This window comes from Phoxinus phoxinus (genome assembly GCF_949152265.1).
Source record: "Phoxinus phoxinus genome assembly, chromosome: 12".
NCBI classification, from domain to species: Eukaryota; Metazoa; Chordata; class Actinopteri; order Cypriniformes; family Leuciscidae; genus Phoxinus; species Phoxinus phoxinus.
This window is the reverse complement of record NC_136887.1, coordinates 13,515,163-13,626,381: the sequence shown is the minus strand read 5'-3', so window position 1 is coordinate 13,626,381 and position 111,219 is coordinate 13,515,163. Positions and strand designations below refer to the sequence as shown.

General features: G+C 38.0%; 7 protein-coding genes across 11 annotated transcripts in view; 1 reads left to right on the top strand and 6 right to left on the bottom strand.

Moving 5' to 3' along the window:
* Window positions 1–23,446: 23,446 nt before the first annotated feature.
* On the bottom strand, window positions 23,447–37,450 carry smyd5 (SMYD family member 5). Of its 3 annotated transcripts, XR_013799787.1 has the most exons (14): window positions 37,152–37,374; window positions 36,744–36,852; window positions 35,918–36,057; window positions 32,450–32,571; window positions 32,010–32,079; window positions 31,784–31,888; window positions 31,380–31,442; window positions 30,056–30,126; window positions 29,850–29,956; window positions 29,549–29,605; window positions 29,276–29,370; window positions 29,061–29,183; window positions 28,069–28,139; window positions 25,636–26,317 (listed from the first exon to the last, which is right to left on the bottom strand). XR_013799787.1 is itself a non-coding variant. In XM_079630986.1 (13 exons), the coding sequence occupies exons 1-13, from the start codon at window positions 37,242–37,244 to the stop codon at window positions 26,173–26,175; spliced, it is 1,248 nt and encodes a 415-aa protein (XP_079487112.1). In that variant the 5' UTR covers window positions 37,245–37,450; the 3' UTR covers window positions 23,447–26,172. The 3 variants fall into 3 exon arrangements, 1 of the variants encoding a protein (XP_079487112.1); XM_079630986.1 differs by lacking the exon at window positions 29,061–29,183 and having other exon boundaries at window positions 23,447–26,317; window positions 37,152–37,450; XR_013799786.1 differs by lacking the exon at window positions 29,061–29,183 and having other exon boundaries at window positions 25,612–26,317; window positions 29,188–29,370; window positions 37,152–37,375.
* Window positions 37,451–38,781: 1,331 nt separating this feature from the next.
* On the top strand, window positions 38,782–50,336 carry LOC307007706 (heterogeneous nuclear ribonucleoprotein U-like protein 1). Its single transcript, XM_079629977.1, has 14 exons — window positions 38,782–39,552; window positions 39,634–39,730; window positions 40,985–41,061; window positions 41,153–41,292; window positions 41,406–41,508; window positions 41,699–41,811; window positions 42,726–42,989; window positions 43,111–43,233; window positions 44,848–44,958; window positions 45,055–45,223; window positions 45,337–45,519; window positions 48,763–48,827; window positions 48,923–49,000; window positions 49,092–50,336. The coding sequence occupies exons 1-14, from the start codon at window positions 39,003–39,005 to the stop codon at window positions 49,152–49,154; spliced, it is 2,136 nt and encodes a 711-aa protein (XP_079486103.1). The 5' UTR covers window positions 38,782–39,002; the 3' UTR covers window positions 49,155–50,336.
* On the bottom strand, window positions 50,245–54,074 carry nudt22 (nudix (nucleoside diphosphate linked moiety X)-type motif 22). 3 transcript variants are annotated; one of them, XM_079629979.1, is made up of 7 exons: window positions 54,007–54,074; window positions 53,612–53,896; window positions 52,846–53,329; window positions 51,595–51,708; window positions 51,379–51,476; window positions 51,201–51,294; window positions 50,245–50,382 (listed from the first exon to the last, which is right to left on the bottom strand). In XM_079629979.1, the coding sequence occupies exons 2-7, from the start codon at window positions 53,695–53,697 to the stop codon at window positions 50,284–50,286; spliced, it is 975 nt and encodes a 324-aa protein (XP_079486105.1). In that variant the 5' UTR covers window positions 53,698–53,896; window positions 54,007–54,074; the 3' UTR covers window positions 50,245–50,283. The 3 variants fall into 3 exon arrangements, 2 of the variants coding, with proteins under 2 accessions (XP_079486105.1, XP_079486104.1); XM_079629978.1 differs by having other exon boundaries at window positions 53,612–54,059; XR_013799656.1 differs by having other exon boundaries at window positions 51,201–51,476; window positions 51,657–51,708; window positions 53,612–54,056.
* A 245-nt stretch (window positions 54,075–54,319) lies between these two features.
* On the bottom strand, window positions 54,320–59,278 carry gdf9 (growth differentiation factor 9). Its single transcript, XM_079631867.1, has 2 exons — window positions 58,418–59,278; window positions 54,320–56,177 (listed from the first exon to the last, which is right to left on the bottom strand). Exons 1-2 carry the CDS (start codon window positions 58,767–58,769, stop codon window positions 55,252–55,254), a joined length of 1,278 nt encoding a protein of 425 aa, XP_079487993.1. The 5' UTR covers window positions 58,770–59,278; the 3' UTR covers window positions 54,320–55,251.
* A 1,336-nt stretch (window positions 59,279–60,614) lies between these two features.
* On the bottom strand, window positions 60,615–64,111 carry sowahab (sosondowah ankyrin repeat domain family member Ab). The gene has a single exon (XM_079631236.1). The coding sequence runs from the start codon at window positions 63,946–63,948 to the stop codon at window positions 62,578–62,580; it is 1,371 nt and encodes a 456-aa protein (XP_079487362.1). The 5' UTR covers window positions 63,949–64,111; the 3' UTR covers window positions 60,615–62,577.
* Window positions 64,112–65,476: 1,365 nt separating this feature from the next.
* atp7a (ATPase copper transporting alpha) lies at window positions 65,477–92,351 on the bottom strand. The gene is made up of 23 exons (XM_079630825.1): window positions 91,738–92,351; window positions 90,287–90,413; window positions 87,548–88,037; window positions 85,719–86,402; window positions 82,373–82,597; window positions 81,993–82,156; window positions 81,748–81,909; window positions 81,346–81,422; window positions 79,963–80,188; window positions 79,594–79,827; window positions 78,845–78,936; window positions 78,560–78,687; window positions 77,197–77,351; window positions 75,567–75,701; window positions 75,188–75,382; window positions 74,907–75,089; window positions 73,695–73,905; window positions 72,010–72,156; window positions 71,599–71,741; window positions 71,319–71,522; window positions 70,720–70,837; window positions 68,383–68,485; window positions 65,477–66,981 (listed from the first exon to the last, which is right to left on the bottom strand). The coding sequence occupies exons 2-23, from the start codon at window positions 90,404–90,406 to the stop codon at window positions 66,708–66,710; spliced, it is 4,470 nt and encodes a 1,489-aa protein (XP_079486951.1). The 5' UTR covers window positions 90,407–90,413; window positions 91,738–92,351; the 3' UTR covers window positions 65,477–66,707.
* Window positions 92,352–101,128: 8,777 nt separating this feature from the next.
* The window catches only part of LOC307008304 (phospholipid-transporting ATPase VD-like), a gene marked incomplete at its 5' end in the record, with an annotated part of 17,011 nt that continues 6,920 nt past the window's right edge, over window positions 101,129–111,219 (bottom strand). The window contains 6 exons of the mRNA XM_079631045.1: window positions 101,129–102,874; window positions 107,049–107,236; window positions 108,580–108,684; window positions 108,776–108,856; window positions 109,360–109,560; window positions 110,269–110,394. Coding sequence (XP_079487171.1) covers window positions 102,688–102,874; window positions 107,049–107,236; window positions 108,580–108,684; window positions 108,776–108,856; window positions 109,360–109,560; window positions 110,269–110,394 — 888 coding nt within the window. The 3' untranslated portion in view covers window positions 101,129–102,687. The remainder of the gene's footprint in view (window positions 102,875–107,048; window positions 107,237–108,579; window positions 108,685–108,775; window positions 108,857–109,359; window positions 109,561–110,268; window positions 110,395–111,219) is intronic.

The following is a 111,219-nucleotide window of genomic DNA, read 5'->3' as shown; positions in this document are numbered from 1 at the left end:
TGAATGCATACTAGTGCAAGAGTAAGCACTGTAGAGCTCATTAAAATTGGGCATTATGACTCATAATCACAATCATGTATTGCATTTTTGCCAGGCATGTCATTATGAAATGCTATTGTTACAGTTTTTACACAAACAAACAAACATAGACAGAATAATATGCTTGTTAGGGCAGGGGGGACCATGATATAAGGTGAAGAAAGACATGACTGAGCACTGGTCAGAAGGGGGTCGCATAATCAATCCATCTCATTCATTGCAGTCCGTTGGTTCACACGCGCTGATGACAGGACTGACTGCAGCTGTGAGCTCTCTGGAATGAGAGTGTGCTCTATATTGTTTCAATTGAAGCTCTTTCAGGATCGGACTGGATGTGTGTGTCTGTCTTGACATGTGTGAGGGTAAACTTTTTTTTAAATGAGGGAGAGAGATGTAGTAAGAAAGCACAGTTTGAATCAATTATAAGAAGATTTCAAGGTAATAAACATAGAAAAAGCAAAACTGCCTGTGTGTTTCTGCCGGAGGGAAGAAAAGCAATAAAATCTGTAGAAAAATGTTTTAATATAGACCGCAGTGCATAAGCATTGTTGGACTGAAAACCCGACTTGACAAGTTGGCAGTTTCTACATTTTTATACTGTGTGTGTGATAGAAAAGCAGGTTATATAGACCACTGGGCTGCAACTGCAAAATAAATGCATAACATTTTAATATATTCAAAGCAAACAGGGCAGGGTAAACATGCAAACCCACATAAATCAAACATAAAACATTGTTTTTTTAGATATACCAACTTTTTAAGTTCTGTTGCTTTAAAAGCAAATCCTAATTTAAAAATGCACACAAAAAAGAGAGTATATGTGTATGCATTTTACAAGCTGAGTCGCAAACTGCAGACCACCTTTGTCATGTGACCAATTCAAAAGCCTTTACTTCATGGCTGCATCCAAAATCGCATATTTCCCTATAGAAACGAAAAACAGTATGTGACAAAAGAAGTATGTCCGAATTCACAGTACTCATAAAAGAGTATACAAAAAGTATCCGGATGACCTACTTCAGGCAAGACTCTGAAGTGTGCATATGATGGACCCATGTGTGTCCATGAAGGGTTTGTGAATGCCAGTGAAGCGAAGCAATTGACGCTGGTAAGTCACATGACAATGAAGACTACATGGTAAATGTCCTGATTACATTCAAACTTCACACATTCACACTATATAGAACATACTTTTTTAGTGGCTGTGAAGTAATACCTTTCAAAATAAGCTCCTACTCAAGAGAGTATGTGATTTCGGACGCAGCCCATCACTCAAAAAAACTTACACTTTGAATCCCATTTTAAAAGTTTGTGTATTCAGGCCCCCCAAAACGCTGCCGTCGTGTGAATGAACGGCCAAAACGCATACGTTTTTCAATCAAGGATTTTTTCCATCAAGAGTTTAAAAATGAAATAGAAAATCTTTTTAAAAAAAATGTTGTACAACCTTAAAATAACGTGCAGCAAAACTTTGAAATGGGATGGTAAATAATTAAATATTTTTGTATAAAAAGCGACACAGCTTACCTCACTCTTCTCTGATAGGTTTAAATGCTCTGAAAGCACAAATCTGCGAGTAAAGCAGACGGCTCTTTTGGTGGCTCTGTTGTTTTTTTGTGTGCAGTCAGGATCATGTACCTCTGTGTGGTCTGTCTCTTTCTTCCCTGAGCTCTGACTTCCCTGACCCGTGCCACGGCCACATAGGGTGCCGCGAAAGAAAGAATAAACAGATGAGCATCACACGGCCTGATAAGAGACACTCCGTCTGCTCAGAGCTTTCTGCTTTGTGATAGATAATAAATCCTCTACATCTCTGTGATGATGCAGGCGCACACCTCCTGTTCTACATAGGCAGGTGTGAAAGAAGACTAATGTGAGAATTACATAATGCCAACTACTCTCATTCTGTCTACTCTGCTTTACAGTACAAGGTGCCAGCTGGTGTAATACAATGTGTTATACCAGAACTGGCAATGGCACTGGAGTCAATGCCAAATGTAATATTTGTCTGTGCTGTGTCTATTTAAGCTTATTAGAGTATCACGATGTTAGCTTAGCAACATGCTAACTTAAAGAAGGGCAGTTGTTGCCTAATGGTTAGAGAGTCAGACTTGTAACCCGAAGGTCGCAGGTTCGAGTTTCAGTATCAGGAAATGTAGGTATGTACACACTGTTCTGATGACGCAAGAGTTGCAACTATGGCAGCTGAGAAGGCCATTCTTTGTGTTATTTTTTACTAATTTTCCGAGCCTGATGAAATCGGTATAAATACGTGTTTACAGTCAGATTTTACAGTCACTGCCCTTGTCGTCCCCAAAAAAAGAGAACATCCCAATCGAGTGAAGGGATTTGTGGAAACTGTGGTTCCTAATTATTGTTATCCAACATTTGCCTCGCATTTCAGGATGAAAAGACAAACATGTCTTCCAATATCTTCAACTGTTGCGTATATCGCTGCAGCCGACACATTTGTTAACGACTTTACTTGGACCCATTGTGTCTCTTTAATACCGCATGGTTTATATACATGTTGCTGCAGATTGGGATGACATTTTTGACACACCCACCAAACAAGAGAAAACATATATCAAACCCCGTTGCACACCGTTTCCAGGAAACATATGTCGTTCAACCCGGAAACCGTAGCAAAACGCTGTGCACCAGTTTGAGTTTTGTCATGAAACATGAATGTGATAATATAACCCAAAACCAACCGTGACAATATCTGAATTCGAAATGGTGAAAATAATAATTTCTATCACATATTTATGGTATCACAACTGTTTTTTTTTAACATAAAGCAAACCGTGAAAGTTGAGTGATTAGCTTTTACACCATTAACTGATCTCTCAATATGCAGATATATTACATGTATATTATATTATCTTAGCTGTTCTAAAATCACTGTAAACCATGGCAATACGGGGTTATTGCTTTCATAAAACAGTTATTTAACAAGTACACTACATGGTAGGGTCCCATAAAAAATTATGATGTTTAGCAGAATGGTTGCCAATTAAAACTGATGTAGTGAGGTCACAAGTGTGTGTTTATACAGTATTTTACAACGGCTTTGAACGCAGCTCAGCTAATCAAAATCAAGGAGCGGATCTATCGGTTTCATAATATATTATATTAAAGATTAGTGTTTTCCCCACTTTTCAAATCGACTTATGTATCATCTAAGCCTCCTACTTGTAAATACAACTTTGTTCCGTCATTCATGTGCTCAGAACTTGTAATTACGATATTTCCGACGACTCCACTTGAAGGGCACGTAGGCTATTCTTCCTGTCCCCAGACAGTGATGTCATTACACTGGATCATTTACAGGCACACTGGGGCTGCTCCCTCACAGTCTGAGGAAATATAAAGCACATTTCGGTCAAAACTCAATGGAGCCACTGATTGTTTGAGACGTATATTGAGCATAATCTGTATGCACTTCTTGAATCCTTTGCTGTATATTTTATTATTTTTCAAACAAATGTTTTCACCCTCATTTATTTGCTATTCTTATCACGTGGCAAACATGAATTTCATTTATTTTTAACGCGTAGCATGCAGCACCATCACCGAGCTTGTTAAAGTGCCTTTAAGGTAAAAAATGGAACAATTGTTTCCCTTCAGCCTCTACTTTAGCTATAAAGCCATGAGATTTATTTCTGAATTTTAACAGTGTAAAGGTGGCTGAGATGTGCTAGAAGGAGGGCATTAAACACCTGCCACAAGCAAGGATTGTTTCAATTCCAAGAGATTCCAAGCTGGGATTGCCGTATACGTAATCGACCTCTCACTTCCCACCACAACAGATGGCCCAAGTCATACCCACAGTGTGGGCAGAATAGGTTATTATACATTGGTCCTGTGTGTCCTTATATATAGTCTCACTTTCAAACCCACATACTCACAAACATGCTTTCACAAACAAACACACAGATCATACTACTTACTGTGCTGCACATTTTCACATGACATATCATATCATGTATTAGTTTTAATATACTGGATATAATATTAAACTCAAATTTTATATATTTTTTAAATTTATTCAGCGACCATATAGGTGTTTTTTTTATTATTATATAGTTTTCACCACTTTGGTTTGTGATATTTGACATGTGTCCGGATGCACTAACAACTAGCATTAAAAATGGCAATTTACGAAAAAAGTTTCATCCATTTCCCCCCTTCTAGCAAAACATGTTTGATTTAGGAACATTATTTTAATTGGTAATAAGTTTATCGTGTTTTTATGTCCTTAACATCCACATCATGTTAGTCTGTACATTTCCTTTAACCAACAAAAGCCAAATATTAAATTACATCATACTACAGGAAGTGACATCATTTTGGTGGAGTGCAAAAACAACAGTAAGCAATGAATTTTTATGTTTTTTAGTTTTAGTTTTAGTTTGATCATCTCACTCCAAAACATACCATCCTGAGAAATACTTTTTCAAAGTAAATAAAACATCAATTACATCGTTTCAAAGTAGATCCTACACCATTGTTTCAGTGTAATTCATTAATTACAACGTTTGATGTGTTACTTTTTAGAATTTCGCTTTTTTTTGTTCAATTGGTTACTGTTTACAATTAGCTGGCAATCCTATAATAGACGGCAACCAACCTCATGTGACAATATGCCCCATTCAAAATGTGCTCAACAAACTGCATCTATTTTCCCAGTGCTGTAACAGTGAAAATGTTCAAAGCTTTTTCATAGCCAAGACTTCAAGGCATGTGTGTATAAAGAAAGTGAGTGACTATATAAAAATAAGCCTACCCTGAGAAATATTTCACTGGAGTAAAAAAGTGTGACAATTAGCCCCGGTGTCTCCTATCTATAGAAGCCTCAAGGAGCCTCGCATGTTGTTCCTCTAAAGCTGCCCTCTTTCCTCTGATGGCTGCTAAAGTTTCACCCATTATCACCCCTTTAATGAAAGATTAGTCACGTCCCAGTGAAATACCAGATGGATCGGATTCCCCTCCCTGTGTCGGGTGTTAGATTCATAAAATAGTCTGGTTTTATAGCAGGGCCCTCACTGTCTCTTTGGCTCTTTACAGGGGGTGAAAAGGTTGCTTTCTAACATTTATCACTGATCTCACCAACACCCCTGGTGGCCAAAAATAATCAGATGGCACCTGAGTCAACAGCCAAGGATTTTAAAGTCCATAAGTTATCAGATGTGTTTCAGCAGCGTGTGGGAAACCAGCTAGAGCCGGTCTCATGAGGCGCTGTTTCCTGAAACAGGACTGACCGCAGGACATCTCCTTGGGTCCTGTGGCGGTCACTGTGGAACGACCGACCTGACCTGACATGGTTCACAGCTGTGACGGCTAGTTGCAGGGTTTCTAGTGCACTTAATTACACAAATTAGGGGAAACCAGTTTGCAGGGCAAAAGGTCCGGGAGGTTGGGAAAGGAGGGGTTGAGAATAAACCCTGGAACAATAATACAGAAACAGTCTGTTTTCTTTGCGAGTTAATTGAAATAGCAAAATCCGCTAGTATTCAAATCGCAACAAATATTGGCATGACCACTGTGTGCTCAGTTGGGCTTTGTAGTCTAATTCTAATGCTTGAAGACATTTCCGAGTGATTTTATTTTTTACGTTTCCGCTCACCATTTTTTAATAGACTTGATAACTGACCAAATACTTTCCACTGATGTTGGTTTAAGAAAGATAACATTTGCATTTTATAATGAGTCTGCCATCCTGGAGTGTGAGCAAACGGTCATTTTGTCAGCTCCTCAAACCCTCTGTGTGCAAAACATTCACTACATGAGAGGTTGACTACTTGCTTTTTTTGGCAGTGTATCATCAAAAATTCAGCAAAACTTGCATGGACATCTTCATGGATACACACCACAGGGGTTTTACTTTACCTTGAAGCCAGTGAGGGCATCATGGCTGAATAATGCATTATTCTCAACATTTTACATGCTGCTTTTACACTCCAATATGTGTTTTATCATTCCAAATGCGTATATTTAGTCTTCCGTGACCGGACCCATTAAATATCAAGGCAGCCATTAAAATGTCTGTGTGTCTACGGAGATAGATGGGCAGCCATGAACGGATGTGAGTTTAAGTAAAACCTCTTAAGCACAGGAGGAATAAGCACTGTCCACAAAATTTGTTAATGGTGTTTTGGTTTGCAAGAGCAAGTAGAAGAAAAAAAACAAAACAAGAACGGCAGTGTGTGCAGGTGAGTCAATATCTAAAAAGACAGAGGCCGGACGGCAGCTGGATGGAGGGTGTTGGTGTGTGTGCGTGTTGAGTTTGTACCGCCGTGCCCTGCAGAAACCTCATTGTTAAACTATTCACACTGTTGGCCATGAGACATTATAAATAATGAGGAGTATTTGCTTGTGGTGTCTGTCCTGCACCTCATCAATAAGTAGCCTAAGTGTTAAAAGTATCCGTAGAACTGCACCACTTTTTTGGGATTGACAACTGTGACTCTCGTATTGTCCCGAGCAGCTTGGATACTGTCTTGAAACCCTTTTCCAGTCTCCCGTTAGCCCTGAATTCCAGCGACAGTGACTAAAATAAATATGAAGGATGATGAAAGTGAAATGAAATGTGAGTCCATCCATCAAAACTTAATTAACCAACACCGGCTTCAAATGCTTGTTTTTTTTTGTTGTTTTTTTGTAAATTGAGTGTAAAGCATGGCTTTGGGTCACTGCCAGATCGCAAAACTAGTGGAAGAAAATGGATCCGATGACACAGTTCTCCGAGTTACCAGAAACCTTTCACCTTTAATATCTTTCATAATCTAATTATTTCCTCTCAATGGAATAATGAAAGTGAATTATCTTGAAAAGGAAGCATAATGGACAGGATAATGTCCAGTTCTTACCTATAGACTAATAAAATAATCCAAATATAAAAAAGTCCTCAAGCCATTCAGTTTGTGAATGCTTAAATTGCCATTTCTGAGGTGCAATTACTTTAACTGTTAAAAGCTAAATTAACTACAATTCAACTAAAACGTCATATCATGAATTATATTATAAATTATGCATTAGTTTAGAATTACATGCGTCATGCAATTTATGATTATACACTACAGTTCAAAAGTTTGGGGTTGATAAGATTTTTTTTTATGTTTTTGAAAGAAGTTTCTTATGCTCACCAATGCAATAAAAAATATTATTATTGTAACATGGAGTCCGCTGGAGGCAAGTTGCAGAACCCAAGTGCAATTTATTTATCCAATTTATTGTTTTATCCAAAAACGGCACGGGTGCACGGGCAAACATGAGGGCTTAAATATATAAGGACTAATGACAAGACAAGGGACACCTGTGCACAATGATACAATGAACCAATAAGTCACATAAGACAAGGGAACACATGGCAGGATCACATGACTAACATGGGGATCACATGACAGACATGAAGCAAGAACATGAAACAAAACCAAAACAAGACGTGACAATTATGTTGTTTTCTATTTTAAAGCTGCAGTCCGTCGTTTTTCCTCTTTGTCGCCATCTCTGTTAGAAATCTGCAATTGCAGTTATTCGCGGAATTATTAACTGTGCGTGGGTAGTAAATCGGCATGAAACAGCGCGGATGAACACAATGTATTGAGGCTGCCGCGTCGCTGTGGATACTGTAGCCTACTGTCATCAGCAATCTCAGAGTATACTTTTTGAAAGTGTCAACATTAGAATTTTCATCGGAAAATGTCATCTGAACAAGTAAGTAACATTCACTTTTGTTCTGACCAAATTCGGGGGGTGGGGGGAAGCATTGCAGTAAGCTATATCATGCTGATTAAATCTAACGATTGCTTATATCACGTCAAAACGTGAAAAATATATTTTTTTCTGTAGCCACTCTGAAGTCCGAAGTCTTTGTGTTTTACAACTGGTGAATCTCCAGTTGTCACTGGTGATTGTCGCTTTAAACTTTCGGGATCCGCCATACAAAGTGCTAAGCTAAATCTCCACCATCATCCACACACGCTAGCCGGGGACTCCTTCTCTATGTGTACAGAAGTGACGTAATGACGCAAAGACATGCTCGAAATTCCCGCGGAAATCCACCAGTACCACTGGAATTAAAATCATTATTACAAGCTTACCGTTTTGAATCGAGGTAAGGCAAGCAGATCGTTTTGAACACTGGCTGGTTACGTTTTTTTTCAAAAATGTCTTTTTATATATTTTTAAACCCAAAAAAGTGCCGGACTGCAGCTTTAATGTATTCTATTTTAAAATGTGATTTATTCCTGTGATGCAAAGCTGAATTTTCATCATCATTACTCCAGTCTTCAGTGTCACATGATCCTTCAGAAATCATTTTAATATGATGATTTGCTGCATTGCGATTTAATCCATCTTTGATGTAAACCAGTATTCATTTCTTTACACTTACAAAATTACTTGAAGTCTGTTTTGTTTTATCGGCTCATATTTCATAAATAAAATATATTTTTGTTTAAATCTGAAACATAATTATTTCACGCCACCCCACATGCCATATCTTATTCTCTTTTCATGAGATCAACTTCTATGTGTCAATGACATGTGGTCAAGTGTCTGATGTAGTTGCTTTGATCTATTATGCCAAGTATAAGATAATGGACTCAGACTCAGAAACCTTCCAAAAGAAGGAAAACCAGTTCCTCCATTCTGTTAAACATTTCAGGGGTGGATTCCTTTAAACCACAGAGGGCCATTTGATTCAGTTGAGTCATTTGAGAACTGTTTGTCCAGCTTTTCAAAGCAGCATAGCAGTACGAGGCTTACAAAATCGTATTATTTCCCTGTAAAACATGACCGCCAGAACTCCCGCAGATGGGAATGGATTGGAGAGATTCACATCTGGTCCCTGAATCCGGCAGGTTTTGACCCCATCTAGCCATCCATATAGAGATAGAGAAAATGTTACATTGAAGGACTGATTCTTTATGTAAGGGATAGTTTTCCCAGTGACCATCTTTTATTCACCCTCATGTTGTTCTAAACCTTTATTTCTTTTCAAGCTTCTAAAATGATTCACTCTTTTGGGATCTTTTCAATATACCTGTTGATCCAGATCACAAAAATCTGATTCACTGATAAATTGGACTAACCGTCGTCATCAAGTTAAATTCACTGCAGGGAAATATTTTTAAGGGAATAATGAAACTGTACACTGTAAAAAATAAAATAAAAAGTACTTTTTACAGAAAAATGCTGTACAAATGAAACAGTTAATTGGCTAACTGTAAGTTACCTTACCATATATACTTACTGTAAAATTGTAACTGTAAAATATGTAATTTACTGTAAAACAGTAAAATGTCAGGTTTTTGCAAGTAAAAACTATGAATTACCATATAATTTACAGTAAAAGGACATAACCAGAAGTCTCTGCGTTACACATCACATTGTAAGATTATTTTTGTATTAATTATTTTGTTTCTTCTTAGTTTTGTTATCAGTAATGTACATTAGTGTGTTTTGTGTTGCCTTTTAGTTGATGTTTATTGCATTACTTTAGTCATGTTGTAGTAGACAGTGCTTATATATATATAGTATTATTGACCATGTTTTATGAAAATAGTCAAGTATGTAGCATGAATGAACTCTGATTCAACATGAGGCTTTCTATTGTGCCACCTGTATAATTGTGGTGGTTATTGGTACATTTTAAGATAAAAAAAAATAAGATTTTGGTATAGCCTAGTTAAAGTAAGTACACTAAAAAAAAATGCTGGGTTGTTTTATCCCAATTTTGGGTCAAATATGGAAAAAACCCGGCCATTGGGTTTAATTTTTCAAATTGCATTTTTGATCCAACGTTTCGGTTTGTTCATATTTGACCCAAAATTTGGTTAAAACAACCCAGCATTTTTTACAGTGTATATTAACATTTTATCACTTTATGAAACTTCAAACATTGTTACTGTATTTTTTATATCAGCTGCCAGTTTTTTACCATAAATTTAACAGGATATTTATCAGTATGACTTCATTAAGACTTGTGAATATAGTGCACAAGTTGTGTGGACTAGGTTTATGATACTTGTATGGTGTTTTGCATCCCTTTTAAGCTTGAAAGCTCCAATCATTGTAATTGCATGGAAAACCGCAAGCAGAACAATTCTTAAAAATGTCCCATTTTGTGTTTCACAGAAGGCAAAGTCATTCCGGGTTTGGAACAACATAAGTAAACTGATGACAGAATTTAAATTAGCTGGACTGTAGAACGACAGGCTTCTCTTTTTAGTGGCACAAAAACAAATCAGATAGAACATTCAGAGCTTATTGATTCTTCCAGCCTTCCTATTAAATGCCTTTTAAAGAAAAGTTGTGCATCTACATTTGTAAATGCACTCTGTAGATCTCAGGGAATTACACTAATCGTTAATTTATTAATACAGCTCTGCTCGTGAAATGCTCAATTAAAAATGCAAGCATGCAATGTTCAACATCTACGTTGAAGAAATTACAGCGATTCAGACCTAACCCATCCATTTGGGGTTCAAGCTATTTAAATTAGCTGGTAGCCTATTTTGTTTTTCACTTTACTAGATGTGACCAGTTTCTCCAAAATGATGTTTGTGCTGCAGAGGAACCCTGCCTTTAGCCCGGCTAATTGATTAGGTCAAAGGTCTGAGTGACAGTGGTTTGGGAGGAATGAATTTCCTGTTTCCGCATCTATAATTCAGTGGTTTCCTGAGTGTGTGCATTGCAGTGAGCTTGAGAAGGGGTACAAGCTGTGCAAAACACAACTCTGCCAACACTTACCACAGAGCCGTGGCTTTGAAGGCCTGCTGGATCAAGCATGCAGCTCGCAAAAACCCAGAGACCCAGACGTTCAAACAGACAGTTCATGTTGATGCTTTGTGTGTTTGCTCTGGGATGGTCTAGTGGTCAGGTTGAAAGAAAAACAAAAACTTAAATAACATTTTCTTAGACTCCCCTAAACAGTTCCCCTAAACTATGAACAGTTCCCCTAAAATGAAAACCCTCAGTCATCATTTACTCCCCTTCAGGTTGTTGAAACACATATTTTGTTGAATGCTTGTGCCGCATTTTTCTGTTTGGTGGAAGTAAATTTGGACTGGTACTGTCCAACGCTATATCACGACCAATTCATACGAATTTGTGTACGAGTGATTAAAAGGTGGCTAATTCGTACGAATGTGTACGATTTGTCTAAACCCACGTGATGGGTAGGTTTAGGGGCGGGGTCAGGGGTAGGTCATTCGTATGAATTTATACGATTTTGGCAACTCGTAAAATATGTACGATTTTGGCAACTCGTAAAATATGTACGATTTAGCAAAAAACTTACAAATTCGTACGAGTGAGCTCGTATGAATTGGTACGAATTAGCCACCTCGTAAAATTCGTACGAATTGCCGTGATATCGGGTTGGACTGTCAAGCTCCAAAAATGGCAAAAACTATATACTTCAAGTATCCTGAAGCCATATAGCATTGTGTGAGAAACCACAACTTTTATAATGCAAAAAGTCTTTATTGACGTGACCCTAAGCCTACTGTATTATATTAATACTAAAAATTTCTAAACTTTGCTGAAAGGCTATTGTACACAATTTTCTACATGCATTTGTTTTGTTTGACAAGCCTCAGTCTCACCTTTAATTGTAAAAGAGCAGCATGAACATTTGGACAAACATCTCCTTTTGAGTTCCACAGCAAAAAAAAAAAAGTAATGAAACAACATGAGGGTGTAATAACAATCACAAGTGACAGGAGTACCTGCAGCAGTGTTGACCCCCAATGTCAGCACTACATGAAGTCCACACATGGGCAATTTAAGGTTCTCAATCTAAAACGTCCATATGGCCCACAAGTTGAACAGTTGGTTGGGGAAAAGTGACCTGCACAAGACCCATTTGTCCCTGAGGGGTTGTTCAACCAGCAGAAAGCAACCAGTCACTATTGCCTCAGTCTATAGAGCATGCAGCTGCTTATGAACCACAGCCTGCTAAGTAAGGGGGTTTATTTTATAGCTTCTCTCTGGGGAGAGAAGAAACCTTTCACAAATTGAAGGAAATGTCAGTGTCATTGGGGTCGCAGATAAAAAAAACAGCATTTCCAACAGCCCTGACCAACAAAACCCACAAAAGTGTCTGCCGAATTAAACAGAATCATCTGTCACATTATCCAGTGTCACACTAAACGGGTTTATGTGAAATAAACGCTCGATGTTTCCTGAGGTATTTGCCTGTTCAGTCTGTGTGGCTCTCTGAGTGTGACCACAGACATCAGCTTTGATCATGTCTCCAGCTCATGTCCCTGCCAACTTCCTGTGAGATCTGAGAATCCCTATAGATTGTGCAGTTGATTTTCTGAGATGTTTTGAATGAGCGTGCGGGGAGAAAAGTGTACATATAAACTAAATCTAAAATGTGAGGTCTGAACACAGACGCCCTGCTGTGCCAGACGGAGTCAGAGTTGGCAGGTTTATAGTGTCTAGGAACTCATCAAAGAAGATATTTTGTTTTAGGATGCGAATCAAAGGGTTATGGCCCTTAAATGTTTAGGATTTCACTTATTTTCAGCTTATTTGAGCTTTTCACTGTCCTTATGTCTTACTGTAGGTCCCACTTTTTATTAGGCGTCTTATTACTCTTTACTCATGTATTTGTTCTCCTGTAATTGTTACATTAACATAACATTTGGCCTAAATTGAGCAGCCCTAGTTCCTGTTGAGGTTGGGATACAGTTATTTTGCCCTAAGGCTTGAGGGCCAATAGCAGACATCCCACCTCTCAGACTCCCGCATATTGATGCCTCACATTATAGAAGATATCCTGGAAATGAACTACTTGCACAATTACTCTCCTTATTACTTGTTCTACTTATTACAACTCAGGAGTTTGCGGTAACAGCGTTCAGCGCACCTACATGAGAACGCAGATTATTACTATGTTTTATGGCTATCAATTGATTAAAACAATGAATCATGTTCTCTGCATTAACTTGAATTATCTTGAACCTGCTGAGATGTTCCTATAAATATATTTCCTTTACAACTGTACATTCTGAATAATAAATATACTTTCCTACTAACCTGCAGCAGTCCAGTGTTCGTCTTCTCTTTAACAGTGTTTTTCTCTTACTGTTCATATTTCATACCTGTTGAGTTAACATTTTTAAATGAATTTGACTGGTAAAAAGGATTGCTTGTGTGCACTGGTGCTCTTATTCCAGTCTTTTAAAATGTTTGAATCAATTAATGCACGGTAGGCTACGGGCCTTAAATGAATTTAACCATGTATATTTCATTAATCTTAAACACTAACGCACACACTACGTGATTAGATATTTAGCATATAAATAAAGGTTTGTAATTCATTAGGTCTCACACTCAGCACTAGTTTAGATGTTTAACAACCGCTGCTTTCTCATATCGGCTTGGGTTGGATTAAAACTTCATGTTCGGTTGAGTTTGGAAACATCTTTACACAGTAATCATCAGGACATCTCTTTTCCTGTCTCTGAAAATGTCCAGAATTTAAAATTTACTTGTGGACACTCATTTTAAGTGGCGTTTAGTCAACTAGGTGTCTACAGCACATTGAAAATAAAGCTCAGTGCATTTTCGGTAATCCGATCACAAGTGGTCAGCCAAGACACATTACTGTTTACAGCTGGTCTTATCATGCGTTTCAAATGCATCTCCAGTGATCCTTTGCATTCGGATTTCGTCGAGACCCTTCCACTCAAACTCTACATATAACTTTCGGCACACAAGTGAACAAACCCGTGTTGCTGCTCATGGGAATTAATATAATATAGCATAGTATAGTATATTATTATTTTGTAATGCAATGTCTTCATGCTACCTCCCTGAAATTAGTTTTTGAATGGTGGATTGTCTGTAACGGTACAATTATATATATGTATAATTAATTACATGCAGATACTTTAAATTTAAGTATAACGAATGTGCCTACATGTAGACAGAAATATGATTTTATCAAATTGCCTTTTTTTTTATATTTTATACTTTTGGGTCCAATGTGAATATAAACAGTGGAGTTCAAAAGTCTGCGACTCAAAAGGAGTCAAAATCTATTTTGAACTTCAAAGTAAACAAAGTTTGACTTTTTTGGGGGGGAAATAAACTATAAAATAAACCACAAATAATGTAGTTAGTGTAACGGGTAGTTGAAACTTTGATGCTGTTTGGGATAAAAATAATATTTTGAACAATTAAACAAAATAACGCATGTACAATCCTTAAACTATTACAACACACCTGCCTACTGTATTGTACTGTACTGTAGTGTTATAAGTTGCATCAACAGCAGTCTTTGTACTTATACACTGCAATTTATAGCAGACTAAGTGGGAAAATTATGTCAAATAATGTAGAAACTACAGTTAATGTAAAACGCTACAACCATCCCCATTCTCCTTTTCTATTAATCATGCAAAGGAAATTTAATTTGAACATCCATCTTGCTCATACTGATCAAATTTTTATGAATGTGAACGCAAACCAATGTTGGTTTATTTTAATTGTAGAATTGATAGACTCGATGTACAATGTAAACACTGGACATCTTTTAGCAATCTTCTATAATCTAGAGTATGTTAGCAGGCATTAGATGCACGTAATTTTCCATAAAATAAACCTTATTTACGTCCCATTTAATTCAATCAACATGGCCCATTGGGATGTGATCTTGATTATTAAAACATGAATATATGAATTTCAATATCAAACTGTCATTCCACTTTCCCAAAGGTCACTCTGCATAATTGTCGGTTTGATTGCATGTGATTGTTTTTAAGTAAAGAAAAGAAGACAATAGAAATGTCACTCACCACATGTGTATATAAGAATGAAAGGGTTTTGACAAGCGACCTGACAACTCTCTCATGTGTGTGTTTAATACAGAAAGCCTGTGTGACAGGCCTTTATTGGAGTCCAAATCGGAGCCTCAAGTGAGTAGGTAATTGAGTGAATACACATCTATAAGTTTGTGGCGTGTGCTGTACTGTTAGGAATGGAAAGACGCTGCAGCAACACACTGCAAATATCAATCATCTCATTTGTTCAGCAATCCTGAAGGAATCACTGCTCAAACTGTAGAAAGAGAAAACTTCCTTGCAGATTTTTCTGCAAATATTTCAGCAGAACAGACGGCGTGTGAAAGCTGATCTGCTGTGTGGCGTTTTGATGTGTAATCTATTGAAATTGAAGGGGAAGAGCGGTTCAAAGTGGAAAATGTAATGATGTGGTGAGTTTCACTGCAGGGCAGAGCCAATCTGTAGCAGAAACACACCAGCCTCTTCTGAAAACATGCTAATGAGATATCTGTTTCTTCTCTTAATACATACAAGTGGAGTCTCACTGATCTTAAGAACGCCTCAAGGGGATCTAAGGTCTCCCCAAGGTATGTCCTAGTGAGACAGGAAAGAGAAACTCCCATAAGGATGACAAAACGGTTGTTCTAGCGGAGTTGGGACAAGAGAAGTCGTGTGGGTCATTCTCTGAATGCAAAGCAGAATAATCTTCAGTGAAATCAAACAGTGAAATCTGACTGATTCCAATAGGATTTTATTCAGTAATGAAGGAAGAATGCCTTTTAAATTCCACTTAAATTCCTGAATTAGCAGAAAGGATGTAGATTTGTCTTTCAAATTGAATATCAGGAATTAAAAATATATATAATATCGGTGTAATTTGTAAGTGCTACACTGTGAAAACAAATTTAAGTACAATCAACTTTGCTATTTAAGTTTTTTCAACTTAAATTACGTTGACTTGACAAAAATGAGTTGAATCTTGTATAACTTACAAAAAAAGTTGAAAATTGAAACTTATTGGTCATATTTTTTTTTTACAGTGTACTTTTTCATAATATTTTACATGTCACTACAATTTCATATCATTATTGAACATCCGGGCAAACTTTATGATCAATTTATGCCTAAATCCACAGTAAATTAATAACACTTTACAATAAGGTTGATAGACCACATTAATTCACAATGAATAATGCTTTTTTTTAACATTTATTAATTTGGGTTAATGTTCATTTCTACATTTAATAATAATCATTTTTAACACTTCAAGTTATAGGAATTAACATTAATGTATAACATGGATTCGTAAACAATACATGTTTGTTGATTATAATGTATTACTATACTGATATTATAATGATACTAATGCATAATGTTAACAACATATTATTAATTGCAAACCAAGAGATCACATACTTTTTTTGTATTACATCTAACAAATTAACTTTCAATTCATGGGCCAGGGTGAAAGACACTTAATTTCCCAGAATGCACTACCTGTGTTGAATTTCTTTGAAAAGCAATTCAGTAAATTTCCATTCAAACTACAGTTCAACACTCTGTTGACTATATTCAATTCAAATTTACACTCATGAATTGAAAAGAATTTCTTATTTACTGAATTTTGCTTGACCCAAAGTCGACATGGTCGACAAATCACACACGAGTCCTTAACTTAACCCTGTAATCAGTATCAGGTCCAAACGGTATTCACATTATTGACTGCAGCAATTCTTAAGAACACAGGAACGGCTTTGACCATAAATGGCTCCGACATCAATCAATACCCAACATTAACCAGAGCAACACATGTTTTACAGAGGAAGGCAGCTAATGAATGTGCCTTTAGGTTGATGAATAATAAAACCCCAAAGCTTCTAAAAATATCTAAAACCTTTTAAGTCATTTTTTTTTTATGTATAGTCCTTTATCGGGTGCGCTCTGTGGTTAGCAGGACATCACTGAGCACAAAGCATCCTTAATTAAGGTGACTTTATATAGGAAAGTGTCAGCGCGCTTCGTTGAAGTGAGCTCACATTGGATAATAGTAATTAATTAGTGGAAACTAAGCACGGCATACAAAGATATCCATTTGAAAGAAAAACGGCTGCTTTTGTGGCATTATCAGGCTGGGCTTTAATCGCTTGCCTTTTTTCAAAGAGACAATTTCCCTTAATGAGACCAAACAGGTTCAGATGTACATTCTATACCCATAGTGAGCTAAAAAAAAACATGACTCTGTATTTTCCAGATCAACAAAGTCAAGTAATATTAATGATGGTGAACAACTGCAGACTTGCAGTAAAGAACCATCTAGCAACAACATACTGCTAATGCTATACATTCAAAACACCTTAGCATCGTGATTGTGAGTTTTGCATGGGGAAAAACCACAAATTTTCTTCAGAAAATGTAAAAATCTATATTATATTTCAGCATCAGAGGTCTCAGATGAAGGGAGTATTAAGTTGCTAACATCAGCTTATTGTTCGTCAGTCAAGAGTGACATCTACTGAACTGGTCGTGCCATTTCCATTGGTTCATTCATGTCCTCTGAACAGGAAGTCAAAAACGTAGAATCAAAGGATTGTCGCTTTGGAGCTCCATGTTAATTTTGCGGTGGGCCAAACATTTCTGAAATGATTGCTTCATGAATGACCTTTTGTGCAACATAAAACCCAGTAAAAGGATTGCCCGAGGACAAGAAGGGAGTTATATCTTATCTTTGTGGAATATCTTGCCGACCTACTAAATAGACTCCCAGAATCAGTTAAACGTAATTGTTCAGTGTTCCTCCTTTTACATCGCCCCAACTTCAAAATGCCAAGCAGGGAAAAAAGATTAGCTTCATTTAACAAGGAACCTGTTGTAATGAATTAGAAAGCCAGATAAGTTCACTGAATGACCAGCCGCCTTTTCACACTTCATGAGTCTCATTGGGACACAGCTATGGCCCGGCCCGTGCGGATGAAATCATCTGTGTGGGCACACTTCAGTTCTTTCGAGAAAAACACAGCTTTATTTTGATTGTCTGGGATTCAAAATTGGATAGGGTTGGACAACTTCCGCAAATGTCAACATATTCCAAAGGTCTCCAGCCACTGTTGAGAGAACAGAATAATGAATGAGAGGGAGGCCAGCAATCCATTTACTGTGCTAAAAAAAAAAAAAAAAACCCTTGCTGTGTCCCAAAATACTGCAAATGGAATACAATCGCCTCCTAACCTCCATGGGTCTCTATTCAAACGCAAAGAGGAAAACAGAACAGTGTGATGCCTATATCCATTAGTTAGAGTCTGAATTGGCTTGAATTAATAAAACATTTCGCACTAAAATAAGCTGTGTACCTTCTGTGAACCGTGAAAAAGCTTGTGATCTCCCAGCTGGGACTTTTATGACGAATGTTCACCATTGAAAGAACATTTCAGGAATGGTTTGTTGAACTTTCGAGAAAATTAAGCCATTCAGAAGGAACGTGAAACGGTGTCTCAATCGCAAGACATTCATGGCCCAATTCTGTGGCACTAGTCTCGGTGTTTATGTCAGCGGAGTCTGGGTAGTTGTGCAAATGAGCTTTCCATCAGCTCCACGGGACAGGAGCAGTCAGTCACTCTGGTTTACAATCTCCCTCCTGGGCGCTCATGGCTTTCACAGCGCTAACAGATTTGGACAGCTCACTGCTGATGGTTTCCATGTGCTTCATACTTCAACTTGAGAAACGGTTCCAAGCAAAGAAGCTCGCTAATTAGTTTTTCATTGTGCAGCGTCTGCATAAACATGTACGTATGTAAACCCAACCACAATAATGCCAAGTAAGCTTAGGATTAGAGGTTAAAGACACGGATGTCTCATCTTAAACCTAAGGGTACCGTATTTTCCGGACTAAAAGTCGCACTTTTTTTTTATAGTTTGGCTGGTCCTGCGACTTATAGTCAGGTGCGACTTATATATCAAAATTAATTCATAATGACTGACATGAACCAAGGGAAAACATTACCGTCAGCTATTCAGCCTCCCAGGTATATTTTCTTTATGCTATTGTGTAGCTGAATAACTGTGAATGTGTTATGTTAACATACCGGACACCTATTCAGCCTGTTGTTCTGTGTGCTATTGTGTAGCTGAATAACTTGCCTTTCCAGATTAAATGTCTGTTCTTTGTCTTGGATTTTGTGAAATTAATTTCTAAATAAATGCTTATATATGTTTTTTTTCTTCTTTTTGATGAATTTTTTGACTGATGCAACTTATACTCCGGAGCGACTTATAGTCCAGAAATTACGGTATGTTTACACGACAACGATGTACTAAAACGATATACTTGCATTTTATTCGTACAGACGACAGCATTGTGAAAACGATCCCCGTTCACACAGATCCACAAACACGACTAAAAACATTGTATTATTCATGTCAGGCCAGTAGTTGGCGATGTCACTTCGTAAAGAAACACTACGCACCTATAGACTGAACACATAATACACATGCGCATGATGTCACCGTTTTAACAAATTCGCGTTTTTGTAGTTTACACTGAGACAATAATGCTATCGTTTTCAAAAACAAGGACTTTGAAACCAGTTTTCAAAAAATGACCAGCCAATTCGTAAAAAGTTTTCCGATATTATTTAAAAATGGTGTCACGCAAACGGCCCTTAAAACTATTTATGCTACTCTCTATATAAAAGAAACAAGGAAACAAATATATGCACACAGTACATTTCAAAGACTAAAGCTGAGGCGTCTAAAGCCATATGATAGCTTTGTGTGTGGAACATAAATTTCATATTTTAACAAAAATTCCACCTCGAGATTCCACCACAAAAATAATAACTTAAATTTTGGTTTGTCCCTCACACACAGCTATTATTAACTTTATATTTCAGACATATATATACATATATATATATACGTCAACTAAACATGTTTCCATCCACCTATTTTTTGCGCATTTTCATCATTCGCATAATAAAACGCTGGATGAAAATGCCAAAAATGTGCATAAATTATAAAAATGCGCATTAAAAACTATAAATTACTATGGAAACAGCATAAATTCCTTGATGCACACCAAAAAAATCATGTATTTGCAAGATGGAACGACATAACTGGACTAACCAGCAGACCGATCTCGTTGCACGGCATCTGAAATATAGTTTTGGTTGTTCTGAAATGCCTGGGCCAAGTTCTATCATCAAAGTGGTTCAGGATAATTCCCAGAACTCTCCTACACGACTGCATTCCCAAACAACACCATCTACCTTTAAAGATAACTTCATTGCGTTTCATCTGCGCTCTCTGAGATGCAAGTCATTTATTACATACAAAATAATTCTATAGAGTGGCACCTACTGCAGCAACTTCCATTTTTCTTAGTGATATTCAGCACCAGTTTATCCGGAAGTGACAATTTTGTTCCCTTCGGCTCACTGGATGATAACGGTGCTTTATTAAATTCACAACTTTGAATGGAAAAAATGCAGCAAACCCTACAAAAAATACATTTGTATACTGTATTCTGCATGGTGATTCCTTATCTTCCTTGAATATATTTTAAATACATTGATCAAAGTTTTAAAATACTTGAAATACTATTTCCATTCAATAACCTTTGTATTCTTGCGCCAGTTTGGGAACAAGGTGCATTCTCAGCATTCCTTACTCAAGTTCTGCGAACACTATTAGAGCTGCAAGATTTTGTAAATCAAAAGAGCAAACTGCTTTCGAAATGGCACGTACCACTAGACTTAAAAGATGCAAAACCTCATGGCACCCACACAATTTTGACTCCTTTGCAAGTTCCCCATGAGCAACAGACACTATTCATGACACTGCTGATAGAGGACAAAGTTCTGCATATTGTTTCGTTGTTGTTGTTGTTGTTTTTCAAGGAAATATGAGCACAAGGATTTGTGTTAATGCACTGAAGTGTGACAAATTTGTGCAAATAGGAGCATGCAGCATGCAAGTTAATTACGCACTAAAAAGGGAGCACTCATTAGCATTATCTTGAAGTGTAAACGATGTATATTCATTAGTTACGAGCTTTGCAGTCCCTGGCCTGGGTCTGTCGTAAATACCAAAAAAGTCGATCTGTTCGTTTTAAACACACAAGTGCTAGTTCAGCCACTCTCCTTGAGTTTGAAACGCATCACTTCTTTCAAATCACTTTGTAGATCAAAATGTAGATCCGGTCCTTCTGGCCTGGGGGTCGTCCGAATAAAGACTTCTTTCTCTCTGTAGTCATAATTGTCTTTCATTTGAGTGTTGCCCTCCTCTTCGCCATCGACATAAGCCCTTTCCCTCCAGGGGTACGCTCTCTGACCCGTCCTACTCTGCGAAGAAGGAACTCGGCTTGTTGTGTGGCATTTCTCACAGTGGGCCATTCTGCACGAATCTTTACTCGGACGCTCTCCTGCGGGGCTATTGCTGGCCTGAGCTGTCAGGACCCAGCTGGCTTTGTGCTGCCAGCTGCATCCAGTGGTTATTCCTCACAGGCACAACCCCAGGTGTCCTTCCCTTCTGCCCTGTAATTCCCCTCTCTTTCATCCTCACAGGATGTCCAACTTGTATTACAGCCTCATTCAATAAAACAACATCCAGAGGAGCAGAGGCAGATACGGGTTCAGACACAACAGACACACAAACAGAGATTGTTTGCAGATGCAACGGCTTTTTCAAGAGCTTCAGAAACAAACTTTTTGTCATATTAAGCTCGATCCGGCTCACATCTTCCCAAATAGGGATTAATTGCTAATTAAAATGAAACATAAAATAAACCCATTAATGTAAAAAGGGGCGAGAAATGTAGTGTGTACAAAAATAATCACTGGCCTGGTTGGAGAGATGTATTTGATATCACAAGATTAGAACTAGATTTTTGCGGTAAACTAATAGCAGCTCAAAACACACCATCATCATTTGCTAAAGTGCTTTTAGAACATTATTAAAAGTGTGCTATGATTGTTTTGCATGTTGTTAGATGTTTGCTAATCTGTTATGTGTAGAAGTGGAAGAATAGAGTTGTGATGCTAAGGAATACTGCATTTTTTTCCCCATTTCAATTACACAAAAAAAGTATTACAAAAGTTTTAGTCAACAGTCTCTATTGAAGTAAAAGTAGTAAACTGATCAAAAACATCTCAATCGGAATGGTGCAATAGAATTGTTAGATACAATGTAATAGAGTGTGACCTGAATAACATCAAATTCATGTTTTATATTGATACAGAAAGAATCATATGCAAGTCAGCTTAGAATTTTAAATTCAAATATCAAAAATTCCTTCATCAAAACATTAAATGCATAGAAAAAATGGAACAACGACATAATAACAAAGTGCATTTACTTGAGTACTGTACTTAAGTACACTTTTTGAGTATCTGTACTTTACTTGAGTATCATTTTTTCTGGAAACATTTTACTTCACGATATTTGTCTTTCAAATGTAGTGAAGTTAGTTTTTACTCTACTACATTTCTGTCAAGGTCCTTGAGTAGAAAGTAGTAACGTCAGGGATGATTTTGGTTGCAGGGGTTGCACTTTGGTTTGAAATGAAAGTCTGGTTGACGTCCGAAATCGACTGATGTTGGTTTCTGGCGTCAACCTGATTTTCAACCATAATACAACGTCTGTCCAACGTTGGAGATTAACATCAATCTGACATTGGATTCTGACATCAACCGGATTTTCATTTTCAACGTTGGTTCTGGTTTTCTAAATACGAATTTTGTCATTGTTTTGGAGCACAGCTTATAGATAACAGTAAGGCTAACATATTCATACTAAAAGCAAACAAACTGGGAACAGCCATTTGGGTGTCCGAAACCATTGTGGACGTTATTGAGTGCACTTATTCAATCCCACTACTGGAACTGTGTTTTAGAAATACATTTTATATTCATATAGGGTAGGTAGGCAGGCATAGATTCAGAGGCATAAGGTACTGTAATTATTACATGCAAAAATAATAAAACAATGCATTGACATTTACTTTTATACTTAAGTACTTTCAAAAAAAGAGTACTTCTATACTTTTACTCAAGTAAAAATCAGTCTTTACAACTTTTACTTGTATTGGAGTAATATTTGACCAGTAGTATCTGTACTTTTACTCAAGTAAGGAAGTTGTGTACTTTGTCCACCACTGTCTCAAACAAAAAAAATTTGAGATTCTCAGTTTATCTAGAATCATGCTTTACTTATGATGGTGGCATCTGAAATTATCTTGAAAATAACTTAAATAGAACAGTCTTTAACTTAAAAACTAACAATTTAGAATAATAATAGACAATCTTAGCTTCAATGTATTATTTATCTTAAGTAATGTTTTTAGCCATTTTTACCAGTATATGAGAGAGATCTACAAACCTTTTCACTGCCACAAGGATCAGTTGGGCTCCTCGGATGATTCATTATCATCTTTACTGTTATTACCTTCATCATTTCATTTACTTTAGTCAGTTCATCATTAAAAACTCGTGTTTGCAGTTGTGCCACCCTGCTATTTGAGAAAATACAAATTCCCTGACAACAGTTTTTTCAGCACTATGCTATGTAGATGCTTTATTTTTTTGTTTATTTTTGTAGTTTATTTTTTCTTTCAGCCATTTCATTGTCCATCAGGTTTACATTATAATTCAGAATGCATAATTCATACATGTAATAGCACTCTTCTCCTCAAAAAGCTGGGTGATTTGTATAATTCATGCGTGACACAAATGCATCAAGTTACCTGCTGAAGTGCAATACTTAAAGACAGAGACTTGTTCAAATCCCCAACACCAGATATGAGCAACAGCAATAGAAATGCTTTCAAGCGCCATTAAAACACAGCGATAGTTCATGTGCGATCTTCAAAGCAAGAAGACTCCCTATCTGTCATCATGTTTAGTTTTGCTTTGAGAGCGTTCGCGTTTATGCTTTATTTAGTGTCTGCACCACTAAGTGTTTAATTATTTTGGCGGATGCGTCTGATGAGGAAGACGCATAGAAATTGTCAATAACATCATCCGTGAAGAGAAGGGAGCGAGTGCGAGATGAATTTCATAAACGGAGGATGAGAGTATTCAAATCTGGAGGATTATGAAAAGAGGTATAAAATGGGATTGCCAGGATTTTCATACTTTCTGCAACATGGCAGATCGTCCTCACTCGACATCAAAAAGAGAATCGTGGGGTGAAATTCATCAGCTTGGCAACTACGCCAGCGCTTACTCACTACAGATCTGCCATCAGTGAGATTAGCAAACTCAAGACTGCTGCAGAACTGATACAATTGTAATGACAGACGGCAGGTGTATTGCCCGCAGGAAATGATTGGATGATGGCAATGCCAATACTACCTGATTTCACCTAATCACACATAAGACTTTAGCAGACAACTTAAACCGGCTGCTTTAAAGTCAACATTTGCAACCCATTTGACTTTCATAATGTGCTGTATTTCCAAGCGAAACAGAATATTCAACAAGAGGCTTGATTTTATCCATCGAGAATTGATTGGATGGTGAACAGTGGGCGTTAGATAACGGATCGGAGCCAGACGTGAATGCGAGTTTGATTCGGTCCAGCTTCGTATCCCACTCCCACCTCATCTGTTGCTGAGCGACAACTGCAAACTACAGCCTACACAAGCCATGCAGTGATGAACACTTCACTGACTGCTGCCTGCATCATCCCAGACATTTAGGACGGATCTCAAAGACTACAGCCAACTAGACCCTATATGAGCCAGACACGTCACTGACCGCTGCCTTCTTTGATCTGGTCGTTTAGGGTGGATTTCAAACAGCTACAGCCTATATCAGCCAGACTGTGAAGGAACACTTCCTGCATCACCATTTAACTGCTGCTATATCATAGTGTGTAATGTTGCTGTTTGAGAATGAAAAAATCTGCAAAGTGCAAACTCACTCCAAAGGGAGTTATTCTCCATATCAGTGAGGGTTTCTGAAACCCTCAAATGCTTCGATTGTAGTCTTGAGTTTTCTTCTGGGAGCGAACACGTCACAATATTTCTCGTTCAATATCCGCGCGAGGCATTTGCAAAATAGAGTAAAACAGTAATATGGTGAAATATTATTACAATTTAAAAAGCTGGATTTTCAGCATCATTACTGAATTACATCATGATCCTTCAGAAATCACTCTATGATATGATGATTTGCTGCTCAATTATTATTGGTACTCTATTATTAATAATGGTTGTTAAGTTTTTGCCGCCTAATATTATAAGGGAAACGGTGATACTGTACTTTTTTCTTCAGGATTCTTTGATGAACTGAAATTTCAAAATAACAGTATTAGAAATAGTAATCTTTTGTAACATTACTTACCCCAAACGTTTGAATGGAAGAGTATCACGGTTTCCACATTGATAATAATAAATGTTTATTAATTAATGTTTTACAGTATATATATGATCAAATAAATGCTGCCTTGGTGAGCATAAGAGAAACTATTTAAAACTTTTAACCGGTAGTGCATGTTCACTCAATGCTAAATACATACATTACGCTAAATGAGCGTGGCTCCTCAAGATTTTTCCCTTCACTACCTAAACATCTTTTTTATTTTTTACAACTATCACTTCGGGCTTGCTCACTGGGGAATTAAGAACATTTCTGTAAAGCTGTTTTAAGACATTATGGATTGTGTCTTCATACAAATAAAGATTGTAGAGGACACCACTGACACCCACTTTCTGAGAGCTTCTTATTGCATATAACTAATTATTGCCATAGCCGCATATACATACAACTGGCTCTTTAGTAAGAAAGAGGAAAAAAAGGCCAAGTAATGTGTATTTTAATTTTGTCTGACTTAGTCACTTTAAAGTATAACATGAAGCTGATCACTTCTTCCTCTTTATCTGATGACTGTACAGTTTCTCTCAGGTGTGATTAAATGGAAAATCCACGTTCTTTTGGATGGTCATCATATGATATAACCCATAAGTGCACAGACTAATCATGTTTCATGCGTGGTCACAGTTGTGTGTGTGGCTACTTGTGTCTTAAACATCAGTTTAACCAATCAAATTTAAATCCTGCATATGAATGACTTATTAAACATAATAAATCTTGCATTATATGAGACATTGCATGGTAGAAATCATGACCAAAAAAGCACATGATAAAAATACTTCACTTATATTTTGCATAGGCTTTGATTCGGGTTACAACAGCTGTACTGCTACAGTGAGTGTGATGTTGGTTTCTCAACTGCTGTAGATGTTATGCCCTGTGGAGGGTGTCAGGATCACATAGAATAGGTCCACAAACAAACAAGTGAAGTGGTTCGGGTGGGCCGAGAAACCTGAGTGAAATCACACATCTGTCATTTCATCCTCCCCATCGTCTCCCTCCGTTTCGCCTTCTCCTTCCACTTCCTCCTCATCCTCTGATGTCATATCCGCATCATCCATCTGGGACATGCATTTCTGACAGGAACAGATGAATAAATAATTCTCCCTGAAAAGGAGAGGGGAAAATGGTGTAATTTATCATTTAAAAAAGCTAAATTAAGACACAAATTACAATTCTGTCACTATTTACTCGCACTCATGTCCTTCCAAACCCGTATAGAGTGCAGCAGTGCCCGCCCCTTTTTCATTGGCACTGGTTTCAGAAGTATTTTTTCCATTAATTTTTCCCGTAGGAATTTTATAAAAATCTTCATTAAAGAGTTATAAGCCATGAACCAAGCCAATCAGCTACGAGGTGAATCCCAATGCTAAAAACTTTGATTTTAAGCAAAAAAAGGTTTTAAAATTGGACAAAAAGGAAAGGTAACTTAACGGCTTTTGTGAGGGAAAGAACTACAATCCCATGAAGCATTGCGAAAACTAACAGCATGATCGAATTAAAAACAGAACAGAAATATAAAACTATTCATTTACAAATGTTGATTTTATATATACTGACTATAATATACATGTATAGAGAGTGCCTCGTTCACCTTCTAAGGGAACCATGATTTTATTCGTAACCGGAGACTATTTTTCACCAGGAAATCCATTGTTAAACATGATTATTTTAAAAATACACTGAAAAAAATGCGGGCAAACGGCTTCAATAGAAGCAAATACCATGGATTAACAACCTCGTAGCTCACAGAAAGGTTGTCTTTAAAGGTTTAAGTTACTGTTAAAAAAAAACGATTTCCCTATGGAGAAAATGAATGGAGTTTTTACTTCCGGAACCGGACTGTTGCAGTTCTAATAGCTTAACTTTTTTTTGTTTGTGTGGTTTGACTGAAAATATAAGAATTGTCATTCAGCTTTTATATTCCAAGTCTTCTGAAGTCACACAACACTTTTGTGTGAGGACAACTAGGTAAGTAGTAAAGGCCCCGATATACTTCAAGCGAAATCGAAGAAAGAACTGGTGTGACACTTCGAACTAAATCAGGCCAAACTGAAGATCGATTGCTACTGAAAGTTTGCCAAAGGAACCTTACGGAAAAGTTTGCTCTGGCTGGTCAATTTGGCTAAACAACACTATTAGCGTAGACAGCGTTGGGATGTTTGCTAGATGGCGCTAAAAAGGTATTTTGAACTTTGTTTTTTTAACCCCTAAGCAAAGAATGAAAAAGAAAAGTCTAGATGATGCTTTAATAGTTGTTCTTTTGACCTTTTATGAACACGTGTAAAAATTATTTAAAAAAAATCTCTACTTTTGTCTTGCAACCACCCAAACCAATCAATCAATCAATCCCGATTTTTATATATATATATATCCACACTGTATATATCTTTCAAACTCAAGTGTTTAGACCATATATATTTCTTAATTCCAATGCACCAGAATACATTGAAGATCTACCCCATTAGGGGGTTTAATCTACCCTTATTCCATAATAAATGAAGATAAATAATATCCATCAGATCCAAGGGGGTCCGTCTCTAATCTTGACTTCACAGCCGAGAAGTTCAGCAGTTCTTTTCAAGGTGAAGTCAGGCTTTTTTCACAGGAATAAAGTGAATATAGATTAAGTGGGATTTCCAAACAAACCCTCATTGGTCATCCAGGCGGTATAGCTGCTGCGATTGACAGGTAAATGATCAATAGGAGAGCAGGGGCCCAGCAGCAAGTCAACAGCCCCTGCGGTTATCCAGGCCGAGAGCTGCTGCCAGAGACCAAGGCCATTGATCCTCACTGGAGGTAGACTCAGCTGGGCAGTTTCACAGAGAATGCTAAAACAAGGGATTGCATTCGTTTACCTCAAGATCTTGTGCCGGCTATGACGACTCCTGTCTCTCTGGCAGCAGTCCAGGTAGCTGATACAGATTTCCTACAGAAAGAACGAGAGAAATTCATGAGATGATCAACAACTCAGCAAGCAACTCTTATTTGTTTTTCTGCAGTTATGTTATGACTCAGAATTAAGTTATACAGAAGAATGGTTTTCTGTTTTATAAATTGGCCAAAGCCATGAAATTACTCTGTGGGCAACTCATAATGTTTCACAGTGGTGTTACTTATTTATAATAGAAAATATAACCGTTTTTTGAAAGTAAGTAAACAATTCAATTTTCTACATGCTCACTAACATAAAAAAAAAAAAATGTGGTCACTACCGTAACCAGACCAAAATTTTAATTATTATTCATAGCATTAATTTTTTCTCTTTTGTCCGTTTTGGAGGCTGACAGACCCTCAATACACAGTCATTGTATGAAAATACACTCCGGTTCAAAAGTTTAAAATAACTGTTTTCTATTTTAATATATAATGTAATTTATTCCTATGATGTCAAAGCTGAATATGTAACATTATAAAATGTCTTTAATGTCACTTTTGATCAATTTAATGCATCCTTGTTGAATAAAACTATTAACTCCTTTCAACTTCTGAACGGTAATTCATCTTCATTTGTGTTCCCCAAAAAAAAAAAAAAAAAAAAAAGCCCATTTTTCACCCATTTCATTCTACTTCCTAGCAAATCCAAATCCTGTTTACTACCTCACTTCAAATCAAATTCAGGAACTTAATGAGCATTCTCAATATAATTCTGATTGGTGCACAAATCCGCTTGGCTATAAGGCAAAACATGAGAAAAAACGGCCACTGTGTCAGAAAACAAAGGTAAAACAAATTTGGCTTTAGGGAACCCTATACAAATTCATAAAGCTCTACAATGTGAACACTAAAAGCTATAAACAATTCATGATGAGCTGTCATCCACTGGCTAATATGATTCAGATAAACAAACCTATGAAATAAATCTGTGCGATGTTCTACCTCTCCAGCACGAAGGCAGGCAGATGTAGGCCTTTTCAATCTAACTGACAAGCTGCCAAAACTGCTCCAATCTTCAGAGTCTAGACTGTAATTCCTACCGACAATGAAACACTCAAGGCTTTAGAATATTACGACCCTCCCTCCGAGCATCAGCTTAGCATCTATTATCCAACATCCTCCTCTGACCTCTCCGGGGCTGATGTCACTGAGGGCGCTGAGGTGAAGGAGGAAGTTGTTGTCGGGGAAAGACGCCTCCGCGTTGGGAACGCAGCTGTGATTACCTGTACAACAACGGAAAACGGTAATCAATCTTCACTTCTTTTAGTAGAGCAAGAAGACAGGCCTCATTTGTTAAGCTGACCTGATTTTTGCTACTCAAAGTCAACTTCTACTGTATGTGAAATTATCACAGCTGTGCAAACTGAAAGACAAGCCAATGTGAATAAAGACAATTCTCACAAGAGCTTTGCAGCAGGAAAAGTCCAGAGCCTTCGCAGTTGAGGAAATCACCGGTTTCTGTAACGGAAACAAAAAAAAGATCTATGAAAGCCGTTCATCTTTTGGATTTATTTCACACTTTTGCATAATATTTTACACGGATCGATGGTGGTAAAATGTGTGTCCGTCTCAGCTGCGCTTGAGGAAGTAGATGTCAAACGCAGAGATGGGTTCAATCTTTGCACGTGTACAGATCGATGTGTGAGCTAGTGTGTGAGGATCTAAGCACTGGAAACAGGTGGGAGACTGAGAGAAAAATGACCTTTGTCGATGTCCTTGTACAACTGGTCGATAAAAGCATCCAGTTGCTCCCTCTGCTGGCTGGGAAGCTCCAGTGCATCGCACGCATGAACCCACTGACTCAGAGAACTACAGACACACATCAGATCAGAATCGCTTGAGGAACATTATTCCACTGGATACATCTCTCTAGGGTCAAATATTGATTGTTTGAATTGAGTGGTTTACCTGGTGCCAATACCCTGACCGTTGGTCCCAACGAGCGAAAAAAGAGAGCGAAATCCTTCTGGAGAGAACCACTGTATACACAAAATAAGTTAATTTTACAAACATCTGCCGTATCCTTAATTCAATGCATTCAGTGGGTCTGTTATACTCTTAACAGGACTGAAGTAGTGACACACAGATACTTGCATATGCTTGGCGACTACATAATATCTATCATTAGACTTAAATTAAGAATTGAGATTTCACTCGCCAGTGTTTGAGATGCGTAGTACCGGTATACTGTGACACCTTAGTGTTTATTGTTAGTAGTAGTAGAGTTATTAGTAGTATTATTATCTTAACAGATTCACAGACACACTGAATGACCAACATCTCAAGCACCACCAGCCCTAAGTTCTGTTAAAATGACAAATACGCATTCATGAATCTGCATTCATACATGGTCTAGTTCTAATTAAGTTTAACTGATGTTAAAAGTGTAGTTGTTTTGCTTTCAGATCATATCACATATAATAAAGTAAAACTGTGCCATTTTATGAAGATAAGCTGATTTGATGGATATATATTATATACATTTTTTTGACTATATACAACTTGTCGCGGTCTCGACCGCATTTGTAGAGATCGGTCAATCCCACAAGCGTGAGGACATCACTAAATTGCCAATGCATTGTCAGATTAATTTGTTAACATCATTAATGTGATTTGACGTTAAACTTACTGCTTAAAACGCAATCAATAACTTCTTTCTAATTGGATTTCTTTTGTTACTGTACTGCCGGGTTCAAAATCAATGCAGGATTGTCTAAAAAAAATATACAGGATATAATTAAGCAATATCACAAGAGGAATTGAGCTTTTTTCATGAATACAAGCACGATTGCAAATGTGATATCGATTTTATACAAACGTTCAATAAAAATAAGTTCATATTAAGTGACTAATCTTAGTTTTGTTATTAAATTAATCAGCTGCTTTGAACAAATCAGTTGAATAAATTTTTATGTCAAATAATGTTCATGTTAAATTAATCTGAACATTATTTATGCAGGTGTAATTGTACCAATTCAGATGCAACTTCTGTGCAACCTCTGCAACACAAAGATGAATTGTATTGTTAGTGATTTCATTGGAAACAGCCGGTCTTGGTCTCGGTTTAGGTGGTCTTGACTACAACACTAATGTCTGGCGCATAAATTTAAATATGTACTAGTCAATGGTGATTCTATTGCCAAGGTATGCGTAGAGTTTAATTTTTGTATGACCCTTTTCCTTTTTATTAAATGATAGACAGACACACAGACAGAGAGAGACGATGGCTGACCTGAGTGAGACGATCTTCGTACAGTGCTGTGGAAAACAAATTACGCAGCAAGGCCAGCTGTCCCTAATAAAAGGAACAACACTGTATTTTGTGACATTTTTACTGGTAACACATTTTTTAAGATGTCTTTACATGTTACTACATGTACTTACCACAGTAATGATAGTAAATGATGCATAATTACAAGTAACCAACCCTAAACCAAATCCTAACCCAAACCATAACTCTATTGTAAGTCGTGTAGTTAATTACTCAGCACTTATTTGAGTAAGTACAATGTAACTACACCACCTTAAAATAAAGTAACTAAAAACTCAAACTTCTGAATAGGCAAACTTGATGATGTAGACTGAAGCATGAGATTGCTTTAATAATGTACAAAAGATTATGGACTTTCTATTTACCTGAAACTTCTCACCCAACAATTTATGAACTATTTCCTCCTCTTCATTTGCTGTACGACTACAAAAATGATTGAACAGCCTCTGCCAGCGTCCCTTATCTTGAGCCTGAAACCGCAACAAAAGCAGTTTTTGCTTGTTAGTAAGTATGAAATAACTTTGAACATTTAATGTAGACAAACAATCCTCTTAGACACTTTATTCAGACCAATAAATAGAAAATAATAACCTGCTTGATGGTGGCCACCATCCTTGCCATGATCATGATACTGGAGGTTTCAGGAGGGAAGTGCACACTCCTGGATAATATGGAAAAACAATTTAATGCAAGAGCAGAGTCATATATTTCAAGGTTAGCATGCTAAAGAATGCCTATGCACCAACAGCCTTCAAACCAAAAGCAATCAATTACTGACAAAGCAAGGACTCTAATGTTCTGCATTATACTTTCAGAGACATTATGCGCCAGAGAAACAAGTGTGCAGCCATTTTTTGAATCTTCTGTCGAAAAGTAATTAGCTGGTGAAGTGGATTTACTTATTGTAGAGCTAAGTTATCATGAGCATTGTAATGTTTAAAGCAGATGTTATCACAAATGTCAGTAGAAAAAAAAAATCCGTGAGATGTTCATGTTTTGCAAAAATAAGGTCTATATGAGTGAGTATTTACTTCCATGCGTCCTGCAGCTTGTTGACTGGGTGATCCGGATCATCATGTGAAGGGCCGAGACACAGGACCTTGTGGTATTGCTCCCATGCAGCCTGTCGGCACTCAGTACCGCAGTACATCACCTGGAGGGAACGCATATGAAGACCATTCAGGGATGAGTCACAAACAAACACTGCTTTATAAAAACACATTGGTCGGATCTATTTAAAGTACTAAAGTACTCGTGTTTAACTGCTAAATTATTTTTTGATGGATTTGTACTTTACTTAAGTACTTTACTCAAGTACACTTGTTCTCTAAAACTTCCAATGGGGAAAAAAACATACTTTTAAAGCACAAAGTACATATTTTGCAGGTCATCATAACTTAAAAATGTCCTTGTGCTCGCTAATGTTTAATAAAAAAACAAATCTTGTCAATAATTGGTTGGTTATGGTAAGTCTTGTGAAGAGCCATCGCATCAGCCATCACAGTCTTTCATGTAAAGCTAAATGTTTTAACCATATAAAGCCGACAGGATCATATTCGATACATGACATTCTAAGGGCTCTAAATTATCATTGTGATCAAAACCTGTTGTACACAATCTATAAGACTAATAGTTAATACTTTTTATTAGCAAGTAAAAGGCCTTTAAGTGTAATTGTAAAAATGTCCATATTCAGGTCGTGGTACACGTGTCTTTTTACTGTGAAATCTTTACAGATTTTTACTGCATAAACTTAAGAATAACTTTTATATTGTTAGTAATATTTATCAGAATGAAGCAACATGGGTTTACTTGATTATCCTTCTTTTTTTTAAAGAATCAAGTTAAATTGTGAGTATCAAATATCATAAATCAGGCTTTTGAGCAGTGTTGGCTAAGATACTCTAAAACATAATTAAATCTTAGCTACTAGTTACATCTTAAACGGTGTAATTAGATTACTGTACTAATTACACTCTCTAAAAAAGTATTGGATTACTTATACTAATCACTTTCTAAATCCCATATCAACCTCGGCCAGTTGACCAATGCCAGAACATGAAATTGCTCTTTTAATTCTTTCAAATAAATAATATAAATTTGCATAAAATATTCTTGAACGGGTCAAAGTATTTAAAGGGAGACGGTTACCTTTAACATTTGATGGTAAATCCACTATTGTTTCAAATAGAACTGTTCAATAGTCAATACAGTATTTAATGCAATTACATCCGAAGTAACTGTAATTAAGAGTAATTAAGAGTAAATAAGAGTAACCCCTTACTTTAAGGGAAGAGTAATTAAATTACAGTAATGCATCACACCCAACACTGCTTTTGAGGAACATTTATTTGTTCATCTCTCAATGATAATTGTACTGCATTTATTATATGTTTTGCCCCCACATTAAAACTACAAAGCTTTGATATAAAACAAAGCATTTAAATACCATTTTACGAAGGCATATTATAAAAAGTTGTAGAGCGACAACTGATATTTATATGCATTTTTTGGAAGTAGTCTACTCTAGTGTTATTAAGACCTCATCTCATTAATTTACATTACAAGCTTTCAGAACATATTTAATTTTCTTCCCATATGAATAACAGCAACTGCACCAAATTGCATATTTTTTACTCAGTATGACTCTGAATAAAAGCATTTCTCCTCATATATGCTCAATATTCTCCTATAAACCATAAAAGCCTGATGTATAAAATACAATACAAAACGTAAAACGCATATGCAGACTTTTTGATCTAAAGATTCAATAAAAAAATAAAATAAAATAAAAAATAAAATAAAAATCGGACTATTATTTCACATGTCAGGCTTTACGGGGTTAATAATATCACAGTCTGTTTGTTATTAAGAATAAAAAAATATTAAGCGAAATGTAATCAGTTTATTCCGGATTATTAACCAGATTATAAGGACCTGGGGTCAAACACTACAGATGACATCAAGAATACATTCTTCCTTTCGTAGCAAAAACACTTGAACGAGTTGTTTTCAACCAGATCTCCTCCTTTCTTACGCAGAACAACCTCTTGGACAGCAATCAGTCTGACTTCAAAAGCGGACACTCGACTGAGACTGCTCTGCTCTCAGTAATTGAAGCTCTGAGATTGGCAAGAGCTGCTTCCAAGTCCTCAGTTCTCATCCTGCTGGATCTGTCTGCTGCCTTTGACACAGTTAACCACCAGATCCTCCTGTCAATCCTAAAGATGAAGGGAATCTCGGGAACTGCACTCCAGTGGTTCAAGTCTTATCTCTCGGGTAGGTCTTTTAGGGTGTCGTGGAGGGGTGAGGCGTCTAAGACCCAACATCTTGCTACTGGTGTGCCTCAGGGCTCAGTGCTTGGACCACTTCTCTTCTCCATCTACATGACATCACTAGGATCTGTGATTCAGAAACATGGCTTTTCCTATCACTGCTACGCTGATGACACACAACTCTACCTCTCATTCCAGCTTGATGATCCGACGGTAGCCGCTCGCATCTCAGCCTGCCTGACAGACATTTCTGGCTGGATGAAGGACCACCACCTTCAACTAAACCTTGCGAAGACAGAGCTACTCGTAATCCCGGCTAACCCAGCACTTAATCACAACTTCACCATTCAGCTAGGCTCACCATCCATAACTCCATCAAGATCAGCCAGGAACCTTGGAGTTGTAATTGACGACCAATTGAATTTCACAGATCACATTGCTAGCACTGCCCGGTCATGCAGATTTGCCTTGTACAACATCAGAAGGATCAGGCCCTTCCTATCAGAGCATGCTACACAACTGCTTCTTCAGGCGCTTGTTCTATCCAGACTGGACTATTGTAATGCTCTCCTGGCTGGTCTCCCAGCTTGCACTGTCAAACCTCTGCAACTGATCCTGAATGCTGCAGCTAGAGTGGTCTTCAACGAGCCGAAGAGAGCACACGTCACTCCTCTCCTAACAAAATTGCACTGGTTGCCGATTGCCGCTCGCATCAAATTCAAGTCACTGACGTTTGCCTACAGAACAACCACTGGCACTGCTCTCTCATACCTGAACTCATTACTTCAGACTTATGTGCCATCCAGAAACTTGCGCTCTGCAAGCGAGCGCCGTCTTGTGGTGCCATCTCAAAGAGGCACAAAATCTCTTTCTCGGACCTTTACCATGACTGTTCCCTACTGGTGGAATGATCTGCCTAACTCAGCCAGAGCCGCTGAGTCCGTACCCATTTTTAAGAAATTGCTGAAAGACGTATCTTTTTCGGCAGCATTTAATCCAGTAATACTAACACTCTCTTCTCTATTCTAACAAAAAAAAAAAAGAAAAAAAGTACTGTACGTTGGATTGTACTGTGAAGGGTCATAGCACTTACATACTGTTGGTCTACTGCTAGTTTAATTGCTTCTATTGTTTCTCATTTGTAAGTCGCTTTGGATAAAAGCGTCTGCTAAATGAATAAATGTAATGTAAATGTACATGGGGATATATTAACATCAAGTGTACCTGACACTGTGGGCAGGCCTGGTGTCGGTCGGGTCGCACCTTACACAGCTCAGGGTGAGGCAGACTCAGAGCTGGCAGACCACTCAACCTCCTGGCATTCTCCTCTGCTGTCTCCAGGGCACGCAGACAGTACTCACACGCTGAAAACGGGAAGAAAAAAAACACGCCAGGGACACATGAACAACCAAGCAAATAGTTACAAATACAGCGGTTGGACAAAGAAACTGAAACATTGGCCAATATAGTGCTGTAGGATTGTATCAAAAAAAGATCAAAGTTTCCCAAATCACTGATGAATTAAATGCGCATCTTGACTCTCCTGTTTCCATCAAAACTGTTCGTCTGGAGCTCCACAGAGTCAATATGCATAGCCTGGCTGCTATAGCCAAACTTAGTTACACTCGTACCAATGCCAAATATCGATTTCAATGGCACCAACAGACGAAATCTTGGGCTGTGGACAATGGGAAACATGTATTGTTCTCTGATGAGTCCACCGTCACAGTCTTTTCCATATCTGTGAGAGTTACAGTGTGGAGAAACGTCACTTAAAACATAGTGACCTGACCACTGTTCTGGAAGTCTCTCTGGCCACTGTAAAGGATTTGTATCCGTCATTCCCAAGATGAACTGATGCTGTACTGGGGGCAAAAGGAGGACCTACACCATAGTATTAAATTATTGTGGTCTAAAACTAGGCGTTTCAGTGTCATAGTCCAACCCCTGTATATCCTTAGTTATATCCACAAAGCTGAATAATAGCTTGATGAGGCCATTCATCACCAATATATGATCAAGAACATCAGGATAATTATAAGGCACTCACCTCTGTATTTGTACAAGGCATTCCACAAGAACTGAGATGAAACTAGAGGCTGCTCAATGAAAATAGTGTCACCCTTTTTGAACGACCTTTTGGCGAATAATCCTTTGCCCTGTAGAAATATAATTACAAAGTACACATATTTAACTGCTGCTGTCTGGAACATGAGATGGGAGAAACCCATTTAAAAGTACATGTCCACATATATGTCCCCACTTAAGAGAACATGAATATGATTATTTGTCACAGTTTGCATGTTTTTTGGGGTTTGTTGCAGGCTCTGGCATAATGAACCGGCTGGCGTGGGAGGGGTGCGAGCACCATACTCAAAGCTAAACCTCTTAAGAATACATGACTGAACTGGATTATAAAATGAGGAGGCATCTCTATCATGGCACTACTGTTGCATACCTTGACATTATCGATAAATCGGACCTCCACGCAATTACTAGCTTTGGCAGGATCCACGCAGCGAGAAAACATGTCATCTACGGGGGCCGCCATGTTGGATATTTACATATCAACCTCTGACCCCTCGGATTGACCAATAGTGTGCATGTGATACATCTCCATTCACTGTCAACACTCGACTGTATCAAGATTTATTCTGGAAGACAATATTGCTCCTGCCTGTTATAAACATAAATGCTACGCTTAAATGAAGAAGTATGTCCTGGTGATTCTTGATAAAAACGTAGAAATGTGCCATTGGAAGGCGGGGCGAGTCAACTGGTAACTAGTGACGTCAAATTCTTGAATGAATCGTTCTTCTGAGTCGGATCCCGGGAATATGTTTGGTTTATAACTTGAAGATGAGTTATAAACAAAGATACGAGCTGGTTTTAATGGATTAAGTTTTATCAAAACGTGCAAAACCTCTTTCAGATTAATCTCAAATGAATAATGTAAATCTAAATTATACACTAAAGCTCAAAATCACTTGATATGTTTATACGAGCTGATCATGCCTGAAACAAATTGAACTGGAACACATACATTTACAATAAACACCCTTATTAATTCAACCTAACCATTATGGGCAGGGCCAGATGTATGCCTTGTACGTTAAAATAAGGAGAACTTATGAGTATTATTATTATATTATTAATAATAAATTATTTCACTCTAATGCTACAATTCTTATAAATTAATAAAATATCTCCTGAAATCTCGTATCCATATTTCATCATTTAAATTTTTTCATAAATCATTACTATTGGTCACCCTTTACATATGTTTGTGGTTTTTGCTAATTGTTTAACCAATGAAAAGTGCTTGTGACTAAACGTAGTAACTCCATTGGATCCTAAAACTGTCAGTAAAACCTGATAGTTCCCACCCGCCTCTATCGTGAAAGCAGTTTGGACCATCTCTGCTTGTTTGCAATGCAAAGATAATAAAGAATTGTTTGTTTGAATAAGCAAAGAGTTTTCTTTACTCAACAAACACTATATAGGAAGTCTAGCATTTGTCGTCGAGTCATTGCACGCTTTTAAAAACAGTTTTAGCTATGAGTCATAAAGCAATGTTTTAAAAATGTGTGGAAAGCACTTCGTCTTTAATGAGATTTTGGCCAAATAACTGGAACAAAAAAACTGAGCGCACACAAAGCTAACTAACCTGTAAGTTAATGAAAATGTAACGCGTTATGCGACGCAGATATGACGGAAAAACACATTAGCTGATCAAAAACTTAATTTGACCTTGATTTTGGTCAAATGTTAACAATATAATGACCAATGATCATACAAGACAAATAATCAACTTTGACATCACAGTGTTTCATTATTTCATTATTTTTTGAAAAATAAAGTGTTTTTGAAATTTTCTGGAAAGTATCAGTTTTGGTCATACGGTCCAATAACTTTCCTTTGCCTATGTTACAATAAGAGGTAAATCCGGCCCTTATTATTTGCCTACAAATGGGTGATTGAAACCTTGTTCTTTTTTGCCTACAAATGCTACAAATGGGTGTTGGTTCTTTAAAAGCGCTTGTTCTAAAGAACCGATTCGCATAAAAGAGTCAAACTGCGTCACTCTTGGTAACCAATCAACGATCAGGTTTTTTGCGGTAGCCAATCAGCGCCCGGTTCACTCTCTTGAATCCTCTACAGCGGGTCGTGTGTTTTGGTAGTAGGTAGCGTAAGAAAATTCCCAAAAAGTTAGAGAGTGCGGACTAACTGACCAATCCTTAATAAATAACAAGATACTTCGTGTGTTCACTTTTTAGTTTTAATGTGGAGTTGACAGGTCTTGTTCGAAATGTTGCTGGCGGAAGTCAAAAAGCTGAAAGTGGCCGAGTTGCGGGCCATGTTATCGGAGCGAGGACTCGACCCGAAGGGCCTGAAGGCCGAGCTGGTGGTGCGGCTCATTTCTGCGATTGAAGCCGGTGTTGAACCTATCAAAAGTGGAGATGACGGGGGAAATGTTTGTGAAGCGACGAGCACAGAGCCTGCAGAACAGCCGCCGAAGCCTCACTCTCTGGAGCGCGAGCCGTGTGTTAGGACGCAGTCTCCAGTATGCACTAGTTCTACTAGCAAGAGCATGAATGCTTACGCTGATCAAAGTACACAGACTGACCCACATCAGCTTTGCTCATGCTCTGCCCCAAGAGCCATCGCAGAGCCGCTGTCTGTTAGGACACCCGAGGCCGTTACATCCAGAGACGACAGACAACAGAGGAATACACAGTCTGTACAGCCTGTCGCCTTGGCAACCGCTGCTACAGAAGAAGAGGATGCAGTGTCAGGATGCACATCATCAGTCTCGGCCATTTCACCACAGCCAGAAACACCACAGGAGCACGACCAGTGTAAGTCGCCCTTAGAGCACAGATAAAGAAGTGTTTAGCTGATCATATAATAAAAAAAATATATATTTTTGTGACTGTCAGGTGGAGCTGAGACAGTGGACTACAGCCCAGAGGAAAACACGGAGCTGAGGAGAGGAAGAGATTATTATGAGTTCAAAGAGGACGTTCATTACAACAGGTATTGATATCGATAACAATAGCATTAACTGATACTCTGAGGTACTTCAAAGAACACGGTGCATGTCATGTTATGCATAGATATACAAATATTCAGTATTTTCATGAATTAAATGTACATTTTCAAACATCTTTGCTTTGATTAAAGGGATAGTTCACCCAAAAAAAAAAAAAAAATCAGTCATTAATTATGCACCCAGATGTCCTTCCAAACCCATAAGGGTGTGTTCACACTTGTATTTTGGTTCGTTTGGTCTGGACCCCCAAAAAAAGCATTTAGTCCTGGTCCGCTTAGCGTTCGCATTGGCATTTTAATACCGAACCTAAAGTCAGGGATTCGGTCACAACCTGATTTTTTTATGACGTATATTTTGAGACGGAACTTACCGAACATCCAAACAATGCTGTACGCTGGGATAAATGAGCTCGTTGTATGGGTAGCCTACATAACATATAATAGTGTTTTTATCAGCTGAGAACTCGTGAAGAGCTTATAACATCTGTAAATGAGTCAAAACAGCGGCAGGAATCCCTCAGTCACACATAAACGAAGATCTGCTGTGAGGAGACGTGGTTCTGATGCCTGAACTGAACTATGATGGACAACATCTCCTCACTATGACTAGAAAAAACTGGCATGCTTGAGTATTCTGTCCTTTTTAGGGTCGCATCTTTTGACGTTGTATCCCATTTTTGGTTTGTTTACATGTCTTTGGTCCGTGTTGCGTTCATATTTCATTCAAACTGCATTAGAGTTTGTTTGAAAGCGGACTGAGACCCATCTTTTCAGGTTTGGTGCGCACCAGGGTTTGGATGGCAGCGTTCACACTTATTGAAATAAATCGCAGTAACAGAGCAATCACACCTGGGTTCGTTTTAATCAAACCAAACATGCCAAGTGTGAACACACCCTGTATATGCACTCATAGTGTTGATATTATGACATATCTTCAATTCAAAAAATGGACTTTCAGTTTCAAATGCTGCTTTGTCTGTCATCAGTTGTTCAATTATCAACTACATTTTCAAATTTAAATAAGATAGTTTATTATTTTATCTTAATGGCACTTTAAAAAAATATATATAAATATTAAGAATTATATCAGAAGTAATTTATACATTCTGTAAAAGTTTATCCAGGGGGCTTCTTACCCCAGTAAAGAGCCATCTTACCCCTCTTTATGTATTATTCATCAGACTTTACAAAACTGTCTGAGCATTTCTGACTTTTTCCCCCTGACTTGTTTGTCGTCAGAGCTAAGACTCCAGAACTGCTGCCGGAGCCTGAGGAAGAAGCTACATTAGATTTTGAGGATGTTCGACTGGATTCCGGTAAATTCATCAAGATTCAATCCATGCTCAGATATTGAATAAGTAATTTGATTCAAGATGAAAGCTTAATAACAGTGTGTCTGTTTGACAGATAACTGTGACCTGCATTTCGAGGTGTATTCTGATGGAAGCAGCGGTCAGCCACTCTTCTGGGAGAGATTCCCTCTTCTTTGGTCAGGGTGCAGGATGACCCATGGATTTTGTCACGGGAAGGTCGGATTCGAAGCCAAGGTGTGAACTTGTGAATCATGTAAATGTTACGTTGTCGTTTACCAACAAAAGTAATTTGTTAAATGGCACCGTCATTTTCATATTGGTGAATAATTCCTCTTTTGGGTCTCCAGTTTGTGAAGCGACTGTCAGCACCTGCAATAGACACGAGCGACGACCCAGATCCACATGTGCTCAGAGTGGGCTGGTCTGTGGACAACACAAGCCTTCAGTTAGGTGAAAATAACATTATAAAATAAGTTGCATTACAGTCCTAAAAGGTTTTGACAATTATAAAGATTATGGAAATTTTGGTTGGGAAGTATACAAATGTGCAGTGCTAAGGATCCTGTTATAGATTAAAACTTAACACCGCTATTAAAAAGAATCATATTTAATAATTTTATCTGATTTGTCTTGTTCTCAGGAGAGGTGGAGCTGTCGTATGGTTTTGATGGACGGGGGAGGATAGTAACTGGAGGAAAGGAAGAGGCATTTGGTGAGCCCTTCACGGAAGGAGATGTCATCGGTTGCTATGCAGTAAGTTTCAAAGTTAATTGTACAGAAGTAGGTTATAGCAAAGCTGTGTCCCAATTCAGAGGCTGCATCCTTAGAAGTCTATGAAGGTCGAAGCGAGCGTTGTTAAATGGGACGGTCTAGTCTACGGAGGATTGTCCTTGTCATCTAGAAACTGTGACTTCTGCTGTTGACGAACGACAGTACTAGACTTTTTTTGAAAGTTATATTAAACAGTCTGAAAACAATACAGGGTTCACAACAGGTTTTTTTTTTCACGTTTGTATAATTCGATATTTGAATAAAGCTCTATTCGGATGGGATTAACTTTACAAGGGTAGATGGATGCAATTTTACCACAGGACGTCTAATATTGATGGCCAATTTGCACAGGATCAGCTATCTCAGTAAAACTAGTAGAAGTGGGAGGAGTAACTCGATTTACGCATCGCATACACAGTTATGTCCGGTCGAACGATGTATTAATTAACTTGAGATTGGATTGGGTTGTAATAGGCACTTACCTAACGCTAAAAGATGTTTCGTGCTTTCGATCTTCCGGATCTGAATGGTGTGTGGAAAACACTTGAGTTTTGCCACAGACTTGGCCCAGCATCTAGAACGCAACTGATTGCTTTTTGAAGCGTCTCCAAAAAACGCGGAAAACTAATTTAAACATGAAATATTTACATACATATTTACACATTTGAGTGCAATGAATCTTGGGATAGGCTAGGCTGTAAAGGATCCACTCGTTCACGGCCCAGGACGCATTCGGAGGAGTCTTTGAAATTGGACAGCCTTTGTAATGCCGCTGTGATGAATGCAGCCTAGCTTAGCTTAGCTTATTCATGCTATGTTCTTTTGATCCACATCACATTGCTCCAGGGTTAATTCAGTTCAGGTTTATTATCGATTTGTATCTATTCCTTATCCAGTTCATCAGTGAGACGGGAGAAGCGACACTTTCATTTCACAAAAATGGGCGATCTCTTGGAGTGGCGTTTCGCCTGACGTCTTCTGCTCTTAGAGGTCAAGCTCTCTATCCCCACGTACTTTGCAAAAACTGTTCGGTTTTGGTGAATCTTGATCCAGATACTCCCTGGCATCCTTTTCCTGCTGGTTTCTGCACTCTAGCCATACTTCCTCCTGGTCAAAGGACCCGTGAGTCTTTGCCGACAGCATCTAAAAGTGAATGCGAGGTAGGAAAGTTTGTATAAGTGTGTTAAACCCTTACAAAAATAAACTAAACAAACATCTGGATGAATATTGTTATTGTGAGATCAAATTCTGTCACGTTGACCCTCTTTCTCCATCTGTCAGGTGCTGATGATGGTTGGTATGCCAGGTTCTGGTAAGACCCACTGGGCTCAGGCTCATATGCTCCAGAACCCAAGGAAACGTTACAATCTTCTGAGTACAAACTCCATTTTGAACTGCATGAGGGTAAGAAAATCTATCAAGATTATTGTGTGAAATGGAAATCATCCAGACACGCAGTGTTTTGGAGCATGTCAGAAATAAGACTTTCTCACACCAAGACTGATGTTCTTCATGAAAATTGGTTCAATTTGTCTGTTCAGATCATTCTGAATGTGCTGAATGAAAATGCTAATGCACTCCCTGACACTTGGCTCTTATATAAAATAGCCACAAATAAGAAAAATGTTGACTCCCATTTGATCTGTAATTCCTTGCCGCAACAACTCCCTCCTATCAAGATTTTTGTAGTGGCGTTGGCATTTATCAAAAGGCTGTTAGTACGTAGAGACCAAACACAGCAGCTGCTCAACTTTCATCTCCAGTTTGGGATTCTTCTTCTGTGTACCACCTTTCATCCAGCACAACAGTTTTGTTCGGACACACCACAAAGTTGTAGTTTTAACCGCAGCGGCTCTGGGCCGTTACCAAAAGTGGTAATCTTATTGATTTGGATCATTTTCATCACAGTGTGATGGAAAAGAGATTAGAGCACATCTCCATAAATAAATAGAAAATGACATTGACATGATATGTACAGTATGTAGGTTGCAAAATCAAATGTTTATAGCACAGAATTTTCATGAAGAATATTGATGGCATTTATCATAAAAATCAGTTCCAGACTAGTACCACTAGTTATTTTTGGACATATACTATTATTATAGTGTATATATATATTATTATTATAGTGATTTAAACATTAGTGTTGTGTTGTTTAAAAATGAATATACTTTTGTATTATTTGCATTATTCAAGGTCTGAAAACATGGCATCTTTTTATTTTAATTTTGGCCAGTTGTCATTTTCTGCAATTAAATGCTCTACATGACTATTTTTATTTGAAATTTGGAAGAAATATTGTCAGTAGTTTGTTGAATAAATCAAAAATTTTCATTTTACACACACGTTGAATCGTCGGCCATCATGGCCAGGCAACGTCTGCTTTCGCGTCAACTCAACACGCATGTGTTGTGGTCCCCCAGTGAACGTGTGTTAGAGATTAATATTTTGTAAATAAAGTGGTAATTTGTTTTTGCGCAAACAAATCACTTGCGGCACTTTATAAAATTGAGGTTAAACCACTGGAGTCACATGGTTTTTAGTTTAATGATGTCTTTACTACCTTTCTGGGGCTTGAAAGTGGTAGTCTCCTAGGCTGTCAATGAAGGAACAGAAATCACTCAGATTTAGTTTAAAATGTATATTAAAATATCTTTATGTGTGTTTCTGCACCAGCTGCTGCAGTAAATGTGGCATATTTAAGCGATTTTGACGTAGTTCTTTTACAATTACCCAGCAAAAATGCATATTGCCTGCAGTGCACAGTTTTAAAGCCTCCAGGGCTTGGGCCCGTCATCGCTGCTTGCAGCTATATATCTAAAGTGTTACCTTTTTATCTAATATTTATGTTATTTTTATTTCAGTTAAACAATTTTTAATAGTTTTAGCTAACAATAACAACACAGACTAGTAAGAAGTTCCCATAGTCCTGGAAATGAATACAATCGTAATTCTTATCATAGCATTTCCTCTTAATGAGTACTGTTATATTTCCATCCACATTCTCTGGTCCTGAAGGAGCCTCCTGGAGCCAATCACAGAGACCTGATGCTGCAACAGGCCACTCAGTGTGTCAGTCAGCTGATCAAAATAGCTGCAACCAAGCGGAGGAACTACATCCTTGATCAGGTAATCAGGAATGTGTGTGTGTGGCACGGTGGGCAAAAGCTTCACCTGCTTGTCCTTTCATTCATGTGTTCTCTCTTTTTCACTTTAATTTCCTAGGCCAACATTTATCCATCTGCCCAGCGACACAAGATGCTCTGTTTCCGTGGTTACCAGCGAAGAGCGGTGGTGGTTTTTCCACTTGACGAGGTGTGGAGGAGACGTCTCATACAGCGCCAACAGGACGAGGGCATGGCAGTTCAGGAAATGTCTCTTCACAAAGCCAAAGGTCAGACTTTAACTTGGGTTACTTGATGACGGGTATCAAGACACATTTCCGAGTAACAGCTTGGTCTTGGACTTGCTGCACACTTGTGAAAGATTTGTTTTCATCTCTTCCAGCGAGCTTCACACTGCCAGAGCAGGGAGAGCATCTGGATGAGGTGACGTTTGTGGAGCTCGGCTCTGACGAGGCCCTGAAGCTCTTAACACATTATAAAGAGGAAGCACGCCGCCTCTTACCCACACCTCCCAAACGCAGGAAACACAGACAAGGAAGTCAAAAACGGCTCGTTCATTATTGTGGTAAGAAGAGATGCTAAGAGATAATTTCACTTCTGCTGTTGCGTTGTTGAGAAGAGTGTGTCCTTCATGGCGATAATGGAAATATTTTAATTAAAACACTGTTGCGAATAGAGATGCACCGATTGCAATTTTCTAGGCCGATTCTGTTTTCCGATTTTTCATTGAGTTTGACCTGCCGATGCCGATTTTAGCCGATTCCAATAAAAAAAATTCTAACCACTTTACAGCGCACACAAATATTTATTTTCTATCTTTTCTTTAACCCTTTCACGCGCAAGTTTAAATTATTCTTCTGACTGACCCCCCAGAGTGAGTTTTTTCATGGTGACCGTTATTTTAGATCGTTCCCTTTAATGTTTCCATGGCGACGCGTCACGCGATACACCGCAGCCACAATAATACTGTATGACAGATGTGTTGCTTTTATTTCGCTTTTCCTTTTTTATTCAAAATATTAACAAGCTTGCTTACCATGTCATCAATTATCTGATATTCCGATTCTCAAATACGTGTAAAGTGTGTTTGGTCGTTTAAAAACCTTTAGAAATAATTTTGATCTATAACGTGAGATTAGCGCGGCGCGACGCAATGTTGTCCTGTCAGTCGGATTTACAGCACATGAATTCATCAGTTTCTCCCGAAATACATGTAAGAAAGTGGCCGGTGAACTGTGAGAAGAATAGAGTAAACTTTATAGTTACTTCCACTATGTTTGTCTAATATGAATAACACACGTCGACAAATTATATTTGAATAGATTGTTTTTGCTGCTTCCACAGACATCCGTGTGTATTTTACAAACTCCAAATGTATTGGTTTACTCGTGCTTATGTGTATTTAAATGTCTGAAACCTAAACTAAACATTATGAAGTTGAAAACACTGCATAGTTGTGATATATGACAGCGCTGAACGCGTCCAACTCTGGCTCAGCGCCAGCCAACGCACGAAAGCACAGTTTGAATCTGGCAGTTATGCGACGTCACTGAACATGTGGCACCGTATTCTCAGGGGTACAGAAATGAAAATCCCATATATGAAACCGTACCGCTCAAAAAGTTAATCATGCGGCACCCGAGTGCATTTGACCCGCATAAAATCGGCATATGTCAGACTGACCGGCCCCGGTCATGGCCGTTCACGTGAAAATCTTCCAATTCCGGTCACCAGCCGATCAATCGGTGCATCTCTAGTTTCGAAGATTAATGTTGGCAACTAAAATGGCATGAAAATATGTCCATCAAAATATGACTAGAAATAGTACACTGTTAGATTATCAATAATACATTAATGTTTAGGAAAAAGGAAAAGAAGCATCTAAAAGGAATAGCTGCATGAGGGGAAGCTGAAGAGTGAATGAACACAGTTAATTGAAGCCCGTTCCTTACGACACAGGAGATTATTCAGATATCCTAAATATCCACAACATAAACGTAACATTACAACTTGTATCTGCACAAAAGGCAAATAAAAAAAACTGTATCAACACTGCATAATTTTTTTATTTATAGTTTCACTTTATTTCACCAGTCTGGACAACGTGCTGTCCTACGCTAACCAATCACACCTCGGGGAAACAATAACCAATCAGAAAAATGTAATTAAAATTAAAGTCATCGGTTTCATGATCGATCATCAGTGTCACATCAGAGTACCTGAGTACTCGTGCACATCCTTAGTTGTCATGTATAGGTTTGAAAAGGCTTCACCAGAGCCGGTCTGCCCTATACGTACCCTGCGCAAGTTGCGTCGGGCCCTGCAAATTACTCAAGGCTCGTGTCAAAGCGCGTCAATCAAAGTTTACAACATCAATGAGAAAATTCAGGCAGACTTGTGTTCTCTCCTCTCCAAGTTTGACGTCAGCAAAGAATAGTAAAGTTAAGTTGATGTGCATCTCTCTTGTCTGTCTGACCCAGCTGGGCAGTGCATCTTTTGGTCTTTCTGTCTTGCTTGCTAATGTCGGCCACTTCCAGGGCTGTGTTCTGTGACTTTGTGCCTCACGAAAAGAAGTGAGAGTGAAATACAACTATTTGATAAACGATAAAGGGCAACGGTGTTTGTTTATAAACTGCAGCTCGGAAAAGATCCATGCGTTCATATACGCGTACACGAAATGAAACCTGCACTTTCCAACAAAACATCTGTGGGGACCAGTACAATATGGGCGTGATGGCACTCCTCATAGACGCACATACTTTTAAAACAAGACAATGATTATCTATTCCACAAGTCGGTTTAGTTACAACTCTGCAATAAAGCAAGATGGAAAACAATGTATTGACATTGACAATTGATTTATAGGCTATATTGCACTTAAAATGCTGATTGGCTGGAGACACTGGTCAATATAAATGCACATCTCTCAGTAAATAATAAACATCAAGTTTCAAGTATTGCTTTTATCATTTAAAACACGGTGACATGCTATGGCAAGCCATTTTAGCTTTTATTCATTCACAGGATGCATTTTTGATATCAATAGTTACATTTGTACAATTTAAAATGTGAATTCTTGATATTAAGAATGTACTTTTTCTAATAACAATGTCTATTTCTAATATCAGGAATTACATTGTCATAATACTAACTTACTAGTTTAAGGAGGGAGGATTGAAGTGGGAGCACTGGGGTGTCAGGTGTGACTGTGGCAATGGCTGATTGGTCAGGCAGGATGGCTCCTTAACAGAACTTTGCTTAGGACCCAAGGGAGGTCAGGATCAGCTCTGGGCGTCACAAACAGTTTTCAACCACACCGTATCATTATTTCTGTATTACTACTATCATTCAAATTATCACATAAGTACTGGGATAAAAGTTTACATTTCAAATATAAACACTGATGTCTATGGTAGCTCAAATTAAAGTAAATCACCTTTTGGCTTTATATAAAAATTGCTTCAATTACATCGTTACACCAGTAGGTGGCGACAAGTGACTTTTAAAGCATTTATTGTCATTCAATCGTTCATTTAAGAGATTCGTTCAAAAACGCGATTCATCTAGTAATGAAACAAGTGAAGTCTATTTGAGTGAGTCATTAAATTAATCATTCAAACTTCACATTTTATTCGAGTTAATGAGATATTTTTTTTAAATAGAGTGCAGCTATTAACATTTTGTTAGAACCTCTAAAAAAAAATTAATTTCGTTATTTTGTTTAGTTCAGAATCATGGGAGAATCGTGATCTCTATTTTAAATGATTGCGCAGCTCTAAACGTGTTTTTTTTTTCTTTTTTCTCGAAGGCTGGAGGGGAGGTCCGTTCGGCTGTCACAATCAACACTCCCACTGTGCATCTCAGAAAGCACATGTAAGTTTGTTAGTGTGATGATGTTGCACTGTTAGATATTCAAAACAACATCTGCAGGACGCTCATATGATGACTGATGTGGATTATTCTCTCAGAGTCGCCGTCCATCTGCCTTCGGATGTAGCAGTGACCCTCAGAGATACAGGAAGTATTACAGGCCGTACACTGGGCAGGTAAGACAACAACCACGTCTGACTAAATTTTTTTTTTTTTTTTTACATTCAATATGTGCGTATACTTAATACATCTTTGTTTTTCTTGCAGTCGAGTCTCTCTGAGCAAACCCAGAGTTGTTATGGTAGCATTTATTATGGATGTTCAAGTTAGATGAAGGGTTTCTGATAAACCCCAAACTTTTGTGTAGCAGGAAAAACACTCCAAATCAGCATGTTTTTTGATTAGCAGTGCTTCACCTTTACAACTGTAATTGGCTCTGTCTGTCTGTAATTTCATTAAGAAAGGTCATTGCTTAATGAGGAGCTAGCTTGAGGACAGGAAGGCAGTTTGTTTTTAAAGGGTGGCTAATCAAAAAATGAAAAAGTGAGTCTTCATTCATGTCTTTAGAAACCTGTGTGACTTCTGTGGAACGTGATAGTAAAGTCCAAGCTGCTCAAATGTAGTCTACAAGGGATTTGAATCTACTCAATTTATTTTTAGGGCTGTTCCAACTTTTATACGGTTTTAATCTATTTTCTAATGACTGAGATGAATCATGTTTAATTTTTTCATTGATATGAACAGTTGCAGTGTACTGTAAAAAGAAAACAATTTCTTGACATCCATCTCCACTTATTTGCACTGAATTCAAAAACATTTTGTAAATGTGTGTAAATCTACAGAGCTTCTCCTTCCCATTGTCACATTCAGCTCATTGTGGCTTGTAAGGGAATATTCTCTGTAAAACTGTTTATGGAATATATTTGTGAAAACTGTTCTCGTCAGGTTTATACATCTAACATTTATAGTGGGACGAGTACAAAATGAATATGTTCCAGAATCTTAATAATTTGTTTTGCCTTGCCAGTGTTTTAATAATTATATGCGTGCCATTTCTGTCGTATTATAACATTTGTTCCCTTGAGCTTCTTTGAAAAGACTTTCACTGTGAATCCCAAACTAAAAGGTCTTAGTCATTTGTTTTTAAACTTTTATTAATTTAATATGAAAAGTTGCTTATTCAATACAAAGAATAAATTTCATAGGTATCTCTGCAAAATATACTTTATATGTGTTCAGTACAAGAACATTTATGTATAAATATCATGAAAATGAGTACATCTTTATCATCCACCAACATACAAAATGTATTTATATGGTATGTTTTTGCAATTTTTCAAACAAGTCTCTAATACAATACACTACAGTACGCAACACAACTCCAAATGTAATCCCTGATATACCGTTAAAGTTTAAGTGACGTATGAAGCGCCTGCTGTTTGTGCTTCTGATGAAATCATTACTCCGGCATCACTCTCTGATACAGCAGCACTGCACCTTTAGCTGAGGGACACATCTCTGACCACAGGGGGGAGCGATCGCTTAACTGGAGCATTTTCTGTAGAATCAGGAAAATTACATATAAATGTAAAATTTCATCTTTATACGCAGAATGTCTTTTGGGATGCCAATCATTCTGTTATTAATGACTATCTTGCATGTGTAAAGAGAAAAACAGCACAAAAGGGTATAGTTAAAATGTCAGCATCTGACGCATACTTGCCTACTATATAGTAGGTGAAAAACAGTATGTGACAAAACTGCACCGATTACAATTTTCTAGGCCGATTTCTCAATGAGTTTGACCTGCCAATTTTTTCTAACCACTTTAGAGCACACACAAATACTTATTTTATGTGTCTTATACCTAATAGTCTTATACCTTAATAGAACATAGAACATTTTTTGAACGGATAATCGCTATAAAATAGAACTATATAAATTACTTATATATATTTTTTAAAGTTAATTCAAATTAAACTAAAGGGAAGCTTATACTGTATATTCTGACCAGCCGATCAATCGGTGCATCTCTAGACAAAAGTAGTATATACTAATTAAAGAGAAGGCAAAAAAATACCCGGATGACCCACTACTTCCAGTATGATTCTGATGTGTGCATATTATGGACAGTTTACTATCCCATGAGGACACGGGAGAGGATTTGTGAATGGCAGTGAAGCGACGTAACTGATGCTGGTAGGTCACATGACAATGACAGCGTACTACATTCATACCATTTAGAACGTACTTTTCTTTTTAGCAGTCATGAAGGAATTATTTATTCAAAACAAGTACCTAATCAAGAGTATGCGATTTCGGACGCAGCAAACATCTTGATGTTGATTTGTCTGCTTTTTTTTTTTAAATGCTTACCGCTCGACTCAGAAACAGTATATCAGTGGACTCGTGGGCCTCAGGACCTCCACGTCTATAGAAATCCCTCACTTCCTCCGACGTCAAAGTGCACCTTCACAGAGTAAAAAACACAGCTGTGTAGTTCTGTAGGATAACAGCTCATGTACAGATTAAGATGATTTAGGATGGGGTTTACCGAACGTAAAACTCTGCACTGGGTCGGCCTGCACTGGTGTGGTTCAGCGCAATTCCCATGAACAACGGTTTGCTTAGAGAACTGACAGGAACGTTCACCTGTAATGAGTAAGAACAACCAGTGCAAAGAAAGATGATGAGACCGGCATCGACGGAACGGTTTTCCAATATGTGGTTAAAGAAGTGTGTATCCGATGTGAAGTCCGCAGATACACACCTCATCACTGATCTCTGCACACACAGAGGAGAAGATCTCAGAAACAACGGCTCTCTCCTTACCCTGCAGAAGCTCGACACATATGGCCTCCTCGCTGACCTCCGGACACACCATCTGCACACACACGATATCATGTATAGTGCACAGTAGTGGCCAAAAGTGATGTCTGGAGGGCATATTTGGTTTTAATGACCCTACAAGTTTGATTAAACCATCAATATATATATATATATATTAAATATACGAGAAGAACAACACATTAACTTTGGTTAAGGTATTTGTATGAAAATTATTTGTGGGGAAAAAGACAAACTACAGGTTTTATTTTACTATGCAAAAACAGGGAAAAACCTACACTGACTACAACATAATCAACTATTAATATTTATTTGGTTCTCTCAAGTTTTTGCATGCGTTTATAATTTCTTTCGTATGACAGCCTTGCAAAAAAGGTATGTCCTCACAATTTGGCAAAATGTTTCATTGCGTTATCACAAATATAACACTGGACTCACTTGCACAACTACATAATATTCTTACAAAATATATATATAAAAATGTAAGTTGTAACTTTGTCTAGGCCTGACATCACTTTTGACCATTATTTATTATAAGTAGTAAGAAATGTTGAACAAGACTGCATTTATTTGATCAAAAATGCAGTAAAACAATCACATAAAAAAAAATATATTACAAATATAATAACTCTTCTCTATTGTAATATAACTGCCTGGCCAAAAAAAACATGATCATTCAGAAATCTAATATGCTTATTTGCTACTTAATTATAATAAAATATTATTGGTGCTCATTTACATATAGTGGTTCATATTATCAATGTTGAAAACAATATATAAAATATATTAATGCTGCTTAATATTATGGTGGGAACTTTTTATCAGGATTCCTTGATAAAGAGAAAGTTCAAAAGAATAACATTTCAAATAGACATATTTGTAACATTAAATGCCTTTATTGTCACTTTTATTATCAATGTAATGCATCCCCAGCATATCAACATATTATAATGATTTCTGAAGGATCATGTGACACTGAAGACTGGAGTAATGATGCTGAAAATTCAGCTTTGATCACAGGAATAAATTACACTTTAAAATATATTCTAATGGAAAACAGTGAAAGTGTTACTGTTTTTCTTTTGTCTTTCTGTCTGTATTTTTGATCAAATAAACGCAGCCTTGGTGAGCATGAGAGACTTAATTCAAAGACATATGTATATAAAAATAAGACCTTTGGTTCGGGGTGACCTCCAGGTATGTCTAACAGTCCCGCAGCCTCTGCCACTTTCTGACTCCTCCTCAGCAGGACCACGTCTCCATCAGCGGTTGCCATGACAGCGCCCACGCCCAGCGGCTGCGCGAGGAAGGCCTGCGGATCCGCGCGCTCATTCCGTCCGTGACTCTGCAGGTTCGCCGCCTCGCGCGACCAGTTAGTCCCGAGATAGTCTTTATAACAGGTCAGGCCTAGCTGTAAATTTAGGACACATGACTGCTCATCTTTTGTTAATCTGTCCGAGGATGTATCGCCACTTTCCAATTGGTCTCCTTTGTTTTGAACAGCCTGTTCCCCCATTGGTCCGTTTTCCATGACGGAGAGCATCGCTGAATGCAATCTGAATTTAGCCCCGTTGAAGAGCCACGGTTCCTGGGTCGCTCTGTCACTCCACACGGCTTCAATGTGCTGCTCGATCTCAGGAAAACTCTGCCGATTGAATCTAATATGGGAGTAAAAAAACGATTCGGGCTAAAATGTATAAAGTGTGTGTTTTTAATTCTCTCATTGGTCTTTAAAAATGGCTGACATTTAATCACTTAATTTATTGATAATGTAAAACTGCAATATAGAATGTATGTAATGTTTACATAACCTGGTAAATATGAAAACATTAAGTTAAGTGTAACACACATTTAAAAAACGGATAACTTTGCTTCCTCATTCAGAACACCATTGCACTCCACTATATATATGCGCGCGTGTGTGTGTGTAGATACTGTACCTGTCTGAAATTTCTATGTGTGTTTGATGTTCACCGAGAGCCTGTAATGGTTCACAGTGCAGCATGAGGGACACCTCTGGATCCATGACAAAACCTTTTCAGACTGCTCCTATGTGGACTTTCAGCATGGGTGTCTTCTTAGTGAGGTGGCTGGTGCCTACCTAGGCATGCTTTTTTGAACTGTGTACATCCAGATATAGGCTGTATGTTTTGAGACAGAGCTGTGAATCAACTGACAGATGCCTCGTGTCGAAGTCTGTCTGTTCCACCGGTTTCCTGTACTGTCTCAACCGTAATAACAGTTGGATTAGCCTTACAAACGTTTAAAAGCAGTAAACAAAGTTGACAGAAATATGCAGTTTAATGCCTACGAAACGACAAACTCACTTCCTTACCTAAAAAACTTGCTTCCTTAAATGTAAGGCAATAGGACTCTTAACTGAACAACTTCCGGAAGCGCTGTACTTCAAAATAAAAGCCTGAATCAAACATTTTACACAACGTACTGTATGAAACCTAAACAAAGCACAGGGTACGTCGTATATTTTCTGTGATTAAATGATCAGATGTTACTTAACCTAAAATGCTCTAGCTATACAAGTAGCCAATTTACATACTTTTCTAGGTATCTGCACCACACTTTTATCTCAAGTGATGAGTAAAATACCCCTTTACCTGACTTTATTTTTTTTTTTAATCTTTTTTTTTAATCAAAACAAACAACTTTTACCATTTACTTTCCCACACTGTTACTTCAAATATTCAATCATTTATAATTTTGAAAAATTCAACACATTTGCTAAGACTAAGAGAGACTTTTAGTTCTGTCAAATATATAAAAACACTGCAATAAATACTTTCAATGACAAACCGAGGTTTGATTTAAGAAGAAAAGAAAATCAAATTTGTTTGCTGAATTTTTGCTTTTATTTTACATGGGATTTTTTTCCCCTCCTGTACACTTTTTTTATTTATTTTTTTGTGAAACCAAAGCCAGCCTGACCGAATTACACAGACATAAATTATATAAATAGGCATGTGACACACATTCTCATCTATTACTTTCTTTAAAGCAGTTAATACACATATCAAGTTGCCCACAATTAAGGCAACTTATTTTCTGGACGTCAAGAAGAGAGAGGTTGCCCATGAGACAACCGTCTGCAATTCCCAGGTTTTAAAAAACAATGTAAAGTGTTCTGATAAGACAATAGAACCACAATTTTCATATTCTGTCCAGAACAAGAAATGTTAAAATTTTGCCATTCGCGACTAAGGATTAGAAAGTGCAAGACAAGACCACCAACCTAAGGAAAAGAACTTAAAACAACATAACTGGTCATCAAAGAAGAAAATAATCCTTTAAGCAAATTAAATACCCCCATATATAACTATTATACAGAAAATGTGTCTAGGAAAACACCAAACCAACTCAATTGCAGAATTCATTCAAATCGAAGCATTATTGAATCAGATAAAACGTAATGCTAAACAAAACAAATGATATGATACATGTGGTCAAGTCATTTCATCATCTTCATAACACGAATGGCCAATGCAAAAAAATAGGACAGTGTTTTACAAAGCAATGTTTCACAAAAAAAAAAAAGAAGAAAAGAGATTCAACAGCCAATTTAATCTTATCGACAAGTGCATTTGGTAGCGATCATCTCCTCGTACTCCTTGTAGGCAATGGAGCCGTCGTTCTCAATGGTCAAAACACTTAAAGGGTTGTACTCTGACGGCACACATGAAGGTCTGGGCACAGAGGACTCTAGCTTCTCGTAAATGATGTTCTGAACCATGGTGTGCACTGGTGACCCATAGATGTATCCCACGGCCCTTGGACAAAATCCCTTACAGTACCTCGGATTGTACTTGTGAGGCGCTATGATCCAGTGGTCCAGTTTGAGCTGATTGAAGCTCACTCTGAAATCATACAGGTCACAGTCATCTGTTGGAAAGTCATACATGGGAATGAGTTTGGGCATGGTTTCCGGCAAATTGGTGCTCTTTAGGGTTCCTCGTCGCTTTCGTGAGGTTGACTCCCACATTGTGGACTTTCCATCCCAGTGGTTGGATGTCAGATCGACCATCCTACCATGAGTGGCTCTTCTCTGGTATGCGACCTCACTGGTGTCATTTAGGTACAAAAGGAGGGACGGGGATCTGTGAGTTAGCTCAACCGGACTCTTATGAATCTGGCCTCCAGGTCTGGGGACCATATCTTCAACGCAGGTCAGGTTGATCAGGAGATGGATGTCCTTCTTATGGGCTTGAATGAGAGGATGGAGGAAGGAGGTCACGTCAAGCTCCACCCAGCGGCGACGGACTCTCCTCTCGGTGTGGACGTGGAAGCTGAGTAGCGGGACTGACTGCTGGGTGCTGAGATGGTGAGAACACATCTGATCCTTCGAGGGTTTCTGCTCCTTTACATCCAGATAACAGAGCGACGTGAACGGGGTGATGTGGTTGTGGTCGAAAGAGTACAGCAGCACGGACTTCAGTAACTGCTCCTGAGTCCTCACTCGATTCAGGCTGTAGGAAATATCCTGCATGAAGAATTCTGACAAGATAACACATACCGTTGAGGAACACATCCTGGTCTTGACAACAATTATTTTGTTTATTCATTGCTTGACTGCAGTTGCATAGTCATTGGGATAATGCAATACCAGTGTACTGTTAACTGCATTCTGTGTGGCGTTTACTATATAGCATGTAAAGCAGTACATATTATGCAATAATTAATATTCCCCAAATAGTAATGTACTCTACTGTTCTTGCAGAACCTTATAACCTAAATTTTGAATAGAAGTGGGCAACTTTCGAGTTCCGGAAGTAAAAGTCCCATGCACTTTCTCCATAAAAACACTGATTTGTAACAGTAACAAAGTTCACCCAAAAATTCTGTCATCATTACTCACCCTCATGTTGTTTCTGTGTTCTGTTGAACACAAAAGAAGATATTTTAAAGGGGGGCGGTTATGCTTTTTCATGTGTGCTGCACATTTTACAAAGAACAGCTTTCAGAACCGAATGCTAAACACAGAAAAGCTTCTCCTGAAATGGAGCCGTTGCCACTTTGTCGGGACAATCTGTTGTTTGTGGATCACAACTTGTAAGTATGTCTTACTTTTTTGTCTTTACTTTTAAAAGTTTAAATTATAAGTTTTGTAGTTGCTATGATGTAAACAAATATAGTGTTGATATAGTGTTTACTGTAGCTTTTTTAGGCTCTCGCTTTGGTAAGACTGTTCACCACCCCTTAGGAAAATTAACCTTGGTTTTGTGATCGATTACTGTTTACTGATTAAATGGTGTATAACATCGTATCTAAAATGTCTAAGAATATTACAAGAAAACATACCACTCTGAAACATCCTGTGAAATCCGTGCATGATATCAGTTCTGGACGATCCTCCTGTTTGTTAGCATTCTTAAGTCTGAATCAGGCTTGAATTGGTTTGAAATTAACGCTATCATTAATATTTACATCTGAGCAGATGAAACTCACGGTTATGACGGCGGGAAATATCCTGAACATGCGCTAAGCGTTGCCAATCACAACACACTTGGGCCAGCTAACCAATCACAGCACATTTCGTATTTCGGAAGGAGGAGCTTCATCGAAACAGGAACTAAACGACGCGTTCGGGCCAGACTGGAAAGAGATGCTAATATGCTGTAGTGTGAAAAATAATGTGTTTTTTGAACAATCAAGCATGAAAGCATATTCTAGTAGCTTACACCCCAAAAACAAAATCAAGACTTCGTAAAATGGCATAATAGGACCCCTTTAAATAATGTTGGTAACAGTTGACGGCACCCATTGACTTACATTGTTTTGTTTTTTTCCTACTATGGAACTCAATGGCTACCATCAAATGTGTGGTTACCAACATTCTTTAGAATATCTTCTTTTTGTGTTCAACAGAAGAAAGAAACTCATACAGGTTTGGAACAACTTGAGGGTGAGTAAATGATGACAATATTTCAATTTTTGGGTGACCTATCCCTTTAAGACTGACCTATCCCATCAATATGAATCAAGGTGGTTAGGAGTACGAAAGTCTTATGGATTTGAAATGACATGCAGATGAGTAAATGATGACATCATTTTCATTTTTAGGTGAAATATCTATTTTAGTAGACAGGACTTTGGGTCCACCAATCAGAAGGCATTGACACCATAGAAAGAAGTCAAATCAGTTTCCCTATTATATTTGTATACATTTAGCAATAAACCTAAGATGTTTCACATTTTTTGTTGATCATTTGCAGTGCTTTATGGGATGCATACTGTAGTTAAATGTACCAGAAAAGAAGTAAACAGTCCTGTACTAAAGGTAATAATATCTTGTAGTTGGCTGTTTTGGTTTAGTTTTTTATACTTAAGTGTTTTGCTTATTTGAATAAATAATACTCATTATTACCTTCTTGTTTTTTTAACAGTAGCCTAGTATAAAAGCAATAGCACAGTTGCAATCATGTGGTAATATCATACATTAATATATTTATCTATATAATACATCCAAAGCTGTGCTGATATTTAGTATACTTGTATAACTTGTGTGATATTGCATGCAGTGGCTATGTAAAATATGTGAATTAGGTAATCAAAGACTTCCATCATGTATCTTGAAAACTGTACACAGTAGGGCAGGCAATATTTCAGAAAGGATAGCATGGCAATGTATTCTGTAAATATTGAGTTCCTGGTTGATAAAGCAACCCCGTCTATTCAAATAATTTGTAAACATATCTGATGCAACTATGATGAGATAGATACACAAGTAGCTTTACCTCGGTTTTGCTCGAGACACTCCTCTCGAGGTGTGATCAGTCGCGCAGTGTTGTACAGGTGAGAGGCCTCGGGACTCCTGTCAGGTTTGGATGATAGTTTATACAGTCTCTTCATGTAACGTACATATCTGGAGTCAGGCTTGGCTCGTGGTGTGAATTCTCCCCAGCGGTTCTGCTCTGACAAAGCCTTCAGCAAAGGGCTCAGGATATTACCATGGTGAGGGGAGACGTCGGGTTCAACAGACTCGTTTTCAAAGTTGTAGCATGATGTTGACAGGCCGATAACCGCGAGAACCATAAAGTATCTGGATTGGGAACAACGCGTACCATATTTAAAAAGCGGCGTCGCCATAATAAATAAAGTGCGTTTATTTAAGAACAGTCCCGGAGAAGACCTGTGAGTCTTCGGCCAAACCTCACTTGCCACTTCCGTCGCCCTTTCCTGGCAGACAGGTGTGAGCAATCAGGGAGAATTTGGCACAAAAGACGGTGTAGGTATCCACAAACTGTATCAAGTAAGATTTAGAATTAAACGTCTCAAACAACACCACATTACATTGCTTGAAGGTCAAGTTATGGTTTGTTTAATGCCGAAAAGAGCAAGTTCGTCTAACAGAAATATGTTTTTTTTGGCAACGTGTCGTCACGAGGACAAAATTTTCCCCAGCATAGACTAAATGAAAAATAACTGTAATAATAATATCTGGAGCATCAATGCGCTGTGATTCTGCAGTCACTTAACTATAGTCTATGACATTTAATGGCCCAAACCCTTGAGTTTAGTATTGTTTGTCTGTTTTTTAATACTGAATGACAAAATATTATTGTTGTTTAAATATCCATATGTTCCCTAATGGCATCATAATGCAGGAAGTGACATCCCATTTGAAAAACAACAGTCAGTATATGCAAATTAATATTTTTTTGCAACTTTGTTCATGCAGCAGACATGCATCACCTCACGGCCAACCTTATTAAAATTGAATTGATTTAAAATTGCAGTCAAAAACGTTCACTAAATAATTTCACTTGTTTACTCTGAGTTAACAAACATGGTTGTTTTGTGTTTTATTGTCAGTGTGTTCAACCTGAGCAATGTTAAAGTAATCACACCTTTCTACACTATGGAAGGCCAAACAATTAAAAAATATGTGAATTTTAACACAATTCAGAAATTGACAATGTGTTGTGAAAAATGAATGCGTCCAGTGTAGAAACCTCAAGCTGATATGAGAAGAACGATAACTATGATGAGAATTATATTGGCGTCCACCACCAACGCATGGAAATGTTGTTTATTAAGCGAGCTGCAGTTGTGGCGTCTGCCATTTTAAATGCTCAAGCTCTTTACAGAACAGTTTTTATTATTCATGAGCTAGAGAAAAAAATCGTTCTGAAAGTGACTCCAACGATATCATTCTTCTGTCGTTATCATTTTAGCTGTAAACGTGGAATTCACTATTCTCATAGAATTAGAACAATTATTAAAACTTTATAGTTCTCCTCCTTGATGCTAAAAGAATATTCACACAAAAATGAAAACACTGACATAATTTCACTCTCCCTCATATTGTTCCAAACTAGTATGACTTACTTTATTCTTCTGAAAAACAAAGTATATTTAATAATATATATATATATATATATATATATATATATATTATTAATTATTATATTATAAGATTGTTGATATCCAAACAGTTTTGGTTCTCATTGAACTTTTTTTTTTTTTTCATACCATGGAAGTCAATGGCATTCGAAACTTTTTAGTTCAACATTCTTCAAAATATCTTCTTTTGTGTGTTGCCGAAATGAAAGAATGCCATACAGGTTTGGAACGACATAAGGTTGAGAAAATTATGATATGAATAAATTAAAATTTTTGGATGGACTATCTCTTTCAAGGCCAATTCAGTGTGACATTTCATAACCAGACAGCTGACAGCAGCCATTGACCTAGGAAAAAATATATAATAGAAGTCAACTGTGCGTCCGGTGTAAGGGTGAGTAAATGATGACACAATTTTCATTTCTGGGTAAAATAACCCTTTAACAGTTTAGTTAACACTCTAAATCCAACTGCATTCAACTTCAACTTTAGAATATCAGAATTGAAGCATCACAAACATTACATCATTCTGAATTTTACCTCCAGGAAACAATGACTTTCTTTTTTCTTTTCTTTTTATTTGAAAGGGATGCTGTGAAACTGTATACTTCCTCAGCCAAATAAGTTTTGACATTTGTATTTATAGCAACCTTTTGTAAGTTAATGTCAAGGGTGACTGTGCACAATGAAAAAGAAAAACATCCTGGAGGTCGAACAATGACCCTATAAATTAGGCAGCAAAACACAAAGAACTATTATTTCGCTTTCTCTAACACAGAGATACTAACTGCCCACAACTGTGGCAGACTGATAATGCTGAGAAAACACAATTAGGAATTACATTTATTTACATAAACTTTACTTAAATATTAATGTCAATATCATTTATGCTTAAGATATACTTAGTTGTGCAGTTTAAGTGCTGAAATGTGTCTCAGAATAGCTTCATGTTGAACAGTGAACTGCTCTGAACCCAAAGGATCTACTTTCTGAAACGACCTTCACCTCGAGAGAGCAGCTCTAACTGAGAGGCAAGGGCATTTGCATCTTTACAGATCACTGCACACCAGTAAAAGCCTCTGAATGAAGTTATGCTAAGCTCCAGCGCCCATGAAATCATGCCTGAATCACTGCCCGACTGTGACAAAGGCCTCATTATATTTCCCAGACTGTTTCTAACATTCATAAATTCCTGGGATAAAACTGTGATTTTATTCTCACACATTATATCAGTAATGTGGTCATTTGCATAAAGCTTGACCTAATTTTGCCAAGGCCTATCCAACTATTAAAAGAACCAAGCTGGAGTTGATCTCTTTACTATTACACCGACACATAAAGGATAAAATGAGTTCAAGGAGAACATGTCTTCATCCCACACAGAGGCCTCTCTCCCTTCATTCAATGGCACGAGTGTTTCTTTAGGAATTATGCACAGCACAACTATCAGATAAGAAAGATGAGTCACTGTTTGAGGCGAACCAGAAAATGCTCTCACAAGTCACACGGTGACATTATTAATAAGACAATTAAGCATATTTCCTCCTAAATTTGCATTACAAAGACATTTGATGAGTTTTTGCGCTGTAAAAAGTGATCAGTTGACTTAACTTAAAAAAGTGAGGGAACCCGTTGCCTTAAAATTAAGTAAATAATCTTAATATCATTGAAAAAATAAAATGATGTGAACTTGACAATTCCACATAACTTATTTTTTTAATTACGCATTAATTTTATTTAAGGCAATGGGTTTCCTCACTTTTTAAAGTCAACTGATCACTTTTTTACAGTGTAATAGTCAATAATGATTCACAATATATTAAAAAATATTGTAATAAAAGTTGTTCCCTTCTTTTCAGCATTAATAAAGGGAAGTACAATTAGTACCATGACATAGGCCTACTTCACAATTTAATAATCATGTTCACACTAAAGTAATTTTGAATTAACTTATTAAAGGTTTGTTTGTGTTTTTTTGCAGTAATAGTAATGATAATTTTTGAGGAATTATATATATATATTTTGTTTTATCATGAAATTATATTTTTTTGGGTTGCACTTTATTTTCATGTTCCCGACATTCTGTTGACTATAAGTAACGTTGTCATACATGTCTACCAACCCTTGGTTAGGGGTAGTAAAGTAAGTTGGCATGTACTTGCAAAGTTACTTATAGTCAGCAGTAGAGTGTCATCACAATAAAGAGTTAGCAGATATTAAGCAGACAGTCTACTAATCCTCTAATGAGAGTTTCCTGACATGTGTGCAACATTACTTTATAGTCAACAGAATGTCTAAAGCGGACCATCAAAATAAAGTGACTTTCAAATTTGGGGTAAAAAGACCTGAACATGTCCTTCACCCTTTCAGCTGTTAGTATCTTAAATTAATGTTCTTACTAACCTCATTAAGAAATATAATTATCAGTAGAGTGCACAGCTGCCACTGTATAATTACCAATTAAATTAATAACACGTATTAAACACAATAAAGTTACATAAGTCTATTTTTTGTGAGGTGATATCTTTCAAGTACGGATATTTCATTGCGATTAAGAGCAATGTTCTTTCTCTCTAATGAAATGAAAGCTTGGCCGACGTCTGTATTTCTCTTTATGTCCAGCGACGTGCGGTTGAAATATTTTACTCAGAGTGTTGAATCCCTTATGGAGTTCTGACAGGTTTGGATGATCCTTTAAATAATTTCGAGCATCCCCCTGCAGACAGCGAGGGTCTCCGAGCATCTTTCTGATTTCAGCTGGCACATCTTGGCTTAGATAATGGTAGGGTTTTTTCCCACTGTTATCCCGTATGTCAGTGCTGGCACCATATTCACACACCAGCAGTGAACACACACGTTCACGGCTGTGAATGGCAGCAATGTGGAGAGGTGTATACCCGTCATAAGACTTGGCATTAACATCGACCCCTGCACCACTCTGTCTGGAAAGATCAATGACTTTACACACCATTTCACCGTTTCCGCTTTTAGCAGCCCAATGCAGGATTGTGAATCCAGACATGAAATTCCTCTTCTCTGCCAGCTGAGGGTCTTGCAGCAGGAGGCTGTGGATCTGACGCCAGCCTCCTGTTGCTGATTTCACAAGCCACTGATGCTTCACTGATCCCAAAGGAATTCCATCTGAGTCTTTAGCCTCATTACCACCAGGTTTGGTGATTTTGCTACACCTTCGCTGTTGTGGCAACCCCTGTGCTTCCAGCTCCTTTCGTTTGACTCTCAGAGACCTGTATGGAAAACCTTCTCCAGCCACACTACAGCTCTGATACGTATTTGCCTTGACTTGCTCAGCTGTAAAAGGTGGTGGTTCATCAGCTGTTTGTGTTTTGAGGTATGTTTGTCCCCTTTCGTCATTTTGCAGCTCACATCGTGGATTTGGTGGAGATTTGATGGCCACAAGAGCGAAAACGGATCCTGTTTGGCCACTTCCAGCATCACTTGTCACACTGAGCACTCTTGCTGTCAAAGACTCAATTGTATTACAGTCAGGCATTTCAGCATCATTTCCACTTGTACTGCTATTACTCACAGTTTGGATGGAGCAATGACAGTAATTATTATTAATAATATCCACATTCTCTAACGTTATTTCACTGGAATCACGCGCGGGTTTACTACTACATGGAGATTTGAAGTCAAATAAACTGTTATTCGGTGTAATTTTTTCACCTGGGAGTCCTTGGTACTTTTTCTTCACAGCCACGTACTTTACATCATCGACTTGTTTAACCACGGCGACGTTGTTGACCAGTCGTTTGAAAAGGTCCCTGTTTTGTTTCTTTTCCGCGGGGTCGCTGGAGTTTATAAGTCCTTTGAACTTGCTCACTAGCTCCGAGTTTTTCACTTTTCCACCGTGCTCCAATAAAAAGGTTAAGATCATATCTTGAGTCAAAGCCATTTCCATGCCGCTGTATATTTAAGTAGTTATTGTGTGTGAGATGTTTCAACAACAACAACCTGCTGTTTCCGGTTATCCTTCTCTTCTCCAAGACCAGCACACACACGAGCGCGCGATGAGTGAAGGATGCGGCGCGTGCACGGCGGAGGGTAGCGGAGTTCACGCGCTGAAGTGTGTGCATCTCGTTCACCACTTCATAATATGTAAACCTCTAAACAAACGTATCTAATAACACATTAACTGTTATGTAACACTAAAATAAATTCCTAAATAAATAAATAAAACAAACAACACCGTCTTACTTGCGCAGCGAGGGAGTTTGCATGTCATCTTCTGTTTAGTTAGTTTTTATCGCTCTGGTACTATTTTCACAAGTGGTGGTATACATGTTTTTCTCCATGTTTAGTGCTAATTTGGTAGGAAACTAAATAAAAAAAATAGTTTTTTTATTTTTTTATTTACACATTGTTTTATTCTGTTCATTTGAATATTTATCTAGCCTATTTGTTTTTAAGACATAACATTCTTCTAATTTAAAAAGTAAAAAAAAATTATTAATTACCTTTGTAAACTACTGGAATCAAAAGCAGCACAAATTTCGAGATTTATTTTCATGATGGACGCTTTACACAAATAAAAAATGCTTGGAGGTCGGTTGATCTCCATAATATTATGTTGAAAAGGTTAACATAACACCAATTAAAAAAATAACACGAACTATTTTTTTATTATTTTTATAAAACAGTAAGAAAATGTTAAAGACATCTTGATGAGTTGAATGTTGCTGGGACACAACTTTCATATTGAGGATTGGAGGGAGACGGACTTGATACTAGCGTGTGATTTCCTCACTCAAACCACTGCCTGCTGCTGCTTCTGTTCTGATTAATTTTGGTAAAAGATGCACATGACTGCTGTTCTGTTTCCTTCGTTTAAAATAAAAAGCATATAGCGAAAAAAGTGGTGGTACACGGTGCGCAAACACTCCGGAGAATGTCAAATTATTCCATTTACGTGTTTTCACAGCGGTGAAACAATGTAGCCAATCACAGACATGTTTGTTGATTTCTTGAACGCAATGGCCAATCACAGGTGTTTAAGTTGGAATCCACTCACCACTCGAGTTTTTGTCCAGTGCTGAATTAATTTACCCCCTTTTTATTAATAAAAATAAAAACAATAAAAAACTAGTGATGCAAGAAAATATATATTTCTATCAATATTCATGAGAAATTTTATTTGAATGCATCAATAAATTAAATTTATAAGAACATATATTAAGATTTACCATTATGAACTCCATTGACTTCATTGGATGAATTAAATTCACTTCACTCAAAACTCATGACTGCTTAAATGTATGAAACCTAAACAAAACATATGACTAATTTTCAAACCAAGTGAACATGAGCAATTTAGAAATACAAAATCAAAGTAAAGCCTAATATTTACATCTCATAATCTCTTAAATATCAGTCAGAAATGGCATGAATCTTAATTATTTTTTAAGTCGTGGGGAAAGTGCACATTTGTTCCTAAATCAACAATCCTCTCACACTGGAAAAAGGACTTGGATGAATGTTAGCTAATTGAAAAGTGGTTGTTTATTTAAAGAATATGATGCAAAACTACAATAAGAATTGTACAGGACCACATTTAGTGAAAATCAACAGCATAAATGTCAGGACGTTTGCACTGTCACTCCAACTTGGGACACATTTAGCAAAAACAAGCAACAACTAATCATTACTTACTAATGAGTGCACTTGTTTCGTCTGAACACTGCATTACGTAATTGACCTCGAACAATACAGTAACAAAACTTCCACTGGATAACCTTTTCTATATTTTGGATAATTGTCTAAATATTTTAAAAGCTCAAAATATTGAAGTCAGTAATCTATGTCATTAACCTGATTCAGGTTGTGCCGAGACATCTCATGTTCATGTATCTGTTAAGGGCTTTAATGCACAAACGGCTGTATACAAACGTGCTCCGCTCATTCAATGTCAGTCTCGGTTCAGACAGAGCACTGGGTTTTAAAATAAAGTGAAAAAACAATACATTTAAAAGCTACATTTGACAAGAGCAAGTGCACATTTAAATATAGCAAAGGCAGCTAAAGTGATACAAACAGTTTGCTGAACATAAAAAATGAATATGCTGAACAGGCTTATAATGGTTTAGCATTTTCTTGGTTACTAATATGTGGCCCCATCATTCCTGATTGTAACCGATCCCTCTGAGAACCAGGAACGCTGCTTTCTTTGGAATGTGCTGCATCTCAAAACTCAGTCCAGGAAACTGCGCGCAGCCAAAGCGGCCTTAGAAAAGTAGAATTCATTTGTTCGCTTTTTAAAGAAATCTTCACATTCCTTCATGTCCGACAAACAGTACATAAAATACTATAAATAAATGATGTAATAAATATCCCCTTAATCATTACCATAAAACACAAGAAATCACTCTAAAATGGTGATTTCCACAAAAATAAAATGGATTTAAAACGTTTTGAAGACAATCAGCGGTGTAGTTGATTTCGCTTATATGGATTGTCATCGTAAATTTGCCAGCGAGAATATCAAACTCAATGTAAACAGAGGCCGTCAGAAAGCCTCTACAAGAGTGACTGTCAATCAAAAGCTGCGTAGGCTGATTCGTGCAGCTTCACAGTGTGGTCATATTCTTGAGGAACCTCACGAGGCCGCTGGGTTTGGGCTTTGACACAGATCCTGCTCGTCTACAGGCACTGAGGTAAAGACGCTCAAACCATCTCCTCCTCGCAGTGAGCGTCTCCCACCAGCAGAGAGTGCTTGTCGGGCTCGCTGAGGGCCATGCTGTTCATGGAGTGTTTGTCGGAGCGGAGCGAGTTGATGGAGGCCCGGCTGTAGTTGACGATGCGGTCGAGCAGGCTGAGTTTGGGTGAGGAGCGACGCAGCTCTCCCATGCCGATGTGAACGCTGACATCTGATAGGCTGCCTTGCTTTCTCACCTCTCCCAGTCGTCTTTCCAGCTTCTCAGCAGTGGGTTTAGTGTAACTGCAGAAACAGGAAATGAGTGTCATGTTATCTTAAAGAGGCCTTTTGTTACACCTTTTTTACAAAGTATTGATTTTGTTTTTGGGCTCTACTAGAATAATTTTTCATGCTTGAATATTTAAAACGCACATTATTTTCACATATTTTACATTGTTGCAGCACCTCGCTTCCCAGTCTGTCAGTAACGCCCTGTTTAGTTTCCCCTCCTTCAAAACAGCACAATGTGCTCTGATTGGTCGGCTGGATCAGTGTGTTGTGATCGGTTAAACGCTTCAAAAGCGCGTTTCAGAAAATGTCACGCCTCTTACCATAACTGCCAGTTTTAACACACTACTAACTCAACTCAACCAGACCTCACACCTTTATTTTGCATGTGGCTTGGGCACCAATTACTTAAATGAGGAATATTGTGACGTGTTCGTTCCTGGATGAAAACTCAAGACTAGTTTCAGGGAGTTCAGAAACAGCGCGCACTGATAAAGAGAAAAACTCTCTTTGGAGGGACTGTTTTTTCTAACTTTGCAGACCCTTTTCATGCTCAGCAATATTACACACTAGAGAAAGTTGAAAATCTAAAAAAGCATAATAGGTCCTCTCTTAAATACCAAAAAAAAAACAAAAAAAAATGCTGCTGATTAAAGCAAGATACCCCAGGTAAATTGGGTAAAAAAAAAAGTTTTTTAAAACAGACGACACCATATTTACCCGGTTGACTGATTACATTCGCAAACATTGTTTGTATTACAAGTTTTCTGAAATGTTATGTTTTTGAATATGCAAATGAGGCATTATCTGAATAAATATGCACTAGTTTGCATACATTTCCAGAACAGAAATCTGAACATTGAGTAAAGTCAGGTTAAAACTTTGTTTTATTCTTTTTTACATACTAGAGTTAAAGGTTTTTACAGAGGGAATTATCCCTTCTTATCACTCCATATATCATGAGTGATAGTGATACAACTGTCAACAGACAGGCAAATCAGGCAAATTATTCATGAACAAAACCCTCTGTAAAAGCCTTCGGAATATAGATGGGTATAAAACTGTGACGTTTTGGTGCAGGCGCTACTTGACAACGCAACGAAATTGAAAACACTGCAATGTGAAAATATGCATTATCATTGAACGCTATATGCGCACATGGAAGAAGAAAAAAGGACAATGAAATAAACACTTAAGTGTATTTTGGATGTTTTCTTTCAGCTAGTCTAAAACAAGAATTTATGAAAAGCCAAATAGCAATCTTAAATCTTAAAATTGTGTGCATGTAAAAAAGTTTTTGCCTGTAGTGTCTTGCCTTAAAATTGCATCAAAATAATCAGCCCTGTTAGTAATGTTTAAAACATGTTACATGAAATCAAACTGGTTTAATCTGGTGTTAATATCTGAAAGGTTTACCATTTTAGTAGAAGTGAGGACAGCACTACAGACACTGAGGAGGCAGCCATAGCAGCAGAGCCCATCCAGGGCTGCAGCACCAAACCCACAGGCATAAACACACCTGCAAACAACAGCAACTCAGTCAATAATACACACCTAGACACCTGCTATTAAGATGCGTTTTGGTTAATCGGATCACAAGTGGATGACGACGTTAAATAATACAGGTGTAAACGGGGTCTATAACGCTTTGAGCTTGTCCACTTTCAAGCACTTCCAGAGGTACCGGTAGTTGAAAACGCATTCGACTGGATTGCTTTCATTGTGTAAACGCTCATGTGGTCGAATGTGTTCGATCAGCCACAAAAGACCGTCTACTCTCCGCATACTGACCTAATGCCTAAACATTATGGGAAGTGCGCTAGGCAGACAGGATTTTAAATTTGTCACGAAAGACCAAAGTTTGGGTTGAAGACGAAAAACGCACAATTTCTAACACACACTCACAGCGTTCGGTGGAGTCTTGTGGCTGTCAGAGCAGAAGCTGATGCTCTATATATATTTTTCCATCGTCTCCGGGCGCGTTCTTATGTAAATTGTGCAAGCTTATTTTGTCCATTAGATCAAAAAAGTCCATACATTTACATAGACCTTAACCTCGAAGAAATCAGGACCTTTTTCAAAAGCTTTTCCTTTATTGTGAGACCTACTTAGTAAACTATTATCTAACATAATATTTACCTACAATGAAAAGTAGCTAGTTTTAAACACATCAAATGGCTACAAACTAACACTTGTACAACATTGTTTACGACAGGAAAATAAATTGCACAAATCATGATTTTAAACTTATTAAATGTGCCCCAAATTTTGCTAACTTGGGTTGGGGGGTAAATCTCATGTATGCTGCTGTTCCAAAACATGGTGGTCAGTAAGATTTAATTTATTTTTAAAGAAAGGAATTAATACTTTAATTCGCAAGAATATTTGATCAAAGGAGACAGTATAGGCATACAGTATAATGTTACAAAAGATTTCTATTTTAAATAAATGCTGCTCTTTTGAACATACTATTCATCAAAGAATCGTTTCCACACACCAAAAAAAGCAGCAGCACAAGTGTTTTTTCCACATTGATGATAATAATCAGAAATGTTTCTTGAGCATCAAATTATCATATTAGAATGATTTCTGAAGGATCATGTGACAATAAAGACTGGATTAATGATGCTGAAAATTTAGCTTTGATCACATGAATACATTACGGTAAATTTGAAAACAAAAATAGAAAACAGTTATTTAAAAATGTATAATAATATTTCACATATTACTGTTTTTACTGTATTTTTTTTATCAAATAAATGCAGCCTTGGTGAGCAGAAGATAATTCTTTTAAAATCGTATCGATCCCAAACTTTTGAACAGTAGAGTAAAGCAAATAGAAAAAAATGCTAATTTAATCGTTTAATTTAGTTCAACACAATCAACATTTTCTGAAGATTAACAGAAAATGCTAAAAAAAAATTCTCACACCATTTGCTAACTTAATTTATGAGTGTTTCAAGCCCTATTTTGTACCCTATTTTAGGGCCCTATAAAATCCGTTTAATTTTTTCCCAAATTTAGTTTTTTCCGTTTTAATTTTTGCCAATTCCATTTAAATTTTTGGGAATTCCGGTTTTTTTTTACCCTTTACTGTTTTTTTAGTTTTGTAAGAGTGTGCTTTTAATGTTTATTATTAAAATATACACAAAAAAAATAGGAATGACCTTAAATGTATTGAGGTAACAAACATCACATTTACTCAGCATGATGCAACATAACACTGCACTCTAAGTACTTCAAGTAACATAAAAATATGAATGGTTATGAGCTTAAAAATATGAATGGTTATATTAACTGGTTAAAACGCAGTGCAGCTGCACAGCAGACACATGGATGAGCGTCTAGTCATTGGCTGTGCTGCGGCAACTGCACAAACCTTTGGCGAGGCGGCTAAGACGCACAAACCAATCAGGCCGCTTCGCGACAGAGCCCGCCAGAATGAGAGTCTATGGCTCATAGGTTATGGATCCCCCGATCAGAAATGACGGGAGGGGTTGTGTCGCCCAGATTTGCTTCCCCCGATCTACATTTTCCCCAGACATATGTTCTTCTCCCACACAAAAACAGAATTTCATTCCAATTATGTAAAATTCCGTAAAATTCCATGTTAACACTAGATTCCGTGTTAATTTGCCAATTCTGCGATTCCGTGATCGCGGAAATTATAGGGCCCTACTATTTGAGGAAAGTGCCAATAATACTGAAATACTTGCTTCATCTAGTAGTCTTGTTTGGTTTAGTTGCTCTTACCTGCAGCAATGGGAATCCCCACAAGATTGTAGATTAGTGCAAATACAAAGTTGATTCTGATTCTTTTCACGGTCTTCTTAGAAAGGTCGATACTCGCAACGACATCAAGAAGATCGTTCTGTTTAAAACAAAGATTTGGCTAAATGAATCACAAAGCCTTCAGTTGAATGCACAAAAATCCAGGGCCAACCAAGATGTTATGTTCATCTGAGCAATATAGGTAACAAACAATATAATGCTAACACTTTACAATAAGGTTCATTAGTAAACATGCATTAACTAACATGAACGAACCATGAGCAACACATTTGTTACTGTATTTGTTATTTGTTAACGTTAGTTAATTAAAAAAAATAAAAAGCTGTTCATTGTTTGCTCATGTTAGTTCACAGTGCATTAACAAGATTTTAATAATGTATTAGTAAATGTTGAAATTAACATTAACAAAGATGAATAAATGCTGTATAAGTGCAGTTCATTATTAGTTCATGTAACTAATGTTAACTAATGAACCTTATTGTAGTGTTACCAATATAATGTTATAAAAAAAATTAACGTTAATGTCAACATATCTAACCAGGCTATTACAGTGTTCATACCCTGATAAGCACCACGTCGGCAGCCTCAATAGCAACATCTGTGCCCGTGCCTATTGCAATGCCGACGTCTGCCATGGCCAGTGCGGGGGAGTCATTCACGCCGTCGCCCACCATGGCCACGCGTTTTCCCGCCTGCTGGAGCTGCTTCACTTTCGCCACCTTGTGAGATGGCAAGACCTCTGCGAACACCTTCTTGATGCCCACCTGTAACAGAAAAATGATTCAATTAATTAAATAATAATTAAATTATTATTCAAGGGAATATGAAAGTGTCCTTTACTTGGGCGGCGATAGCTCGAGCTGTTTTGCTGTTGTCCCCAGTCATCAGCACGACCTCCAGCCCCATTGCTGTAAGTGTGTGCACAGCCAGCTCAGCCTCAGGCTTCACGGTGTCCGCTATGGCCACCATCGCACAAAGCTCATCTGAGAATAAAACACAACAGTGCACATCCTCAAAATAAACATTGAGTTACTTTTATTTGTTCATTATATTAATCTTTGCAAGTAATCAACCTCCATTCCAATTAAAAACCACATTAAATGGCGTAATAACAAACATGTGTTTCTCTTGTGTTGACATATTTACTGTTGTAAATGGAAGGCATAAAACAACTAACAGCCTTTAAATTAGGTCACAGCCTGTGAAAACTACAGCATGTTCCAGGGACAAAAATAACCCGGTCTCACTCACTGTCCACAGCCACCAGCACTGCAGTGCGTCCTCTCTTCTCATGTTCAATCATGGCTTCATCAACATCTGCTTGCACCTGCAGCGCGTTCCTCCTCATCCACTCTCTGTTCCCGATCAGCACCGTGTACGAGGACGTCTGTACTACAGCTGAAGCAGACAAAATACCCTTACCAGACCACTCAAAGCCAAGCATATAGTTAAACTCTATGTGTCCACATCCCATGTCATACAACATCATACAGGTTTGGGTTAGTAACATGAGGGTGAGTAAATGACAATTTTCATTTTTGGGTGAACGATTCCTTTAAAGTGCCCCTATTATGCTTTTTTCAGATATTAGCTTCCATGTATTGTGTTATATAGCTGTAGAGTAGGCTCTCAGAAAGGAGGGGTTTAAAGAGACTGAGAAAAGTGGTGCTGCTGCAATGTATATTATAAGAAAATTCAAGTGTTTTGATCTTGGATGAATGATGATTGTAGGAGTCCTCCGAAGCAAAATTGGGAACCTTAAAATAGCATAATAGGGGCTCTTTAAGGAAAATACTTCACAAGCTGACAAAGCTTTCTTCTTCATATGTAGTCAGTGAAATCTTGTAGAAGCTGTCATGTAGCTTCATTTCATTTCTGAAGACAACTGACGTTCATTAACCGATCATTAACTGTTAAAGGAAAAGTTCGGTACTTTACACTTAAAGCCCTGTTTTCAGATAGTTTCTGATGAAATAGAACGGTTAAGATTGAAATTTGGACACATGCTCCTGGCCCGATAATTTTCGGTTTCTGTGGTAGCACCCCTCCACCTCCACAATGGCTGCATAGGTGCACTGGAACAATCCTTCCTAAAAACGCATTAAACTTTCGTTTACAACGACGTGAAACTCACCGAGTGCTACCACAGAAACCGAAAATTATCGGGCCAGCAGTATGTGTCCAAATTTTAATCTTAATTGTTCTATTTCATCAGAAACGATCTGAAAACAGGGCTTTAAGTGTAAAATACCGAACTTGTCCTTTAACCTAAAATATTATGTTAAATTAGAATGAGTAAGTGTCTGTGACCCATTATAAATATCAACATTTATTTTACATGCGCAAATAGCAGCATAAACAACAGAACATGAGGATATATTCAATATATATTTAATAAATTATATATAAAAGGAATAAATAGACCTATATGTGAAATATATTTCACTTAAATATTTAACAGATTAACAAAATGAAAGAAAAAAACTTGCGACAAGCAGTATATGCTGAGTTTCGGTTCATTTTTGTGACGCGCTCCACAAACAAGTTCACGGAAAGCAAACTGAGGCGTCAGAAAGTGGCATCCGGTTTGTGTTCTTTATTTTAGAAAAAGCACAATGTTTTGTGTTTTTGTTGTGAGTGTACACAAATAAACCCTTTACAGTTTTGAAAGATGACTTACTCTTATCTGCATGACCATAAATGACGGAGTATTTTAAGTTGGAAACGCGCGCGCACACACAACATGTCAGTTCCAGCATTGCTAACTTGACATGGCAGCCTGATCATTATCAAAATAAAATAGTCCAAACATATAAAAAATGTAAAATTTAATTTAAATAGTTTGCTGTACAATCTGTGCTGTTCGGCGTGACCACCATGTCGGTTGATGGTTAACCAGTTAGTTATGAGCATCCCTATGGTCATGTGACACTCACCCGGTGGCTGTGGGTCCATGATGAGCGGGTGTTCATTGCTGTGGGCTCTGGTGTCGCTGATCTGAATCAGGACAGCATTACGCTGGTTCTCCTCGCTGTCACTGTCCTCTCTCTTCAGCAAGTTCTCCGTGTTGCTGACCAGACACCTGATCCCACAACCTGGCACAGCTTGAAAATCTGTACAGGTGCCAAGAGACTCCGTCCCCAAGTCCTGAACACAGAAGAGCCATTGTGAATCCAAATGTCAAATAAAGACGAGTGCGATTCAGAGGAGCATTTGAGCGTCAATACGAGAACCGTTTATACGGTTTTAGTGTTTGGGGTTGGTAAGATTTTTAAATGTTTTTGAAGGAAGTCTCTTATGCACAGCAAAATGTCATTGTGAAATATTATTACAATTTAAAAGAACCGTTTTTTATTTGAATATCTTGTCAAATGTCATTTATTCCTGTGATCAAAGCTACATTTTCAGCATCATTACTCCAGTCTTCAGTGTCACATGATCCTTCAGAAATCATTCTGATATGATGATTTGCTGCTCAAGAAATATTATTATTATCAATGTTGAAAACAGATGTGCAGATTCATATTTTTGTGAAAACTGATAATTTTGTTTCCAGTTTTCTTTAAATAGAAATATCAAAATAACAGCATTTATTTATTTTGTAACATGTCTGTACTGTCACTTTTGATAAATTTAATGCATTCTTGCTGAAAATTTTTATTTTTTTTAAAAAACATTTATTTCTCTTACTGACTGACCTTTTCAAGGATAGTGCAAATCGGTTTAAATATATAACTTCTTCACTTTTTATATTTATAAACTTACATTATATATTAACTTTTGGTATGTTTCACATCTAATGCAGACACACTTCGGTTAATGACAAATATGGCTTAATTTTTAAATAGAAAGATAAATAAAATGTGCTTATTTAAAGCTGCACAAAAGAAAATATTTTATTATTAACAGTAAAGTTCATGTCATTTGAAAATTAGTTTTACATACATAGCTATATGATTTTATTAACTAACTATAATACAAATTATTTATTTATTTTAAACGTATTAATGGCTTTTCTGTTTTCGTAAATGACGCTGTACGACTATTGCATATTATTATATTTTAATTTAATGTCTAACTTAATGTAATTTATAAACCCCACCACAGGCTGTGAGTAAAGAAACAACACACCAGTAAGTCAAACGGACCTGTTTGCAATATTTGGTGATGGCAGAACCCAGCGGATGTTCACTGTTATTCTCAGCGGTGCCAATGATTGCCAACAGTCTGGAGCGTGGCATCCGATTCCCTTCTGCCAGCATCTTCACCTGGACCACTTTGGGAGCTCCATATGTAATGGTGCCGGTTTTATCAAACACCACAGACTGAATCTAAAAGTGCAGACAGATTTTTTTTTTAAATGGTCTTCTTCCGTAAATACTTTAACTACGCAACCACATTATAATCTCTAGCCCGGAGCATCTCTGACCTTGTGTGCCATCTCTAACGGCTCTCCTCCCTTGATGAGGATCCCATTCTGGGCTCCCACCCCAGTTCCCACCATTACCGCAGTGGGGGTGGCGAGACCCAGCGAGCAGGGGCAGGCGATGCACAGGACAGTGATGGAGGCCTGGAAGGCGAAACGGATGACGGCCTCTGTCTTAGAGATGGTCTTATCATAACCCTGCAGAGAGAGACATTCACCATTTCAATGTGTTCAAAGAGAAAGTATAAACCCGGCCTAGTTTAAAATGACCTGAACCCTCCAGTATGACTACTTTAAAAGGGACACATCACAGAAAACAGGATTTTCCTTGCTCTACTGAAATAAAAAAGTCGGTTACACTTTGTTTTAAGGTTTCACTCACAGGTAAATACTTTTCCACGAGTGGAAAGTTCACAAAGCCGATCAGAATCCAGACTACGAGAGTCAGGAAGGAGATCCCAACGATGAACGGGACAAAGTAGCCGCTGATCTTATCTGCAAACTGCTGGATGGGAGCCTGAATGGAAAGTTTAAAAAAGGTTATATAGGCCAAAGTTGATGCAGTATACTGGATTTAAACACACACACACTAACAGTCAAACGTCAATGAATTTGTTTCTTTTGATATTAAACACATGAAAGCACCATAACGTAGGCGTTTGTGTTGACAGCAGATGTTGGCGTGTACGTGCGTTGGAGATTCATATTTTTTAATTGACTTCCATAGTAGGAAAAATATATACTATGGAAGTCAATGGGACCCAGAAACTGTCTGGTTACTGACATTCTTTTAAATATCTTCCTTTGTGTTCAGCAGAGGAAAGAAATTCATACAGGTTTGAAACAACTTGAGGGTGAGTATATGATGACAGAATTTTCATTTTAAAGTGAACAATCCCTTTAAACCACTGGAGTCACATGGATAACATTAATAATGTATTTACTACCTTTCTGGGGTTTGAAAGTGGTAGTTGCATAGCTGTCAATAGAGGGACCGAAATAAATCTCACATTTTTTATTAAAAATATCTTAATTTCAGATGAACAAAAGTCTTACAGGTTTGGAACGACGAGGGTGAGCGATTAATGACAGAATTTTCATTTTTGGGTGAACTATCCCTTTAAAACTTAAGCTAAACATTTTTTTATTAGTTTTGTACCAAATAAAAAGTTTTGAATCGTGTAACATTTTGGTTACTAATAATAATATTTATACTTCCATCTGTGATATTTCATATTTTTGACTGCATTATTGTTACTTTTTTCCCACAATAATAGTAAAGTATGTCCAAACTTTAGACTGGCTGTGTATACTGGAAAATAGGGATTAGCACTAAATTAATACATACACTACAGTAAAAGTTTGGCAAGATTTTAAAACATTATCTTCTCACCAGGGCTGTGTTTATTGATCAAAAATAAAACCGTAACATTTTAAAATATCATTATAATTAAACTGCTCTATTGACGTGAACTGCCCCTTACTCCAGTCTTCAGAGTCACATGATCCTTCAGAAATCATTCTAATATGCTGATTTGCTGCTCAAGAAACATTATTATTATTATTAACAATGTTAAAAACAGTTGTGCTGCTTCATATTTTTGTGGAAACTTTTAGAAATGTTGATGAACTTAACTATTTTTGTATACTTTTCTCTTTTAAATCACCAAACTGTTGAACGGTAAATTACACTGCATATCCTGTTTTAATTATTAGACATTTAATTTCTTATGGGTTATTATTAAATATTTATTTAATGATTTTATTATTCTGATACTGTCATTAACTTAAAAGTAAAAATACAAATATTAATATTAGAACTATCTCAGTCATTCACAGACAGATTCAAGTATATATTTAGCGACGGACGGATGGATGGATGATGGATGGATGGATAGATGGATTAGATGGAACAAAAATAGGACGCATTGATCTGTGATAATCTGAAGAATCAGAAGCTGTTATCATCAAAAGACATGATATGACAGCAGAAGCCGAGCTGACAGAGGCACCTTTGAAGTCTGTGCTTCCTCCACCAGTTTGACGATCTGAGAGAGGGTGGTGTCTGTGCCCACATGAGTGGCTTTGATCAGCAGAGAGCCGTTCTGATTGATAGAGCCTGCGATAACGGTGCTCCCCGGCTTCTTAGTGACAGGCATGGCTTCACCTACAACACAAGACACACATCATTAGACCACCACAGTGCAGTGACTGCACAAATTGGAAAATGAAGGGAAGAAACGTTACACTGAAATATTTGGATTGCTTTGGCCATTGCTATGTGGTTACTTACTGGCCCAAGTCAAAAGAGCAAACCATCATATGCAAATCTGATCATTAGACTTGATCAAGGCTTGACTCCCTCAAAAGCCTATGGGAATTTAATTATCCACTGAGATGTCTGAGAGCACACTGAAAATCAGGGATTTAAAATGTATTGAAGACCGGAAAAACAAAACATATTCAAAACAACGTTGACGTAAATTGAGTAAGAAACATTTAGAGTTAGTTCACTCAAAAATAAAAATTCGATTATCATTTACTCAGCCTCATGGCATTCCAAACCCATAAGACTTTTATTCATCTAACAAACCTCATTGGTTCTTGCGGAAGCTCAAACATGCTGCGTGACCCGATAATAAATCTCATTGGTTACCGCAAGTCAAGCAAGCATGTCTGAGTTTCTGTTTACCAAATTATTTTAATGAAATCTGTTCAAACTATAAAGTGATTGTGTTTCTTCAAAAGACTAGGATTAAACCACTCATTCATATTGATTTATTTTACAAACTCGTTATGCATGTTCTGAAGCATCAGAGTTTTGGGGCAGAGATCTCTCAGATTTCATTAAAAATATCTTCAATTATGTTTTAAAGATAAACGAAAGTCTTACGGGTTAAGAACGACATGAGGGTGAGTAATTAATGACAGAATTGTAATTTTTAGGTGAACTATCCCTTTAAGGTTCTACACATTATTTCTTTAAATAAGCACATTTTTGACATTACGCTATTGTGTAGAAAAAGGCAGATGTTCTTGCCTCCGTTGTTCCAAAAATCTTGCACTTCCTTTTCAAATCACACTAGATAAAATGAACATCGAATTTTCTAATGCCAGTGCTCTAGAGATGATCTCATTAAAGTAGAAAAGCAACATTCAAATACATTTTCACATTCAACAAATAATTCTCATTCAAATGTTTATGCTGCTAATATAATTTAGAGTGAAAAACTTCACAAAATGCAAATGATATTTATTTTTACTAGTGGCCTCAGACTTTTGGACGTCACTGTATATGGAATACACACAACAATTATACTGCCTCCTTTGTTTGTACTTGTATATGTGAGTAAGGAGAAAATTGTCCTGCCGTACCCGTAATGAGAGACTCGTCTGCCATGGAGTGTCCTTCAATTACTCGCCCATCCACTGGAAACTTCCCTCCAGGCACGACCTTCACAACATCTCCTCTCTGCACCAGCTCAACATCCACCTGCTCCTCACTGAGAGAGAGAGAGAGAGAGAGAGAGAGAGAGAGAGAGAGAGAGAGAGAGAGAGAGAGAGAGAGAGAGAGAGAGAGAGATAACACAAGGTCATATGTGGAAGAAAGTCAGCTGTAATTTCTGTTGAAAGACTACACAGCACAGGAGTCGCACAAACCTTAACACAGACATATCATCATTCAGAGTAACAACAGTGGCCTCTGTCGCCTGTAAAGACATCAGCTTGGACAGAGCCTCGGAAGTCTTACTCTGTGATTAAAGACAAAACCACATCAACATTAGTGCAGAACAATGCATCAATTAAAGTGACCCATTATGCTATTTAAAAGGTTCCTAATTTTGTGTTGGAGGTCTCCCACAATATGTTTACATGCATCCAAGGTCAAAAAACACTTTCATTTTCTCATAATATACATTGCAGAATCACGTCTTTTCTCACGGTGTCTAAACCTGTTCGATAAGTGATTTAATCTCTCTGAACCACTTCTTTCCAGGAGCCTACTCTGCTCTGATTGGTCAGACGGCATGATCTTCTCGACATGTCGACAACACAAACTAAACTCTTCCAGGCCTCAGCTTCAACTACAGTGTTTTGAGAGTTAAAGCAGACATTGTTTGTAGGCAGCCAAAGAAGACCATAGGCCAGCATTATGCAAATTTGTTACAAACCTAGAGTTTCAAGCAGGAAGTTAGACCTGGAACTTTTTTCAGGCAATTTGGAACCGGTTCTTTCTTTTGGGAGACAATAACTCCACTTATCCACTTTGAGCTTTGAAACTTTGCAGACCTTTTACATTCACAAACAATATGAAATGTAATACCCAAAAAGCATAATAGAGGCACTTTAAGAGATAATATTACAAGCAAGTAGATGAATAACTTGTGTAACTGGAAATGCTTGTTCACCTTTGCTATTTGCTCCAGCCACCTGCCCAGCGAGATGAAAACGAACAGCATGGGTGGAGTATCGAAGAAGGTGATGGGGTTTACCTTTGCCCTCTCTATCATGGCAACCAGAAGAATCACCAAAGAGTATGTGAATGCGATTGTTGTTGCCAGTACAATCAGCACATCCATATTGGCCGTCCGGTGCCTGACAGCTTTGTAGGCTTGACAGTAGAAATACCGTCCACCGATAAACTGCAGAGAGAAAAAACAGGTACGGAGATCTACCATTCAGTACATAAAGTATTTGCATAATTAATGTGAGACAGGAAAGTGAGACATTTTGCTCTCACAGTACATTGATAAAAGTCAAACTGGCAGGTAACCAACCTGCACAGGGACACAAAAGAGAAATGAGATCAGGTTCATGATGGAGAGGCCTGGCAGAAGCTGTCTCTCCAGGAACATGGTGGAGTGGTACTTCTCTCTGTCATCATCGGCTGTGATGTTATGGTGGTGGGACATGTCCATCATGTGATCCATGATCATCATATAGATCATCATGCCCATAACAGGCACACAGAAAAACAAACTGATGAGGAACGATCTTTTCCACCTAGGAGAAAACAGCAAAGCCAATGTATGCACACAGGTCAAAAGAAAGATATTAGTTATGTTCCTTCAAGAGGTAATGGACATCAAGACAAAAAAATAAAAAATAACTCAAAGCAGCAAAGAGGGTTATGTTGAAATTCCATGATTCTTATTTTAGGTAATTCTTATTTTAAAGTGCCCCCTATATGCTTTTTCAGATATTACCTTTCATGTAGTTGTAGTGTGTTATTATGTAGCTGTTTGTGAATATAAAAGGTCTGCAAAGTTTCAAAGATCAAAATGTTATTGTCTCCCAAAAGAAAGATCCGATTTTAAACTGTCTGACAACAAACTGTCATTAAGTCGCTCCAGTCTTTCTGCTCTAAACCACGTAGGTTTGTAACACATTTGCATAATGCCAGCCTATTGGCTGCCCGTGAACAGCATCTACTCTGACCCTCAAACACTGTAGTTGTAGCGGAGGCCTGGAAGAGTTTGGTTTGTGTTGTCGACATGTCGAGAAGACGCTGTTTTCAATGCTGTGAAAGCAAATCCACTTTGCATGCACTTCCAAAGGTTGAGGAATGGATGTAGGCTGGAACTGATACGGTAAAACCGGCGGCATTGTTACAGTTTTGTATCACTGTGTATCAAGTACTGAGGAAGACCCGGAGCTGAACTTCAAATATGGTAATGAGCGTTTCATTTCCGGCACATGCTGTAAGTGGTCGACTATTCACAACAGACTGGGCCATCTGACCAATCAGAGCAGAGTAGGGTCTCAGGAAGGAGGGGTTTACATAATTTATCGAACCGTTTCAAACACTGTAGGCTTGTTCGACTTGAACCGGCGCTGCACAGACCAATCGGTTTATGACATCAAAGTACCGCGAGAGCAATTCAAAAGCACAAGGAGCTGTCTACTTTCTATTTGCCTCGCGGTACTTTGATGTCATTCACCGATCGGTCTGTGCAGCGCCAATTCAAGTCGAACAAGCCTTGTGAGAAAAGAGGTGATGCTGCACTGTATATTAGGATAAAATTGAAGTGCTTTTTGACCTTGGATGCATGTAAAATTCTTCAAAACAAAATTAGGAACCTTTAAAATAGCGTAATAGGGGCACTTTAAAAACAGATTCATTCCAGAAACGTATTCCTCTTACTCCCTTATTTACTTACTGTTGGATCTCCCGGCTGTGATCCAAGTGACTTCCAGGACGATCTTTCTTCACTAGAGAGGCTGTAAATCCCATGCTCTGTTCATCAAAAACAGGGAAGTTTATGTAAGAACGTGCTACAAAACAGATTTCATAGTTCCCTACAATATTATTTATAGCTCTGTTCCGAAACATAATAAACAGACACTGAACTTGATAAGTGACTGATTCAGAACGGCAACTCAAAACAGTAATCCTTACGCAAAACAAACAATTGATTCACAATTATCACAGATTCTAGTAGTTTTTGATGGCAAACTGCTACACTAAAATGCTGTCTATCTAAGCAGCTCACTAGGTTTTAGAACAAGGCTTAACATACATCTGAACATATTTATTCACATGAAAATGAATGTGAATTCACCTCGATCCATCTGATTACATCTCGAGGGCCGGTCACTTCTGGGTCATATTTGATGTGGGCTTTATTAGTTGCCAGGGCAACTGAAGCATAAAGGATGCCCTTATGCTTCATCAAGTTAGACTCAATTTTGTGAACACAGGAGGCGCATGTCATCCCTCTGACCTATTGAAAAGAGACAGGATGTCCATAAACTTTTGTTGATAGAAAAATTGGTCAAAGATCAACAATAGGACCTGCAAACATACCACAAGCTCCAGGGTACCATCGGAGCCGTCATAATTCTCCATGACTGTGGCAGTGAAGCCGAGCTCTCGGATAAACTCTGCTATTCTCTGAGGATCAATGATTGAGGAGCTGTATCGCACCTCAGCTTTACTGGCCATCAGTGCAACCAAAACGGAGTGTACACCTGGGGAAAAAGGACATAATAGCAAATTAATTACAACCATACTTAAATATTCATAGAGCATTTGCATATCTAGCAATCTACCAATAATATGACATTTGCTCGTGTTTTTTTTAATTTTATAACAGAGATACTGATTCTGTTTGATATATTTTAGACACCATTACTGTGTGCAAATATAATCTAGCATTATTTTGATTTGGAAAAATCAGGGATTACCCAGCTCATTCTTGAGGTTCCTCTCAATGTTGGCCACGCAGGAGGCACAGGTCATTCCTCCAATCTGGATAAAACATTTGGAAATAGTGTTTGTTGAAGGCTCAGCATCACTCTCCGCTTCAATCTCTTTCACAGATGACCAGACTGGAGATAACGATAAGCTGTGGACAGACGGCGCTGGTGGTGATGTGCTTTTAATCATTGAAGGCACCAATGAATTTGTCTCTGTGGAAATGGCAGGGAAAAAGTTAAAAGTGACCCGTTTCAGTGGAAATGGCAATTTAGGACATGCATCTAGAACTACAAAATACCAATAGCTGAAAAGTAATCAGACTTAAAGATTTCTTGGTTATGAAGATGATGTGCGTGTGTGATATTGCCCTGCCTTCTTAGATTTAAAGGGGTCATGACATGAGAAACCAAATTTGCCTTGATCTTTTGGTATATAAGAGGTCTTTGTACCATTAAAACGTCCTGCAAGTTTCATAGCTTAAGACGTCCTCCCCATTATAAACGAATCATTTATTTAATCAAGCTCTAAATACAGCTCGTTCTGGATCCATGGTAAGAAGTGACGTCACGGTACGAAGTGACGTACCAGCGTTTGCATATGACCGCCTCCAGCACAAGACAACTATGCTTTAAGCGCAAGACAACTACGCTCATTTCGTATCATTGTCGCGCCGCGCGCCTCACAAGTGTTCAGTCGACGGACAGCGAGTGGGTCTGTGTACAGGGAAATGACGATGCCACGCAGATGTGCTGTTCCTGGCTGTGGACAAACAACATTTTTGAATACGCTGCGAAAGATCCAGTCGTCAGGGGGAAATGGATGCACTATTTTTTTGCGGACGTCCCAGTCCATTTGAAGGATGACTGTTTTGAGAACAAATCCCAAAATGATGCTGGCTTTGCCAGAAAACTGTTGCTCAAAGATAAGTCCGTGCCGACTATTCTGGGCTCAACAACGACGATGCAAACTGTAAGTAATGTATTTAAAACTTTAAACTACTTTTTAAATCCGCTGAATCCGCAAATGTTCTGGCTGGGGGCGTTAATAATTGATGCATAGGCACTGACGTTAGCCAATCATAACAGTGGGCGTTAACACTGAACTCTTAAAGGGGAAACACCCCCAAAACAGACTGTTTGAATCAGAGGATGAGAAACAGGGTGGGAAAAGGTCATAAATCACTACATTTTAAAAGTTTTTTGTAAAAAAAACTATAGTAATACTATAATTGCACCTAAGGGAACATAATAATAAAATATAAAAAACCATGTCATGACCCCTTTAAAGAATCCCCTCAGTGATCATATACAGTTAGGGCAAAGGCAAATTATACAGCTTTGCAAAGTACAGTCAAATGCTAACAGAACAACACAAACGTTCAAATATTGTTGTTGAGTGAATCAAAAAACCTGTCAAGAAAATATGTGGCTTATATTTCGCCACCAGATAATAAAAAAACAAAAATGTTCACCTAGAACTATTATGGCATTCTTACCAATTCTTATTACTGAAACGCTAATATATATATTTACACATCATTGTAGTATTTTCTGTACTACCTTTAATTTATGCAGATTTGAATTTATCATGATGACTTGCTTTTTTGTAAATTCTCCCTCAAACCCTCAAAAGCAAAAAATAAAACATCCTGACGCATGACAGTATTGAGAAATGGGAAGGAAATGTGCTTCACTGTAATGACAATAGAGTCACAATGCCAGAAACTCTTAAAATCCCTAAACTAGACTTCACTGTCTTAATGCAAATAATAATAATTTATTGATTTGTTCTGTGTGGTGAAATATGACAAGGACATGAAATTCACCAGATGTTCTGCACCTTTTTTTTTTTTTTGAGGGGGCACCAGTGGCAGTCATGAGACTCAAATATGGTATCAAATATGGTAAACGTGTGGTGTACTTGCTTGACACACACAAAAAAAACTCATTGGTTCAACTTCTCACGCATCAAGCAAGCATGTTTGAGCTTCAGTGTTTACCATTTTTGATTGTTTTATGTACAGTATGTGCATTGATCAATGTGTATATGTGAATATATCCTACATTTCTTTATGATGTCCTAATGAATACCTTGAAGCATCAATATCAACAAAATGGAATACATTTCAACGGAGGGAAAGAAATCTGACGGCTTACATAAAAAATATCTTCGTTTGTGTTTCAATGATGAAAAATCATGGGTTTGACTATTTATATTTTTGTGTGAACTAACTTTACCAACAATATTCATTCTACTTAATTACCAGACTGACAGACACTTATTTGGAAGTTGCATTCAAAATCCACTGGGTTAGATTAGGGCTGTCACTTTTTATTCGAAAATCGATTGCACAATCCATCGGACCAACCAACACAAGTTTCGAAAACGAAAATAGGGAATCGATTTTAAGGGCTTTCAGGACGCAGAATGCGCGGAGCTAGGTTCAGCGTTGCGCTTCAGATACAACACGATTTGCGCGATTGAACTTTGACCGCGGCGTACGCACCGCTTGGTCGACCCAGCAACATAACGTCTCGCGCTATCAGTAGCCTATTGAATAGCTCAGCCATTGAACCGCACAGTCCAATGGCATAGATCTGACCAATTGTTGGTGTGTTTTGGAGGTAAAAACAAAAGAGCTGCTTTCACAAAACAGAATGTCTCGCAAGCCATTGAAATGAATGGGTCTCATAGCGCCGCGAATGCCGTGCCCTGTCTGAAAGGGTATTTAGAAAATTTCAAGCATAGGCTACAGATAGCTAACAGACTCGGGCTACAGGCTACGTAGGTGAAATTAGTTTGACATTTCTAATCGTGAAAACAGCCATGTTAAAGCCTGCAGTAATGTTTTTCATTGATGTTATGGCAGTCCACTCTGCTTTTTGAGAATGTTACACTCCTGTTTGTAATTGTACACGAAATTTCATGCCAATAAATCATCAGAAATATTGTGCGTCTCAAGCGCCCTCTTTACGTTCGTCCTAATGCCTGTTAGTTGTCCGTGGATTGGCCTATATTTGGCGTTGAAAATGGAAACGTCTTTAGACATGGAAAATCGATTTTACAATCGATTCAATGAACACTTATGTCTCGAAAATCGAAAAGGATTTTTTCACAAAAGTGACAGCCCTAGGTTTGATGCCTCAGATTCACCCAGTTATTCTCCAATCCTACAATTCATGTTTGTTATATGAAGTGCTGAATCAGAGGTATTTAAGACAAAAAAAGCACCATAAATGGGACAATGTAAAACTGTTAACCAGCCTATAACTGTCAGTAGTGAAGGCATATAGAAAGGAAGATATGCCCCCAAGGAATAGAAAAAATATTTACCAGGCAGAAAAGCATCAAATCCCATGTCCTCTATGGAGGCCCTCAGCTCTTCAGGGGAAGTCACTAAAGGGTCATACTCAAAAGTTCCCTGATGATTGGCTAGTGACACTTGGGCTGATCTCACTCCTTTCTTCTGGGAGATCATGCCCTCGATGGACTGAACACAGGAGCCGCAGGTCATGCCCTCAATGTGGATCTCCGCTACTGATACCAGAGGCTGGAGGAAGCTTGGCTCTGGGGAAGTTGGGATAATAGCTTTAAAATTCCCTGGAGGAAGGGCCTCAATGGCTTTCAGCAACTCCACTGCTGAGACTTGTTTTGGGTTGTGCTGAATTGAAGCTTGTCTGTTCTCCAAGGACACAACAACTGAACTCACTCCAGGCAGCTTGGATATATTGTCCTGAATATTTACCACACAAGACTTGCAGTGCATTCCTGTAACCTGAATCAGTGTAGTGATCGTGGAGTCCGTGGACGGTTCAGAAACCTTCTCCTCAGGAGAGGAGGCAGTCTGTTTGGGAGAGCTGAGCAAACGCTCTACTTCACTAGCCGAAAGCTTTAACTGACGAGGTTTGGCCTTAACAATGGCTTTGAAGCCAGCCACCTCGATCTGTTTCACAATCTCATCCACATTGGTGACATAAGGCAGGTAAAGTACAGCGGCTTCTTGGGAATCTAGAGAGACTGAAAAAAGCATGGAGAAAAACAAAATCAATACTCAGGTAATGTTAATTCAAGAGTTAATAATAAGAATATGTTTACACTCATCTTAAAGGTGCAGTAAACAATTTTTTGAAATACACTGTTGAAATCAGCAGTAGGGGGCGTATACACTCATGATGGGGGAGGAGAGAGAGTGAGCAAGAGGGTCATTTGAAGAAAGACTGTAGAAAGAGAGATGGCTGAGAGACATTACAAAAGAGAAAAGCTCAGAGGAATATCACTGGAAAAAGAAGGGCTATGATCAGGGAAGAGCTTTAGGATCCACGTTAATATTAGAAAAGATTTCCAGCGCTGGAGAGACCGAAGCAGGAAGGCCTGAAAACAGACGAAGAGGTTGCTTTGCTCTGCTCCATACGTGAGTAACAAGGTTTTGAGTGTGTGCTGCTGGCGACTAACAACAAACTCTTGCTTGGATACTCGTTGTAAATTTGTTGATCTTCCTTGTCGTTCATTTATCATCTTCTCTTAATTTTTTGCTAAGCTTTAATTTGCTTTGCTACAGCTACGATAAAAGGACATCCACTCTTCCATTGCATGTTCGTGCATTTTGGGGGTGGAGCAATGAAGGAAGGGGTGTGTTTGTTTGGGCTGATTTCAAATATCAACTGTGCTCAGCAATGATTCTCAGAAATTGCTTATTGCGCCTTTAAATAATTTTTGTTTATGCATGTTCATGCTGACTGACACAACAAATGTCTTAGTATTTATACTGACACCTATTGGTGTGGATACAACATAGGGCGACCCACCTTATGTCGTATAAACTTCTAGAGCACTGTACACTGTCACTGTCTAGCATAATTTAAATATTTGTCCAAAGTACTATCATTTATGTGGGAATAAAATATGTTCAGTGGAAAAGAAACTTGTGCACCTTTAAGCAAGATATGAGAAAGTGTTAGTCGAGGCCATCTTCATTATGTCAACCTAAATGTATAGATTGTGTAAGATCTCATTTCTTATCTACAGTTACTGACAGCACAAGGTCAATGAGTTTAAACTTTATTTTACCATGTAAACTCAATAATGCATGGCACGATTCACCAGTAAATGTTAAAGTTCAATGGAGGTTGTTTTACTCAAGCAAAGGTAAATTTCAAAGGTACCTTTAATCTTCTCGACCCCTTTTAACTTCCCAATCTTGCCCTCGATGGTTGTAGTGCAGGACAGACAGACCATTCCTTCAATACGCATTTTCACCGCCTCTACCCCGCTGGAGCTGCGAGAAGCCGGCCTTTCCTGTGGACTGGGCGCTGGGCCGCAGGCAGCGTCAGGAGCCAGGAAGCGCATCACTTCCCCGAGCTGCTCCACGCTGACCAGAGACGGGACAAACGTGACAGCCAGGCTTTGGTTATCAGCACTCTCCTGCGCCTCAAGCACCCCTTTCGTCTGGGCCAGTGTGCTCCGCGCCTGTTGGACAGAGTCTGCGCTACAGCCTGCTTTGCTGAATACTTTGGTTTCTGTTTGAACTGGTGTTGACGTAGCGTTGGTCAGGCTGGACTCAAAGCCCATATCTTCAATGGCCTCTGCTAAGGATCCTGGACTATGGCGAGTGTGGTCATATGTCACAGTTGCGTTGCTCATCTCCAGAGACACCTGTGGAACAAAAAAGGTCATAATGTGCTAATCTGTCCTCTATTCCAGTACACTTAGTCAAATTGCCCAATAAAAGCCATACAGTTACTCGTAGAAACAGCATTGTTCCAGTAACTATAAATGGCATACGTGCCTTTGGTTGCACAACACTTCATTTTCCAGAAGACAGTTGCGGTTCTGGGTGCTGATTGTTTAATACAGATTCCAGCTGTACTGAAATAGTTGATATGTATGATTGTTCAGTTAGCTACTATGCGAATCACTCAACAGCACCCATAGAGGCCGACAATTAATATAAATCACTTTTTTGAGAACCTTTCCAGCAAGCTAGGAAGCTGAAATTTGGATGTGTTCAATGTAGAGCAGTCTCCCCCTACACCTCACTGGCCTCTAGTATAATAGCTGAAAATGCGTAGACCTTTACTTTCAAAGGTTATAAAACTTCATCATGTTGGAACTCCAGACTTTCAGTAGGTTATGCATTTTCAAAAGGCTATAAATTTAGACCATCATTTGGAGCGCTTTATCTATGAAATACTAAATTGACTCTCCGTTGGTGTGATAACATTAAAATAGTTGACAGCTTGTTTCCTACAAGTAAAAAACGACTGTTTTACTGATCAAATAAATGAACCCTGGGTGAACATAAGAGACTTCTTTCAAAAACAATTAAAGAAAATTGTATGGAACGCCAGTTAATGTTTCTAACAAGCTTGTTATGATACATTTCTGACTATGAGCTTCTGTTGTATGTAGTCTTAACCCAAATTTAGTGAAAAATAGGTATTGTTTAATACTTTAAGCATGTTTTTTGCTGAAGTGGCTCGATCGTCGCATGACGATGAAGCCAATGTGATTCCTCAGGCAGCTCACACTGGTGATTCACTCATATCATCATATGACCCTTACTCCCAGAAATGAAGAGACAACAGGAAGTTTGTTTCGCACAATAAGCACAAATCTAGACCGAGTTGCTTTTTTTATGTGCTCAGTATATTGACCGCTTGCTTAGACAGAGCCATATTGTTTGCTTCTGTGTGTAACAAAGACATTTATAGTATTTGGCATTTGACAGTACTGATCAATACTAATACCACCAGTTTGCTTTTCAAAGGTTAAAATGGCATCTTAGACAAACAAATGATTCGATTATCTGCTTGTTTGACCCATGTCTGCAGGGTAACTGTGTTTTAAAGGAAAGGGCAGGACGAATTACAACAATTAGGCTGTGTCTCTAAGTTCAACATACGACTGGCTTTCTTCAATTACGTGACAGTCGCTGGAGGGAAGGCTCTGGTAAATATTATTACCACCATATATTGCGCTCAGATTGCTCTGTCAGCCACCCAGAGAGAACCTCTCATACAATGATTCATGGAAAAAGGACACCTGGAAATTTAATCAGTGGCTTAGCTAGGTTTATATGTGTTTGTTTAGGGATAAAGAATGACATTTACATTGATCATCATTATCAAAAACCCATAAGCTGGAAAGGTACATATAAAATGTGTTATTAATAATCATCATCGAACTGATCATACTGTATGGTTAGACTTGTAATGAGCTCAGAGAGATACAATCAATGAAGTCGGATATGATAATAGTGATCTATAAAAATTGTTTATTATAAGTTGTCAGGGTGGCTGACAACCATTATATTGATAGAAGACAAAACAGAGTAAAGTATTATAACAAATTACTACTCATTTCCATTTTAATATATTGTAAAATGTAATTTATTGCTGTGATCAAAGCTGTATTTAGCATAATTACTCCAGTCTTCAGTGTCACATGATCCTTCAGAAATCATTCTAATATGTTGATTTGATACGCAAGAAACATTTCTTATTATTATAAATGTTGAAAACATTTAGGCCTAATTTTTTTTTTTATATATATATAATTTCTATGTAATAATATTTCACAATATTAGTTTTTACTGTATTTTTGAGCAAACAAACAAACACACACACACACACACACACACACACTTAATACAATTTGACATTACAACACATATTTTACATAATGTTAATTCACTAAAAGAAAATGCTTATAGACTGTGTTGGTATATTTTGAAACTCACACAAGGAAGAGTTAACACTCTTTTGTTAATCGACCAAGCAATTGCAACAATTCTTAATTCATTAAAAAATGTATAACAGATAAAGATAATAACAGAGGTAATCACATGTACACTCACTGATTATTGTGTTTATTTGACAAGATGGCATTGAAGTCACTCTCACCTGTATATGAATGACGCCTGGCAGACCCCCAATCCGGCCCTCGATGGACTGAACACAGGAGCCGCAGGTCATGCCCTCGACCCCCAGAGTCACACGACACAGTTTAGTGCTCGCCGCCATTCCTCCTCTGGAACATAAGAGAAAACGGGGCATGTACAAATGTGTAGGCAAAAATAACATGCAAGTGTCAATCACTGGACAGTGGACAGACACACAAGCAGCTTTCTGACACACAAGAGCAAACATCAGTCATTTCCATGCTTGCAAACACACAACAAACATTGAAGCAAATACGACCACACTCAGTGATTCTGGACAGTTTTGCTGGATGTTTGAAATGCAAAAGCAAACTATGAAAAACAATTACATGAATAGTACTGCTGTCAAATCTACCATAAAAGTGTTTTGTTTATATTTATATATATATATATATATTATATATATGTATATGTGTGTCTACATGTCTGTGTGTGTATACAGTACATACACACACATTATAATATATATGTGTACGTATACGTATCTACATGTCTGTGTGTGTATACAGTACATATGTATATACACACACATTATAATATAGGCCTAAACACAAACTTTTATGTTAGATGCGATTAATCGATTTGACAGCCCTAATGAAAATATAAAGCAAGATATTTTCCAGGTACCATGGTGTTACCAAGATGCATGACCAAAATATGGTACTTTTTGCTAGTTAACAACCTGTTAAAAAAAATAATAATAACAGTCTCATAAAACAGACTTGACTTTCTTAATAAAGGACAATTAACCGACTGAACACATTCTGAATGTTACTGACACACATTTAAATTAAATTTGAGTTAAAGCCTCACTTCCAGGAGATATCATGTGTGAACGTGACTAATGCAACGTACAATAGAATAAATCAATAACACACTATTCTTATTTCACAAGCATGAGTTTCTATATTTTAAAACAAGACTTCAAAATCATAAACAAAACTCCAAATAAACTCAAAGTGGATATTCTATCTCACTTGATGACATTAGATGATCTAGGAAACCTAGGCTATGAATTATCATTAACTGAAAACACAATAAGGTTTCATTTGTTTAACTACATTAGTCAACATGAACTATCAATAAAAGCATTTCTAAAGCATTAATTAACAAAAGCATTATTAAACTTCAAGCGAATTTTGAACATTGAAGCAGATTAACGCTCGATAATCAACACTTGACCAATATACAAAAGTGATACAAGTTACATGTGAAATACTGCGAGTATTGACGCGTCAGCAAATGTTATTTACGCACATTCAGAAATATTTTCATTAGTAAGTAACGTTAAATGAAGTAAATGGTGTGTTTCAGGCAAAGATTTAGGGAGATTTGTCATTCGTTTTAGCTCTCTGTCCCGAAGCTAACATAAACAGTAGACGTGAAGAGCACAAAACAGCTTGATTTATTTACCTTTCATGCGAAGTGATGATCCAGAGTCACTGGAAGAGCAGGTTTAATCCTCACGGGACGTTGCGCTCACTTGATAGGGAAGTTTTACTGTCACTTTCACACTGACAGCAGTGAGTTAACGTTACGTTAGCTGGCTAACATATACTTTCCCTAATCTCTAGCCGCCTTTAGCACCTCACGTCCTCAGAACCTGCCCACATCGAACAAAACACAACACTAGCATGTGTGATGAGTGACTAAACACAGCAGGAGAGTGTGTCCTGCTGGATACTTTTAAATCCATGAGGAATATTGGGCTATCATCACCCAGGCGCGCGGACCACAACGCAAATATTTCCCAGTGTGTTCGAGGACATCAACAGCCGCTGCAAAATGCGCAGACGTTCAAGACGTCGTGGCAGATTCAAGGGCTTCAGTAATGCGTAGTCTTGGAGTTACAGCACGCATGAAAACTTTATAGGAGGTTCGCGTCTAGGCAAGCTCACACACACTCACACTACATGACTTGGGGCTGGATTTTGCTTTCCAAGGTCTGTGACAAAGCCTAATGATGTTACGTTTGACACTGAAGCTTCGAGGCACGCAACACAATCTCCAAGCCCCCCCTCGTTTGCGTATTGGTTTCACAGAGTCACGTGATCGACGATAGACTGCCCAGTCACGTGAGCTTCGCGTGTTCGAATCTTTTTTTACAAGTCTATGATTCGAATCGAATGTTCGGACACTAAGGGCCAGTTGCATAAACTATGTTAAGACTATGGAGGACCAAACCTGCAGAAATTGAAAAAATGAATAAATAAACAAATAAATATGCGAAGAAATGTAAAAAATAAAGACTATTTATACTTTAATTTCCTTATTTATGTATAATTATATATATTTTTCCCCATTTATTTATTTTTCATTTATTTATTTCTGCATTCATTTATTTCCACTTTTATTTATTTTCATATTATTTCCTGCGTGACCTGTAAAGTCACGTCCACAAACCTCTTGCTATTGTTTTGGTCACACCACAAAGTGTCACTGTGGCCTCAAAGCTTCAGCACTGCCACTCAGAGCTCGATTGCTATGTCTGAGGTAAAACACGCCCCCCTCATTAGCATACAGAGCATAAAATGTATAAATAAATAAATGCATAAATAAAAAAAATGATAAAAAAATAAATGTATACATAAATACATATATACATAAATAAATGTGGAAAAAAATATAATTATACATAAATAAGGAAATAAAAGTATAAATAGTCATTTATTTTTGTTTTGTTTTACATTTCTTCACATAATTATTTGTTTATTTATTCATTTATTTTTTTCATTTATTCATTTTTAATTTCTGCAGGTTTGGTCCTCCATATTAGATTGTGTATTTAGAACTTTTGACCAATTAGCTGTTAGTTAAGAAGTAAACAGTCTTACTTTTCTGATTCAAATTAGACCAATACCTTTTTATATAACTTGTACTTTAAAGACTTAGGACCATAGGTTTGGACCAGTCTTAAAGAAGAAAAAAAAACATAATAATGACTAAGCAGTTTATGCAAGAACCGCCCCGATCTTACTTTATGAGTCATACAAGTAATACATACAAGTAATATGAAGAATACAAATATTTCAAGCAAAATACTTGCCATATGCACCTCTGTTAATCATTTATGTGTACATTGTTCTTCTATTACATCATATTAAATGGTATTGTTTCATACTGGCATTTATTGCCACCCTTTAATGGGTAAATTCATTTATCAGAGGGAGAAAATTATTCAACACACACACACACACACACACACACACACACACACACACACACACACAATCACTTGCTTGAATTTCTATTTATAATAATATATTTTATTAGGAGGCGTGTGCCTCAGAGTCAGATTCACTGTTTAGTTCAATTTCATAATGACAGGCTATATTTATTTTCTTTGAAAACACAAGTGATACCACATATTGTTTTGAATGTGTTTAACATCTCTAATCTTTGTGCATATTTGTTTTACAGTCACAATGCTTTAGTATGCAGTGTGTAGGCCTATATATTCAAAATAATGGCTAATTAGCAGGATATCCACTGTCCTGTACCATAAGAAACCTTAAACCCTGAATCAAAAAGGGTTGCTTGTCCTCTGTTTCTGTGATATTACGTTTCTGCTCAATAACATCACAAAACAATACAAAATTCTACCAATGTGTCTTTCATGTATAAAAAGCTACTTTAAAGTGATCGTTCACACAAAAATTACAATTTTGTCATCGTTTACTCATCCTTATGATGTTCAAACCTGTATGAGTTTCTTTCTTCTGCTGAACACAAAAGAAGATATTGAGGATATGGGTATAACTGTTATGGGACCCGTTGATTACACCATAAAAAGGACTATGGAAGTCAATGGTGCCCCAACTGTTTGGTTACAAACCTTCTTCTAAATATCTTCAACACAGTCCTGCCTTAAATAGATAGTTCACTTTAAAATTAAAATTGTGTCATCATTTACTCACCCTCAAGTTGTTTTAAACCTGTATTCATTTATTTCTTCTGCTGAACACAACGAAAGATATTTTGAAGAATGTCGGTAACCAAACAGTAGTCTGTACCCATTGACTTCCATAGTAGGGAAAAAAAACATTCAATCGAAACATTGAGAAAATCACCTTTAAAGTTGTCCGTTTATGTTCGCGATTGTGCTGCATTCACTCACAAAAATAAATGTTTTATATATTTACGGTAGGAAATTTACAAAATATCTTCATGGAACATGATCATTACCTAATATTCTAATGATTTTTGGCATAAAAAAGAAATATCGATAATTTTGACCCATACAATGTATTGTTGGCTATTTCCACAAATATACCCGTGCGACTTGTGACTGGTTTTGTGATCCAGGGTCACATTTTAAAAATACCAAAGGAATAAAAAAATATAAAAGATGAAAATATATGTTTCCAGGTTGACAGCTGCACAGAATCTGCAGATGTAGCCTGAGACTTTCTCTCACAGCTGGTGAACTGCACTGTTAATACACCGGGTCTGATTTACACATGACCAAGTCTCAGGTACAACAGAAACTTGTTCACCCTTTCCGTACGACATCTACCAGCTGAATATGACATCGAGCATCTGTTTTAAAACTTGTCGCTTGTTCAAAACTACTAGAATGCCTCAGCTGTCAAACTTCTGTACCGTGTAATTTCACCCTCCACAAAATCCTGACAGTTTGAAACACTGCTGCATAACTAGTATTGAAAGTGACAAGTTGAAGCTCGTTGTGGCTTGCTTAGTCACAAAAGATTTAAAAACAAAGAAAGCCGTGCTTCTTTATTTAACTGTACAGCACTCAAAAGGTACCAATATGATGGAGGAGATTCACAGGATTGATCTCAGATCAGTGTGATGGCTTCCAGATGGCTCTGTTGTCTACTGTCGTCATACTATACAGCACCCAGAAAGATCTGGATGAGTCAGTGCCCTCACCTGGATGCTGAATTATCTCTCAAGCGTCATTTCACTCTGTCTAGCGTTCTCTGTTGAGGTCAGGGCCATTTTCTCTAGGAGGCCATGAGGTGCTTCTCAAAACATTATGATGAGGAAATAATCCACAGTACAAAAACAGACCTAATGTGAGCTCCGAGGTTGTGGGTTCCTCAATTAGTTTTTACCAAGGGCCAAATTCTGCCGACAATACAAAGCCAAGGGCCACCGAGCACAATGTTATGACCTCAATGTTTGCTCTGCTTTTGTTGTTGTTGTGTTGTCACAAATGAGTCACAAATCACAATATAATTATTCTAATTTTATTTATTATTTTCTTTTTATCAGTCTGTTTTATTTATGAGCATTTTTGTATTCAGATACAGAAAACTAAAGAACGTTGCATGGTGGATATTAAAAACAAATGAACAAACAACAACTCTGGATCTAATGTGAGTCTAATGTTTATTGCCTCTGTTAAAGCCATCTGTTTGCATTTTTTTTCAACTTATTTTTTAAATAGTTGTGTTTAATGTCTGAATTTGTGGTGAGAAAACTACATTACCCATGATGCTGTAGCTAAACCCAACCAATCAGAGAGTTGCGGCGAGTAATTTGTGCCAAAAGAGCTCTAAAGGAAACGCTCAGCTCACTGCGCAGGATTTATTCAAGTTGTTGAGTCTCACTTTTTGCTTTCAAAATACTTATATTTGTGTGTTTTGTATATATATATATAGGCCTATATATATATATATATATATATATATATATATATATATATATATATATATATATATATATATATAAATGCAGATTTTACAATACACTTTATATTGTTTCTATGGATATAATTAAAAACTTCCAATTAATCATTTTACATTTTTAATAGATTGTCATTCGCAATGCTTCATGCCATTGTAGTTCTTTCCCTCACTAAAGCCGTTCAGTCTTCTGCCTTTTTGTCCGAATTTCAAATAATTTTTGCTTCAAATCAAAGTTTGTAATGTTGTGATTTACCTCGTAGCTGGCTGAGTTGGTTCATGGCTTAAAGTCCCACTCCGATCATATTTTGAGCTATTTTTAAACATTCCCAGTGGTCTTTAAATTATGATTATTCCATTTTTAGCCAAAATCTCAAAACCTGTGCCGTTTTCTGGGACTTCGCTTCAGCAGAGCGGCAGTAGCTCATTAGCAATTCGCCTCTGCGTTGTGGGCGGAGCCGTTGGCACGGAGAATCATTACAGTATTATATATACACGTTAATTATTATTATCCGAAGTTAATCAAAGTTATCACCGATCACCGATCATTATTTCACTCCGAGACGTCGCGGTAAAAAACAGCTCGACTTCGTCTCAATATTTCATCCTCCCACAGTGATCAATCAGGACATATTTAGTATCAGTGGATTGCTCGGAATTTCGGGATTATTATGATGCTAATGTCACTGCTATATCTGAAAAACTGACTGACTCTCTCACGAGTGATGGGCTTGACACACGAGAGGACAAACGACTGCGACAGGCGAAACTCGTCGCCACCCGGCGTGTGCAAGTCTACTTGGACGAGCGCGGAATTTCACATGCACGAATGTCGCCTGTTGCTTGGCTGGAGGAGGCTGGCTGCCCTCTCTCTTTATGTAGGCTAATGATGTAATTACTGACGGTATCAGTCTGTGCTCTCCAAACTTTAGTTTTGACGATTGATAGACGGTGAAAAGTGACTTATTGTTACAGTATGTGTTCCAATTTGAGTATGAGCTTGTGGCCCCGCCCAGTGGAGTTACTACGTCATAACTCCAGTCTATTTTAAACGGCATTTTAGCGTCTGCTACTGATTCACAGACATTTGAATGTAGAAATACTCAGAAATACAACTTTGAGCTGATTTTTCTCAAGATATGTCCTCTAACATCAGAAAAATGCCACAAGAACATGTTAACACCTAGAAAAACATGATTTTCATCGGAGTGGGTCTTTAAACACTTACAAAAAAAACATATTTTTTATTCCCTATGGAAAAAAATGTATGGAACAAATACTTCCAGAACAAATGGCACTGAAAAAATATAGCAAATATTAGTAACAATTTCCAACGAAGCAACATCGTCATCTATTGGCCTAAGTCATTTATCATTTACTCACCCTCAAGTTGTTTTAAACCTACATGGGTTTCTTTCTTCTGACTAGAAACTGTCTGGTTACCAACATTCTTCAAAATATCTTCTTTTGTGTTCAACAGAAGAAAGAAACTCATACAGGTTTGAAACAACTTGAGGGTGAGTAAATTATGTCAGAATATAAATTTTTGGGTGAACTATCCCTTTAAAATATTTAACCTTTCTGAGGATTTGATGATAGATAACTAGAAAAATAACAAAATCAACAATACATGAAACATGATTTTCACTGTACTGTATTGTTGTATATTATTTTTGAAGCAATGTAAAAATGCTTTAAAAACTTGATTAAATTGTTTTAATGAACAGCATGTTTACATATTAAATTTAAAGAATATAAGTTTGTAGTTTTATGTTTATAGTTCATGACATGTTTGAAAATTAACCAGCATGCCTACAAAACAAATAGCACCATAGCGGGGTGACCTCGTGAAATAATGAAATAATGCTTCATGTAAAGGGTATGAGAAGCCAGCGGCACTGACTTTGCCTTGTCTTGTCTGGTCTGTTCTCAGTCACACTTTGTCTCAGCCCTGACGGTGGTGTTTTTGAATTCCAAGTCTCTATCCTCTATAAAAATGGATGACACACCGGCTGATGACCCTTCCCTGAAGGTACTGGTCTCCAGCAACAGTGACACGCTCAAGCTGCTGAAGATGAGTAGCTGTCCTCATGTATCTCCTGCAGGTCAGTGCGTCACCATCTGAGTCATGGCTAAACTAATAGGTTAGGATTTAGACTGAATATGAACTTGGTTTGAATTCCACAAGAAATCAAAATGGACCCGTTTTCTTTTTTAATACCTATTGCTGGTCGTATTAATCTAATTCACTTACAGTACATAAAAGCTAAAGCTAAAATCATGTCATTGACAAGGGACACACTTTAAACTCACACTTGAATATCTGTTTTTTTTATTATATTATTATCATCCAAATGATCCTATAAATGATTCCACCATACAGTACCTTGTAAAATCCCAAATAAGCCTATTCACTTTAGCCACAGTCAAATTATTTTAGGCATATGATATCATTGTAAAACTGAACATTGTTTGAATGAAAATAAAGAATTTTGTAAGTTAAAAGAACACGCCGACTTTTTGGGACTTTAGCTTATTCACCGTATCCCCAGAGTTAGATAAGTCCATACATACCCTTTTTATCTCCATGCGTGCCGTAACTGTCTGATGCACCCACCGCTAGCCTAGCTTAGCACAAAGACTGGAGGTAAACGGCTCCAGCTAGCATACTGCTCCCAATAAGTGAAAAATGACACCAAAATTTTCTTATTTACATGTTGTGATTTGTATAGTTACAGCGTGTACAAATAACAAGGTCACAACATGTAAATAGGAAAATTTTGGTGTCATTTTGTCACTTATTGATTGCAGTATGCTAGCTGGAGCCGTTTACCTCCAGTCTTTGTGCTAAACTAGGCTAGCGGTGGGTGCGTCAAACAGTTACGGCACGCATGGAGATAAAAAGGGTATGTATGGACTTATCTAAGTCTGGGGGATACAGTGAATAAGCTAAAGTCCAAAAAAGTCGGCGTGTTCCTTTAAGGCAATTCTAAAGGCATAGGAATTTCGTTCACAACCTCGGTTTTATTGACGTATTGAGACGGAACATTCAAAACAATGCTGTGCGCTGGGATAAATGAGCTCGTTACATGTGCGTAGCCTACATATGATAGTGTTTTGACCAGCTGAGCCTGAGAACTTGTGAAGAGATTATAAGATCTGTAAAGGAGTCGAAACAGCGGCAGGAATCCCTCAGTCACACATAAACAAAGATCTGCTGTGAGGAGACGAGGTTCTGATGCCTGAAGTGATCTATGGTGGACAACATCTCCTCACTATGACTAGAAAAAACTGGCATGCTTGATTATTCTGTCCTTTTTAGGGTTGTGACATCATGTTCAGTTTTTGGTTCGTTTGCGTGTCTTTGGTCTGTGTTGCGTTCAAATTTCATCCCATCTTTTTAGTTATCTTGGTCCGCTTGTTTGGTGAACACCAGGGTTTAGATGGCAGCGTTCACAATTCAAATGAACCGCACTAACAGAGCAATCGCACCAGGGTTCGTTTTAATCAAACCAAACATGCCAAGAGTGAACACACCCTAAATATGCCTGTGTATCGACGTGGTGAACGATAACCCGGGCTAAACACAGTTCCACACGCAGCTGGGACGCCCTCATCCGCCCCAGGTCAAGATCGTCATGTTCTTCCTGGACAAGGAGTTTGAGCCCTTCTTTCGTGAGGACACACCCGTGTACTTTGGTCGGGTGGTCAGTAAAGACATGCTGGGCCGCATCGGGCTGAACCCATGGTGGAGTGTGCCAATGGGCTTGAGCCAGCTGTCCATCAAAGAGAAGGTACTCATTGCTGACAACACGTATACAGTACGTACAACATCGAGCAAATCCACTGCGAGGTCTCCTAACATTTTTGGTTTTCTGATATGATGCCCACATGTTAGATGCATTATAGCATTTAGATATCCACTTTAGTCTACCTATGTGAACAAGCAGTCTGCATTTGGCAGCCATTAGACAGAACTGGGTAATTAAAATTTAGCATGGGAAACGGAACATCTGACTACACATCTGGATCATTAGTGTGGAAGTGCCGCTGTAGTAAAAACATGATTTGTGATTGGAGCTCAGAGATGGGATTTGAATACAAAGTGTTTACAGTTCCACACACACACACACACACACACACACACACACACACACACACACACACACACACACACACACACACACACACACACACACACACACACACACACACACACGAGACCAGTTCTTTTTGAAAAATTCATTGGGCCTCTGGGACTTGTTAAAGAGCTTGTGTTTTATGGCCTAACCTTTCTTCTATTGCCCAGAATCCTTTAAGCTAGTTAGGGAAAAAGGGAAGACTTTTCTTTATAGTTTATAAAAATCCTTACAAGTAATTTGGTAACAATACTTACTTTAATGTTTCATTTGTTAACATTAGTTCACAACATTAGTTAACATGAACTTACAATAAACAATATTTCTACTGCATTTACTAGTTCTCTATCTTTGTTAATCTCAACATTTATACATTTGTAAGTTCTATTAGTTAATGAACTGTGAACTAACATGAATGTCAATGCATAGCGTGAGCTAACAATGAGAAATGTTTTTACAGCATTCATAATCATTAACCTTTATTAATATTAGTCAATGAACATCATTAACTGATATTAACAAAGGTTAATGAATGCTGTAAAAACATTTCTCATTGTTAGCTCATGTAATGCATTAACTGTTAACAAATGTGACCTTATTGCAAAGTGACTTTTACAGAATAAACTAGTTAATTTATTAATTTTATTTCACTAAATTAAAAACAATCATTCTCTGGCAATACATGATGTTACACATAACTTATTGCATTTGTACACTATATATATAATACATTAATTTTGTACTTGTCAATGCAAATCTTTCAATGACAATTGAGTACAGAACATTCTGGCAAAATATGCATTTACACTGTCCTCGTGTGTTACTCTGATCATCGGAATTATACTGTATAAAGTATCTCTCCTCATGGGACTTTGCATATCCAGGATTTGGTGTAGACTCATAAATAGAAAACCAGTGCAACTGATATGTCATTTACTGTAATTCACAAAACAAGCTTTAACTTTACTGCTTTTTTTAAAACATATTTTTAATAGTATGTAGAATACTCAATATTAATGTACATGTGTTATTTGTTGTTGTTTTATTTGTATTTCTTTTTCATTTATTTGTGGTCTCTTTGTTTAAAGGGGACGTCATGGTTGGATTTAACAATTTTGACTTTCCGCAATAGATCAAAATATTAAAAAACATCTACAATTGAAATGAACAAAAATGTAAATTTTATAGTTTTATATTCCATTCACCTATTACAGAATCAAATGGCATCATTTAAAAGTAATTTTCCTATTTTGTTCATATTAAAAACATGAATCATAATGTAATTCTCATAACAGATAGAAACTCTAAACAATGCTTCTTGAATTATAATAAAATGTTACATACATAATATTTCATTACAAACGACGTCATAAAATGTCATTACAAACGTACATTTACATATAAAATACAGGTTTTTTTATCAAATAATATTTTAAATGACCCTTTCACACACAAAAAAGTGACATTTGTTTGTATATATTAAAAGTTTAAAAATCATAAAAAAATATTTTATGTAGGCTATCATTTATTTAGCAGTTCAATTTCGATTAAAGCCTGTTCACCCGTAGTTCCTGCCTTTAAAGAAATCCTTCAGTAAGTGACATGAAACACTGTCACGTGGCTTTAATAAATGGATGACCGTGTTTGCAGTTCGTCAAACTGCCACCAGAGAGCAGAAGCGGCCCGTCAGAAACATGTCCGTCATCATTACATAAAACCGCCCTGGGTTCTGCAAATAGAAGCAGCGATGGACACTTTTTTCCCCTGACTGTGGTGTATGTTACACACATGCTGGAAGGATGGGGAAAAGAGACACGCTCGCTCGGCTATGATCTGTCTGAGCGTGAGGTCATCACTGACCCCGTCATGAGCGAAGAACGTCAGCCAGACGTCAGCAGTGCAATTAAATATTCAAATGTCGGCGCAGGACTGTGTGATCTGCCTTAGTGTATTACACGCATACGCACACAGACATCCTCAACACGCCTTATGAGCCAATCAATTTATCAGGAATTGAGAAGAAGAAGAAGACCCAGCCTCCTTAATCTCACTGTGGTGCTTGTATTTCTGTCAGCATGCACAACAAGCTCTGAATATATGAACCGAGATATTATGTAACATCTGCAAACCTCAATTATTACATGAGCAGCTCAAAGCGCAAATGCATACAAATGTGGTCCACATGACAACAGGAAGTTGGTTTCGCAGAAGGGAAAAGGCTCAGCTGCATCCACCGAACAGATTACTTTCACGCCGTTGAGAAATTATATGCATGTATTGATCAAGTGTGGACTGAGCCGCCCAGAAACAAGTGAAGATCATGCAAATGGTTTGTGAGAGCAAAGAGCACATTCAAAATTGAAAAGCACAGCTTCATTCCTTGACCGAGCACAGCGAAACCTGGCATCAAATGCCGCCGGAAGTCCCCTCTGCAGTGCATCCATGTGTGCAAAACATAAATATCGTTTCAGTTTGGGCTTTCGGCAATCGTGTATTGAAGAATTCAAGCTTTGCGGCATTGTCATTCTCTGCGCATGAGGAAGGGTGGCGTGCCGGACTGTGGTGTGTGTACTTTATGCAGTGGGGCAGGGAGAGGAGCTGTGTTCCTGGGATCTGAGAGAAGGAGAGATGCACGTGTCTCGGAGACCACGCCACTCTCTGATCCGCTGCTCCCGGCGGGAGGGGGGGAGCCGCTCGAGCTGCCGTGCGCCGAGGTGAGGGGAGGGTGCCAGAGTTCCCCTTAGGACATGCAAGGTGTACCTGGAAAAAAAATAGTGGTAAACAAGGGCCATGTTGAGAGAAAAGAAGAAGGATATTGCATTTGAAGTCCTGCATTCATTAGGGGTGTAATGAAAATCGCTTAAAATCGCTGCATCGGTAAAATTATAAAATGTAATATGCTGCATTCACGCCATGTCGTAAATAAAGCTCTGTATGCTTTTGAATCGCTCTCGCAGTACTTTAATGTCGTACAATGATTGGTCTGCACAGCACCGCTTCATATCTCCAACAGCTCCTCCCCTTTGTTTAAATAGCCAATAGCGTTTCGATTATATCAGATCTCGGCCAGAGCTGTTGAACTCAGTAAAGCCGCAGTTTCCACCTAATCTCCTCCATATCGCTTTTAAATATAGCATTCTGTGCAGAATTCAAAGGTCCGAGTCTGAAAACGTTCTCTGGTCTGCGCCGACTTACATATGATCCGCTCGGTGATGTCGTTTCTCTGGACCGGAGCAGACTGTGTGTGCGCTACGGCGGTTCAGTGACACTAACGTGAAACCAGACTTCATTCGTTCATGTAAAGGGTGACCAAGTCCCGAAATTGGGAGCTTTGTCCCGTATTCTGTATTATTTTCTTTCTTCCGTGAAATTACAATACCACACAATAAGAAATCTAATACAAAAAAATGCGATTGGCATTTTAAAATCCATTATGTTGTAGCCAGACTAGAGCGGGAAAATAACCAACCAACGCACATATATCTACATCAGCCAGGACAACAAAAACATACTTTAATATCCCATGACTAAAATGCACTGAATCCGGTAAAAACGCATTTATTGTTTTGCATAGTTTAATAAAGGGAAAATAAACATCGCTATTTATTTTTACTGTTATTCAGTTCATTATATTTAGTAGATGTCATGATTCTGCCTTCTAGTCCTTGTCTTTCTTTAAGTCTTGTGGCAGGATCATGACAGACCCATGTTTTATGTGCAAACATGGCCTTGTTGGGCCATGTGCTTGTTGTCTCGTCATCTAGCCCCGCCCTCCTTGTTAGCCTCGTTTTGTCATTATTGTTTTACCTGTGTCACCTGTATGTTATCCTCGTTTAGTCATTATTGCTTTACCTGTCTCACCTGTTTTGTTATCATTAGTCTCCCTATTTAATCCCCTTATGTTTGCTGTCCTGTGTCGGTTCATTGTTAATCCTTGTCATTCCTTTGTCAGTCTGTGAGTATCTTGTGAAGAGCTGTTGTCCTGTTGCGCTATTGCCTGTATTAATTGTTTGTTTTCTTGTAGTTATCTGTCACAGTCTAGTTAGTTGTTCTGTCTATGTTTTGCCCCATCGTGGGTTTTGTTTTCTCTGTTTTGTCAACAATAAATTGTGTTAGTGCATTCTGTCTGCGATTGGGTTCGTACTTCCTCACCATCATAACAGAATGAACCGACCAAAAAGGAACCCAGAAGACAGCATGTCCTCCCGGCTACAACCGGAACAATGGTGGTTGTCGGCCCCCACCGACAGAGAGAGGGTCAACTGTCCGATCCCGTCCGAGGGTGAGTGGATCCTGAGGAACTATGCCCGACTCTGGGATCATTTCTCCCAGGAGGATCAACACACTACTTCCTTGGGATCTCCACCCTCTGCCCGTCTGCCTGTGATCCAGGAGAGTCGCATCTTAGGCGTTGTTACGCAGGAGGAACAGGGGTGCCCCACTTCGACTCCTAAAGCGTCATCCGCCCCTGTAAGTCTCCGCGGCAAGCGAGGGAGACGGATCTCGTGGGAGTCTGCTTCGGAGTCTTCAGCGACGGAGTCAACCCTGCCAGAGTCTGTCCTCCCAGCACCAGTTACGGTCCCTGCTGAGATTCCCCTACCGGTCACAAGCCTGGTTTTGGTCTCTGCTCCGCGGCCAAGGAGAAAGAAGAGGAAGAAGGGAGCTTTCTGTCCTCCATCTCTGTCTCCCCCTGAGTCCGCGATGGCTCTTCCAGTCAACGCTGTCCCAGAGCCCGCTTCAGTCAACGCTGTCCCAGAGCCCGCTTCAGTCAACGCTGTCCCAGAGCCCGCTTCAGTCAACGCTGTCCCAGAGCCCGCTTCAGTCAACGCTGTCCCAGAGCCCGCTTCAGTCAACGCTGTCCCAGAGCCCGCTTCAGTCAACGCTGTCCCAGAGCCCGCTTCAGTCAACGCTGTCCCAGAGCCCGCTTCAGTCAACGCTGTCCCAGAGCCCGCTTCAGTCAACGCTGTCCCAGAGCCCGCTTCAGTCAACGCTGTCCCAGAGCCCGCTTCAGTCAACGCTGTCCCAGAGCCCGCTTCAGTCAACGCTGTCCCAGAGCCCGCTTCAGTCAACGCTGTCCCAGAGCCCGCTTCAGTCAACGCTGTCCCAGAGCCCGCTTCAGTCAACGCTGTCCCAGAGCCCGCTTCAGTCAACGCTGTCCCAGAGCCCGCTTCAGTCAACGCTGTCCCAGAGCCCGCTTCAGTCAACGCTGTCCCAGAGCCCGCTTCAGTCAACGCTGTTCCAGTGCCGGCAGCAGAGAGGGTTGCTCATGAGTCTGCAGTCGTGAGAGCTGAAGAGAGAGCCGCGGCCGATTCTGCTGCTAAAGCAGTGTTACAGTCGGTTTCAGCTAGTCAGGAGATGCCGGTCGTCATTGCTGCCAAGACCCTGTCTGATTATTTGTCACGTCTCGTCAGAATCCTAGAAGTCCCTGTCAAGCCTGTCTTGTCCCCAGACCCCGTGCCTAGAGCTGCAGAGAACGCTGTTCCTGAGTCGGTTGCAGAGAACGCGAATCCTGAATCGGACATGAGAAGCGCATCTTCCGAGTCTGATGTGAGGAGCGCCGGTTCTGATTCGTCTGCAGAATTCTATGACCCTGTTCCAGCTCTGCAGCCTGCTGCTGCATTGCCTCTCTCCACTGCCCAGCCACCTACTACATCCCCTGTCTTGAGTCCTGCTTCATCTCCTACTGTTTCCCCCATCAAGATTTGTCCCGTATCGTCGCCCCCTGTTGTCCCTATCAAGTCGCCTTGTGTTTCCCCGGTCAGCCCTGTCTGCACTCAGCCCCGAACTGTTTCCCCCAAGACTGTTCCTCATGTGTCCCCATCCAAGCCTGCCCGGATTCCTTGTCCACAGCCCTCGTCCGGAGGACCCAAGACCACAGAATGGACATTTCCCCATGAACTCTCTTGTTCCCCCGCCCCCCCCTCCCGTGTTTGTTATTTTTATTGTTGCATCCCAACCCTGTTGTCGTGTTTTCGTGTATGCCTTTATTGTTATTTGTCATGTTTAGTTGGTTTGTGTCTTTGTCTCAGTCTGTCATGTCCCGTGTTTGATGTCCCCTTGAGGAGCGTCTGGAAGCCGCTCCTTAAGGTGGGGGTTCTGTCATGATTCTGCCTTCTAGTCCTTGTCTTTCTTTAAGTCTTGTGGCAGGATCATGACAGACCCATGTTTTATGTGCAAACATGGCCTTGTTGGGCCATGTGCTTGTTGTCTCGTCATCTAGCCCCGCCCTCCTTGTTAGCCTCGTTTTGTCATTATTGTTTTACCTGTGTCACCTGTATGTTATCCTCGTTTAGTCATTATTGCTTTACCTGTCTCACCTGTTTTGTTATCATTAGTCTCCCTATTTAATCCCCTTATGTTTGCTGTCCTGTGTCGGTTCATTGTTAATCCTTGTCATTCCTTTGTCAGTCTGTGAGTATCTTGTGAAGAGCTGTTGTCCTGTTGCGCTATTGCCTGTATTAATTGTTTGTTTTCTTGTAGTTATCTGTCACAGTCTAGTTAGTTGTTCTGTCTATGTTTTGCCCCATCGTGGGTTTTGTTTTCTCTGTTTTGTCAACAATAAATTGTGTTAGTGCATTCTGTCTGCGATTGGGTTCGTACTTCCTCACCATCATAACAGTAGACAGAATAGGTCCAGTAGAGTAAATTACATCACTCGAACCTGGGCACATTGAGTGCCAGTCACAATTAACAAAGCTTATTGACGATTTAAAACGTTATCATCCAACGTGATGGCAAATAGGCTTTCCAACTAATGTAAATCAATATTTACATAGTTTAATAGTAGTACATTTATCTCACACACAAAATCACATCTACTGTCCTGCAACTGAGCAATAACCAGATGGTCACCCTATTCAGGTATGACATCTAAACAACGCCACTGATATGATGCTATTATACACTACATAATGGTGATGTAAACATTGGTTACCTTGGCAGTAAAGCAACAACAGTTGTTAAAGTGCAGACGAGGTAAAACATGGGATCGGCCATTTGTTTGTGCATGATCCAGTAGGGGTTGGAGGGAGGGTTGCAGCTGGTACAGATGGAGCTGTAGGCCAGAGTCACGATGAAGTACGCCAGCACACTGCCGATCATGATCACCCAGTGCACCACCGTCTGCATGTCAATCAAAAGGGGGTCATTTCATTCAAAAAAAAAAAATGTTATGCATGTTTTTACATAGAGAAAGATTGAGACATGCATGATATAACCTTAAAACCTCTAAAGTGTTAAAAAAAACATAATTAATTGAAAATAAGCTGCAAAAAAAGATTTTTGAAATATTCAAATATTAACACACAATCAACTAATTTGATTATTATTCTAGTAAGAAGTATACTTTTATTCTGGTTGTATACACTATCATTCATGTTTGGGGTCTGTAAGACTGCATTTATTTGATTTAAAAAAAGACAGTAAAAGACTAATATTGTGAAATATTATTACAATTCAAAATATCTGTTTTCTATATGAAAATATATTCAAATATAATTTATTCCTGTGACGGTAAAGCTGAATTTTCAGCATCATTACTCCAGTCTTCAGTGTCACATGATCCTTCAGAAATCATTCTACTATGCTGATTTGCCGCTCAAGAAACATTTCTTATTATTATCAATGTTGAAAATAGTTAAGCTGCTTCATATTTTCATGGAAACCTTGACAGATTTTTTTTCCAGTATTTTTTGATGAATAAAAAGTTCAAAAGAACAGCATTTAAATATATAAATGTAAATTACTGTCACTTTTGATCAATTGAATGTGTCCGTACATAATTAAAGTCTCAATTTCTTTATAAATCTTATTGACCCCAATCTTTTGAATGGTAGTTTATAAGAGATGCAGGCAAAGTAAACATGCTCTTACAAAAATGCACTTACTCATTTCACACACACAAAAATGCTAGCCATTCATAACCGGGACTGTTTATCTAGTCTTAAAGGTACAGTAGAGAAAACAATCACAGAGACCTTGATGAACACTATACTTTTTTGTTGCCACCAGGGAACAAAACAAAAGTGATCAAATAACTGAGCCTTTTAAAAACATGATTTATCAGTGTTGTCATTCGCAATCATTCTTTATTTAAAATGATAATCAGTAAAGAAAATGTTGCACCAATAGACCTTAGCAACCTTAAAAGCCATATTTAATGATTTTTTTTTATTTTCATTTATAGAATTTGAAGATCACATCATTTTCACTACTCACAACAAGCTGTTTTAAACGAGTTTTTGTATACTGAAAGGTTTTTTTTTTCTGAAAGACATTTCATCTGCTGAACAATCTGATTATTACATACACTAAACGCACTGCATTCTATCCCTCACAGCCTCGTTCTCATTCCTGTCAAAGATTAAATATGGCGGTACCCTGACCACGCTCTATACGAAGTGAATGTGAGACGATAGATGCCGTGTGATTGTGTTCTGCAGTGATGAAGTGGAGCGTAAACTCACCCAGCTCTTGATCTCAATGGCCAGATGCAGGATGATGGTGAACAGAGAGACCGTGTTCATGGGAGTGCCGAACGAGAATATGCCGATGTCTGAACCGTTGTATGTCTTGAGAAAGTACAAGCGGTGATCAGATAACAAGTTACTCCAAACACACGATGCCGAAACAGACAAGAGACTGAACAGATGTTCTTCTTACCCAGTATGGAATAAAGAAGCACACTAGACTCTGATAGAAAGCATCTAGAATTGCAATCCAAAACGTTGAACGCCTGTAGCCCTGCATCAAACGTTGAAATGTGTTACAAGACATGCAATGCTTTACCGTGGTTAGGTACTTGTAACTTGCTATGGTATTTGTTATTAAAAATAATAGCTGAACGCATTTAGAAAATATAACTACAACTGCCATGGTTGAATTAAATGATTCTCTAACACTGCAATTCATTTCTAATGTGAATTTTCAGTTACACTTTATTTCGATGGTCCACTTTAGACATTCTACTAACTACAAGTAAATTTGTAACTACATGTCAACTAACTCTCTTTAGAGTATTAGTAGACTGTAGTAGACTATTAGTAGACTATAGTTGACTGTAATGGTTAGGTGTTAGGGTTCAGGTTACTTGACATGTAGTTGAAAATGTACTTGTAGAATGTATTTTGGGGGAGCATATAAATAAAGTGTTACTGAATTTTCTAATAGAAATATATTTTATCCCAATTACCCCAGACATGAGTTAAGATAGTGTTATAGTAATGATAGATTGTCGTAAGGGACACCTCTGAGTGCTGTCCTGTCTTATAGAGCTCGGGCAGGCTCAGTAAAGTGGAGTCTGACACCTCTCTGTCCATTATCCCAAACATGATGGGAGGAGCCGAGGTGAAGAGCAGGTTGAACAATATCATGAGCCAGTAGTCGATCATGGCTGTGGCAGAGAAGCCACAGTAGAACTGATACCAGAACAGCAGATTCACATACGCCTGCGTGAGATAACACAGTATTAACAACTTGTTAATGCAAGTTAGTGTTAATGCTAATTACTTACATTTCATAAGTGTTTTTAACCGTTAAACGGGCAACGTGCAACACATACTCTTTAATCACTTGTAGGAGGCATGAGAGAGAATTTTTCATCCAATTATGTTATCATTATCATAGTTGAGTCTGTTTGGAGTACCGTAGTATGTGGATCATGTGACTTGGTTAAGAAAAATTCTGTGCTAATTATTGTATTATTGTATTAAAATTCTGTGCTAATTATTGTATTATTACACATAGGGGTGGGGGGTGGGTTGTGAGGGGGAGGGGGTTTGGGGGAGGTCTCGTTATCCCTATAGGCCCTCCTGGTCTTTGGGCCCCCTGTACAGTCCCCACTTCTCAATCTATGTATTTTGAGTTAAAAAATGGTACAAATGTTAATATTCACATGTAAAACTGGTATTATTACGCTTAGTAGACTACATCTTTGCATTGTGCTTGTTTGTTAAAAAACTCAATCCCACAATGTTAGGGTTTGGCCATGAAGTTTGCTAAGGCGTTCTGAGAGTTTTTGGCACGTTGCTATGCTGTTGCTAGGTTGTTTTGGGTGGTTACTAGGTTGTTGCTAGGTGGTTGCCTAATCGCCCAAGTCAAGCGCCACTCATTTCTTATACAAATGTAACAAAATTGGTTGCCATGGTGATAATTACCACATTCTTGTAGAAGAAATAGATGACCATGTTGGCCAGTCTTGAGTAGCACCAGTGTCCGTGAACCAGCAGCAGTCTTTGCAGGTGTTTAAAGCGAGTGATGGCAAAATCACTGGCCATGACGGCCTGCAAGACAAACACAGCACTTAAAGTCACCATGAATTCTAAACTGACAGTTCTTTTCTTATGGAATGTTTATTATAAATGATTTATTTGTTCGCATCATTATAGTGTTATTTTTAACTCTTTCCTGCCGGCGATTTTGGAAAAAATTGCCACCGCCAGCATTTTTTATAATTTCATAAAACTTTCATGGCCCGAATATCTGAACATGCAATATATCAAAAGAAAGAACAGCCTCTCCTTTTAAACAACAACAACAACAAAAAACTGTTTGATCATAACTAACCTGTTTTATTCTAACTAACTGTGCATTCTTTTTGATCAACACTTGAATGTGGGTTTTATGAAACTTAGTAGCCGAAGTTGCCCGCACACTGAAAAAAAATTATCAGAGAAAAAAAAGGTCTATCAAAAATGTATATTTAATTTTAGTAACGATGACGGATGGAGCAAAATTTGCTTTTTCAACTTTAATGTTACATCAGTCATTCACGTTAGTGCTCGGCTAGTGTATGTGCTGTTATTGATACAGTTAATGATACAGTTCCTGCAATAAATTCGAAATATACACATCGGTTTGTTGATGGATATAAACTTGTTAATGCTGAAGGTGAGGAATTACAGCTGCAGCATCTCATGATGTACGACAAACTGAGTAGTGTATCACTGAGAAACGTCCTGCTCAAGTCGTCCTTGCGATGGAGGTTCGGGTTGAATAACTAGTTCTTCCAATGTTTCATCATGGGACTTGTGCTAGGATTGATATGGTAAAATGGACGTCCTTGTTACTGTCTATCTGACTGTCCCCTACGAAGGCCTCCTCGGCCT

Excerpts from the sequence above, each read along its gene's own strand:
- atp7a (XM_079630825.1), bottom strand. The coding sequence starts at position 90,406 with ATGGCGGCGAGCACTAAACTGTGTCGTGTGACTCTGGGGGTCGAGGGC. Across the intron at positions 81,910-81,992 it reads ATGGTACCCTGGAGCTTGTG|GTCAGAGGGATGACATGCGC; the intron begins GTATGTTTGCAG and ends TCTTTTCAATAG. Across the intron at positions 75,702-77,196 it reads AGGAAGCACAGACTTCAAAG|GCTCCCATCCAGCAGTTTGC; the intron begins GTGCCTCTGTCA and ends CTTTCCATTCAG.
- sowahab (XM_079631236.1), bottom strand. The coding sequence starts at position 63,948 with ATGGAAATGGCTTTGACTCAAGATATGATCTTAACCTTTTTATTGGAG.
- nudt22 (XM_079629979.1), bottom strand. The coding sequence starts at position 53,697 with ATGGATCCAGAGGTGTCCCTCATGCTGCACTGTGAACCATTACAGGCT. Across the intron at positions 51,477-51,594 it reads GTGCAGAGATCAGTGATGAG|GTGAACGTTCCTGTCAGTTC; the intron begins GTGTGTATCTGC and ends TACTCATTACAG. Across the intron at positions 50,383-51,200 it reads TACTGTTTCTGAGTCGAGCG|AAAATGCTCCAGTTAAGCGA; the intron begins GTAAGCATTTAA and ends CTGATTCTACAG.
- gdf9 (XM_079631867.1), bottom strand. The coding sequence starts at position 58,769 with ATGGCGACGCCGCTTTTTAAATATGGTACGCGTTGTTCCCAATCCAGA. Across the intron at positions 56,178-58,417 it reads GTGTCTCGAGCAAAACCGAG|AATTCTTCATGCAGGATATT; the intron begins GTAAAGCTACTT and ends TTATCTTGTCAG.
- smyd5 (XM_079630986.1), bottom strand. The coding sequence starts at position 37,244 with ATGGCGGCCCCCGTAGATGACATGTTTTCTCGCTGCGTGGATCCTGCC. Across the intron at positions 28,140-29,275 it reads GTGACATCAGCCCCGGAGAG|GAAATCTGTATCAGCTACCT; the intron begins GTCAGAGGAGGA and ends TTCTTTCTGTAG. Across the intron at positions 26,318-28,068 it reads AGCCGGCACAAGATCTTGAG|GGAGAATTATTTATTCATCT; the intron begins GTAAACGAATGC and ends TCTCCTTTTCAG.
- LOC307007706 (XM_079629977.1), top strand. The coding sequence starts at position 39,003 with ATGTTGCTGGCGGAAGTCAAAAAGCTGAAAGTGGCCGAGTTGCGGGCC. Across the intron at positions 41,812-42,725 it reads ATGTCATCGGTTGCTATGCA|TTCATCAGTGAGACGGGAGA; the intron begins GTAAGTTTCAAA and ends TTCCTTATCCAG. Across the intron at positions 48,828-48,922 it reads GTGCATCTCAGAAAGCACAT|AGTCGCCGTCCATCTGCCTT; the intron begins GTAAGTTTGTTA and ends TTATTCTCTCAG.